This window comes from Lithobates pipiens, unplaced genomic scaffold, assembly GCF_037356315.1.
Source record: "Lithobates pipiens isolate NorthernLeopardFrog02 unplaced genomic scaffold, aLitPip1_a1.2 Scaffold_27, whole genome shotgun sequence".
NCBI lineage: Eukaryota > Metazoa > Chordata > Amphibia > Anura > Ranidae > Lithobates > Lithobates pipiens.
In genome coordinates, this window is record NW_027507788.1 from 228355071 (window position 1) to 228499249 (window position 144179).

The 144179-nt window shown below is 47.1% G+C and overlaps 3 protein-coding genes and 1 pseudogene across 3 annotated transcripts; 3 read left to right on the forward strand and 1 right to left on the reverse strand.

The window, feature by feature from the left end:
* The first annotated feature begins 24250 nt into the window (after window positions 1-24250).
* Window positions 24251-34285, forward strand: LOC143934605 (transcription factor HES-5-like). Its single transcript, XM_077458353.1, has 3 exons — window positions 24251-24493; window positions 26850-27030; window positions 30748-34285. The coding sequence occupies exons 1-3, from the start codon at window positions 24416-24418 to the stop codon at window positions 30999-31001; spliced, it is 513 nt and encodes a 170-aa protein (XP_077314479.1). The 5' UTR covers window positions 24251-24415; the 3' UTR covers window positions 31002-34285.
* Window positions 34286-38694: 4409 nt separating this feature from the next.
* On the forward strand, window positions 38695-38817 carry LOC143934666 (U2 spliceosomal RNA; annotated as a pseudogene).
* A 1852-nt stretch (window positions 38818-40669) lies between these two features.
* Window positions 40670-73660, reverse strand: LOC143934606 (taste receptor type 1 member 1-like). Its single transcript, XM_077458354.1, has 6 exons — window positions 73412-73660; window positions 60451-60754; window positions 57275-58015; window positions 51511-51720; window positions 45006-45126; window positions 40670-42650 (listed from the first exon to the last, which is right to left on the reverse strand). The coding sequence occupies exons 1-6, from the start codon at window positions 73600-73602 to the stop codon at window positions 41716-41718; spliced, it is 2502 nt and encodes an 833-aa protein (XP_077314480.1). The 5' UTR covers window positions 73603-73660; the 3' UTR covers window positions 40670-41715.
* Window positions 73661-87516: 13856 nt separating this feature from the next.
* LOC143933030 (ras GTPase-activating-like protein IQGAP1) lies at window positions 87517-97127 on the forward strand. Its single transcript, XM_077455948.1, has 2 exons — window positions 87517-87526; window positions 94480-97127. The coding sequence occupies exons 1-2, from the start codon at window positions 87517-87519 to the stop codon at window positions 97125-97127; spliced, it is 2658 nt and encodes an 885-aa protein (XP_077312074.1).
* The last annotated feature ends 47052 nt before the right edge of the window (window positions 97128-144179 follow it).

Here is a 144179-nt window from a genome sequence, read left to right on the forward strand (position 1 = left end):
CGCAAGCGCCCGCCCCCTTCAGCAAGTGCCCCGCTGCCTGCTGGGAAACACACAGCTCCCAGAGGCAGCGGGGACCGTCCGGATTGCGCCGCGCGGCTCGCGCATGCGCAGTAGGGAACCGGGAAATGAAGCCGAAAGGCTCCATTTCCTGATTCCCATACCCAAGATGGCGGCGGGACCCGGCAGCCGAGCGAGCGATCGGCTTCGGGTGCCGACATCGCGGGCGCGCTGGACAGGTAAGTGTCACTATTTAAAAGTCAGCAGCTGCAGTATTTGTAGCTGCTGGCTTTTAAAAAAAAAAAAAAAAAACGCGGAGTCCCGGTGGACTCCCGCTTTAAACAGGGACTGAAAAATTGGGCCTTAGCCACTGGTGGCGGCGCCCAGAACCAAAAATGTTCTTCCAAGCTATCAGCAGGATCATTGAGGAGGAAGAGGATAGTCAGTCAAGATAACAGGACAGTCACTCAGCATCAGCATAGGCAGTCTTGAAGGGATCTGAGATTTTAAAAAAAATTATTCGGTTACATCAGCTTCAGGTGCTTGGTAGCCCCTGGTGATCCAAGACTGATTCATCTTTATGAAGGTCAGTCGATCAACGGAGTCGGTGGACAGGCGCACCCTGTGATCGGTTACAAAGCCTCCAGCAGCACTGAATGTGTGTTCCGAAAGAACGCTGGATGCAGGACAGGCCAGTAGCTCAATTGCATACTGTGCAAGCTCCGGCCAGTGATCCATCCTCAAGACCTCGTAACCCAGAGGATTTTTGGTGGGAAAGGTGTCCAAGTCTGCCATTGCTCCTAGGTATTCCTACACCATGTAAATCAGACGCTGGCGATGGTTGCTGGAACTGATCAGACCTTGGGGCTGCGGACTAAAAAATTGTGTGAAAGCATCGGTCAGACGGCCACCTTCTCCACTGCTCATTCTGTGACTGACCAAAGCCTCAGCAACACGTTGTCCAGGATCAGAAATTTGTAACCTCCCAGTCTCTGGGAACGCGTTGCACAGACCTTTCTGCAAGGCCTCCGGAAGATGTTTCATCCTCTGCTCCCTCTGCGACGGCAAGATAAGGTCCGCAACCTTACCCTTGTACAGTGGATCAAGGAGAGTGGCCAGCCAGTAATGATCCCTCGCCTTAATCCTATGAATACGAGGATCCTTCCGCAGGCTTTGCAGGATCAGGGAGGCCATGCAGCATAGGTTAGCTGAAGCATTCGGTCCGGAGTCCTCTGGGTCACTAAGGACGACATGATCTGCAGCCACCTCCTCCCAGCCATGTACAAGTCCACGGGTTTCTTGGGACTGTAAATGATCCCTAAAAGACTGCTGCTGATGCTGAGTGCCAGGCTCCACCTCCATGCTGACACAATTCTCCTCCTCCTCCTTCTCGTCCTCTTCCTGTTTGATCGGCGGGCCAGCAGGAACACTGTCTGGATAAAGGGGGCCTTGAGAGGTAAGGAAGTTCTCCTCTGTTCTGCCTCAAGTGCCCTGTCCATTATTCCACACAGTGTATGCTCCAACAGGTGGACAAGAGGTACAGTGTCACTGATGCATGCACTGTCACTGCTCACCATCCTCTTGGCCTCCTCAAATGGTGACAGGACAGTGCATGCATCCCACCTAGCTCCCCTGACCCTGTCCTGGTGCCGTAGTCGCACAGGTACTCATTGATGGCCTTCTGCTGTGTGTACAGCCGCTGCAGCATGGCCAACGTTAAGTTCCACCTGGTGGGCTTGTCACAGATTAGGCGGTTCATGGGCAGGTTAAATTCCTTTTGCAGGTTAGCCAGCCGAGCACTGGCATTATATGACCGGTGGAAATGCACACAGACTTTCCTGGCCTGCCTCAGGACATCCTGTAAGCCCGGGTACCTGCCCAAGAACCTCTGCACCACCAAGTTAAGGATGTGAGCCAAACAGGACACATGGGTCAGTTGTCCCTGTCAGAGGGCACAGAGGAGGTTGGTGCCATTGTTGCAAACCACCATTCCTGGCTTAAGCTGGTGTGGCGTCAACCACCTCTCGGCCTGCCCCTGCAAAGCTGACAGAATAACTGCCCCAGTGTGGCTCCTTTCCCCCAAGCACACCAGCGCAAGTACCACATGGCATCTTTTTGCCTGCGTACTTGCGTAGCCCCTGGAACGCCTACAGAGCACCGCTGGTTCCGAGGACAAAGCACAGGAAGAGGCCATGGAGGAAGAAGAAGAAGAGGGGGTGGAGGAGAGAGGTGTGTCAGAATCACCAGTAGTAGCATTTTGGAGGCATGGTGGCGGAACAACCTCCAACACTACTGCACCTTGTCCTGCATCCTTCCCAGCTGCCAGCAGAGACACCCAATGCGCCGTGAAAGATAGGTAACGTCCCGGTCCATGCCTGCTGGACAATGAGTCAGCAGTAATATGCAACTTACCACTGACCGCCCTGTCCAGCGAGGCTAATACATTGCCTTCCACATGCCGGTAGAGAGCCTTCCATGAGAAAAAGTGGCATTTGGGAACCTGCCACTGAGGAACTGCACAGAGTCTACCAACTGAAAAGGCAGCAGTTGAAGTGCTAGCAATTTAGCCAAGCTAGCATTCAACCACTGGGCATGTGAATGGCTGGGAGTGAACTTCTTTCAGCGGTGCAGCAGCTGGGGGAGAGAAATTTGCCTGGTACAATCGGACATCTGTGTACCGATAGCAGATTGCCCACAAGTACTTGGCTGTGACACACCTAATTCTACACCTTCATTCCTCTCAGAGCAGGTTTCAGAGAGGACTGAAGGTATAGTGGGGTTGGAGATCCCAGCTGATGAGGAGCGAGGAGAGGTCCGCTTTGTTCTTTGGTGTGGGTCTTTTAGGTACGCTTGCCAACGAACTGCATGGCAGGTCAACATATGTCTGGTCAAGCATGTGGTGCCCAAGCGGCTGATGTTTTGGCCACGCGAGATACGGTTGTGATATATGTTGCAAATAGCAGCGCTGCAATCTGATGCACTCGTCTCAAAAAAGGCCCACACCAAAGAACTTTTGGAATAACGCGCAGAGGCAGCGCCCTGCACATGCATAGCACTGCGGTTTGATGCAGTCGGTGTACTGCCCTTAAGCTGGCCCCTGGAGGGCATCCTACCTCATTGGATATGTGCCTCCTCCTCCTCTCTCTTATCAGGCACCCACGTGGTGTCAGTGACCTCATCATCCCCTCCCTCCTCATCACTGGAGCAAACCTGGCAGTATGCTGCAGCTGGGGGAACATGACTGCCAGATTTCTGTCCTTCTTGGGCACCCCCTCTCTCTAGGCTCACGTTACTGCCTTCCTCTAGCTGGGTATCATCATTAGCGCCTTCAAAACGCTGGGCATCTTCATGGAGCATGTACCCAACACTGTGCTCAAACAGTTCGGGCGACTCCTCAGGAGGACATGGTGGGGCTAGGGAAGGAGTGACTGATGCCATTGAGCAGAGGGAAGAGGCAGTGTTGGCAGCTGCTTTGCCAGACAAAGTACCCTGAGCCTGGGTGAGAGAGGGTGAGGAGGAGGAGGACGGCTTGGTCATCCACTCTACCAAGTCTTCAGCATGTCGCGGCTCAACGTGGCCAGCTGCTGAAAAAAAGGACAAGCGTGTCCCATGGCCACGTGCTGAGGATGCACCACGTCCACGACCAGCACTGTTGCCTCTAGACACAGAGCCTGCTTGCCCTCTCTTATTGGCTTGTGACTGTCTGCCTCTCCTTGTAGGCCTTCCAGACATACTAATGACCTGCTGGGACGTATATACTGATTATACTGCAGCTAGCAGAATCAACTGCCTGCCTGTAGTATTATTAGTATGAGAACACCAGCAATTGGGGTAGCTTTATGTGCACACTGTGCAGAGTACACAGTACAGCAACTGTAATTACTGCAGCTGCATGTGGTATAGGATCAGAAGAACACCAGCAATTTGGGTAGCTTTAGGTGCACACTGTGCAGAGTACACAGTACACCAACTGTAATTACTGCAGCTGCCTGCCTGTGGTATAGGATCAGAAGAACACCAGCAATTGGGGTAGCTTTATATGCACACTGTGCAGAGTACACAGTACACCAACTGTAATTACTGCAGCTGCCTGCCTATAGTATAGGATAAGAAGAACGTCAGCAATTGGGGTAGATTTAAGTGCACACTGTGCAGAGTACACAGTACACCAACTGTAATTACTGCAGCTGCATGTGGTATATAATCAGAAGAACACCAGCAATTTGGGTAGCTTTAGGTGCACACTGTGCAGAGTACACAGTACACCAACTGTAATTACTGCAGCTGCCTGTGGTATAGGATCAGAAGAACACCAGCAATTGGGGTAGCTTTATATGCACACTGTGCAGAGTACACAGTACACCAACTGTAATTACTGCAGCTGCCTGTGGTATAGGATCAGAAGAACACCAGCAATTGGGGTAGCTTTATATGCACACTGTGCAGAGTACACAGTACACCAACTGTAATTACTGCAGCTGCCTGCCTATAGTATAGGATAAGAAGAACATACGCAATTGGGGTAGATTTAAGTGCACACTCTGCAGAGTACACAGTACACCAACTGTAATTACTGCAGCTGCATGTGGTATATAATCAGAAGAACACCAGCAATTTGGGTAGCTTTAGGTGCACACTGTGCAGAGTACACAGTACACCAACTGTAATTACTGCAGCTGCCTGCCTGTGGTATAGGATCAGAAAAACATCAGCAATTGGGGTAGCTTTAAGTGCACACTGTGCAGAGTACACAGTACACCAACTGTAATTACTGCAGCTGCCTGTGGTATAGGATCAGAAGAACACCAGCAATTGGGGTAGCTTTAAGTGCACACTGTGCAGAGTACATGGGTTCGACTCGAACATGAAGCTCATCCCTACGCTTGATTGAGGATTCATCATTGTGCACTCGATGGACACTTTTTATTGAACTTTATCACTATTTGTTTTCCTTTGTTCACAGCAGTGAACTAAGGATTTATGTTCATTTATCACTCTGGTCATATGTCACCTATATTTATTATTTAGTTCACTATTTTTGAGCGCTACACTATATTCCTTTATCCTGTAGAGGCTGGCCGCTGGCGGTTGGGGTCCTTGACGAGGGTATAAAACATGAGGTATATTGATGAAACGATGGGACCCATCTCGGGTATGGAGTCCTCCCGGTTGGTCTGGTTCAGTCTAGACAGACCGGGTAGTTGAGGTGGTAGGGGCCTGTAGTCAGTTAGGGTAGTCCTCGAGGCAGTGTTCAGCGGCTGGGGACAGAGCCTAACTTAAAGGTATCACAGATTCCAAAGTTGTGGGAGATGGTGTCGTCAAGGATCTGCAACCATTTCTTCATCTTTGAGCTGGAGTGTTTCCGAATGTTTTATGTTCAACTTTGGTTTTTAGTTTAATAAAAGGCTGCACCGGCCATTTAACCCCAACGCAGTTTTTGGTGTCATTATCGAAGATAAGGTAGGTGGTAAGGTACAGGTTTCATTATTATGGTAGCAGGTGGTATCTGAACCACCCTAGTCATGCCTCCAACAGCTGGTGCTGCCTGCAACATTAGCCCCTTGTGCCACTTCATATCACCACTACCAGGGATGTTGGACATAAGAAGCCCCTTCTTCAGCTCGATCTCCATCTTATCCAGTGGCTCCTTCGGGGGGGGTTAGGGCAATATTTATGGAACCCCTTTTTTTTTGCGTTGTGAAGGTCACTTTTTTTTTGCTCTTCTTTCTTTATTTTCTTGTTTAAATATCTAACAGTAGTGTCCTGTTTCAGCCCAGGATACACAACGAAGAACAAAGTGTGGGAAGATGGGGAGAGGGCCCTGTGTCCTGAATGAGCACACTTTGGGAGGTAAACATTGAGCACAATGGCAAACTCAATAAAACACAAAGGTCTTGTTGACTTATTCTGTAGCTGCTGTGCATTGAAACTGAAAATATCCGCCTCCCGTGTTTTCATCGTTCCCATAATAAACTATCGGCTCTTTTCTCGGCTGTTAGATGGAAAGACACCAAAGAAATGCATCTCTATCTACCTACCATAAGGGTGATATCAGCTGGGGTGGGGGAAAAAAAATTAAAACACCGGAGAAAGGAGAAGGAACATGGGAAAAAAATCTGACCACAAAATGACCACGTGTTTAAAGTAAAGTCGCAGGTTCTTGCTCAATTCAAAAACTGATTATTGATCCAGCCAACAAAATGGCGGCCTCTTTCCACTTTGTGTGGCTGAGTGCGAATTGATATGCCCAAAACTGGTTAAAAGCCGGCAATAAGTCTTCCTCTGATCACTTTATTGATAAACTAAAGACTGGACCAGTCAAAAGAATACGTTCCTCTGTCCAATGTACAGTGCCTTGCGAAAGTATTCGGCCCCCTTGAACTTTTCAACCTTTTGCCACATTTCAGGCTTCAAATATAAAGATATAAAATGTTTATTTTTTGTGAAGAATCACCAACAAGTGGGACACAATTGTGAAGTGGAAGGAAATCTTTTGGATTTTTGAAACTTTTTTAACTAATAAAAAAATGAAAAGTGGGGCGTGCAAAAGTATTCGGCCCCCTTGCGTTAATACTTTGTAGAGCCACCTTTTGCTGCGATTACAGCTGCAAGTCGCTTGGGGTGTCTCTATCAGTTTTGCACATCGAGAGACTGAAATTCTTGCCCATTCTTCCTTGCAAAACAGCTGGAGCTCAGTGAGGTTGGATGGAGAGCGTTTGTGAACAGCAGTTTTCAGCTCTTTCCACAGATTCTCGATTGGATTCAGGTCTGGACTTTGACTTGGCCATTCTAACACCTGGATACGTTTATTTGTGAACCATTCCTTTGTAGATTTTGCTGTATGTTTGGGATCATTGTCTTGTTGGAAGATAAATCTCCGTCCCAGTTTCAGGTCTTTTGCAGACTCCAACAGGTTTTCATCCAGAATGGTCCTGTATTTGGCTGCATCCATCTTCCCCTCAATTTTAACCATCTTCCCTGTCCCTGCTGAAGAAAAGCAGGCCCAAACCATGATGCTGCCACCACCATGTGTGACAGTGGGGATGGTGTGTTGAGGGTGATGAGCTGTGTTGCTTTTACACCAAACATATCGTTTTGCATTGTGGGCAAAAAAGTTGGATTTTGGTTTCATGTGACCAGAGCACCTTCTTCCACATGTTTGGTGTGTCTCCCAGGTGGCTTGTGGCAAACTTTAGACGAGACTTTTTATGGATATCTTTGAGAAATGGCTTTCTTCTTGCCACTCTTCCATAAAGGGCAGATTTGTGCAGTGTACGACTGATTGTTGTCCTATGGACAGACTCTCCCACCTCAGCTGTAGTTCTCTGCAGTTCATCCAGAGTGATCATGGGCCTCTTGGCTGCATCTCTGATCAGTCTTCTCCTTGTCTGAGCTGAAAGTTTAGAGGGACGGCCAGGTCTTGGTAGATTTGCAGTGGTCTGATACTCCTTCCATTTCAAAATGATCGCTTGCACAGTGCTCCTTGGGATGTTTAAAGCTTGGGAAATCTTTTTGTATCCAAATCCGGCTTTAAACTTCTCCACAACAGTATTACGAACCTGCCTGGTGTGTTCCTTGGTCTTCATGATGCTCTCTGCGCTTTCAACAGAACCCTGAGACTATCACAGAGCAGGTGCATTTATACAGAGACTTGATTACACACAGGTGGATTCTATTTATCACCATCAGTCATTTAGGACAACATTGGATCATTCAGAGATCCTCGCTGAACTTCTGGAGTGAGTTTGCTGCACTGAAAGTAAAGGGGCCGAATAATTTTGCACGCACCACTTTTCAGTTTTTTATTAAGTTTAAAATATCCAATAGATTTCGTTCCACTTCACAATTGTGTCCCACTTGTTGGTGATTCTTCACAAAAAATTAAAATGTTATATCTTTATGTTTGAAGCCTGAAATGTGGCAAAAGGTTGAAAAGTTCAAGGGGGTGAATACTTTCGCAAGGCACTGTATATCATTGGCAAGTGATTGATAAACCCAATATGGCTGAAGACAACAAAACAGACACCTCTTTCCACCTTGTGTGGATGAGAGGGTATGGATAGGTCCAGAACTGGTTCAGCCCACAAAAAGCCTTTCCCTGTCTGCCGTAATGATAGACCAAAGACTGGATCAGCTAAAAAAATCTCTCTCTCTAATTTACACGACCGCTTTATTAGGTTGGGTTGGACCACCTTTGGCCTTCATTCTTGGTGGCAGAGATACAACAAGGTGTTGGAAACGTTCCTCAGAGATTTTGCTCCATAGTGACCTGATAACTGCAGATTTGTCAGCTGCACATCCATGATGCCAATTTCCTGATCAACCACATCCCAAAGGTGCTCTATTGGATGAGATGTGGTGAGTGTGGAGGCCATTGGAGGACAGGGACCTCATTGTCCGGTGGTGAGATGATTGGAGCTTTGTGACATGGGGCATTATCCTGCTGGAAGGAGCCATCAGAAGATGGGGACACTTTAGTCATAAAGGGATGGACATGGTCAGCAACAATACTCAGGTAGGTCGTGGTGTGTAAACCATGCTTAATTGTTACTAAGGGGCCCAAAGTGTGCCAAGAAAACCTCCCCCACATCATTACACTCCACCATTGTCCAGTGGTGAGATGATCGGAGCTTTGTGACATGGGGCATTATCCTGCTGGGAGGAGCCATCAGAAGATGGGGGCACTGTAGTCATAAAGGGATGGACATGGTCAGCAACAATACTCAGGTAGGCTGTGGTGATTAAACCATGCTCAACGGGTACTAAGGGGTGTGCCAAGAAAATACCCCCCACACCATTACACCCCCACCACCAACCTGAACCGGTGATATCCCATCCCCCACACCATTACACCCCCACCACCAACCTGAACCGGTGATATCCCATCCCCCACACCATTACACCCCCACCACCAACCTGAACCGGTGATATCCCATCCCCCACACCATTACACCCCCACCACCAACCTGAACCAGTGATATCCCATCCCCCACACCATTACACCCCCACCACCAGCCTGAACCAGTGATACAAGGCAGGATGGATCCATGCACCAAATTCTGACCCCACCATCTGAATGTCGGTGCTGAAATCCAGACTCAACAGACCAGGCAAGGTTTTTCCAATCTTCTATTGTCTAATTTTGGTGATCCTGTGCCAATTGTAGCCTCAGTTTCTTGTTCTTAGCTGATAAGAGTGGCACCCGGTGTGGTCTTCTGCTGCTGTAGCCCATCTGCTCCAAGGTTGGATGTGTTGTGTGTTCAGAGATGGTATTGTGTATACCTTGGGTGTAAAAAGTGGTTATTTGAGTTACTGTTGTCTTTCTATCATCTGGAACCAGTCTGCCCATTCTCCTCTGACCTCTGACATCAACAAGGCATTTTCCTCCACACAACCGCCACTCACTGGATACTTTCTCTTTTTCCCACCATTCTATGTAAACCCCGAGAGATGGTTGTGTGTGAAAATCACAGAAATACTCAGACCGGCCCGTCTGCCACCAACAACCACGCCACGTTCAAAGTCACTTAAATGCCCTTTCTTCTCCAATTTTGATGCTCGGCTTGAACTTCAGCAAGTCGTCTTCACCACATCTAGATGCCGAAATGCATTTAGTTACAATCATGTGATTGGGTGATTAAGCAATTTGTGTTACCAAGAAATTGAACCTAATAAAGTGTCTGGTGAGTGTATATCATTGATGGGGGATTAATAGACCCAATATGGCTTTAGACAAAAAATGATACTTCTAGTACTCTCAGAAAATGGCTGCCTTTCCAAAACCCCAGAAATACTCAAGACGCAAGAATGTGCATGGCCCGATATTGTGTTTACCTAGAAAATTCCTGCTTTTCTCAATGTCTATGGGGGGTACAATAGGGATAGGCCCAGTATTGGTTCTGCCCTACTGACTCTGCCCAGAAAATATCCGTCTTTCTCATGGTATGTGTATGATACATTATTAAACAGGCCTAATATTGGTTCCACCTAGAAAATGATCTGCCTTTCTCATTGCCTGGTGCGTTTATCATTTTGGTTCTGCCCGAAAAAAATGTCTGCTTTCTTAATGTCTATGTGTGGTACATTACCAACAGGCCCAGTGTTGGCTTTGCCCAGCAAATGGTTTCCTTTCTCCCAGTAGATGTGTTGTACATCAGGATAGGGACAATTTTATTCTGCCCAATGCCTCCGTGCAAAAGCTGCAGGTGAGTAAATGATAAGCCACCTACTGTACATACATATGGGTCAAGTCATCGACGGTCTAGTCCCAAAATTGGATTTTCCCAGTGTTGGTTTTGCCCATAAAATGGCGTCCTTTCTCATTGTAAGTGTGTTTTACAATAAGGATGTCCCAATATTGTTCTGCCCAATGCCTCCATGCAAAGGCTACAAGCAAGTAAATGATAAGTCCCATACCGAGTCAACCTAAAAAGATTTATTTGTCCATCGTACTCGAGGGTGAAGCCATCAAAGCATTGGCTTTGTCCAGCATTGGCTTTGTCCAGAGAATGGCTTCCTTTTCACTGTATATGTGTTATGCATTAAGGATAGGTTCAATATAGTTAGGCCCAAGGCCTCTGTGCAAAGATAAGCTCCTTAATCAGCCAACCTAAAAAAAAAAAGTCCCTTGTCCATTGTACATATGGGGCAAGCCATCAATGGTCCAAAATGAGCTTTGACCAGAAGATGGCTTCTTTCTAACGGTATATGTGTTGTACATTAAGGTTAGGCCCAGTATTGTTCTGCCCAATGCCTCCATGCAAGGGCTAAAGGCAGAAAAAGATAAGCCGCATACATACATATGGGTAAAGCCATTAGTGATCCAGTTCCAAAATTGGTTCTGCCCAGGGCTGGACTGGGACAGAAATTTGGCCCTGGACTTCATCCAGACTGACCCACTTACATTTTGAGTGTCCCATCAGCACCCCCTTACATCAGAGTGTCCCATCACCAGCCCCCTTACATCAGAGTGTCCCATCAGCATCCCCCTTACAACAGAGTGTCCCATCACCAGCCCCCTTACATCAGAGTGTCCCATCACCAGCACCCTTACATCAGAGTGTCCCATCACCAGCACCCTTACATCAGAGTGTCCCATCACCAGCACCCTTACATCAGAGTGTCCCATCAGCATACCCCTTACATCAGAGTGTCCCATCACCAGCCCCCTTACATCAGAGTGTCCCATCAGCATACCCCTTACATCAGAGTGTCCCATCACCAGCCCCTTACATCAGAGTGTCCCATCAGCATCCCCCTTACATCAGAGTGTCCCATCACCAGCCCCTTACATCAGAGTGTCCCATCACCAGCCCCCTTACATCAGAGTGTCCCATCAGCATACCCCTTACATCAGAGTGTCCCATCACCAGCCCCCTTACATCAGAGTGTCCCATCAGCATACCCCTTACATCAGAGTGTCCCATCACCAGCCCCTTACATCAGAGTGTCCCATCAGCATCCCCCTTACATCAGAGTGTCCCATCACCAGCCCCCTTACAACAGAGTGTCCCATCACCAGCCCCCTTACAACAGAGTGTCCCATCACCAGCCCCCTTACAACAGAGTGTCCCATCACCAGCCCCCTTACATCAGAGTGTCCCATCACCAGCCCCCTTACAACAGAGTGTCCCATCACCAGCCCCCTTACAACAGAGTGTCCCATCACCAGCCCCCTTACATCAGAGTGTCCCATCACCAGCCCCCTTACAACAGAGTGTCCCATCACCAGCCCCCTTACATCAGAGTGTCCCATCACCAGCCCCCTTATAACAGAGTGTCCCATCACCAGCCCCCTTACATCAGAGTGGCCCACTGAGCCATCGGCCCACCGGGAAACTCCCGGTAGTCCCAATGGCCAGTACATGCCTGGCTCTGCCCTGTGTTGGCTTTGCAGAGAAAAAGGCTTCCATCACACTGTATAAGTGTTGTACATTAGGGTCAGGTTCAGTATTGTTAGGCCCAAAACCTCCATGCAAAGGATACAGGTAGCTAAATGGCAAGCCCCATAACAAGTCAGCCTAAAAGGATTCATTTGTCCCTCATATATGTGGGTCAAGCCATCGATAGTCCAGTCGCAAAATTGGTCCAGTCGCAAGATATGCCCCATATGTGTATATATAGGTCTTGCCCACTGTTGGCTTTAGCCAGAAGATTGGCAGCTAAATGATAAGTCCCATGACAGGACAACCAAAAAGACGCCTTTGCCAATCATACATATGGGTCAAGCCATCAAAGGACCAAGTCCCAAATTGGGATTTGCCTACTGTTGGCTTTGCCCAGAAGATTAGCAGGTAAATGATAAGTCCCATGACAGGTCAACCAAAAAGAGGCCTTTCTCCATCATACATATGGGTCAAGCCATCAATGGGCCAAGTCCAAAATTGGGATTTGCCAACTTGGCTTTGCCCAGAAGATTATCAGGTAAATGATAAGTCCCTTGATTGACAGGTCAACCAAAAAGACGCCTTTGTCCATCATGCATATGGGTCAAGCCATCAATGGGCCAAGTCCTGAATTGGGATTTGCCTACTGTTGGCTTTGCCCAGAAGATTATCAGGTAAATGATAAGTCCCATGACAGGTCAACCAAAAAGACGCCTTTGTCCATCATGGATATGGGTGAAGCCATCAATGGACCAAGTCCCAAATTGGGATTTGCCAACTGTTGGCTTTGCCCAGAAGATTAGCAGGTAAATGATAAGTCCCTTGACAGGTCAACCAAAAAGATGCCTTTGTCCATCATGCATATGGGTCAAGCCATCAATGGACCAAGTCGCCTACTGTTGGCTTTGCCCAGAAGATTATCAGGTAAATGATAAGTCCCATGACAGGTCAACTAAAAAAACGCTTTTGTCCATCATACATATGGGTCAAGCCATCAATGGGCCAAGTCCTGAATTGGGATTTTCCTACTGTTGGCTTTGCCCAGAAGATTATCAGGTAAATGATAAGTCCCTTGATTGACAGGTCAACCAAAAAGACACCTTTGTCCATCATGCATATGGGTTGGGCCACCAATAGACCTAGTCCTGATATGGCTGATACTGTCGCCCCATTACATCTGTCATTCTCTTTAGAACATAATCAGAATACATTGGTGGGAAGATCTGAAATCTTCTTCAGGCCAAACAGAAAGGAAGAAAACCGTTTCTCATGAAGACACACGTCAACTTCCCACCCGGGGCTATTAAATAATCGAAGAAAAGTTTCTATAGATGAGTCAGATTTGTGAACTCGTCACCTTTAGACGGCTGTCTCAGCATATTAGATGTGTCTTTGGAAAATAACATACAGTTAGGAACAAAGCACGCAGCTGGTCTTGAATTTCCAGTAAGGCGGCAGTACGCTTACAGACCTGGCCGCTGGCCAATCCCCCGACCCTGGTGGGTTAGGAGGGGAGAGTGCAAACAACCATGAGATCACATCATTACAGGGCCAAAGGCCACAAGTGCGGCTCCCTTGTCACTCGGTTGTTCTTTGATGAATGGCTGTGAGCTCATTACGTGTGGAACCAAAACGACGTGTTTGGTGACGGCCTCCTGCATTGTCCTCCTGGGAAAATGTCCCCCCCGGGACTGGCCCACCACGTCTCAAGCTACAGGGGCAAGTATAGACTTGTGCAATGGACCGCCCATTAAAGTCATGTGACCATGCGCAATTGTGTGCAGCTTCCCACTATTTTAGTCTAATTCTAAATAGAAGGCGATCGTTCACCGCGCACAATCGCCAGATTATTTTCTGTGCTCAAAACTGCAAAAAAATAAAACATAATAAATTGTAGAAAGAACTGGTTTTAGCCAACAGTTACTTTCTCCAATGAGCACCACCATGATGTTGTATGAGACGGTTGTATGAGACGGTTGTATGAGACGGTTGTATGAGATGGTTGTATGAGACAGTTGTATGAGACGGTTGTATGAGACGGTTGTATGAGACGGTTGTATGAGACAGTTGTATGAGACGGTTGTATGAGACGGTTGTATGAGACGGTTGTATGAGACGGTTGTATGAGACTGTTGTATGAGACGGTTGTATGAGACGGTTGTATGAGACGGTTGTATGAGACGGTTGTATGAGATGGTTGTATGAGACGGTTGTATGAGACGGTTGTATGAGACAGTTGTATGAGACGGTTGTATGAGACGGTTGTATGAGACGGTTGTATGAGACTGTTGTATGAGACGGTTGTATGAGACGGTTGTATGAGACAGTTGTATGAGACGGTTGTATGAGACGGTTGTATGAGACTGTTGTATGAGATGGTTGTATGAGACGGTTGTATGAGACGGTTGTATGAGACGGTTGTATGAGACGGTTGTATGAGACGGTTGTATGAGATGGTTGTATGAGATGGTTGTAAGAGACAGTTGTATGAGACGGTTGTATGAGACGGTTGAATGAGACGGTTGTATGAGATGGTTGTATGAGATGGTTGTATGAGATGGTTGTATGAGATGGTTGTATGAGATGGTTGTAAGAGACAGTTGTATGAGACGGTTGTATGAGACGGTTGTATGAGACGGATGAATGAGACGGTTGTATGAGACGGTTGTATGAGATGGTTGTATGAGATGGTTGTAAGAGACAGTTGTATGAGACGGTTGTATGAGACGGTTGTAAGAGACAGTTGTATGAGACGGTTGTATGAGATGGTTGTATGAGATGGTTGTAAGAGACAGTTGTATGAGACGGTTGTATGAGACGGTTGTAAGAGACAGTTGTATGAGATGGTTGTATGAGATGGTTGTATGAGACGGTTGTATGAGACGGTTGTATGAGACGGATGAATGAGACGGTTGTATGAGACGGTTGTATGAGACGGTTGTATGAGATGGTTGTATGAGATGGTTGTAAGAGATGGTTGTATGAGACGGTTGTATGAGATGGTTGTATGAGACGGTTGTATAATGCCCCGTACACAAGTTCCGATTATCGTAAGACCGATAGTTCACATTTTGTTGTATACAACTAAGATTGAATACAACAGTGCAAAATGTGTGTAAGACTTTTGTCGTACGATTCTGGAAAAATCTTCCGTCGTGCGTAGCTACGTATTTTAAATGATGTCAAAAACGTGTGACCTGTGTGTCCTTCTGGTTTATTTTCATGTTTCCGATCATGCGTGGTGTTTGTCTAATGACTTTTATCGGACGCATACTGTACTGACTACACGACTGTCGTACGATGGGCTGTCATCCGACCAAAGTTTTCCTGTTTGTTCCTTCGGATTTAGTTGGACGGACTGTCGTGATCGGCTGTCAAAAGCTGTGTACTAACGATCAGATTATCGCACGATCTGTCCGAAAGCGACTTTTGTGGTCCGATAATCGGAACGTGTGTACGGGGCATAAGACGGTTGTATGAGACGGTTGTATGAGATGGTTGTATGAGACGGTTGAATGAGATGGTTGTAAGAGACGGTTGTATGAGATGGTTGTATGAGACGGTTGAATGAGATGGTTGTAAGAGACGGTTGTATGAGACGGTTGTATGAGACGGTTGAATGAGATGGTTGTAAGAGACGGTTGTATGAGATGGTTGTATGAGATGGTTGAATGAGACGGTTGTATGAGATGGTTGTATGAGATGGTTGTATGATACGGTTGTATGAGATGGTTGAATGAGACGGTTGTATGAGATGGTTGTATGAGATGGTTGTATGATACGGTTGTATGAGATGGTTGAATGAGATGGTTGTATGAGACGGTTGTATGAGACGGTTGTATGAGAGGGTTGTATGAGATGGTTGTATGAGATGGTTGTATGAGATGGTTGTAAGAGACGGTTGTATGAGAGGGTTGTATGAGACGGTTGTATGAGATGGTTGTAAGAGACAGTTGTAAGAGACAGTTGTATGAGACGGTTGTATGAGATGGTTGTATGAGATGGTTGTATGAGACGGCTGAATGAGACGGTTGTATGAGATGGTTGAATGAGATGGTTGTATGAGACGGTTGTATGAGACGGTTGTATGAGACGGTTGTATGAGATGGTTGTATGAGATGGTTGTATGAGATGGTTGTATGAGACGGTTGTATGAGAGGGTTGTATGAGACGGTTGTATGAGATGGTTGTAAGAGACAGTTGTAAGAGACAGTTGTATGAGACGGTTGTATGAGATGGTTGTATGAGATGGTTGTATGAGACGGCTGAATGAGACGGTTGTATGAGATGGTTGTATGAGATGGTTGTATGAGACGGTTGTATAAGACGGTTGAATGAGACGGTTGAATGAGACGGTTGTAAGAGACGGTTGTATGAGATGGTTGTATGAGACGGTTGAATGAGATGGTTGTATGAGATGGTTGTATGAGATGGTTGTATGAGACGGTTGAATGAGATGGTTGTATGAGACGGTTGAATGAGATGGTTGTATGAGACGGTTGTATGAGACGGTTGTATGAGACGGTTGTATGAGACGGTTGTATGAGACGGTTGTATGAGACGGTTGTATGAGAGGGTTGTATGAGACGGTTGTATGAGATGGTTGTAAGAGACAGTTGTAAGAGACAGTTGTATGAGACGGTTGTATGAGATGGTTGTATGAGACGGTTGTATGAGACGGTTGTATGAGACGGTTGTATGAGACGGTTGTATGAGACGGTTGTATGAGATGGTTGTATGAGATGGTTGTAAGAGACAGTTGTATGAGACGGTTGTATGAGACGGTTGAATGAGACGGTTGTATGAGATGGTTGTATGAGATGGTTGTATGAGATGGTTGTATGAGATGGTTGTATGAGATGGTTGTAAGAGACAGTTGTATGAGACGGTTGTATGAGACGGTTGTATGAGACGGATGAATGAGACGGTTGTATGAGACGGTTGTATGAGATGGTTGTATGAGATGGTTGTAAGAGACAGTTGTATGAGACGGTTGTATGAGACGGTTGTAAGAGACAGTTGTATGAGACGGTTGTATGAGATGGTTGTATGAGATGGTTGTAAGAGACAGTTGTATGAGACGGTTGTATGAGACGGTTGTAAGAGACAGTTGTATGAGATGGTTGTATGAGATGGTTGTATGAGACGGTTGTATGAGACGGTTGTATGAGACGGATGAATGAGACGGTTGTATGAGACGGTTGTATGAGACGGTTGTATGAGATGGTTGTATGAGATGGTTGTAAGAGATGGTTGTATGAGACGGTTGTATGAGATGGTTGTATGAGACGGTTGTATAATGCCCCGTACACAAGTTCCGATTATCGTAAGACCGATAGTTCACATTTTGTTGTATACAACTAAGATTGAATACAACAGTGCAAAATGTGTGTAAGACTTTTGTCGTACGATTCTGGAAAAATCTTCCGTCGTGCGTAGCTACGTATTTTAAATGATGTCAAAAACGTGTGACCTGTGTGTCCTTCTGGTTTATTTTCATGTTTCCGATCATGCGTGGTGTTTGTCTAATGACATTTATCGGACGCATACTGTACTGACTACACGACTGTCGTACGATGGGCTGTCATCCGACCAAAGTTTTCCTGTTTGTTCCTTCGGATTTAGTTGGACGGACTGTCGTGATCGGCTGTCAAAAGCTGTGTACTAACGATCAGATTATCGCACGATCTGTCCGAAAGCGACTTTTGTGGTCCGATAATCGGAACGTGTGTACGGGGCATAAGACGGTTGTATGAGACGGTTGTATGAGATGGTTGTATGAGACGGTTGAATGAGATGGTTGTAAGAGACGGTTGTATGAGATGGTTGTATGAGACGGTTGAATGAGATGGTTGTAAGAGACGGTTGTATGAGACGGTTGTATGAGACGGTTGAATGAGATGGTTGTATGAGATGGTTGAATGAGACGGTTGTATGAGATGGTTGTATGAGATGGTTGTATGATACGGTTGTATGAGATGGTTGAATGAGACGGTTGTATGAGATGGTTGTATGAGATGGTTGTATGATACGGTTGTATGAGATGGTTGAATGAGATGGTTGTATGAGACGGTTGTATGAGACGGTTGTATGAGAGGGTTGTATGAGATGGTTGTATGAGATGGTTGTATGAGATGGTTGTAAGAGACGGTTGTATGAGAGGGTTGTATGAGACGGTTGTATGAGATGGTTGTAAGAGACAGTTGTAAGAGACAGTTGTATGAGACGGTTGTATGAGATGGTTGTATGAGATGGTTGTATGAGACGGCTGAATGAGACGGTTGTATGAGATGGTTGAATGAGATGGTTGTATGAGACGGTTGTATGAGACGGTTGTATGAGACGGTTGTATGAGATGGTTGTATGAGATGGTTGTATGAGATGGTTGTATGAGACGGTTGTATGAGAGGGTTGTATGAGACGGTTGTATGAGATGGTTGTAAGAGACAGTTGTAAGAGACAGTTGTATGAGACGGTTGTATGAGATGGTTGTATGAGATGGTTGTATGAGACGGCTGAATGAGACGGTTGTATGAGATGGTTGTATGAGATGGTTGTATGAGACGGTTGTATAAGACGGTTGAATGAGACGGTTGAATGAGACGGTTGTAAGAGACGGTTGTATGAGATGGTTGTATGAGACGGTTGAATGAGATGGTTGTATGAGATGGTTGTATGAGATGGTTGTATGAGACGGTTGAATGAGATGGTTGTATGAGACGGTTGAATGAGATGGTTGTATGAGACGGTTGTATGAGATGGTTGTATGAGACGGTTGAATGAGACGGTTGAATGAGACGGTTGAATGAGATGGTTGTATGAGACGGTTGTATGAGATGGTTGTATGAGACGGTTGTATGAGACTGTTGTATGAGATGGTTGTATGAGACGGTTGTATGAGAGGGTTGTATGAGATGGTTGTAAGAGACGGTTGTATGAGATGGTTGTATGAGACGGTTGAATGAGACAGTTGTATGAGATGGTTGTATGAGATGGTTGAATGAGACGGTTGTATGAGACGGTTGTATGAGACGGTTGTATGAGATTGTTGTATGAGATGGTTGAATGAGACGGTTGTATGAGATGGTTGTATGAGATGGTTGAATGAGACGGTTGTATGAGACTGTTGTATGAGATGGTTGTATGAGACGGTTGTATGAGAGGGTTGTATGAGATGGTTGTAAGAGACGGTTGTATGAGATGGTTGTATGAGACGGTTGAATGAGACAGTTGTATGAGATGGTTGTATGAGATGGTTGAATGAGACGGTTGTATGAGACGGTTGTATGAGATTGTTGTATGAGATGGTTGAATGAGACGGTTGTATGAGACGGTTGTATGAGATGGTTGAATGAGACGGTTGTATGAGACGGTTGAATGAGACAGTTGTATGAGATGGTTGTATGAGATGGTTGAATGAGACGGTTGTATGAGACGGTTGTATGAGATTGTTGTATGAGATGGTTGAATGAAACGGTTGTATGAGACGGTTGTATGAGACGGTTGTATGAGATTGTTGTATGAGACGGTTGTATGAGACGGTTGAATGAGACGGTTGAATGAGATGGTTGAATGAAACGGTTGTATGAGACGGTTGTATGAGATGGTTGTATGAGATGGTTGTATGAGACGGTTGTATGAGACGGTTGAATGAGACGGTTGTATGAGATGGTTGAATGAGACGGTTGTATGAGACGGTTGTATGAGATGGTTGTATGAGATGGTTGTATAAGACGCTTGTATGAGACGGTTGTATGAGATGGTTGTATGAGACGGTTGTATGAGATGGTTTTATGAGATGGTTGTATAAGACGCTTGTATGAGACGGTTGTATGAGATGGTTGTATGAGATGGTTGTATGAGACGGTTGTATGAGACGGTTGTATGAGATGGTTGTATGAGATGGTTGTATGAGATGGTTGTATGAGACGGTTGTATGAGACGGTTGAATGAGACGGTTGTATGAGATGGTTGAATGAGACGGTTGTATGAGACGGTTGTATGAGATGGTTTTATGAGATGGTTGTATAAGACGCTTGTATGAGACGGTTGTATGAGATGGTTGTATGAGACGGTTGTATGAGATGGTTTTATGAGATGGTTGTATAAGACGCTTGTATGAGACGGTTGTATGAGATGGTTGTATGAGATGGTTGTATGAGACGGTTGTATGAGACGGTTGTATGAGATGGTTGTATGAGATGGTTGTATGAGATGGTTGTATGAGACGGTTGTATGAGATGGTTTTATGAGATGGTTGTATAAGACGCTTGTATGAGACGGTTGTATGAGACGGTTGTATGAGACGGTTGTATGAGACGGTTGAATGAGACGTTGTATGAGACGGTTGTATGAGACGGTTGTATGAGACGGTTGTATGAGACGGTTGAATGAGACGGTTGTATGAGATGGTTGAATGAGACGGTTGTATGAGACTGTTGTATGAGACGGTTGTATGAGACGGTTGTATGAGACGGTTGTATGAGACGGTTGTATGAGAGGGTTGTATGAGAGGGTTGTATGAGACAGTTGTATGAGACAGTTGTATGAGACAGTTGTATGAGACGGTTGTATGAGATGGTTGAATGAGATGGTTGTATGAGACGGTTGTATGAGATGGTTGTATGAGATGGTTGTATGAGACGGTTGTATGAGAGGGTTGTATGAGATAGTTGTAAGAGACGGTTGTATGAGATGGTTGTATGAGACGGCTGAATGAGACAGTTGTATGAGACGGCTGAATGAGACGGTTGAATGAGATGGTTGTATGAGACGGTTGTATGAGATGGTTGAATGAGACGGTTGTATGAGGCGGTTGTATGAGATGGTTGAATGAGACGGTTGTATGAGACGGTTGTATGAGACGGTTGTATGAGACGGTTGTATGAGATGGTTGAATGAGACGGTTGAATGAGATGGTTGAATGAAACTGTTGTATGAGACGGTTGTATGAGACTGTTGTATGAGACGGTTGTATGAGACGGTTGAATGAGACGGTTGTATGAGACGGTTGTATGAGACGGCTGAATGAGACGGTTGAATGAGACAGTTGTATGAGATGGTTGAATGAGACGGTTGTATGAGACGGTTGTATGAGATGGTTGTATGAGACGGTTGTATGAGACGGTTGTATGAGACGGTTTTATGAGATGGTTGTATGAGACGGCTGAATGAGACGGTTGTATGAGACGGCTGAATGAGACGGCTGAATGAGACGGTTGAATGAGACGGTTGTATGAGACGGTTGTATGAGATGGTTGTATGAGACGGCTGAATGAGACGGTTGAATGAGATGGTTGTATGAGATGGCTGAATGAGACGGTTGAATGAGACGGTTGTATGAGACGGCTGAATGAGACGGCTGAATGAGACGGTTGTATGAGACGGTTGTATGAGATGGTTTTATGAGATGGCTGAATGAGACGGGGGGTTAGGGGGTTAGGGGGTTAGGGTTAGGGTGGTTAGGGTTAGGGTTGCGGGTTAGGGGTCAGGGTTAGGGGTTAGGGTTAGGGTGGTTAGGGTTAGGGGTTAGGGTTAGGGTGGTTAGGGTTAGGGTTGCGGGTTAGGGTTAGGGGTTAGGGTTAGGGGTTAGGGTTAGGGTGGTTAGGGTTAGGGTTGCGGGTTAGGGGTCAGGGTTAGGGGTTAGGGTTAGGGTGGTTAGGGTTAGGGGTTAGGGTTAGGGGTTAGGGTTTTCCCTAGAAGAACAAGGTTAGGACTCAGGGATTAGAATAGGGACCTCCCCCAAAGGTCAAAGGTCAGGAGGCGTGTCCCCAGAGGTCAAAAGTCAAGTGTCGGGCTGACCCACTCCCAGCAAAGTGTTCCGCCTACCCCAACTAAGTCGGGGCATGAACAAGTCGGACATTCCGACAACCAAATCCGTTGGATTTTGTCGGAAACTGTTGCATACACACGGTCGGACTAAGTTGTCGGAAAATCCGATCTTTCAGAACGTGGTGACATTATTTCGTTAGGACAGGACTACGTTCAGGCTAGTAGCCAATAGCTTTGCTCTAGGAATGTGACCTGAGCATGCGTGGCACTTTGTCCGATCGGAATTCTCTACATACGATCGGATCATGTTGTCGGAAAGTTTTATAGCCAAGCTGGAAAACTTGGTCCGTCGGATATTCAGACGGAAACATTCCGATGGAGCCCACACACACAGTCGGATTATCCGACAATGCGGTTAATCTCCGACCGTGTGTACAAGGGCTTAGACATTTGTTGCTCAGATTTCCCCATTAACACTAACAGTGCGGAAGAAGAAGGGCATCAATCGGGGCTCATGCAGATCTATGAATGTCTGCAGAGGTGCGTTTACAGCGCAATGTATCGAAATGCATTTGGATACGTTGGCAACATTGGCCAACAAGGCTTAGCCAATGGCTGTCAAAAACTCATCTGGACTCACTAAGAAGATGCCTAGTGAAGTGTGACGACGCACCTACTGACAGTGCCTTGAAAAAGTATTCATACCCCTTGAAATTCCCCACATTTTTTCATGTTACACCCAAAACCATAAATGTATTTTATTGGGATTTTATGTGATGGACCAACACAAAGTGTCACATAATTGTGAAGTGGAAGGAAAATGATAAATGATACAAATAAATCTGTGAAAAGTGTGTGGGGGAGGGGCATTTGTATGGCGCCCCCCCCCCCCCCAGAGTCAATACTTTGTAGAACCCCCTTTCTCTACAATTACAGATGCAAGTCTTTTTGGGGGGGTTTTGGGATCACGGACAAACCACTATTATTAGCACCACATCCCTTAATTAAATGGATACAAGGAAATTTGTGGGATTTTTAAGGTGCAAATAAGGTACGGTGATCTCAGAGAGTTATATAAAGATATTTTATTGAAGCACTGGTTAAAAAATTGTTTACAAACAATTATGGCAAGGACATAGAACACCATTTTTATGGATACAGCCCAGGATGTGGGCGAAACATGTTGGGAACTCCATCTTAAGTGCTGTATCCATAAAAATTGCGTTCCATGTACTTGCCATGATTGTTTGTGAACCATTTTTTTTTTTTTATCTGTGCTTAAATAAAATATCTTTATATTACTCTTTGAGATCACTGAACCTTAATTGCACCTTAAATATCCCACAAATTTCCTTGTATCTTTTTTGGGGGTGTCTCTACCAGCTTTGCACATCTAGAGAGGACATTTCTGCCCATTCTTCTTCTTTGTAAAATATCTCAAGCTCTGTCAGATTGGATGGAGAGCGTCTGTGATCAGCAATTTTCAAGTCTGGCCACAGATTCTCAATGGGATTTAGGTCTGGACTGTGACTGGGCCATTCTAACACATGAATATGCTTTGATGTAAACCATTCCATTGTAGCTCTGGCTGGATGTTTCGGGTCGTTGTCCTGCTGGAAGGTGACCCTCCGCCCCGGTCTCAAGTCTTCTGCCGACTCTAATGTCCCGTACAGACGATCGGAATTTTGGTCGGAAAAAGCTCTGATGGTTTTCCCGACGCAATTCTGACGGGATTTCACTCAAGCTGTCATGCATACACACGGCCGCACCAAATTCCGACCGCCAAGAACGCGGTGACGTACAACACGTACGACGGGACTAGAAAAAGGAAGTTCAATAGCCAGTAGCCAATAGCTTCCGTCTCGTAGTTGAATCTGAGCATGCCTGATTTTTGGCGTGTCGGAATTGCATTACACACGATCGGAATTCTTCTATATAAATGTCCCCCCCACACTTTTCACATATTTATTTGTATAATTTTCCTTCCACTTCACAATTATGTGACACTTTGTGTTGGTCCATCACATAAAATCCCAATAAAAATACATTTATGGTTTTTGTTGTAACAAAATGTGGGGAATTTTAAAGGGTATGAATACTTTTTCAAGGCCCTGTAAGTAGGTGCGTTGTCACACTTCAATATGCATCTTCCTAGTGAGTCCACATGCGTTTTGACAGCTGTTGGCCAATGTTGCCAACGTATCAAAATGCATTTTGATACATTGCCATTGACAACGCACTAAAATGCAGAAAAAGCAAAGCCTACTTTGTTTCAAAACGCACAAAATGCATCTCAGCCGTCCGATCGCATGCATCAAAATACAACAGTGTAAATGGGGCCCCTAAACACCAAACTTTCTGCTCATTACCTGAGATGTTGTCCCCCCCCCAACAACAACAGGTAAGCTTTTATCATCCTGCCCCCCCCCACCCCCTGGTGGTAGCAGGTAGCAAACGCTGTGGGTGGGGCTTTCCCAGGTCTTGTGGCGTCCCCCCCCCCATATGATGAGTCTGTGTTCTTTGTACAGCACACACTCCTGACAGCTGAAGGGAAGGGTTGGGTGGTGGGGGAGGGGGGGGGTCCGTTCACAGGCATGAATGAATGTGTCTGTTTGTCCAGCACCCTCTGTGATTGGTCAGCCAGTGTGGGAAACTCAGAGCTCACAGACACTCATACATTGATATGCAGATCGTGTGCTATAAATACAGCCGGGACGCCACGCCGCCGTCAGATCGCCGCGCGGTGACCAGGATTAGTGATCATGGCTGTCAATGCCGCTACCTGCCCGATCTCCCCGGAGTATTCCGAGCACAAGCTCACCACCAAGGAGAAGAATAGGGTACGTTATTATTATTATTATTATTATTATTATTATTATTATTATTATTAATATTAGTAGTAGTAATATTACCATTTTTATTTATATTATTATTATCATTAGTGTTAGTAATCATAATATTAGTATAATTATTACTATTACTATTGGTAGTAGTATTTATATTATTATTAATATTATTTTTATTAGTAGTAGTAAATTAATAATATTAGCATTATTATTTATATTAGTAGTATTATCAGTATTAATAATAATATTATTATTTATATTATTATTATTAGAAGTGGTAGTAGTATTAATATTATTATTATTAGTAGTAGTATTAATAATATTAGCATTATTATTTACATTATTATCATTAGTGTCAGTAATAATAATATTAGCATTATTATTACTATTATTAATATTATTATTAGTAGTAGTATTTATATTATTATTAATATTATTTTTATATTTTTATTATTATTATAAGTAGTAGTAATAATATTAGCATTATTATAATTATCAGTAGTATTAATAATAATATTAGAATTACTATTATTATTATTATTATTAGTAGTAGTAGTAGTAGTAGTATTAATAATTTTAGAATTATCATCATTAGTGTTAGTAATAATAATATTAGTATTATTATTTTTATAATTACTATTATTATTAGTAGTAGTATTTATATTGTTATTAATATTATTGTATTATTACTAGTAGTAGTAGGAGTAGTATTTATATTATTAATTTAGAATTATCATCATTAGTGTTAGTAATAATAATATTAGTATTTTTATTTTTATAATTACTATTATTATTAGTAGTAGTATTTATATTGTTATTAATATTATTTTATTATTACTAGTAGTAGCAGTAGTAGTATTTATATTATTAATTTAGAATTATCATCATTAGTGTTAGTAATAATAATATTAGTATTATTATTTTTATAATTACTATTATTATTAGTAGTAGTATTTATATTGTTATTAATATTATTGTATTATTACTAGTAGTAGTAGTAGTAGTATTTATATTATTAATTTAGAATTATCATCATTAGTGTTAGTAATAATAATATTAGTATTATTATTTTTATAATTACTATTATTATTAGTAGTAGTATTTATATTGTTATTAATATTATTTTATTATTACTAGTAGTAGCAGTAGTAGTATTTATATTATTAATTTAGAATTATCATCATTAGTGTTAGTAATAATAATATTAGTATTATTATTTTTATAATTACTATTATTATTAGTAGTAGTATTTATATTGTTATTAATATTATTGTATTATTACTAGTAGTAGTAGTAGTAGTATTTATATGATTAATTTAGAATTATCATCATTAGTGTTAGTAATAATAATATTAGTATTATTATTTTTATAATTACTATTATTATTAGTAGTAGTATTTATATTGTTATTAATATTATTTTATTATTACTAGTAGTAGTAGTATTTATATTATTAATTAATTTAGAATTATCATCATTAGTGTTAGTAATAATAATATTAGTATTATTATTTTTATAATTACTATTATTAGTAGTAGTATTAATATTATTATTATTATTATTATTATTATTATTAGTAGTATTATTATCAATATTATCAGTAGTAGTAATATTACTGTATTTTTTTATTTATTACAGTTATTTATATATCACTGATAATTTATGCAGCACTTTACATATTGTACATTGACATCAGTCCCTGCCTGAGCTATCTCTGTAGACTACAAATCACCTCCCCTTGTTATAGAGAAGAAGGGGAGGAGTTATGTAGCCCTGACACACCCCCTGTCCTAGGCTGACAATGCTGCTCAGTACAGTTGTCACCCTGGGACAGGAAGTGAGTTACAGGACAGATCACCAGGATAAAATTGTGTGTGTGTGTGTGGGGGGGCACCACATAAGCCGCAATACTATTCATTTTTGTTCTTGGGTTCAGACACTTTAACTATTATTATGAAAAACATTTATAAAACCAAAAATATTTGAGACCCGAATGTTAAATAGAAACAATAAACTTGTTTTCATATATATATATATACTGTATACACACACACAATAAACAAGTTAATAAACAATATATAATAACAATAAACAAGTCTATTGTTTCCATTTTGCATTCGGGTCCCACATCTTTTTGGTTTTAAAAATGTTTTTCCTTTTTAACTAAATAATTAAAGAAAAAAAATGTAATTACAAAGTGTATATATACTTTGTTTTTATTGTATATTTAGTGATTTATTTTTTTCTCTCCCTTTTGTTGCCACAGAGTTTAAATGTTAAAAAAAAAAAAAATAAATAAAAAAAATGTTTTAATTGAAAATGTATTTACTTTTTAAATCCAATGTTGCAGATCAGGAAGCCGGCGGTGGAGAAGATGCGCAGAGATCGCATTAATAGCAGCATCAATCAGCTGCGCAAAATTTTGGAGCAAGAATTCCAGCTGCTGCAACCGGATTCCAAGCCCGAGAAAGCCGACGTGCTGGAAATCGCTGTGCAGTTCCTGAGGCAGACGATGGGCAGAGACCGCGATGGTGAGACCATTGATTATGTATTTATTTATTTACAGAAATAAGTTTATTCACATAATAAACAATATAACAGATCAGTCAGTACAATAAACATTCCATTCAGGAGGGTTGGTTTACAAAGGACATTGTTGTATTTTATATTCAACTTTGTATTATCTACAACTAAGTGTGACAGACAGACAGACAGCGCCCTCGTGTGGCCAAAAGATATGAATACAGCTAACCAAGGGCTATAAAGTATAACTTTGTATATAACTGTATTAAACTTTGTGTTTGTGTATATATATATATATATATATATATATATATATATGTGTGTGTATATATGTATGTATATGTATATATATATATATATATATATATATATATATATATATATATATATATATATATATATATATATATATATATATATATGTATATTATATATTATCTCACAAAAGTAAGTACACCCCACAGTCACATGTGTGTAAATCTTTCTTCTCTCTTCTCATGTGACAACACTGAAGAAATGACACTTGTCTACAATGTAAAGTAGTGAGTGTACAGCTTGTATAACAGTGTAACTTTCCTGTCCCCTCAAAATAACTCAACACACAGCCATTAATGTCTAAACCGCTGGCAACAAAAGTCAACAAAAGTCAGTACACCCCCTAAGTCAGTGTTTCTCAAATCCAGTCCTCAGGCCCCCCCAACAGGTCATGTTTTCAGGTTTTCCATTATTTTTCACAGGTGATTTGATCAGTTTCACTGCCTTAGCAATTACCACAGCCGTTTAATCTGAGGGAAATCCTGAAAACATGACCTGTTGGGGGGGGGGGGGGGGGGGGGGCATGAGGACTGGATTTGAGAAACACTGCCCTAAGTGAAAATCTCCAAATTGGGCCCAATTAGCCATTTTCCCTCCCCCCGGTGTCATGTGACTCGTTAGTGTTACAAGGTCTCAGGTGTGAATGGGGAGCAGGTGTGTTAAATTTGGTGTTGTCGCTCTCACTCTCTCATACTGGTCACTGGAAGTACAACATGGCACCTCATGGCAAAGAACTCTCTGAGGATCTGAAGATAAGAATTGTTGCTCTACATAAAGATGGCCTAGGCTATAAGAAGATTGCCAAGACCCTGAAACTGAGCTGCAGCACGGTGGCCAAGACCATACAGCGGTATAACAGGACAGGTTCCCCTCAGAACAGGCCTCGCCATGGTCCACCAAAGAAGTTGAGGTCACGTGATCAGCGTCATATCCAGAGGTTGTCTTTGGGAAATAGACGTATGAGTGCTGCCAGCATTGCTGCAGAGGTTGTAGGAGTGGGGGGTCAGCCTGTCAGTGCTCAGACCATACGCCGCACACTGCATCAAATTGGTCTGCATGGCTGTCATCCCAGAAGGAAGCCTCTTCTAAAGATGATGCACAAGAAAGACCACAAACAGTTTTCTGAAGACAAGCAGACTAAGGAGATGGATTACTGGAACCATGTCCTGTGGTCTGATGAGACCAAGATAAACGTATTTGGTGTCAGATGGTGTCAGGCGTGTGTGGGGGCAACCAGGTGAGGAGGACAAAGACAAGTGTGTCTTGTCTACAGTCAGGCATGGTGGTGGGGGTGTCATGGTCTGGGGTGCATGAGTGCTGCCGGCACTGGGGGGGCTACAGATCATTGAGGGGACCATGAATGCCAACATGTACTGTGACATACTGAAGCAGAGCATGACCCCCTCCCTTCAGAGACTGGACTGCAGGGCAGTATTCCAACATGATAACCACCCCAAACACACCTCCAACACCACCACTGCCTTGCTAAAGAAGCTGAGGGTAAAGGTGATGGACTGGCCAAGCATGTCTCCAGACCTAAACCCTATTGATCATCTGTGGGACATCCTCAAACGGAAGGTGGAGGAGGGGAAGGTCTCCAACATCCACCAGCTCCGTGATGTCATCATGGGGGAGGGGAAGGGGACTCCAGTGGTGACCTGTGAAGCTCTGCTGACCTCCATGTCCAAGAGGGTTAAGGCAGTGCTGGAAAATAATGGCGGCCACACAAAATATTAACACTTTGGGCCCGATTTGGAGATTTTCACTTAGGGGTGTACTGACTTTTGTTGCCAGCGGTTTAGACATTAATGGCCGTGTGTTGAGTTATTTTGAGGGGGACAGGAAATTTACACTGTTATACAAGCTGTACACTCACTACTTTACATTGTAGACAAGTGTCATTTCTTCAGTGTTGTCACATGAGAAGAGAGAAGAAAAGATTTACACAAATGTCACTGAGGGGGGGTGTACTTACTTTTGTGAGATACTGTGTGTGTATATATATATATATAGATGTTTGGAGGGAGGGGGAGATAGATAGATAGATAGATAGATAGATAGATAGATAGATATTTGGATAGAGGGAGGGATGGACATATAGATATATGGATGGATTGATGAATGGAGGATGAACGGATGGGTGCTTGGATAGATGGACATATGGAGGGAGCAAGTGAGCAAAGGACAGACAAATGGGTATATGGAAAGATTGATGAATAGGGGGTGTATGGATGGGTTGATGGATGGACAAATGGACATATTGATGAATAGGGGGGTGGATGAATGGATGGTTGGATATATGAATGGATGGTTGGATAGATGAATGGATGGGTGGATAGATGAATGGATGGTTGGATAGATGAATGGATGGTTGGATAGATGAATGGATGGGTGGATAGATGAATGGATGGGTGGATAGATGAATGGATGGTTGGATGGATGAATGGATGGGTGGATGGATGAATGGATGGGTGGATAGATGAATGGATGGGTGGATGGATGAATGGATGGGTGGATGGATGAATGGATGGGTGGATGGATGAATGGATGGGTGGATGGATGAATGGATTGGTGGATGGACATATATATAGAGGGAGGGAGTGAGTGAGTGAAGGACAGATAAATGGATATATGGAGAGATTGATGAATGGGGGGTGGATGAATGAATGGATGCTTGGATAGATAAATGGATGGACGGATGGACATATTGAGGGAGGGAGTGAAGGAAGGACAGACAAATGGGTATACAGATTAATGAATAGAGGGAGGGATGGGTTGATGGGCTGACAGGTGAATATAAAGACGGAGATGGGGATAGATGAATGGATGGTGGGCTATAAATAGAGACGATAGAGAGAGAGATAGAGAGATAGAGAGATAGATAGATAGATAGATAGATAGATAGATAGATAGATAGATAGATAGATAGATAGATAGAAAGATAGATAGATAGATAGAAAGATAGATAGATAGAAAGATAGATAGATAGATAGATAGAAAGATAGATAGATAGATAGATAGATAGATAGATAGAGAGATAGATAGATAGATAGATAGATAGATAGATATGGATAGATAGATAGTATTTAGAGGCCCCCCACTCCCAGAGGACTGATCAATCTGCACAGATGTCTGCCCCCCCCCCCCCCCCCCCGGATCTCGGCATAGAATACTAATCTGACTTGCGCCCATTTTTATAAAATAGAACGACATGACAAGTCACAATTTCTAGAATAGCTGGAAATCTGTTAGGAAGGCAGAAGTCGGACTGGTGGGATCTCTATGGGATGTGACATTTGGTAATGGCCAATGACCCCCCATGTTCCGCTGCTCCTTCTTTCATGTTTTGAATATCATTCTGTAATCTGTATTGCGCACAGAGTAGTCACAAGTCTCTTCTCCTGTTCCAGGTGGCAAAGCATTCCCAAGAACAGAGCAGAAGCAATTCACACAAGGCTACTGGAAGTGTCTGCAGGAGACCCTGTCCTATCTCACCATCCATCGTGTTGAGGAGGAGGCCCACATCAGACTACTGAACCACTTCCACCGACTGGAGACACCCCGAGATCCCAGCCACCTCCAGGCCTCCTCTCAGCCCTCCATCCAACAGGCAAAGCACCAACCCCCAACTGGCAGCTTGCAGCCTTTGTGGAGACCATGGTAGAGGAGCTGGGCCATCACCACGTCATATCACATTGATAGGACTTTATGAGTGACTGTAAACGCAGGAGGACGCAGAGATTGCTGCAATCTAAAGTCCTTCCTTTTCCCTCGTGTATTTCCCTAGTGGAAGGTGATCTGATGGAGATCAATGTCTGCTTCATAATGAAGAATGTATCATGCACTTATAGGATGGGACAATCCATTATAAAAAAAAAAAACATTTCTGACCTCCTTCTGAAAATGCCAATTGCCTGGCTGTCTCCGGGTCTCAACGTTCTCTGGTCTGACCCAAACATGCAGAAAATGGCTTCACAATTCCTGTTCCCCACTTACAAGGTGACCGACTCAGAAAGCATAGGGGGTCCATTTACATCGGAGCGTTGCTTCCATGTCCGCGCGTTAAGGTGCGTTGCATTAAGGTGCGTTGCATTAAGGCACCCATTGAAACGAATAGGCAGCCAGCAGAGCATTGCCATGCGTTGCAGCACTCTGTATTGGGATGCCATTCAGAACTAAAGTGGCGTGCGCTGCTGCATGTGCATGGATGGAAACGGGCCCTTAGCATCAGTATGAAGGCCAGGCAAATGGCATTTTCAAAAGAAGAGGACAGCAGCGGCTATCTTCACACTTTTCCCAGCACTGATTTATCTTTTTTAAAGGCGCTATCAATATTAAAGTGAAATAGGAGCGATGCATAAGCGCTATAACCCATGGCGGCCAATCAGAGAGAGGATGACTGCGGTCAGGTGGGATTGGACAGGATTTCAGGTTGCCTGCTAAGGAAGCATTAAAGGGAACCTGTCATGAGAGGAATACGAAGGCTGCCAGTGATGACCACTCCTCCTGGCTGCTCATAAGTATGGCGGCCCGGTCCTCCAATTCCATTCTTTAAGGGTAGAGACAGCCAGGCAACTGGTATGCTCCAGCAGAGGATCAGAGGGGGCTCACCTTTATATATCTGTCATGACAGGTCCTCTTGAAGGCTAGCTTCACATCTATGCGGTTGCGGTTGATGTGGTTCTCCAGAGCATTTTAAACCTGCATTTTTTATGCATTTTGTGTTTCTTCTCTTTAACAAACTGTGAATAGCTGGTGGTTAAGGTGCGGGCAGCCACCACGTCCCTAACAACTGATGAGTCATCAGCTGTCAGCGGGCTTCCCCGCTGACAGTTGGATGTAAAAAGAAAAAAATAAGAAAAAATGGCATGAGGTCCCCCCCATTCCATACAAGGCCCTTCAAGAAAGGGTCAGGGACTTGGGGGGGGACCCCATGCCCCTTTTTTTTTTTTTTACATTTTGGCATGGGGTTCCCCCTCAAATCCCATACTAGACCTGAAGGGCCTGATATGGATTGGGGGGGACCCCACACCATTTATTTTTTACATTTTCACGTGGGGTTCCCCTCAAATCCCATACTAAACCCGAAGGGTCTGATATGGATTGGGGGGGACCCCACACCATTTATTTTTTACATTTTCACGTGGGGTTCCCCTCAAATCCCATACTAAACCCGAAGGGTCTGATATGGATTGGGGGGGACCCCACACCATTTATTTTTTACATTTTGGAGTGGGGTTCCCCTCAAATCCCATACTAGACCTGAAGGGCCTGATATGGATTGGGGGGACCCCACACCATTTATTTTTTACATTTTCACCAGGGGTTCCCCTCAAATCCCATACTAGACCCGAAGGGCCTGATATGGATTGGGGGGGACCCCACGCCATTTATTTTTTACATTTTGGCGTGGGGTTCCCCTCAAATTCCATACTAGACCCGAAGGGCCTGATATGAATTGGGGGGGGGGACCCCACACCATTTATTTTTTACATTTTGGCGTGCGGTTCCCCTCAAATCCCATACTAGACCCAAAGGGCCTGATATGGATTGGGGGGGACCCCACGCCATTTATTTTTTACATTTTGGCGTGGGGTTCCCCTCAAATTCCATACTAGACCCGAAGGGCCTGATATGAATTGGGGGGGGGACCCCACACCATTTATTTTTTACATTTTGGCGTGCGGTTCCCCTCAAATCCCATACTAGACCCAAAGGGTCTGATATGGATTGGGGGGGACCCCACGCCATTTATTTTTTACATTTTGGAGTGGGGTTCCCCTCAAATCCCATACTAGACCCAAAGGGCCTGATATGGATTGGGGGGGACCCCACGCCATTTATTTTTTACATTTTGGCGTGGGGTTCCCCTCAAATTCCATACTAGACCCGAAGGGCCTGATATGAATTGGGGGGGGGACCCCACACCATTTATTTTTTACATTTTGGCGTGCGGTTCCCCTCAAATCCCATACTAGACCCAAAGGGTCTGATATGGATTGGGGGGGACCCCACGCCATTTATTTTTTACATTTTGGAGTGGGGTTCCCCTCAAATCCCATACTAGACCCAAAGGGCCTGATATGGATTGGGGGGGACCCCACGCCATTTATTTTTTACATTTTGGCGTGGGGTTCCCCTCAAATTCCATACTAGACCCAAAGGGCCTGATATGAATTGGGGGGGACCCCACGCCGTTTTATAATTTTTTTTCCTTTGCTGGCATTTTTTTTTTCTTTTTTACATTCATCTGTCAGCGTGGAACCCCGCTGACAGATGATGACTCATCAGTTGTTAAGCATGTGGCGGCCGCCTGCTCCTTAACAACCGGCTATTCACTGTTTCTTAAAGAGAGAAAATAAATGCGAAACGCATCAAAAACGCCACATTTTGTTTTTCTTGCGGGTCCATTGAAGTCTATTACACGCAATCTGCTGCAGGAAAAAAAGTCCCTGACCCTTTCCAGAAACGCAGAAGCTGAAAATGTGAACCAGTCCCATAGGAAGCCATGTTAAATGGACTGTAGTGCATTTCTGCAAAACTCACTACAAATCGCATAGGTTTGCGATTCTAGACTTAAGGCTCATTTTCAGCACTAGTATAAAGAGAAGGCCTTGTCCGAGGTCTTTGCGTCCTCTTCTATGGTAGAATATCTTCGTCTTAGATAGTCAGCCCACCACGTCAAATCCTTGTAACCCAGAGCAGCCAATAAATTATCTCTCAACCCCCGACATTTCGTTTTTAATGGATGGCCAATATGGCCGCCCACCACTACTACCAAGGATGTCAGTGCCTTAGGAAATCTTATGGTTTGTGTACTGTACCGTATTGCACAATGGTTCTGTGTGGAGGAACCTTTGTATTGTAGGTTCTTATCTACAATATTTGTGGAGTTTATACAGAAATGTTACATTGTTATCTGTACAATAAAAAATGGTTTGCGTTAAATGTCTTCTTTTTGGTTTCTAATCATGTATTGTATGTGCAGGACTGGATCGGGGCAATTGATGCCCTAAGCACCACCCAACAACGGTCCCCCCTCCCTGGTCCCTACATTACTTCTGGAGTCTATGAGGCTCATATACCTGCTGAGAGATGATGGTAGATGAGATCAATGGAAGTCTATGGGGCTGTAATGCTCCTGTGGAGCCAGGAGGGGGAGCACTTGATGAATATAGATCTGGATGGGGTGGGATTGGTTTGCTCAGGGCACAGGGGCAAAATGGAGAAGGGAACTTTGTTTTAGAGAGCACTTATCCCGGGTATTATAACTAATGGATGAGTCTGTGGTGCCCCCTCTCTAGGTGCCCTAAGCACGTGTTTATTTTGATTGATGGGTAATCCAATCCTCAGTATGTTTGTGTGTTTGCTTAGATCGCTCTTCTTGCCCCAGGGTTCCTCCAGAGGTTGGTAAGGGTTCCGCGGGCACTGAATAGTGACAGATCGACCTTCCACCTGACAGTCTTTGCTACGAGTTATTTCCTCCTACTGACCACCAATGTAAAGAGGGTCATTCTTCCAGTGACCACCATTGTAAAGAGTACCAATTTTCCACAGGCCACCAGTGTAAAGGGAGCCGGACTCCCACTTACCTCCAATGTAAGCCGATATACTTCACTGACTACCAATGAGAATGTGGCATTTCTCCACTGGCCACCAATGTGAGGGAAATCCTTCTAACAGTGGCCATCAATGTAAAGCAGCCCTTTCTCCTACTAAGCCCATCGTTCACTGACCACCAATGTATAGGGGGGCTTCTCTCACTGACCACCAATGTATAGGGGGCTTCTCTCACTGACCACCAATGTATAGGGGGTGCTTCTCTCACTGATTAATGTATACGGGGGCTTCTCTCACTGATCACCACTGTATAGGGGGGCTTCTCTCACTGATCACCAACGTATAGGGGGGCTTCTCTCACTGATCACCACTGTATAGGGGGGCTTCTCTCACTGATCACCAATGTATAGGGGGTGCTTCTCTCACTGATCAATGTATAGGGGGTGCTTCTCTCACTGATCACCACTGTATAGGGGGCTTCTCTCACTGACCACCAATGTATAGGGGGTGCTTCTCTCACTGATTAATGTATAGGGGGCTTCTCTCACTGATCACCAATGTATAGGGGGTGCTTCTCTCACTGATCAATGTATAGGGGGTGCTTCTCTCACTGATCACCACTGTATAGGGGGCTTCTCTCACTGACCACCAATGTATAGGGGGTGCTTCTCTCACTGATTAATGTATAGGGGGCTTCTCTCACTGATCACCAATGTATAGGGGGTGCTTCTCTCACTGATCAATGTATAGGGGGCTTCTCTCACTGATCACCACTGTATAGGGGGCTTCTCTCACTGACCACCAATGTATAGGGGGTGCTTCTCTCACTGATTAATGTATAGGGGGCTTCTCTCACTGATCACCAATGTATAGGGGGTGCTTCTCTCACTGATCAATGTATAGGGGGCTTCTCTCACTGATCACCACTGTATAGGGGGCTTCTCTCACTGATCAGCAATGTATAGGGGGTGCTTCTCTCACTGATCAATGTATAGGGGGCTTCTCTCACTGATCACCAACGTATAGGGGGGCTTCTCTCACTGATCACCACTGTATAGGGGGCTTCTTTCACTGATCACCACTGTATAGGGGGCTTCTCTCACTGATCACCACTGTATAGGGGGGCTTCTCTCACTGATCACCACTGTATAGGGGGCTTGTCTCACTGATCACCACTGTATAGGGGGGGCTTCTCTCACTGATCACCACTGTATAGGGGGGCTTGTCTCACTGATCACCAATGTATAGGGGGCTTCTCTCACTGATCACCACTGTATAGGGGGGGGCTTCTCTCACTGATCACCACTGTATAGGGGGGCTTGTCTCACTGATCACCAATGTATAGGGGGGCTTCTCTCACTGATCACCACTGTATAGGGGGGCTTCTCTCACTGATCACCACTGTATAGGGGGGCTTCTCTCACTGATCACCACTGTATAGGGGGGCTTCTCTCATTGATCACCACTGTATAGGGGGCTTGTCTCACTGATCACCACTGTATAGGGGGGGGCTTCTCTCACTGATCACCACTGTATAGGGGGGCTTGTCTCACTGATCACCAATGTATAGGGGGCTTCTCTCACTGATCACCACTGTATAGGGGGGGCTTCTCTCACTGATCACCACTGTATAGGGGGGGCTTCTCTCACTGATCACCACTGTATAGGGGGGCTTGTCTCACTGATCACCAATGTATAGGGGGCTTCTCTCACTGATCACCACTGTATAGGGGGGGCTTCTCTCACTGATCACCACTGTATAGGGGGGCTTGTCTCACTGATCACCAATGTATAGGGGGCTTCTCTCACTGATCACCACTGTATAGGGGGCTTCTCTCACTGATCACCACTGTATAGGGGGGCTTCTCTCACTGATCACCACTGTATAGGGGGGCTTCTCTGACTGACTTCTCGTCCAACATCAGCGCCTGACCTCACAAATGCTCTTCTGGAAGAATGGGTCAAACATTCCCATAGACACCCTCCTAAACCTTGTGGACGACCTTCCCAGAAGAGGTGAAGCTGTTATATCTGCAAAGGGCCAACTCAATATTGAACCCTCCGGACTAAGACTGGGATGTCATTAAAGTTCATGTGTGTGTGTAAAGGCAGGCGTCCCAATACTTTTAACAATATAGTGTATCTGAAACAGAAACAGACATCTTTAAAAGAGAAGCATGGTATTTTTTATTTTTTCAGTATCATACTTACCTCGGTCCGATGCTGCATGGGTCCCCCGACGTCTCTGCACTGAGAACCAAGCGATCGAACATCTCCGATGGCTCAGTTCTCACAGTTTCCCGAGCAGAGAGTTTCCTCTCTGCTCTTCTCCCTCCTTGCTCATTGGAACGCTGAGCTGTGGAGGGGGGTGGGGAGCGGCAGTCTCAGACTCTCAGCGGCTCGCCGAGAGGCTGAGACGGGTGTCAGTCCAGACTCCCATTGTCGGGATGACGCGGTGGGCCAGTAGGCCAATTCCAGTAATGTTCTGGCTGTCGCGCTCATTCACCGTTTTCATACTGGAAGTGGCTGACCCGGGATAAGTATGGCGGCCCGGTCCTCCAATTCCATTTTTTAAGGGCAGAGACAGCCAGGCAACTGGTATGCTCCAGCAGAGGATCAGAGGGGGCTCACCTTTATATATCTGTCATGACAGGTCCTCTTGAAGGCTAGCTTCACATCTATGCGGTTGCGGTTGATGTGCTTCTCCGGTGCATTTTTAAACCTGACGTGAAAAAAATATATGACTGAATGGAAGAGAGTGGGTTCCATTATTGGCAAAGTAATATTCCCTACATTGGTCAGATACCATAGAGACCTTTCAAGTAGAGAGGAGACACCACTGAGTTCCGGGTTCCTGGTTCCACTTGGGAGAATACATCCATTGGGATATTCATGTTCATTCGATGTCGTATGACATTCAGATCCATCTATTTAGGTAAGAGTGCATAAACCTCTTATTTCCAGGATTCACCTGCTCTGGATTCATTTTTTCATCAGGATTTTATTACTTCACAGTGGGACTGTCACTTTGATTGGGAATTGTTTTCTAGGATTGTGGCCATAGGACTATTTCTTATATGGTCTTATCCCATTCTTTTACTTATATCACTTATTGGGACTTTAATGTTTATTCAATATCATAGGTTTTAAAATTTATTAGCGCTACGTTTTCTTTAGCATTTAGCATAAACCTGCATTTTGATGCATTTTGTGTTTTTTCTCTTTAACAAACTGTGAATAGCTGGTGGTTAAGGTGCGGGCAGCCGCCACGTCCTTAGCAACTGATGAGTCATCAGCTGTCAGCGGGCTTCCCCGCTAACAGTTGAATGTAAAAAGAAAAAAAATAAGAAAAAAATAAATGGCATGGAGTCCCCCCCAATCCATACAAGGCCCTTCAGTAAAGGGTCAGAGACTTGGGGGGGGGGGATGGGGACCTCATGCCATTTTTTTTACATTTTGGCATGAGGTTCCCCTCAAATCCCACACTATTTATTTTTTACATTTTCACGTGGAGTTCCCCTCAAATAGTTTTTTTCTTTCCTTTGCCGGCCATTTTATTTTTTTTACATTCAGCTGTCAGTGGGGAACGCCGTTCCCAAGCTTGGCTCGGTTCCCACTGATCCCCAAGCTCATTGGAACGCTGAGCTGTGGAGGGGGGCGGGGAGCGGCAGTCTTAGGCTCTCAGTGGCTCGCCGAGAGGCTGAGACGAGTGTCAGTCCAGGCACCTGGCGGATCCAGACCCCCAGTGTTGGGATGACCTATACCTGGACTGATTCCAGTAATGTCAGCAGAGGGCCGTCGCTTCTCGGCCTTTTGGCTAAGATCAAGTGTAGTACCTGTTCTTATCAGTTGCCAAAGGAGGCGCTGTTCAATCCCTATTTGAGAGGGTTTGGGCGGCGTTCTCCGATGGTGTAATTTGCATCCCGAAGGATGGTTTCGGTAGGGGCCACGTCGTGCCGCCCAACAGTAAACTGGGGGCCGATGCATGGTTGAGTCTGAGCCATCTGGAAGGATGCCCCTGGTGAGGGCGGGTGCTGCCTGGTCGGATCCAGAGGGCCGGGTTCCCGGCCTCTGGTCTGGATTGGGGTAGTTCTAGCCCCGGGCAGTTTTTCGGAAAGGAACGCTGGTTACTCTTTTTGGCTAAGGGGGAGTGCCGGTTAGTACATCCGAATATAATTAGGAAGGAGTGATGGGAGCGACGGTGGAGCCTGATGGTAAAGGGTTCTCACCGAGCTTCCTGATCTTCATGCCTTCCTGTCTGGGGTGGGGGCTGCTGTGGTCTGGGCCGGGGGTCGGGGGCGGTCTTGAAAGCCTATGGAGTATGTGCCCCTGGAGTGGCAGTCCAGTGGTGCCTAACAATCACTGTGAGTGAGGGTCACTTTGATTTTGGGCACCACGGTCACTGCACCATGACACGCTTTTTTAGCATCTGCCTCTTGGGCCGGGCCTTTTGGCTGGGACCAGAGGAATTTTTTATTCCCGGCCGGAGGGCCTGGTCATTGTTTCACACAACGACCACCTTTTCACTCTCCTCTCCACTATCCCTTCCCCACTTTTTATTTATTTTCAGTGTGTCTTGTCACGTCTTGTTTTGTCACTTTGCACGTTTGATGTGATGAGTAGGGTCACAGGTTCTAGGGCCTGTCCTGAAAGTCTGGTGTGGGGGTGGACATGGCCTTCTGGCTTAGTTCACCCTCTGCCTCCAAGTTGGGGTCTTCCTTCGGGGGAGCCTCACCTAGTATTTGGGTGGGTCTGTTTCGGCAGACCTTCCGAAGAACGGGGTCTGACTGGTTTCGGCCAGGAAGACCAAGTTTTAAGTGTCCTTGTCCCTGTCAGGAGCCTAACGCCCCGGGGGATTCAGGACAAGGTCCTCTGATTTTAGAGGACTTGTGTACCCGTCTGCACTTTTTTGTGTCACTCTTTATGTGTGTGCACATTTTTTATGCACCGGGTGAAGTTTTTTGGAGTGTGTTTTGCACGCCACTGGCTTTCAAAAAAAAAGTAATGTCAGCAGAGGGGCGGACTTTAGCCTGCTCTCTGCTGAAAATGGGTCATAGGAGTGCAAAACAAATTGTGACCTATAGGAGAAGCCCAGCCAAACGAGCCCAGGCTGGACTTCTCCTTTAAATGGAAACCATTGTGTAATTGAACATTTGATCAATGATGCCACCTAGTGGCAGTATTTCAGAATGCACGTTAACAATTGTGTAAAACTGGAATAAATATTTGGAAACACAGGGGGAGAGACACTGCAATGGTTTTATTTTACTAAGTTCACCACAATAGGATAGACAATAATTGAGTGCAGATAAAAAAATATAAGGGTGGAAGTGTGCTCCACAATAGCACTTATAACGGAGTTAAATGATTCTTAATGCAAAGCCATATGTGAGACAGTTGTACCGGCTCCTCTCCTGTCCTGAATGTACTTACTCCGATTTCACTGCACACTGTGAGCTTCTGACAATGTGCAATAGAAGCTGCAGCAGTGCAGGTAGACCTGGCCTCATTTCCTCACTGGAAGACATCCACCCAGCATCATCTAGCTCTTTTCTCCCCAGCCTGACTGTCCCTGGCTGGCTGTCTCTCAATCAAAGAGGCTAAACATCACATGTGGGCTTTACTTACGGTAGCAAATGCAGCCTGCCTAGGAACTCAAGGCAGTGTGATAGTTGCATAACCTCTCCCAAGATCCGGCCCACCGCTTGCATCAGGACTGACGGCTCTTGGGAGGAGTACTGAGGCAACGGTGCTGTGAGGTTTATAAGAACCTATGCACAGCTCCTTGCTGGTCCCCCCCCACCAGCCGGAATAAGCTTACACTGCATAGAGAAGTGCAGAGAACCAGTCATGACATCAATGAGTTTAAAATGAGGTATTCAAATTTTCATTAGCATGTTAATCAGTGGCGGCTGCTGCTCACATTTTTGTTTTTGGGGGGAGTGCAAACAAACTGAAAAATTCAGAAAAATACTGAAACAAAAACATCAATTGCAGCCTCACTGTGCCCATCATATGCAGCCACTGTGCCCATCAAATGCAGCCAACTGTTCCTGTCAAATGCAGCCAACTGTGCCCACCATATGCAGCCAACTGTGCCCGTCATATGCAGCCAACTGTGCCCACCATATGCAGCCAACTGTGCCCACCATATGCAGCCAACTGTGCCCATCATATGCAGCCAACTGTTCCTGTCATATGCAGCCAACTGTGCCCATAATATGCAGCCACTGTGCCCATAATATGCAGCCTCTGTCCCCATCATATGTAGCCAGCCAACTGTGCCCATAATATGCAGCCAACTGTGCCCATCATGTGCAGCCAACACCATGCCCATAATATGCAGCCAACTGTGCCCATCATATGCAGCCACTGTGCCCATCATATGTAGCCACTGTGCCAATAATATGCAGCCACTGTGCCCATAATATGCAGCCAACTGTGCCCATCATATGCAGCCTCTGTGCCCATCATATGCAGCCACTGTGCCCATAATGTGCAGCCTCTGCTAGGTGGCCAATGGGATCACCTCTACCCTCAGCCAATCAGGTGACCGGTATTAGATCCATGCCTCCTGATTGGCGAGGAGGAGGTTCAGTGTTAGAAAAGCAACTTCCCTTGTGGCTCCCGTGAGCCCTTAATGGACGCACCACCACTGAGTTAACAGGGGGGGGGGGGGTTAGAAGAACCAGTGAAGGCAAAATATAAGTACAGTATGGTAAACTTCAGCTATGACCCACAGAGAACCTTAAAAAATTCTAACTAAAGTGACCGGATGCCAAGAAAAAAAAATCACAAAGCACAAGAAGTGTGAGATTCTAGTCTTGTGCGGACTGTTTCTTGGTGTAATTCTGGATGGCGGCCTGGAAATGTTCCATAGTGTTCAGCTCTGGTCTGAAAAGAATGATGTAACATTTTGGAACAAAATAGCCAATGAGAATCCCCAACACACTGAGAAGGACGGCGCTGACGTTGACCGCGGCAAGGTACTTCCCTTGATAGACGATGTACGTGGTGAAGAAGCCGATCCAGGAGATGAAGTAGACCAACAAACTGAATGAGATGCACTTGGCCTCGTTGTAGCTCTCCGGGAGGTCTTTCCCCATGTAGCAGAAGATGAAACATATCATACAGAGGGCCCCGATGTAGGTGATTTGAGTGATGGCGCCGACAGATACCGTCTCGGAACATTTCAGTATGATCTGATCCGGGAAGGTGGAATAATCTGCTACGGGTCTCGGAGGCTTCACCACGACCCACACAACAGAGATCAGAACCTGAATGGCGGAACTGACGGCAATGAAGACCTCCGAGCCATTCTTCTTCACCCAGATGTCGTATACCCTTGGCATAAGGGAGGCCATCTTGAAAATGCACACGATCTGAAAGGCATGGACCACGATGCAGGAGAAGCAGGCGGTGAAACTCACGGCAAAGACGGGTTGCCTCACCATACATGTGACCACCCCCGGCTCACCAAAATAGCAATACAAGGTGAAGCAAGAGAGCGCCAAGGACAGCAACATCCCCAGACACATCTTCCCTCCCGCCGATTTCACTACCGGGGTGTCCAGATTGATAACAAAGATGGCGGCTATAGCGACGATTACCAATATCAATAAAGTAATGACAGACAGAAGGATGAGGGAGAACGGGTCCGTCCAGCTCAGATATTCCAAGGTTCGCTTAGAACAGACGTCACTTCTCACTGGAGACCACTGGTCAGGTCCACAAGGCTGGCAGGAATAAAGATCTGGAAAACAAAAAATATTAATTTAACATTTCTTTTATACATAAATATTAGTTGACATATTGTAAAAAAAAAAAAAAAGTCCACCCAAAACTCATTTTATTAGTGGCAACATTATGGCAGCTTCGCTTTTTTGTGCCTTTTTCTGGAATTCTGTTGTGTGTTTGAATGCATGTTTTTGAGCTTTAACTTTTTTTTATTAGATAAAATATCATCTGTTCCATCATTTGTTACTGTTTTTCGGTTTTTTTTCATCTGCTTTTATTTATTTATATGTTTTTTTCATTTATTTTTGTCAGGGTTATGGGTTAGTAGTAAGGGTTAGGGTAAAAATTAGAGTTAGGGGTTGGGGTTAGGGGTAGCAGCTAATTCAATAATGTATTTAGTTACATTTTTTTAATTATTATTAATAATAATAAGTATTATTATTGTTTATGTATTATTATTATTATTATTGTTATTTATTATCATTTTTGTGGGGGGTTAGTGGTTAGGGTTAGCAGTTAGTGTTAGGGGTTAATTTATGTATTTTATTATGTCATATTTATTTATTATTGTTTTTATAATTTTTTATTATTATTATCATGTTATTGCACTTAAGCATAAAAATGCTCAAAAATGCGCAAATCACACATTTCAAACCATTCTATGGGGAACAAAAAAACCTTAAAAAAAACACTCTAGTATAGCACATAGCTTAAATAAGTGAAAAAAAAGGTCTATCAGAAAATGAACAAGAACCCCCCCCCCCCCCCCCCAAAAAAAAAAAATTCTGTGCACATGGGGGATTTTCCACTGACCTTAAAAATAATAAATAGTAAAATGCCATATTATTGGAGGAGGCTCCATACATCAATGGGAAAATCTGTGTAAGTACATACCAAAAAAAAGGGCTTCCCCCATTTATTTAGGGAGCCGCCTCACAATATTATGTCATTTTATTATTTATTCTTTTTAGGGTCAGTGCAAGTACCAGTGGCGGCTGATCATACGGGGCGCAAGGGCATTGGCCAAAAAAGGTCTGCTGACCAGCTCCCGGTCAGCGCTCTCAGCCAATGACTGCGATCGGAGTGTTCTGGCGTGGGGGGCGTCCCCCTGTCAGATCACAAAAAGCACAGCAGGGGAGATCACTGTACTAACATCGGATTGTTAGTTCAGCGGCTCCGATCTGACCTGTCAGTTTTTTGTTTTTTTTTCATTCAACCTGTTGGGTTGAACGAAAAAATCGGAGTAGTGTGTACGAGGTCTCTGATACACTTTAACCACTTCCCGCTCGCCGTATGCAGAATGACGGCCGCAGGGTGGTTCCATTATCCTGACTGGGCGTCATATGAGGTCCGGCAGGACAAGCAGCTCGCACCCGCAAGGGCGCACAGAGCGGCGATCGGTGGTGTGGTGTGTCGCTCTGACACAGAGCATCTTCGATCTCGCTAAACAGCCTATCACGTGGGCTCTCTACCATGCGATCAGCTGTGTCCAATCACAGGTGGTCACATCGTAAACCAGGAAGTGCCGTTAATCAGCTTTTCCTCTATTCGCGCTGACAAGGGGAGAGTAGAGGAGAGCCAATCAGTGGCTCTCCTGGCAGGGGGGATCTGTGCTGATTATTAGCGCATTGATTATCAGTGCAGACCCATCAAGGATGCCCACTAGAGCCCACCAGGGATGCCAATCAGTGCTTATCAAGGATACCAATCAGTGCCAATTAGGGATGCCAATCAGTGTCCATCAGTGCCTCCTCATCAGTGCTGCCTATTAGTGCCCATCAGTACCGCCCATCAATGGCACCTATAAGTGCCGCCTATCAGTGACCATCAATGGCACCTATGAGACGAGTGCCCATCAGTGCTGCCCATCAGTGCCACCTATCAATGTCCATCAGTGCCACCTATAGGTGCCCATCAGTGCCACATATAGGTGCCCATCAGTACCACCTATGAGTGCCCATGATTGCTCCATATAAGTACCGCCTATCAGTGCCCATCAGTGTTACATATCAATGCCACCCGTCAGTGCCACCTATAAGTGCCCATGAGTGAAGGACAAATCGTACTTATTTACACAATTTTATAACAGAAACAAAGATAAACTTTTCAATCTTTTTTTATTTGTTTAGCAAAAAATAAAACCCCAAAGTGGTGATGAAATTCCACCAAAAAAGCTCAGTTTGTGGGGATAAATGAAGCTAAAAATCTCACATGTGTACAGTGTTGCATGGCTGAGTGATTGTCATTCATAGTGTGACAGCGCTGCAAGCTGAACATTGGCCTGGGCAGGAGGGGGGGGGGGGGTAAAGTGCCCGGTATTGAAGGGGTTAAACTGGCCGCAGACCAAGGGAAGTAAAACAAAAGAAATTACCGCTTTTATTAAGAAAAGTCATCGCTGGGCAAGGAAAACAATAAAAGCAGCAAATGTAGGAGCCGCTCTGCACCCGCCTCTCGCCCCGCCCACATTCTTCAGAGCAAAACGACTCCGGAACCTGCCAATCACAATAAAGTTACCTACAGAAAAGGAGTGCGAAGAGTTCTACAGATACACAAGGCAACAATGAGGAGCCAAACAACCGCACACAGACCGCACACAGACCGCACACAGACCGCACACAGACCGCACACGGACCGCGCACAGACCGCGCACAGATCGCGCACCGACCGCGCACAGACCGCACACAGACCGCGCACAGACCGCACACGGACCGCACACGGACCGCACACGGACCGCACACGGACCGCACACAGACCCGCACACAGACCGCACACAGACCGCGCACAGACCGCGCACCGACCGCGCACCGACCGCGCACAGACCGCGCACAGACCGCACACAGACCGCACACAGACCCGCACACAGACCGCACACAGACCGCACACAGACCCGTACACAGACCGCGCACAGACCGCGCACAGACCGCACACAGACCGCACACAGACCCGCACACAGACCCGCACACGGACCGCACACGGACCGCACACGGACCGCACACGGACCGCACACAGACCCGCACACAGACCGCACACAGACCGCACACAGACCCGCACACAGACCGCACACAGACCGCACACAGACCACAGACCGCACACAGACCCGCACACAGACCGCACACAGACCGCACACAGACCGCACACAGACCCGTACACAGACCGCACACAGACCGCACACAGACCCGCACACAGACCCGCACACGGACCGCACACGGACCGCACACGGACCGCACACGGACCGCACACAGACCCGCACACAGACCGCACACAGACCGCACACAGACCCGCACACAGACCGCACACAGACCGCACACAGACCCGCACACAGACCGCACACAGACCCGCACACAGACCGCACACAGACCGCACACAGACCCGCACACAGACCGCACACAGACCGCACACAGACCGCACACAGACCGCACACAGACCCGCACACAGACCGCACACAGACCGCACACAGACCCGCACACAGACCGCACACAGACCGCACACGGACCGCACACAGACCGCACACAGACCGCACACAGACCCGCACACAGACCGCACACAGACCCGCACACAGACCGCACACAGACCGCACACAGACCCGCACACAGACCGCACACAGACCGCACACAGACCGCACACAGACCGCACACAGACCGCACACAGACCCGCACACAGACCGCACACAGACCCGCACACAGACCGCACACAGACCGCACACAGACCCGCACACAGACCGCACACAGACCCGCACACAGACCGCACACAGACCGCACACAGACCGCACACAGACCCGCACACAGACCCGCACACAGACCGCACACAGACCCGCACACAGACCGCACACAGACCGCACACAGACCCGCACACAGACCGCACACAGACCCGCACACAGACCGCACACAGACCCGCACACAGACCGCACACAGACCCGCACACAGACCGCACACAGACCCGCACACAGACCGCACACAGACCGCACACAGACCCGCACACAGACCGCACACAGACCCGCACACAGACCGCACACAGACCGCACACAGACCCGCACACAGACCGCACACAGACCCGCACACAGACCGCACACAGACCCGCACACAGACCGCACACAGACCGCACACAGACCCGCACACAGACCGCACACAGACCCGCACACAGACCGCACACAGACCCACTGCATTCACATTGTATACAAATACTAACAAACTCACACAAGTGCATGATGAAGCAGAACGTTTCACAAGACATTCACCATATTACCAAAAGTATTGGGACACCTGCCTGTACACACACATGAACTTTAATGACATCCCAGTCTTAGTCCGGAGGGTTCAATATTGAGTTGGATCCGGCCTTTGCAGCTATAACAGCTTCAACTCTTCTGGGAAGGCCGTCCACAAGGTTTAGGAGATGTGTCTATGGGAATGTTTGACCGTTCTTCCAAAAGAGCATTTGTGAGGTCAGGCACTGATGTTGGACGAGAAGGCCTGGTTTGCAGTCTCCTCTCTAATTCATCCCAAATGTGTTCTGTCAGATTAAGTTCAGGACTCTGTGCAGGCCAGTATGGACCTTGCTTTGGGCCCTGGTCCAAATCATTTGGTGGAGGGGGGATTATGATGTGGGGGGGGGGGGATTATGGTGTGGGGGGTTGTTTTTCAGGGATTGGGTTTGGCCCCTTAGTTCCAGTGAAGGGAACTCTCAAGACGTCAGCATACCAAGACTTTTTGGACAATTTCATGCTCCCAACTTTGTGGGAACAGTTTGGGGACGACCCCTTCCTGTTCCAACATGACTGCTCACCAGTGCACAAAGCAAGGTCCATAAAGACATGGATGAGCGAGTTTAGGGTGGAGGAACTTGACTGACCTGCCCCCAACCCGATAGAACACCTTTGGGATAAATTAGAGCGGAAACTGTGAGCCAGGCCTTCTGGTCCAACATCAGTGCCTGACCTCACAAATGCTCTTCTGGAAGAATGGTCAAACATTCCCATAGACACCCTCCTAAACCTTGTGGACGGCCTTCCCAGAAGAGGTGAAGCTGTTATAGCTGCAAACGTTGTGCCAACTGGATATTGAACCCTCCGGACTAAGACTGGGATGCCATTAAAGTTCATGTGTGTGTAAAGGCAGGTGTCCCAATACTTATATAATATCTGTACTGGGATTGGTATTGTGGGACAAGCTCTGTACTGGGATGGGAATTAGTGGGAGAGGTCTGTATTGGAATGCATATTGGTGGGAGAGCTCTGTACTGGGGTGGGTATTGGTGGGAGAGCTCTGTACTGGGGTGGGTATTGGTGGGAGAGCTCTGTACTGGGGTGGGTATTGGTGGAAGAGTTCTCTACTGGGGTGGGTATTGGTGGGAGAGCTCTGTACTGGGGTGGGTATTGGTGGGAGAACTCTGTACTGGGGTGGGTATTGGTGGGAGAGCTCTGTACTGGGGTGGGTATTGGTGGGAGAGCTCTGTACTGGGATGGGTATTGATGAGAGAGCCCTGCACTTGGATGGGTATTGGTGGGAGAGTTCTGTACTGGGGTGGGTATTGGTGGGAGGGCTCTGTACTGGAATTGGTACTGGTGGGAGAGTTCTGTACTGGGATGGGTATTGGTGGGAGAGCTCTGTACTGGAATTGGTATTGGTGGGAGAGTTCTGTACTGGAATTGGTATTGGTTGAGGAGCGCTGTACTGGGATGGGTATTGGTGGGAGAGCTCTGTACTGGGGTGGGTATTGGTGAGAGAGCTCTGTACTGGGATGGGTATTGATGAGAGAGCCCTGCACTTGGATGGGTATTGGTGGGAGAGTTCTGTACTGGGGTGGGTATTGGTGGGAGGGCTCTGTACTGGAATTGGTACTGGTGGGAGAGTTCTGTACTGGAATTGGTATTGGTGGGAGAGTTCTGTACTGGAATTGGTATTGGTTGAGGAGCGCTGTACTGGGATGGGTATTGGTGGGAGAGCTCTGTACTGGGATGGGTATTGGTGGGAGAGCTCTGTACTGGGATGGGTATTGGTGGGAGAGCTCTGTACTGGGATGGGTATTGGTGGGAGAGCTCTGTACTGGGGTGGGTATTGGTGGGAGAGCTCTGTACTGGGATGGGTATTGGTGGGAGAGCTCTGTACTGGGATGGGTATTGGTGGGAGAGCTCTGTACTGGGGTGGGTATTGGTGGGAGAGCTCTGTACTGGGGTGGGTATTGGTGGGAGAGCTCTGTACTGGGATGGGTATTGGTGGGAGAGCTCTGTACTGGGATGGGTATTGGTGGTAGAGCTCTGTACTGGGGTGAGTATTGGTGGGAGAGCTCTGTACTGGGATGGGTATTGGTGGGAGAGCTCTGTACTGGGATGGGTATTGGTGGGAGAGCTCTGTACTGGGATGGGTATTGGTGGGAGAGTTCTGTACTGGGGTGGGTATTGGTGGGAGAGCTCTGTACTGGGATGGGTATTGGTGGGAGAGCTCTGTACTGGGATGGGTATTGGTGGGAGAGCTCTGTACTGGGGTGGGTATTGGTGGGAGAGCTCTGTACTGGGGTGGGTATTGGTGGGAGAGCTCTGTACTGGGATGGGTATTGGTGGGAGAGCTCTGTACTGAGATGGGTATTGGTGGTAGAGCTCTGTACTGGGGTGAGTATTGGTGGGAGAGCTCTGTACTGGGATGGGTATTGGTGGGAGAGCTCTGTACTGGGATGGGTATTGGTGGGAGAGCTCTGTACTGGGATGGGTATTGGTGGGAGAGCTCTGTACTGGGGTGGGTATTGGTGGGAGAGCTCTGTACTGGGGTGGGTATTGGTGGGAGAGCTCTGTACTGGGATGGGTATTGGTGGGAGAGCTCTGTACTGGGATGGGTATTGATGAGAAAGCCCTGCACTGGGGTGGGTATTGGTGGGAGAGCTCTGTACTGGGGTGGGTATTGGTGGGAGAGCTCTGTACTGGGGTGGGTATTGGTGGGAGAGCGTTGTACTGGGGTGGCTATTGGTGGGAGAGCTCTGTACTGGGGTGGGTATTGGTGGGAGAGCTCTGTACTGGGGTGGGTACTGGTGGGAGAGCGTTGTACTGGGGTGGCTATTGGTGGGAGAGCTCTGTACTGGGATGGGTATTGGTGGGAGAGCTCTGTACTGGGATGGGTATTGGTGGGAGAGCTCTGTACTGGGGTGGGTATTGGTGGAAGAGTTCTCTACTGGGGTGGGTATTGGTGGGAGAGCTCTGTACTGGGGTGGGTATTGGTGGGAGAACTCTGTACTGGGGTGGGTATTGGTGGGAGAGCTCTGTACTGGGGTGGGTATTGGTGGGAGAGCTCTGTACTGGGATGGGTATTGGTGGGAGGGCTCTGTACTGGGATGGGTATTGGTGGGAGAACTCTGTACTGGGATGGGTATTGATGAGAGAGCCCTGCACTTGGATGGGTATTGGTGGGAGAGTTCTGTACTGGGGTGGGTATTGGTGGGAGGGCTCTGTACTGGAATTGGTACTGGTGGGAGAGTTCTGTACTGGAATTGGTATTGGTGGGAGAGTTCTGTACTGGAATTGGTATTGGTTGAGGAGCGCTGTACTGGGATGGGTATTGGTGGGAGAGCTCTGTACTGGGGTGGGTATTGGTGAGAGAGCTCTGTACTGGGATGGGTATTGATGAGAGAGCCCTGCACTTGGATGGGTATTGGTGGGAGAGTTCTGTACTGGGGTGGGTATTGGTTGGAGGGCTCTGTACTGGAATTGGTACTGGTGGGAGAGTTCTGTACTGGAATTGGTATTGGTGGGAGAGTTCTGTACTGGAATTGGTATTGGTTGAGGAGCGCTGTACTGGGATGGGTATTGGTGGGAGAGCTCTGTACTGGGATGGGTATTGGTGGGAGAGCTCTGTACTGGGATGGGTATTGGTGGGAGAGCTCTGTACTGGGATGGGTATTGGTGGTAGAGCTCTGTACTGGGGTGGGTATTGGTGGGAGAGCTCTGTACTGGGATGGGTATTGGTGGGAGAGCTCTGTACTGGGATGGGTATTGGTGGGAGAGCTCTGTACTGGGGTGGGTATTGGTGGGAGAGCTCTGTACTGGGGTGGGTATTGGTGGGAGAGCTCTGTACTGGGATGGGTATTGGTGGGAGAGCTCTGTACTGGGATGGGTATTGGTGGTAGAGCTCTGTACTGGGGTGAGTATTGGTGGGAGAGCTCTGTACTGGGATGGGTATTGGTGGGAGAGCTCTGTACTGGGATGGGTATTGGTGGGAGAGCTCTGTACTGGGATGGGTATTGGTGGGAGAGCTCTGTACTGGGATGGGTATTGATGAGAAAGCCCTGCACTGGGGTGGGTATTGGTGGGAGAGCTCTGTACTGGGGTGGGTATTGGTGGGAGAGCTCTGTACTGGGGTGGGTATTGGTGGGAGAGCGTTGTACTGGGGTGGCTATTGGTGGGAGAGCTCTGTACTGGGATGGGTATTGGTGGGAGAGCTCTGTACTGGGATGGGTATTGGTGGGAGAGCTCTGTACTGGGATGGGTATTGGTGGGAGAGCTCTGTACTGGGGTGGGTATTGATGAGAAAGCCCTGCACTGGGATGGGTATTGGTGGGAGAGCTCTGTACTGGGATGGGTATTGGTGGGAGAGCTCTGTACTGGGGTGGGTATTGATGAGAAAGCCCTGCACTGGGATGGGTATTGGTGGGAGAGCTCTGTACTGGGGTGGGTATTGATGAGAAAGCCCTGCACTGGGATGGGTATTGGTGGGAGAGCTCTGTACTAGGATGGGTATTGGTGGGAGAGTTCTGTACTGAGGGGGATATTGAGGAGAGAGCTCTGTACTGGGGGTGTTTAGAAGAAAGCTAATTTGGGAGTGGGGGTTACACCTATTCAACCATTCTTCTTGAATATATTTAGAAGATATAAAATGATGGTTTCCCAGACTCACTTTATTATCCTTGGTGTTCCATGGGAGTCGCTCATTGAGCTGCAGCGTCTGTGCGGTTTTACTGTAAGAGCCGACGATGCTGAAAGTTGGGCTTTCTCCGTCCCATAACCACATGACTATGTCATAGCCTGTAGCAGGATCTCCATTCTCGTCAAAAAAAATGGACTGGTTGTAAAGAGTGAAATTCACCGTCTTCACGTGCTGCAGCAGCTGCCAATTGGAAAAAAAAAAAAGGGCAATATTAGAATTGATTCAACACTATTGTAGAAAGCGGATAGTGACAGTCTATATGAGTGATTCTCAACCAGGGTTCCTCCAGAGGTTGTAGGGGTTCCTTCAGCATTGGGCCATTTCTGCCTCCTCAGATAAGTTCCCACTGACACCATTGATCTTTTCAGCTTTCTGTAAGGGGGTAATTCTTCCCAATGACCACAAGTGTGAGGACCATTCTTCCCACTGACCACAAGTGTAAGGACCATTCTTCCCAATGACCACAAGTGTGAGGACCGTTCTTCCCACTGACCACAAGTGTAAGGACCATTCTTCCCAATGACCACAAGTGTAAGGACCATTCTTCCCACTGACCACAAGTGTAAGGACCATTCTTCCCAATGACCACAAGTGTAAGGACCATTCTTCCCTATGACCACAAGTGTAAGGAACATTCTTCCCACTGACCACAAGTGTGAGGACCATTCTTCCCACTGACCACAAGTGTGAGGACCATTCTCCCCAATGACCACAAGTGTAAGGACCATTCTTCCCAATGACCACAAGTGTAATGACCATTCTTCCCACTGACCACAAGTGTGAGGACCATTCTTCCCAATGACCACAAGTGTGAGGACCATTCTTCCCAATGATCACAAGTGTGAGGACCATTCTTCCCACTGACCACAAGTGTAAGGACCATTCTTCCCAATGACCACAAGTGTAAGGACCATTCTTCCCACTGACCACAAGTGTGAGGACCATTCTTCTCACTGACCACAAGTGTGAGGACCATTCTTCCCACTGACCACAAGTGTAAGGACCATTCTTCCCACTGACCACAAGTGTAAGGACCATTCTTCCCAATGACCACAAGTGTGAGGACCATTCTTCCCAATGACCACAAGTGTAAGGACCATTCTTCCCTATGACCACAAGTGTAAGGACCATTCTTCCCACTGACCACAAGTGTAAGGACCATTCTTCCCAATGACCACAAGTGTGAGGACCATTCTTCCCAATGACCACAAGTGTAAGGACCATTCTTCCCTATGACCACAAGTGTAAGGAACATTCTTCCCAATGACCACAAGTGTGAGGACCATTCTTCCCACTGACCACAAGTGTGAGGACCATTCTTCCCAATGACCACAAGTGTAAGGACCATTCTTCCCACTGACCACAAGTGTAAGGACCATTCTTCCCAATGACCACAAGTGTGAGGACCATTCTTCCCAATGACCACAAGTGTAAGGACCATTCTTCCCAATGATCACAAGTGTGAGGACCATTCTTCCCACTGACCACAAGTGTAAGGACCATTCTTCCCAATGACCACAAGTGTAAGGACCATTCTTCCCAATGACCACAAGTGTAAGGACCATTCTTCCCAATGACCACAAGTGTAAGGACCATTCTTCCCTATGACCACAAGTGTAAGGAACATTCTTCCCAATGACCACAAGTGTAAGGATCATTCTTCCCAAGGACCACAAGTGTGAGGACCATTCTTCCCAATGACCACAAGTGTAAGGACCATTCTTCCCAATGACCACAAGTGTAAGGACCATTCTTCCCTATGACCACAAGTGTAAGGAACATTCTTCCCAATGACCACAAGTGTAAGGACCATTCTTCCCAATGACCACAAGTGTGAGGACCATTCTTCCCAATGACCACAAGTGTAAGGACCATTCTTCCCAATGACCACAAGTGTAAGGACCATTCTTCCCTATGACCACAAGTGTAAGGACCATTCTTCCCAATGACCACAAGTGTGAGGACCATTCTTCCCAATGACCACAAGTGTAAGGACCATTCTTCCCTATGACCACAAGTGTAAGGACCATTCTTCCCACTGACCACAAGTGTAAGGACCATTCTTCCCAATGATCACAAGTGTGAGGACCATTCTTCCCACTGACCACAAGTGTAAGGACCATTCTTCCCAATGACCACAAGTGTGAGGACCATTCTTCCCAATGACCACAAGTGTAAGGACCATTCTTCCCAATGACCACAAGTGTAAGGACCATTCTTCCCTATGACCACAAGTGTAAGGACCATTCTTCCCAATGACCACAAGTGTAAGGACCATTCTTCCCACTGACCACAAGTGTAAGGACCATTCTTCCCACTGACCACAAGTGTAAGGACCATTCTTCCCACTGACCACAAGTGTGAGGACCATTCTTCCCACTGACCACAAGTGTGAGGACCATTCTTCCCAATGACCACAAGTGTAAGGACCATTCATCCCACTGACCACAAGTGTAAGGACCATTCTTCCCACTGACCATCACACTAATGTATCATGAGTTGTAGATTTCACATTTTTAGCAGGGGGTCCCCCGAGACCGGAGAACTATTTCAAGGGTTCCTCTGTGTTGAAAAGGTTGACAAAGGCTGCTCTATATTATCAGGCTTCATGCAGAGGTGAAGAGCCTTGGTCACAGGAGTTACAACTGCAACTGGGTGTTGTCCTACTTTGGGAGACATACTGGTTATGACCCTTTTACTGCCCCAAAGGTCACCTATCAAGTACAGAAGTGCTGGTATTGCCCTAGCTTAGTGCAGAGCACAGTCACACTCCACAAATGCCCGGCACTCAGACTTTTTTCAATGAGTGTATGGAAAATATGGGAAAAAAACCCTTGCAGTGGTCAAGCACCAGGACTAGGTCCTTTAGAACCCAAGTCAAAAAGGCCAAAGTGGGTCCCACCACCTATTCATGATGACCTGTGAGTAGCAGCACAGGTTGCTTGATTTGCAGGTCCTGCCCCTTTTTTGTACTCCAATCCTGCTGAAGCGCCCAAGGCAAGCTGTCTCTTCTGCCTATCCCTTGGGCTCGGCCCTGGCAAGAGCTATGGGTTTTTCTTAGAAGTGTCTATAAAAGGAATATTTTTCTTGGTTTATTTGTTTTCTAATTGCTGACATCATTTCCTGCTGGTGCCGTTACCTGCAGCAGCACAATGTAACAGAATTATGAGGAAAGTGGCAGTCTGGAGGCGGACACTGAAGTCTACCCAGCGCTACCCCCTAAGGAGCTGCTGGATTTTGGGTCCTGTCTCCCTATAGTCTGCGCAGCCAGGCAACGTGCATTTTTCCACTCTCAGGCAAATACAAGAAACAGTCCATTGGGCTTGGTTTTTAGGATTTATTAGTGATTTCAACTTGGATAGGGTAAAGGGGGTTATGGGATGCCCAACGTGACTGGAAAAACAACAAAATGAGGACAACATCCTTCTGTGGCACACTGCAACAACAGATACTCGACTGTATTCCCTCCCGAAAAACAGCAACAGTCTTTAACAAAGGTATCCCTTTTTAGGAGCTCTGTGCCCCTTGAATGGATTTTTAGCAAAGTCCCAACTGATAGGAGCTCTCAGTCCACTTAAAGAAAAATACCAGCCCACCTGGCTACAGTATCTGATCCCAAGGCAAAGGATTGGGTAAGCAGTAAACTCAACTGTCCCCTGAAGACTTGCCAAAGCACTTGCATCTAGCAGACTTCTTCCTTATAGGCCCTGGGGTTGTAGAGGTCCTCACACTGTCCTATGGATGAAACTGCTTTTGGGCCTTCTTCTGCTAGGCTGGTTCCTTTCCATGCTATGCAGGCTCTCCTTCCCTGGTGGACTGCAGGGCACTGAAGCTCCCTCGGTCAGCTTTCCTCCTTTCTCCAACCTCTAGAACCCCCCCCCCCCTCCTTCTTCGGGGGGGCCCCCTTCCAGGCTACACAACAGCACCGCAACCATCTATTTTCCACCCGACTCCCCTGTTGGCCAGGCTCCTCAATATTTATGGGCTGGTTTAGACATCCTGCCAGGCCTCCTGCCTGAGGAGTGATCCCATTCCCAAAATATTTCAGATCCCTTCCTCTATACCCCCGCCCACTAAGCTTATGTAGTTCCATAGTTAGTAAGGTTAATAAAGACGACAGTCCATCCAGTTCAACCTGAGTGCAGGGGCGTAACTATAGGGGGTACAGCAGTTGCGACTGCAACCGGGCCCTGTGATGCAGGGGGCCCATGCAGCCCCCTCTACATATGGCCGGCAGCAGCATAGGCAGCTATGGGGTACCAGTGCACCATGCACACGGGTGGCTGGAGGTGGAGGGTGACTAGCAGAGCTCAATGCTCGACTATCGCACTGGCTGCTCTTTAGTTGTGCATTCCCCGCATGACCTGTGTCCTCAGCCGGCTCCTCAGAGTACCCCTCTCCTGCTCCATGCATTGCCGCTCAGTCCGATGTCTGTTCTCCCAAGCCAGACAGGGACAGTCCCCCAATGGGGCACCTAAAAATAAAAAAATAAAAATAAAAAACTACTGATGCCAGTGGTGGAACTACAGGGGCTCCCAAAGGTCATACCTGTGACCACACCCTGGAGTTCCACCGCCGGGCTCGGAGGGAAGGGCCCTGGCTGGGGTTCAGGGGGGCCCTTCATGGTTTCTTGCATCGGGGCCCTGAAGGTTCTAGTTACGCCACTGCCTGAGTGAGTGTCTACAAATGTCCCTATCCCTGTACATTGTGTCTCATTAAGATGCTCGTCTATTATTAATTTAAGGTACCCATATAGCACCGTCAATTTACTCAGCGCTCCACACATACATCGCACACTCACATCAGTCGCTACCCTCAAGGGGCCCGCAACCCAAGGTCCCCAGCTCACATTCAAATACTCATTTGGACAGAAGCCAAATAACCTACCAACATGTCTTAGGAGTGTGGGACCCGATTGGCTGGGAGTCTTAAGACCCGATTGGCCAGGAGGAAAAGCGACCGCCAGGACCCAGGTAGAAATGCAGGGGGGCAGCCATAGAAGCCGTGACCTGGATGGGGTAAGCGGGGGGCTGGCATCATCCCAGTATAGCCCCTTAAAGCCGAGGCAGCATGTATGCATACGGTCAGCGCTAAGGGGATATACTGGGATTCTGTACTTGCCAAATATGCTGCAGAAATGTCCCTCCACTGAGTCTGGCTACAGCCATTGAAATTATGGGCAGCTGAAGCTGCTGCGTGTTCACTTCCTGGATTTACACAGACACACAGGGGCACACCTCCAGCTCTGCAGCTTTCATTGGCCCTCTTATGACTCCTATCCCTATCATCCTGGCAGAGGAAGAGAGAGAGCTGTACTTGATGTCATAAGCCTACTCTAATGACCAGACAAGAAACAGAAAGTGGGCTGTATAAGCCCTTGTACTCACAGTTGGACATTCCGATGGAAAATGTCCAATCGGACAGTGTTGTCGGATAATGCGACAGTGTGTGGGCTCCATCGGAACTGTTTCCGCCGAAATATCCAACGGACCAAGATTTGAGAGCTTGGCTATAAAACTTTCCGACAACATGATCCGATCGCGTCTTACACTTTCAATGACAATAGTAAACAGGTTAATTGAAGAAGTTGAATCTCCCTAATGGGGACACAGTTTGCAATAAAAACTGACAGGGGTTCTAATCCCTCTCCACTTCATCCAAAACCAAAAAAAGATTTGCCTTTAGTTATACTTTAAGCTCGAAACAAATTGTGTTGCCCAATCAATGTACTCACCTGCCATGGGTAGTAAGTGCCATTCCTGCATTGGCCAGATGTACAGTTCAGCAGTCCATGCAGGCCATAGGCTATGGCGTACACTGCCGCATAGACGTTAAAAGAGGCCGACATTTCAGCCAGGCCAGGAATGGGCATGTTCTGCAACGTGAATGACCGACATTCGTCACAAACCTGGTTACAGCTATAGTTCCTCGCGTCTCCGGATTTCAATGAGCTGACGTAGGATATCTCAAAGTCTAAGAGTTTGGGAAAGCCGATTTGCTTTACCGCTACCCCAAAAATGGTGCCAATGGTCTCTATATTTGGCAAGGCTGCAATTTCAGATTTAACCAACCAATCTTCGCTGCCTATCCAGACCATTCCAGTGATGTTTCCATTGATCACTTGTTCTAGGAACATCTTGGCAACGGGAGTTGCAGAAAAAACCACAACTACTCTGACGTGAGTCTGGACTATGTTGTCCACTATGTTCTTCATGACAGTTGTATTCGTGGTATATGGCAGCAGTCCGTGGTAAGGGACGCAGATGCCGTTTTTGGACGCCAAGGCGTTTAAGTCCTGTAACCCTTGTCTACCGTAAACGTCATCGCTGCCAACTATGGCCACCCACGTCCAATTGAACCTCTTCAACAACTGCAGCATAACTTGGACTTGCAGATTGTCGCTGGGAATAGTTCGAAAGAATGAAGGGTACATCTGTTTGAGACTCAGGTGTTCATTGGTAGCAGAATAACTTATCTGGAATACAAAAGTCAAGAGCGTTCATTAAAATGCATATCCCATTATCTAAATTTATATTGTGGAATTTTCAGATACTTTATAGTGTAACTTCAGTACAAAAGAAAAATCTGTTTGTGTGTCAACACCTTACCCCATGGGCGGTTGATGGAGGACTCCCAGGTTGCTCGGTGGGCTAGCATTTCAACCCTCAAGGCAAAGGAGGGCCGGCTGTACTGTCTTATTGCAGACACTTCTGCCTCCCCCAGTTTTTGCTATGCTATGTTTACTATGCTTCAGTTTGTGAATGAGCAGGAAGCCTCATTCACCTGTGCAGCTGAGAAAGAAACTGAGAAATCTATGTCTTCAGTCACTTTTGGACGGATGGGGGGCCTGTAAGGTAGGCTGTATGGCACCCCGTGATTTCTAACCGCAGTCCTGGATGACTAATGAGATAATGATCAAGAAGCAACAGGAGAGGTGGAGGATTTGCATCTGATTTGTAGAATGAATGCAGCAAAAGCTGTGAGATGCTTGCACTACAGCTTCCTCTCCAGCAAGGAGAACAGTGAGCAGCACAGTAGTGACATCACCAAATCTCAGCCCATATCTGGTGAGGCCAGAGTAGCAGAGGCAGCAGTGCCTTGGATGATCTTTGAAAGCAGGGTAACCCTTTTAGGTCATCACAACATTTCTAGATGTTTGATACAGGCTGGGCTTGGACCACCTCTTAGCCCCTGTACACACGGTCGGACATTCTGCCAACCAAATCCGTCGGATCTTGTCCGAAACTGTTGCATACACACGGTCGGACTAAGTTGTCGAAAAATCCGATCTTTCAGAACGTGGTGACGTAATTTCGTTATGATGGGACTACATTCAGGCTAGTAGCCAATAGCTTTGGTGTAGGAATTTGATCTGAGCATGTGTGGCAATTGGTCCGATCAGAATTCTCTACACATGATCGGATTAAGTCCGATCAGCCCAGTTGGTCGGAAAATATTTCCAACATGTTGGAAAATTGGGTCCGACGGATATTCCGACGGAATCAGTCCGATGCAGACCACACAGAGTCGGATTATCCGACAACACGGTCCGATAGGACACATTCCGACGGATTCTCCGACCGTGTGTACGAGGGCTTAAACGTCTGCCAACATTACATCAGCATCATCAACATGCCCTGAATATTCCACAGATAATCAAAAACATTTTCAACATTGTGGAGATGCCAACAATGGCCAGAAAGATTCTGTCATCCTGCAAGAGACTGCAAGTGCTACAAGCAATAAGTAGACCAACATGGACAGTCCTCACCTCCGGTATGAGGACCAAGCCCATAAGACTGGCCGTCACAAAAGAATAACTGCTGCTGTCTGGACCGACCAAGGCCATTATGTTGGGTTTTTAGACGGTGAAGTTGTCCTGAATCTTGATATAAGTCTGTGAGCAGTGGAAAAGTACTCTCAGAGACCCATATGTGTTGGTGGATTCCAAGCAGGTGTCCAAGATTTCCTAGCTCAGCTTCCTCTCCAGCAAGGAGAACAGTGAGCAGCACAGTAGTGACATCATCAAATCTCAGCCCATATCTGGTGAGACTAGAGTAGCAGAGCCAGCAGTGCCTTGGATGATCTCACACTGCAAGTATACAACTTTGAATGCCTAAGTGCAGGAAGTACATTGCTATTTTTTTTTTTAGGAGGAAATATAGAAAAAGTGTAACCCTTTTAGGGTCATCGCCAGGGGCGTAACTATAGGGGGTGCAGCAGTTGCGACCGCAACTGGGCCCTGTGCTGCAGGGGGCCCATGCAGCCCCCTCTACATATGGCCGGCAGCAGCATAGGCAGCTAGGGGTACCAGTGCACCATGCACACGGGTGGCTGGAGGTGGAGGGTGACTAGCAGAGCTCCATGCTCGACTATCGCACTGGCTGCTCTTTAGTTGTGCATTCCCTGCATGACCTGTGTCCTTTGCCGGCTCCTCAGAGTACCCCTCTCCTGCTCCATGCATTGCCGCTCAGTCCGATGTCTGTTCTCCCCAGCCAGATTTTAGAAAAAAATAATAAAAAAAACTACTGATGCCAGTGGTGGAACTACAGGGCTCACAAAGGTCATACCTGTGACCAAGCCCTGGAGTTCCACCGCCGGACTCAGAGGGAAGGGCCCTGGCTGGGGTTCAGGGGGGCCCTTCATGGTTTCTTGCATCGGGGGCCCTGAAGGTTCTAGTTACACCACTGGTCATCGCAACATTTCTAGATGTTTGATACAGGCTGGGCTTGGAACCACCTCCTAAACGTCTGCCAACATTACATCAACATCATCCACATGCCCTGAATATTCCACAGATAATCAAAAACATTTTCATGAGATGCCAACAATGGCCAGAAATATTCTGTCATCTTTCAAGGGACTGCAAGTGCTACAAGCAATAAGTAGACCTACATGGGCAGTTCTTACCTCAGGTATGAGGAACAAGCCCATAAGACTGGCCGTCACAAACGAATAACTGCTGCTGTATGGACCGACCAAGGCGATGATGTTGGGTTTGTAGTCTGTGAAGTTGTTCTGAATCTTGATATAAGGCTGTGAGCAGTGGGAAAGTACTCTCAGAGTTCCATATATGTTGGCGGATTCCGAGCAGGTGTCAAAGATCTCGTAGCCCAGAGTAATATTGGGGAGCAGTATGGTGGAGTTATTGATCTCCTTGATGGCCAACCTTATTGCCTGAAGTATGTGAAACTGATAGGGATCAAAGGAGGACCTTAATATAAACAAAAACAAAAAAGTGAAGGGGAGTTTGTGAAGTAAGCTAGCAACAGAATCAGACACATATTTCATGGTAATCTGCCATTATATCTCATTTAATAAAGGGCTTTTAGTAGAGGTTTGGGGAGTTCGCCATTTTGGCGTTTGCAGTTCCAAACTGCTGGCTGACAAGCTGACAGCGGTCTTCACAGAACCACTCAAGTTCAGTTACATTTGATGGTTACCGTTTGTGGACTGCAGTCATTCCACAGATTTTCAATGGGGTTTAAGTCTGGGCTCTGACTAGGCCATGCAAGGACATTCACCGCCTTCTACTCCAACCACTGTGTGCCCATTGGTGGACATTCCCCACCTTCTCCTCCAAACACTGTGTGCTCATTGGTGGACATTCCCCGCCTTCTCCTCCAAACACTGTGTGCTCATTGGTGGACATTCCCCGCCTTCTCCTCCAAACACTGTGTGCTCATTGGTGGACATTCCCCACCTTCTCCTCCAAACACTGTGTGCTCATTGGTGGACATTCCCCGCCTTCTCCTCCAAACACTGTGTGCTCATTGGTGGACATTCCCCGCCTTCTCCTCCAACCACTGTGTGCTCATTGGTGAACATTCCCCGCCTTCTCCTCCAAACACTGTGTGCCCATTGGTGGACATTCCCCGCCTTCTCCTCCAAACACGGTGTGCTCATTGGTGGACATTCCCCGCCTTCTCCTCCAACCACTGTGTGCTCATTGGTGGACATTCCCCGCCTTCTCCTCCAACCACTGTGTGCTCATTGGTGGACATTCCCCACCTTCTCCTCCAAACACTGTGTGCTCATTAGTGGACATTCCCCGCCTTCTCCTCCAAACACTGTGTGCTCATTGGTGGACATTCCCCGCCTTCTCCTCCAACCACTGTGTGCTCATTGGTGAACATTCCCCGCCTTCTCCTCCAAACACTGTGTGCCCATTGGTGGACATTCCCCACCTTCTCCTCCAAACACGGTGTGCTCATTGGTGGACATTCCCCGCCTTCTCCTCCAACCACTGTGTGCTCATTGGTGGACATTCCCCGCCTTCTCCTCCAAACACGGTGTGCTCATTGGTGGATATTCCCCGCCTTCTCCTCCAAACACGGTGTGCTCATTGGTGGACATTCCCTGCCTTCTCCTCCAAACACTGTGTGCTCATTGGTGGATATTCCCCGCTTTCTCCTCCAACCACTGTGTGCTCATTGGTGGATATTCACCACTTTCTCCTCCAAACAGTGTGCTCATTGGTGGATATTCACCACTTTCTCCTCCAACCGCTGTGTGCTCATTGGTGGTCATTCCCTGCCTTCTCCTCCAACCACTGTGTGCTCATTGGTGGACATTCTCCACCTTCTCCTCCAACCACTGTGTGCTCATTGGTGGACATTCTCCACCTTCTCCTCCAACCACTGTGTGCTCATTGGTGGACATTCCCCCGCCTTCTCCTCCAACCACTGTGTGCTCATTATTGGGCATTCCCCGCCTTCTCCTCCAACCACTGTGTGCTCATTGGTGGACATTCCCCGCCTTCTCCTCCCACCACTGTGTGCTCCTTAGACATGTACACTGCCAAAAAATGTGTTAGTTTTTGTTTCATTTGTTTTTGTTTTGTTTTTTTCATTTTTTGGGTCATTCGTTTTGATTGAAATTCATTATTTTGAATAAATTTGAAATAATTCAGAGAAGGCGGGGAATGTCCACCAATGAGCACACAGTGGTTGGAGGAGAAGGTGGGGAATGTCCACAAATGATCACACAGTGGTTGGAGGAGAAGGCGGGGACTGTCCACCAATGAGCACACAGTGATTGAAGGTGGTGAATGTCCTTGCATGGCCTAGTCAGGGCCCAGATTTCTACCCCGTTGAAAATCTGTGGAATGACTTGAAGACTGGAGTCTACAAACGCTCTCCATCAAATGTAGCTGAGCTTGAACCGTTTTGCAAATTCTGTGGTTCTGTTTTTGATTCTGACATAGTGTAAAGAGATATCCACGCTTAGTGCATAAAATAGCCAGCAGCTGAGCGCTATAACCCAAATATCAGGCACTAAAGTGTGTTTAACCACTTTCAGCCCCGGACCATTTTGCTGGCTTAAGACCAGACCACTTTTTGCGATTCGGCACTGCGTCGCTTTAACTGACAATTGCGCGGTCATGCGACGTGGCTCCCAAACAAAATTGACGTCCTTTTTTCCCATAAATAGAGCTTTCTTTTGGTGGTATTTGATCACCTCTACGTTTTTTATTTTTTTGCACTATAAACAAAGAGCGACAATTTTGAAAAAAATGCATTATTTTTTACTTTTTGTTATAATAAATATCCCCCAAAAATATATAAAAAAACTTTTTTCCCTCAGTTTAGGCCGATACGTATTCTTCTACATATCTTTGGTAAAAAAAATCACAATAAACGATTATTGATTGGTTTGCGCAAAAGTTATAGCGTTTACAAAATAGGGGATAGTTTTATGGCATTTTTATTAATATTTTTTTTTTTACTAGTAATGGCGGCGATCAGTGATTTTTATTGTGACTGCGACATTATGGCGGACACATCGGAAATTTTTGACACATTTTTGGGACCATTGTCATTTATACAGCAATCAGTGCTATACAAATGCAGTGATTCCTGTGTAAATGACACTGGCAGTGAAAGGGTTAACCAGTGGGTGGCAGTGTAGAGGTTAAGTGTTCCTAGGGGCGTGTTACTAACTGTGGGGGGGGGGCTGGGCTTTGTTTTAGTGAACACTGATCTCTGCTCCAATCACATGGAGGAGAGATCAGTGTCACTTGTTGCTAGGCAGAACGGGGAGATGCTGTTTACAACGGCATCTCCTCGTTCAGCCGCCCCCCCCCGTGAGACGATCGCGGGTATCCCCGTGGCGATCGAGTCCACAGGACCCGCGACCAGACTCATGGGGGTCCTGACCGGCACTGCCACTTGGCAGGGCGGCATTTAAAACTGGACGTACCTGTACGCCAATATGCCTGCCCATGCCATTCTGCCAACGTACATCGGCGTGCGCCGGTCGGGAAAAGGTGTTAAATAAAAGTGCAGCGCTTTTATTTAAACATTTGATTCTGACATGTTGGTGTTCTATCTTTTACTTGGATGTTATAAGCTGCACTGAGTAAATACAGCTGGATAAACCAAAAACCGTGTCTGTCTTCATTTCCGTCTGCAAAGCAACAAAATGTGATTATTTCAAAGTGGGTGATTCTTTTCTATACCCGCCCGCTGTCAGCTTGTCATTCATTCACTGAATCACCCTCAGAATTTTCCAATTAAATCCAATCACAAAAATGTGTACATTTTAGATAAAACATGTATGAAAAAAAACTTCTAGATAAGTGTAAACCTAAACATTAAAACCCCATACAAAATGAATTGTGTTATTGCCTTTTCAATAATCATTTACATTTTTTTTTTTTAACCCTGCAGCTTTCATGAAAATAATACTCGCTGATCCTGCCATGAAGGTCCTTGTTCAGGCACTTCCCGTTATAGGGTGACAACGCTTTGTCCCTGTCTTCCAGCTGTGTTCCCGCGTTGTCACCCTGTCACACCGGGTAAAGACTACAAGTGTAGACAACTGCAATGCCATTGTTGTTACCATCAGCTGGAGTACATGTAGATAAAAAGTGGCAGCAAAGAGACTGCAGAAGATCACCAGGACATACAGTACGTGCAACAAAAGTAAAAAAAAATAAAAAAAGTGAAAAAGTTTTTTATTTAACCGGTTCCCAACCGGCGCGCGCCGATGTACTTCGGCAGAATGGCACGGGCACGCATATTGGCGTACAGGTACGTCCATTTTTATATGCCGCCCTGCCATCGCGTGCACGCCGCCGGCGGCGCGCTCTCGTGCCGGTCGGGACCCCCGTGAGTCCGGTCGCGGGTCCCGCGGACTCGATCGCCGCGGGGATACCTGCGATCGTCTCACGGGGCGGCTGAACGGGGAGATGCCATTGTAAACAGCATCTCCCCGTTCTGCCTAGCAACAAGCGACACTGATCTCTTCTCCCTGTGATTGGAGCAGAGATCAGTAACCACTAACACAAAAGCCCAGCCCCCCACAGTTAGTAACACGCCCCTAGGAACACTTAACCCCTACACTGCCACCCACTGGTTAACCCCTTCACCGCCAGTGTCATTTACACAGGAATCACTGCATTTATATAGGACTGATTGCTGTATAAATGAAAATGGTCCCAAAAATGTGTCAAAAATGTCCGATGTGTCCGCCACAATGTCGCAGTCACAATAAAAATCGCTGATCGCCGCCATTACTAGTAAAAAAAATTAATTTATTAATAAAAATGCCATAAAACTATCCCCTATTTTGTAAACGCTATAACTTTTGCACAAACCAATCAATAATCGCTTATTGTGATTTTTTTTTTACCAGAAATATGTAGAAGAATACGTATCGGCCTAAACTGAGGGAAAAAATTTTTTTTTTTATATATTTTTGGGGGATATTTATTATAGCAAAAAGTAAAAAATAATGCGTTTTTTTTTTCAAAATTGTCGCTCTATTTTTGTTTATAGCGCAAATAAAAACCGCAGGGGTGATCAAATACCACCAAAAGAAATCTCTATTTATGGGGAAAAAAAGGACGTCAATTTTGTTTGGGAGCCACGTCGCACGACCGCGCAATTGTCAGTTAAAGCGACGCAGTGCCGAATCGCAAAAAGTGGTCTGGTCTTAAGCCAGCAAAATGGTCCGGGGTCTGAAAGTGGTTAAGAAACAAAGGCATTTTTATATGATACAGAGTGATGTAGCAAACGCATTTATATACTTGTGTGTCATGTGAATGCACAAAACTGCACAATTTTGCATGTGGTCATGAAATATGCAAAAAAAAAAAAAAAGGTTTGTCGTGCTTGGAATGTCATTCATTGCTAACGGCACCCCCAATCAGGGCCGTCTCTAACCGATTCCCCGAATGTAGCGTATACAATTGCTACACAAATCATATTGTAATTGTAAAAATTCCCCTTCCTTTCCAATCTACAGCCGCTGTCATATTCTGCAATATGGTCACCTGGAGGCGCTCCGCACACAAACGTTATACAGAGCGCCCCCCCCCCCACCCCCAGAAAGTTCATTTCCGGCTTGTGTGATTGGCTCTCACTGATTTTCCCAGGAGTCTGCACTACTAAGACACAAGTCAGATTTTGGGCATCCCCTGCAACAGAAATGTTCTTTTTTGGTGAGATACTCACAAAGGGAAATCACATCTAATGGGATGCAGGCCCTGCCACTTTCCTCATCAGAGCCCTGCGGGTGAAGCAGCTGATCGATAATTATGAAACTACTCCCATTACACTCACTTTCCCACATGAGCACAGACAAACACACAGGGATTTCCTACAAAAGGTCAGAATCTGCAACAAAGTGTTACAATCCCTGCAATGTACAGAGATCACCCAGAGGGGATCTACTAAAGGGATCTTTTACATGAGTGGTAATCCTCCCCACCCTCTGAAAAGTGTTTCGCAGTGGATTACTCTTCGAAGGCCGGTATAGCAGCAGCTGATGTGCATTCAGGAGGTGTTACAGCACTAACAGGTACTCGGTTGACCGGCTGGGGGGGGGGGAGCAGTAAAACCATTGCTGAGCCGCCTGTTTTTATTACACCAGTGTGAATGAGCCCCCTTAAAGTGGTTGTAAAGGCTGAAGGTTTTTTTACCTTCATGCATAAGCATCTGTGTACACCCCCCTCCCCCCCCCCTATACCTACCTGAGCCACATCCCGAGAGTAGCTGCTGCTCTCCCGAGTCTCTTCCTCCTCATTGGCTCCTGCTGCTGTCAATCACAGGCAGTGGAGGAGGGAGCTAAGGCCAAGCCATGCTCTGTGTGTCTTATGGACATACAAAGCATGCACGGGTGCCCCCAGAGGAAGCAGCTTGCTCTGGGGGCACTCGTCAAGTGGGAGGGGCCAGGAGTGCTGGTAGGAGACCCGAAAAGAGGAGGATCGGGGCTGCTCTGTGCAAAACCATTACACAGAGCAGGTAAGAATGACATGTCTGTTGTTAAAAAAAAAAAAAAAAACAAGAGCATTTAATAACTTTAACCGCATGCCGACCGTATAACATTGATATAGGTACTAGGTACGTGATCTGGCCGACCACCCGGCCGTGCTGTGATTACACACAGCTGATGTCGATCAGCGGGTGCCGGCCAATGGATTACCGCCAACACCCTCCGATCGTCCAGAATTAGCACAGGACAGAGCCCCGCCTATGTAAACCCAGCCAGTGTCATTAGTACAGTGACAGTGCATATCATTAGCACTGATCACTGTATTAGGCTGGGTTCACACTGCTGCGATGCACGAACGCTGCTAATCCGCTGCGGGTTCCCGCTTCGCATGCCTCCCGGCGGCAGTTCACACTGCCCTATGCGAACTGCTGGGAGTGTCAGTGAAACGTTAATGACACCCCCAGATCAGTTCGCATATCGCAGTGCGATCTGCAAACTCGGAACAGGAACTCAACCATCTGAAATAATAACTAATAACTTAACTATTACTATTAAATGATAGGTATTGGAATTTCCTTTCAAATTTGTCTGTTAGTGAAAGTAACAAATACGAATTTATCTGAAGTTACAAATTATCTGAAATAACGAATGCCGCTGTAGTGTCACATTATGCTGCCTATCACAGGATGCTGCGGAAGTGACGTTTCCGCCAGAAATTGCGTACTGCGCATGCGCCGTGCGTTCCAAACGCTAGCGCCGTGCGTTCCAACATATGTTCGGCAATACAGTTCAGCGAAACCATCACATAATGTTACGGAAGTGACTGTGCAGACAACACAAACACTGGGCGTTACAACACCAATACTTCCCTTGTTACCTCGGATCAGTTTTTAAATAACCATGCTGAGCTACGTGTGCTGTTAGGTTATGGATTGCTGGGACTTGTAGTGCCTATGCTGAGCTACGTGTGCTGTTAGGTTATGGATTGCTGGGACTTGTAGTGACTATCCTGAGCTACGTGCGGGCTTCGGTTATGGAGTGCTGGGACTTGTAGTGCCTATCCTGAGCTACGTGTGGTGTTAGGTTCTGGATTGCTGGGACTTGTAGTGCCTATGCTGAGCTACGTGTGGTGTTAGGTTCTGGATTGCTGGGACTTGTAGTGCCTATGCTGAGCTACGTGTGGTGTTAGGTTCTGGATTGCTGGGACTTGTAGTGCCTATGCTGAGCTACGTGCGGGCTTCGGTTATGGAGTGCTGGGACTTGTAGTGCCTATCCTGAGCTACGTGTGGTGTTAGGTTCTGGATTGCTGGGACTTGTAGTGCCTATGCTGAGCTACGTGCGGTGTAGTGTCACATTTTGCTGCCTATCACAGGATGCTGCGGAAGTGACGTTGCCGCCAGAAATTGCGTACTGCGCATGCGCGATGCGTTCCAAACACTCGCGCCGTGCGTTCCAACATAGTTTCGGCAATACAGTTCAGCGAAACCATCACATAATGTTACGGAAGTGATGTTACACACAACACAAACACTGGGCCGTTCGTTACAACACTAATACTTCCCTTGTTACCTAGTAGGTTTTGCATTGCTGGGACTTGTAGTGCCTATCCTGAGCTACATGCTTCAATGTTCAGTGTCCTCATCCTTATCCCCGAGCTTCAATGTTCAGTGTCCTCATCCCTATCCCCGAGCTTCAATGTTCAGTGTCCTCATCCTTATCCCCGAGCTTCAATGTTCAGTGTCCTCATCCTTATCCCCGAGCTTCAATGTTCAGTGTCCTCATCCCTATCCCCGAGCTTCAATGTTCAGTGTCCTCATCCCTATCCCTGAGCTTCAATGTTCAGTGTCCTCATCCTTATCCCCGAGCTTCAATGTTCAGTGTCCTCATCCTTATCCCCCTGCTTCAATGTTCAGTGTCCTCATCCCTATCCCCGTGCTTCAATTTTCAGTGTCCTCATCCTTATCCCCGAGCTTCAATGTTCAGTGTCCTCATCCCTATCCCCCTGCTTCAATGTTCAGTGTCCTCATCCCTATCCCCGTGCTTCAATTTTCAGTGTCCTCATCCTTATCCCCGAGCTTCAATGTTCAGTGTCCTCATCCCTATCCGCAAGCTTCAATGTTCAGTGTCCTCATCCCTATCCCCCTGCTTCAATGTTCAGTGACCTCATCCTTATCCCCGAGCTTCAATGTTCAGTGTCCTCATCCTTATCCCTGAGCTTCAATGTTCAGTGTCCTCATCCTTATCCCCATGCTTCAATGTTCAGTGTCCTCATCCCTATCCCTGAGCTTCAATGTTCAGTGACCTCATCCTTATCCCCGAGCTTCAATGTTCAGTGTCCTCATCCTTATCCCTGAGCTTCAATGTTCAGTGTCCTCATCCTTATCCACCAGCTTCAATGTTCAGTGTCCTCATCCCTATCCCTGAGCTTCAATGTTCAGTGTCCTCACCCCTATCCCCGAGCTTCAATGTTCAGTGTCCTCATCCTTATCCCTGAGCTTCAATGTTCAGTGCCTCATCCTTATCCACCAGCTTCAATGTTCAGTGTCCTCATCCTTATCCCCATGCTTCAATGTTCAGTGTCCTCATCGAAGCAGGGGGATAAGGATGAGGACACTGAACATTGAAGCAGGGGGATAGGGATGAGGACACTGAACATTGAAGCTCGGGGATAGGGATGAGGACACTGAACATTGAAGCTCGGGGATAAGGGTGAGGACACTGAACATTGAAGCTGGTGGATAAGGATGAGGACACTGAACATTGAAGCTCGGGGATAAGGATGAGGACACTGAACATTGAAGCTTGCGGATAGGGATGAGGACACTGAACATTGAAGCTCGGGGATAAGGATGAGGACACTGAAAATTGAAGCACGGGGATAGGGATGAGGACACTAAACATTGAAGCTCGGGGATAAGGATGAGGACACTGAAAATTGAAGCATGGGGATAGGGATGAGGACACTGAACATTGAAGCATGGGGATAGGGATGAGGACACTGAACATTGAAGCTCGGGGATAAGGATGAGGACACTGAACATTGAAGCTCGGGGATAGGGATGAGGACACTGAACATTGAAGCTCGGGGATAGGGATGAGGACACTGAACATTGAAGCATGTAGCTCAGGATAGGCACTACAAGTCCCAGCAATGCAAAACCTACTAGGTAACAAGGGAAGTATTAGTGTTGTAATGAACGGCCCAGTGTTTGTGTTGTGTGTAACGTCACTTCCGTAACATTATGTGATGGTTTCGCTGAACTGTATTGCCGAAACTATGTTGGAACGCACGGCGCGAGTGTTTGGAACTCATCGCGCATGCGCAGTACGCAATTTCTGGCGGCAACGTCACTTCCGCAGCATCCTGTGATAGGCAGCAAAATGTGACACTACACCGCACGTAGCTCAGCATAGGCACTACAAGTCCCAGCACTCCAGAACCTAACACTGCACGTAGCTCAGGATAGGCACTACAAGTCCCAGCACTCCAGAACCTAACACCACACGTAGCTCAGCATAGGCACTACAAGTCCCAGCACTCCAGAACCTAACACCACACGTAGCTCAGGATAGGCACTACAAGTCCCAGCAATCCAGAACCTAACAGCACACGTAGCTCAGCATGGTTATTTAAAAACTGATAGGAGGTAACAAGGGAAGTATTGGTGTTGTAACGCCCAGTGTTTGTGTTGTCTGCACAGTCACTTCCGTAACATTATGTGATGCTTTTGCTTAACTGTATTGCCGAACATATGTTGGAACGCACGGCGCATGTGCAGTACGCAATTTCTGGCGGAAACGTCACTTCCGCAGCATCCTGTGATAGGCAGCATAATGTGACACTACAGCGCATCTAAACAAATTGAATGGAATGACTTAACAATAAAAAATAACAATAATAAAACTGTTTTATTATTATTATTATTATTATTATTATTATTATTATTATTATTATTATTAATAATAATAATAATAATAATATTTATTATTAATTAGTTCTGTTCCATTTAGATGCGGCATTCATTATTTTGGAAAAATCGTAACTTTGAATAAATTTGTATTCGTTACATTCACTAACAGACAAATTTGAAATTAAATTCCAATACCTATAATTTAATCGTTAGTTATTATCAGTTATAGTTAGTTTGTTTTTTGGGATTTTCTCATTTTTTCATTTACGAATTTTCTAATTTATGAATTGAGATCACAACAAATGACCCGAAAAAAAACAGAAAAAACCCCAAAAAAACAAATGACCCGAAAAAAAAAACAGAAAAAACCCCCAAAAAAACGAATGAAACGAAAACGAACACATTTTTCAGCAGTGCACACGTCTAGTATCACTGGTTCCCAAAAAAGTGTCAGTTTAGCGTTCAAATGTCCGCCACAATATCGCAGTCACGCTATAAGTTGCTGATCGCCGCCATTACTAGTAAAATAAATAAATACAAATTCCATAAAAATACCCCATAGTTTGTAGACGCGATAACTTTGGCGCAAGGAAATTCCAATACCTATAATTTAATTGTAAGTTATTATTAGTTAGTTCGTTAGTTTTTTTGGATTTTCTAATTTTTTAATTTACGAATTTTCGAATTAACGAATTGAGATCACAACAAAATGACCTGAAAAAAAAAATTAAAAAAACCCCCCAAAAAAACGAATGAAACGAAAACGAACGCATTTTTCGGCAGTGCACACGTCTAGTATCACTGGTTCCCAAAAAAGCGTCAGTTTAGTGTTCAAATGTCCGCCACAATATCGCAGTCACGCTATAAGTTGCTGATCGCCGCCATTACTAGTAAAATAAATACCGTATTTATCGGCATATAACACGCGCCAGCGTATAACACGCACCCCAAGTTTAGGAGGGAATTTTAAGGAAAAAAACTTTTAGGAGGGAAGTTTAAGGGGAAAAAAAAAACTTACATTTATATGCCCATCAATGTCATCTGCAGCCTTGTCTATTTTATTTGCTATTTGTTTCTAATTTTTTTTTAAAATGCCGGATGTGTATTTCAGCGGCGTGCGGTAGTTCTCGGCGGGCCTCCGGTGCCTTCGGCTCTTCTTGCCAGCTTTCGGCCGCCTTTGGCAATTCTCGGCAGCTTTCGAAAGTTGCCGAGAACGGCTGAAGATGGCCGAAAGCCGCCGATAATGGTCGAAGGCGGCCGAAAGTCGCCTTGAAGAGCCGAAGGCGGCTGAAAGCCACCCAGAGGCTCTGAATTTTCGGGGGATCGGCGTATAACACGCACCCACGATTTTCCCCTGCTTTTAAGGGGAAAAAAGTGTGTGTTATATGCCAATAAATACGGTAAATACAAATTCCATAAAAATACCCCATAGTTTGTAGACGCGATAACTGTGGCGCAAACCAATCAATATACACTTATTGGGATTTTTTTTTTTGTTTACCAAAAACATGTAGCAGAATACATATTGGCCTAAATGTATTTTTATCGGATATGTTTTAGAGAAGAAAGTAAAAGAATTTTTATTTTTTATTGTCGGTCTTTTCTTGTTTATAGCGCAAAAAATAGCGCAAAAAATAAAAACCGCAGGAGGAGATCAAATACCACAAAAAGAAAGCTCTATTTGTGGGGGGGGGGGGGAAGGACGTCGATTTTGTTTGGGAGCCACGTCGCACGACCGCGCAATTGTCAGTTAAAGCGAAGCAGCGCCGAATCACAAAAAAAAAAGAAGGGGGGCCTGGTCTTAAGCCAGCAAAATGGTCCGGGGGCTGAAAGCGGTTAAGAAACAAAGGCGTTTTTAAAAGTGTCATCAATTTTATTTGGGTGCAGCGTCGCACGACCGCGCAGTTGTCAGTTTAAAATAATGCAGTGCCGTATCGCAAAAAAAAGGGGGGTAAATCTACCGGAGGGCAAGTTGTTAAAGCGGGAGTCCGCCGGCCGTTTTTTTTTTTTTAAAAGCCAGCAGCTACAAATACTGCAGCTGCTGACTTTTAAAATAGTGACACTTACCCGCCCAGCGCGCCCGCGATGTCGGCACCCGAAGCCGATCTCTCGATCGTCTCTGCCGCCACCATCTTGGGTATGGGAATCAGGAAGTGGAGCCTTTCGGCTTCATTTCCCGGCTCCCCTACTGCACATGCGCGAGTCGCGCTGCGCAATAAGGACGGTCCCCGCTGTCTCTGGGATCTGTGTGTTTCCCAGCAGGCAGCGGGGCACTTGCGGAAGGGGGCGGGCACTTGCGGAAAGGGGCGTAATCTACGCCCCTTTCCGCAGAGAGCTATCCCGGAAGTGGGTGCAGTTACCTGGATTATCCAGGTATCTGCTCCCCCCTCCCCCCTGAAAGGTGCCAATTGTGGCGCCGGAGGGGGGGAGGATTCCGATGAGCGCAAGGTCCATTTTAGGGTGGACCTCCGCTTTAAGAAACAAAGGCGTTTTTAAAAGTGTCATCAATTTTATTTGGGTGCAGCGTCGCACGACCGCGCAATTGTCAGTTTAAAATAATGCAGTGCTGTATTATAAAAAAAAAAAAGGGGGGGGTAAATCTACCGGAGGGCAAGTGGTTAAAGTCATACATATCAGTTGATGATCGAATTCCCATCCTCTCAAAGTCCGTTTTTTTTTTTCAATATGAGGAATCAGAGTCGCCATGAAAGTCCAAACAAAAGTGAGAAAATGTTTCTAACCTTTCACACACGTCGATCAGAGGCGCGGATCGCGTGGAGACGGCCGCATGGTGGACGGTGAATAAACCTCCGAGGATGAAATCTCCAGGAGAACTAAATTCCACGTCGTCTCTCCTTTCTCCGCAATCCGAGGCGCGGGCGAGCTGACAAACCGCGTAGAAGAAGAAGAAGAAGAAGCGCACCCCCGACATCGTGTGGTCCTCCGCGGTGGTCGGCGCGGGGCGTCTTCTGACGCTGAATACACTCTGGACACGCCGTCTATTTATAGGATGACTTTGCTTTTTCTGTAGATGACAAATCTATATGATCCATCGGCCGTCCTTCCACAGAATCAGCATAGCTTATTTGAATGTGCGCAAGCTTTCGCCTTCCATAGCAACAGGAACAGGGAGGCGTTCCACAGAGGCAAATGGCATCCAAAAACACTGCGTAGGTTTTCAAAGAAGAGTTTAAGAATTAAGGAGATATTTGGCTGTAGACACAGACCTGCGTCAATTTAAATTCAAGAAAGCTACACTGTATTACCAGAAGTATTGGGACGCCTGCCTGTACACGCACATGAACTTTAATGTTCCCCCCCCCAGTCTTAGTCCGGAGGGTTCAATATTGAGTTGGCCCTTTGCACCTATAACAGCTTCACCTCTTCTGGGAAGGCCGTCCACAAGGTTTAGGAGATGTGTCTATGGGAATGTCTGACCCATTCTTCCAGAAGAGAATTTGTGAGGTCAGGCACTGATGTTGGAAGAGAAGGCCTGGATCGCAGTCTCCGCTCTAATTCATCCCAAACATGTTCTATGGCAGGGATATGCAATTAGCGGACCTCCAGCTGTTGCAAAACTACAAGTCCCATCATGCCTCTGCCTCTGGGTGTCATGCTTGTGGCTGTCAGAGTCTTGCTGTGCCTCATGGGACTTGTAGTTCTGCAACAGCTGGAGGTCCGCTAATTGCATATCCCTGTTCTATGGGGTTGAGGTCATCCCAGTCAAGTTCCTCCACCCCAAACTCGCCCATCCATGTCTTTATGGACCTTGCTTTGTGCTCTGGTACACAGTCATGTTGGAACAGGAAGGGGCCGTCCCCCAGGGGCGGACTGACAACTCATGGGCCCCCTGCGATAACCTCTTGCAGCGAGGGAGATATTGTCGGCACTCTTGCAGTAGAGATCCGCCTCCCATAGCTACAGGAAGAGATCTGCACCGCTGAGGCCCTCATCCTTTGCACAGATACAGGAGAGGAAGAGTTATTGAAGTGTGCGTATGGAGTCCACATTGGGTGCACAGCGGGACCTCATAACCCTTACTGGGAGTGAGGTAATCGTGATAAGCTGGACAGGTGGAGAGGGCGAGGGCTCTGGATGTCCCTCCTAACTGTAACAGTGGCAGGGCCGTGTTTCAGGCAGGGCAAAAGGGGCAGCTGCCCTGGGCCCTGTCATTGTTGTGGGGCCCAAAGCTGCTGCCTCATACTTGCCAACTATCCCGGTTTAAATTCCCATATCCTTTGAGGTTTTAGTCCTGTGCTGTGTCCCAATATCTCAGTGTGAAGGGCTGCTACTAATGCTGCCCAGCTCTGCCCTATTGTGTACAGATGACTCACCTGCAGACCCTGTGTTTACATGTAAATTACCGGCATTCATATGTAAATAGGGGCAGCCAGCGGCATTGATATGTATATCATGCCCCCCTGAGGTCATAGCCACAGTAATCTCTAGCAACCAATCAACAATCAGAAATCATGTGCTGTAACCTCTAGCAACAAATCAGTGAACCATAATGTGTGCTGTAACCTCTAGCAACCAGTCAGTGAGCGGTAATGATACTGTAAGCTCTGGCAACCAATAAATAGCTGCCTGATCTGATTCAGTAAAATGATTTTGATTCAGGCTGCTATTTATTCTATGTCAGAGCAGGTGGAGAGCAAAACTGCATGGGGGGGGGGGGGGGGGGGCAAAGAAAAGTTTTTTGCCCAGGGTCCAATCAATATTAAAGACTGCCCTGAACAGTGGTGTATATTAACATCAAAGGGTTCAGTCATCCATTTAAGTAAAGGTACACCCAGGGGCGGACTGACCATTGGGCTCCTCGGGCACTGCCCGAGGGCCCCATGCCACTAGGGGGCCCCATCAGGGTTGCCAGCCTCAGTAAAACCAGGGACAGTATGTAAATCCCGAGATTATAGCTTCCCCACCTCTCCAGTACCTTCTCAGCCAATAGAAACATGTCTGTGTGTACTGTGTGATTGTATACTGTGTGTGTGTGCGTGTTTGTGTATACTGTGTGGCCCCATAATCTCCTATTGCCCGGGGGGCCCCATGAGTTGTCAGTCTGCCCCTGGGTACACCACGTGTAAGGCAGCGACCCTGTTCCTAGCGTAACCCAAAAAAAATACACCCTGGGGTAGGCCTCTCAGCCCTTGTACACGCGGTCGGAGATTACGACAACCAAATTAGTCAGAGTAATTTCCGACGGATTAATTCCGGAAGAGGTCCGGAAGTGATGTTGCATACACACGGTCAGACTAAGTTGTCGGAAAATCCGATTATACATAACGTGATGACGTTATTTTGTTAGGACGGGACTACGGCTAGTAGCCAATAGCTTTGGCCTAGGAATTTGATCTGAGCATGCGTGGCACTTTGTCCGTCGGAGTAGGCTACACATGATCGGAGTATGTCCGAGCAGTGGCGGAACTACCGCCATAGCAGCACATGCGGGCGCCATGGGGCCCGCAGTCAAATGGGGCCCGGTGAGGACAGGCGCTATGGCTCCGCGGGAGATAGCAGGCGGCTCCGCGGGTGGCCCGCGGGCAGTCCGCGGCTCCGCGGGTGGTCCGCGGGTGAGAGGTGGCGGTCCGCGGGCGGCCCGCGGGTAGTCCGTGGCTCCGCGGGTGGACCGCGGGCGGCTCCGTGGGTGAGAGCGGGCAGTCCGCGGGTCCGCGGGGGGCTCCGCGGGTGATAGTGGGAGGCAGATGAGAGTGGCCGGTCCGCTGGTGAGAGAGTGGGCGTGAGCGGGCTGGCCAATCAGGGAGCTGACGGGCGAGGGAGCATAGAGATGACATCATCTCTCGCCGCCCTCTCATCCCTGCAGTGCAGTTCCCCCCTCACTGTGCAGGCAGCCAGGAAGCAGAGAGATGACATTATCTCTCTGCTGCCTGACTGATAATCTGCTGGCTGACTCTGTGACACAGCAGGAAAGTGGCAGAGCAAGTGACAATCCATAATGTGTGGCAGGCGACGTGGCAAGTGACAACCCAGGACGTGGCAAGTGACAATCCGTAACGTGTGGCAGGTGACGTGGCAAGTGAAAATCCATGACGTGGCAAATGACAATCCATAATGTGTGGCAGGCAACGTGGCAAGTGACAACCCAGGACGTGGCAAGTGACAATCCGTAACATGTGGCAGGTGACGTGGCAAGTGAAAATCCATGACGTGGCAAATGACAATCCATAATGTGTGGCAGGCAACGTGGCAAGTGACAACCAGGGACGTGGCAAGTGACAATCCGTAACGTGTGGCAGGTGACATGGCAAGTGACAACCTGGATGTGGCAAGTGACAATCCGTAACATGTGGCAGGTGACGTGGCAAGTGACAATCCGTGATGTGACAAGTGACAATCCGTAATGTGTGGCAGGTGACGTGGCAAGTGACAACCCGGGACGTGCAAGTGACAATCCATAATGTGTGGTAAGTGACAATCTGTAATGTGTGGCAATCTAGGACGTGGCAAGTGACAATCCGTAATGTGTGGCAGGTGACGTGGCAAGTGACAACCTGGATGTGGCAAGTGACAATCTGTAACATGTGGCAGGTGACGTGGCAAGTGAAAATCCGTGACGTGACAATCCGTAATGTGTGGCAGGTGATGTGGCAAGTGACAACCCGGGACGTGCAAGTGACAATCCATAATGTGTGGCAAGTGACAATCTAGGATGTGGTAAGTGACAATCTGTAATGTGGGGCAATCTAGGGCGTGGCAAGTGACAATCCGTAATGTGTGGCAGGTGACGTGGCAAGTGACAACCTGGATGTGGCAAGTGACAATCCGTAACATGTGGCAGGTGACGGGGCAAGTGAAAATCCGTGATGTGACAAGTGACAATCCGTAATGTGTGGCAGGTGACGTGGCAAGTGACAATCCGTAATGTGTGGCAGGTGACGTGGCAAGTGACAACCCGAGACGTGGCAAGTGACAATCTAGGACATGGCAAGTGACAATCCGTAATGTGTGGCAGGTAATGTGGCAAGTGACAATCCGGGACTTGGCAAGTGGACAATCCGCAACATGTGGCAGGTGACATTCTGCAACGTGTGACAAGTGACAATCTGCATCTGGTGGCAGGCGACGTGGCAAGTGGACAATCTGCAATGTGTAGCAGGTGATGTGACAAGTGACAATCTTTAATGTGTGGCAAGTGACAATCCAGGACGTGGCAAGTTACAATCCATAATGTGTGGCAAGTGACGTGGCAAGTGACAATCCGTAACGTGTGGCAGGTGACGTGGCAAGTGAAAATCCATGACGTGGCAAATGACAATCCATAATGTGTAGCAGGCAACGTGGCAAGTGACAACCAGGGACGTGGCAAGTGACAATCCGTAACGTGTGGCAGGTGACATGGCAAGTGACAACCTGGATGTGGCAAGTGACAATCCGTAACATGTGGCAGGTGACGTGGCAAGTGACAATCCGTGACGTGACAAGTGACAATCCGTAATGTGTGGCAGGTGACGTGGCAAGTGACAACCCGGGACGTGCAAGTGACAATCCATAATGTGTGGCAAGTGACAATCTAGGATGTGGTAAGTGACAATCTGTAATGTGTGGCAATCTAGGGCGTGGCAAGTGACAATCCGTAATGTGTGGCAGGTGACGTGGCAAGTGACAACCTGGATGTGGCAAGTGACAATCCGTAACATGTGGCAGGTGACGTGGCAAGTGAAAATCCGTGATGTGACAAGTGACAATCCGTAATGTGTGGCAGGTGACGTGGCAAGTGACAATCCGTAATGTGTGGCAGGTGACGTGGCAAGTGACAACCCGAGACGTGGCAAGTGACAATCTAGGACATGGCAAGTGACAATCCGTAATGTGTGGCAGGTAATGTGGCAAGTGACAATCCGGGACTTGGCAAGTGGACAATCCGCAACATGTGGCAGGTGACATTCTGCAACGTGTGACAAGTGACAATCTGCATCTGGTGGCAGGCGACGTGGCAAGTGGACAATCTGCAATGTGTAGCAGGTGATGTGACAAGTGACAATCCTTAATGTGTGGCAAGTGACAATCCAGGACGTGGCAAGTTACAATCCATAATGTGTGGCAAGTGACGTGGCAAGTGACAATCCGTAACGTGTGGCAGGTGACGTGGCAAGTGAAAATCCATGACGTGGCAAATGACAATCCATAATGTGTGGCAGGCAACGTGGCAAGTGACAACCAGGGACGTGGCAAGTGACAATCCGTAACGTGTGGCAGGTGAAATGGCAAGTGACAACCTGGATGTGGCAAGTGACAATCCGTAACATGTGGCAGGTGACGTGGCAAGTGACAATCCGTGACGTGACAAGTGACAATCCGTAATGTGTGGCAGGTGACGTGGCAAGTGACAACCCGGGACGTGCAAGTGACAATCCATAATGTGTGGCAAGTGACAATCTAGGATGTGGTAAGTGACAATCTGTAATGTGTGGCAATCTAGGGCGTGGCAAGTGACAATCCGTAATGTGTGGCAGGTGACGTGGCAAGTGACAACCTGGATGTGGCAAGTGACAATCCGTAACATGTGGCAGGTGACGTGGCAAGTGAAAATCCGTGATGTGACAAGTGACAATCCGTAATGTGTGGCAGGTGACGTGGCAAGTGACAATCCCTAATGTGTGGCAGGTGACGTGGCAAGTGACAACCCAAGACGTGGCAAGTGACAATCTAGGACATGGCAAGTGACAATCCGTAATGTGTGGCAGGTAATGTGGCAAGTGACAATCCGGGACTTGGCAAGTGGACAATCCGCAACATGTGGCAGGTGACATTCTGCAACGTGTGACAAGTGACAATCTGCATCTGGTGGCAGGCGACGTGGCAAGTGGACAATCTGCAATGTGTAGCAGGTGATGTGACAAGTGACAATCCTTAATGTGTGGCAAGTGAAAATCCAGGACGTGGCAAGTTACAATCCATAATGTGTGGCAAGTGACGTGGCAAGTGACAATCCAGGACGTGGCATGTGACAATCCATAATGTGTGGCAAGTGACAATCCAGGACGTAGCAAGTGACAATCCATAATGTGTGGCAAGTGACGTGGCAAGTGACAATCCAGGACGTGGCAAGTTACAATCCATAATGTGTGGCAAGTGACGTGGCAAGTGACAATCCGTAATGTGTGGCAGGTGACGTGGCAAGTGACAACCCGAGACGTGGCAAGTGACAATCTAGGACATGGCAAGTGACAATCCGTAATGTGTGGCAGGTAATGTGGCAAGTGACAATCCGGGACTTGGCAAGTGGACAATCCGCAACATGTGGCAGGTGACATTCTGCAACGTGTGACAAGTGACAATCTGCATCTGGTGGCAGGCGACGTGGCAAGTGGACAATCTGCAATGTGTAGCAGGTGATGTGACAAGTGACAATCTTTAATGTGTGGCAAGTGACAATCCAGGACGTGGCAAGTTACAATCCATAATGTGTGGCAAGTGATGTGGCAAGTGACAATCCAGGACGTGGCATGTGACAATCCATAATGTGTGGCAAGTGACAATCCAGGACGTGGCAAGTGACAATCCATAATGTGTGGCAAGTGACAATCCAGGACGTGGCAAGTGACAATCCATAATGTGTGGCAGGTGACTTGGCAAGTGACAATCCGCAACATGTGGTAGGTGACATTCCGCAACGTTTGACAAGTTACAATCTGCATCTGGTGGCAGGCGATGATGGCAAGTGACACGCTCAGGGATTCCACTGATTTTGCATTATGGTGAGTTGAACTATTTCATTTTATATAACAGAACAGAAATTGGTTAAAAGGCCTGGAGGTCAGCAATGTGTTCCCTTCAGGGGCTGCATAGAGTATACTGCATACTTTGTTGTTCAAAATTAATATAAGCCGTTGCCTGGGTACTGTGCCACATGGGTGTGGTAGTCTGTTGTTTAATGGCATTAGTTCATTTTTTTTGGTGGGGGGGGGGCCCATACAACATTTTGCTATGGGGCCCTGTGATTTCTAGTTACACCCCTGTGTCCGAGAGGAGCATTTTGTCGGAAAATTTTACCGGCAAGTTGGAAAAGTTGGTCCGTCAGATACTCCGACAGAAACAGTCCGATGGAGACCACACACAGTCAGAATATCCGACAAAAAACGGTCCGATAGGAAACATTCCGTCTTAATCTCCGACCGTGTGTACAAGGGCTCATGGCACCCTTGCTTTATGCTGAAAAATGAGAGGAACATAGAGGGAGAGTCACCCGCCTACCTACCCTACATCAGGGCTGTCTTTAATATTGACTGGACCCCAGGCAAACATTTTCTTGGGCCCCCTCCTCCATGCAATTTCGCTCTCCACATGCTTTGAGGCATACAATAAATAGCAGCTCGACTCAAAATCAGTTTACTGAATCAGATCAGGCAGCGATTGTGATTGGTTGCCTGAGGTTACAGTTTATCATTACCGCTCACTGACTGGTTGCTAGAGGTTACAGCACACATTATGGCTCCCTGTTACTTTCTAGAGGTTACAGCACATGACTTCTGCTTGTTGATTGGTTGCCAGAGATTTCTGTACATCAATACTGCTCACTGATTGAATGCTAGAGGTTACTGAACATGTATACCACTCACTAATTGTTTTTTTTAGAGGTTACTGAACATCTATACCACTCACTAATTGGTTTTTTAGAGGTTACTGAACATCTATACCACTCACTAATTGGTTTTTTAGAGGTTACTGAACATCTATACCACTCACTAATTGGTTTTTTAGAGCTTACTGCATATTACTACTGCACACTGATTGGTAGCAAAAGGTTAGTGCACAGCATTACTGCTCACTGATTGGTTACCAAACTTCAGGGTGCTATGGCACCATGTTATTTTGAAGAAGGGTTCTACCTATAATTTGCTTACTTTTGCAGAACATGATGTGAAGGCTTAATGACCACAATTGTAGGCAGAACTTTCAAGCATGCTTCATTACCTCCACAGTGGGCAGCATTCAGCAGAAGTAATGGTGGATGTGACCTGAGGGGGACATGATATACATATGAATGCCGCCTCTATTTAAATATCAATGCCATGGTCTATGACTATTTAAATTAATGCCACCACTATTTACATACCAATGCAGGTTATTTACATGTAAACACAGGGCCTGCAGGTGAGCCATCTGTACATGGCAATAGGGCATCTGGGCAGCAGTAGCAGAAGTTTACACTGAGATATCGGGACACAGCACGGGACTAAAACTTCAAGGAATAAGGGAATTTAAACTGGGACAGTTGGCAAGTATGAGGCAGCTGCTTTGGGCCCCACTACAATGATGGGGCCCAGGGCAGCTGCCCCTTTTGCCCTGCCTTAAAAACGGTCCTGCCCTACATGCTATCCCAACAGATTGCCAAAAAATTTTTGAGGTTTGCTAAGAGCACCCCTCTGAAGGTCAGACTGAGGGAGCACGGTGAGCAACAGACCCCCTGCACAAAGTTAGGCAGAGATGAGGGCACGCAACAACCCAGACTGATGCACAAGACACCAGAAGAACATAAGGATGAGCAATGACCCCTCTACCTAAACACCTAAAAGTGTTACTGGGTCTGACAGTGGTGACTTTACAAACAGGGGCGGACTGACAACTCATGGGGCCCCCAGGCAATCAGACATTATGTGGCCACACAGTATACACAAACACACACACAGTATACAATAACACAGTATACACAGACATGTTTCTATTGGCTGAGCAGGTACTGGAGAGGCGGGGCAGCTATAATCTAAGGATTTGTAGACCAAAAGGATGTCGGTAAGGGACATTTCAGAGACAGATGTAAAAAAAAAAACCCCCACAGATTTTGACATACTTTCCCTGGTTTTACTGAGGCTGGCAACCCTGATGGGGCCCCCTAGTGGCACGGGGCCCTCGGGCAGTGGCCGAATGGTCAGTCCGCCCCTGTCTACAAACCTTTCTAACCTTCATCCAGAAAACATGGTTCTAAGCCCTTGGATCTGGGCCCACCCTGATGCAGAGAAACAACCTCAACTGAGCAACGAGGGGCAGGAATTTTAGCCGCACAGCTGAGAATGTGGACCTGATTAATGGAGGCAATTTTTTTATTTTAGTTATGTATTGGTACCTCTGGAAGAGCAACTGGCACTTGATGGTCAAAGGCACAGTCACTGTACAATTCTAGCACAGATGATGATGACCAGGGTTCTCCTTCATTAGTGCAGAGGCTGGCAGCATACATAGAGCACAGTCCTGGCACATTGGCACAAAGGGAAGTCTAGGGGATCTAGTCTAGGGTCTTTTTGTGGTTTTATTGTTGAATAACTTGGATGGGGTGGAGGGTATAGTATAGTATAGTAGTGTAGTGTAGGGTAGTGTGGGATACTCCAGGGCCACTAACGGAAACAGGAGAATATTCTTCTCTATTTTGTAAACTTTAGGAACGGTTCTTCTGCTCAACTCAGAACACAGTCTTCCCGTGAGAGACTAGTAGAGGTCAGAGGTTCGGTGCCTTGAAAACAGTGGTGGATGGTGTTCACAATTTTTGAGGGGGGGGCGCCAGGGCCGTGTTTAAGGCAGGGCTAAAGGGGCAGCTGCCCTGGGCCCTGTCATTGTTGTGGGGCCCAAAGCAGCTGCCTCATACTTGCCAACTATCCCAGTTTAAATCCCCTTGCTCCTTGAAGTTTTAGTCCCGTGCTGTGTCCCGATATCTCAGTGTGAAATGCTGCTACTAATGTTGCCCAGCTATGCCCTATTCTTTTGTACAAATGACTCACCTGCAGACCCTGTGTTTACATGTAAATAACCGGCATTCATATGTAAATAGTGGCGGCATTACTAAGTAAATAGATGCGGCTGGCGGCATTGATATGTAAATAAAGGCGGCATTCATATGTTTATCATGCTCCCCTGCAGTGAGGAGATGATGTGCTGTAACCTCTAGAAACCAATCAGTGAGCAGTATTACTTAAAAGTAATCTCTAGCAACCAATTAACAAGCAGAAATCATTTGCTGTAATCTCCAGCAACTAATCAGTGAGCCGTAATGTGTGCTATAACCTCTAGCAACACTTCAGTAAGCAGCAATGATATGCTGTAACCACTGGCAACCAATCGCAATAGCTGCCTGATCTGATACAGTAAACTGATATTAAGTCTAGCTGCTATTTATTGTATGTCTCAGAGCAGGTGGAGAGCAAAATTGCATGTATCAAATACAGCCACTGTGCCCACCAAACGCAGCCACTCTGCTCACCAAACACCTCGCCTCCATTATCTCAAGATTCCTGAATTTTCAGAATTTCACATATAAAAAAAGAATGCTTGTAGTTGTCGATCCCAGATTCACCTCATACATGTGTTATGTCACGGTGCTGGTGTCAGATCACTCTATCACGGTGCTGGTGTCAGATCACTCTATCACGGTGCTGGTGTCAGATCACTCTATCACGGTGCAGGTGTCAGTGCTCTATATCACGGTGCTGGTGCTGGTGATCATCTCCTGCACCCTCTTCTTTGCCTACCCTCACCTTCCCTCGCCTCCATTATCTCAAGATTCCTGAATTTTCAGAATTTCACATATAAAAAAAGAATGCTTGTAGTTGTCGATCCCAGATTCACCTCATACATGTGTTATGTCATTGGCCATGTGGTGGGACTATGTGTGCACAGCTAGTAATTATTTTGTGGCTGCAAATATGACCTGTAGGTTTGTAAAGTTCACCATCCCTGTGCTGTGCTGACTTCCTCCTGGGGCTGCTTACGGTGCAGGTGTCAGTGCTGTATATCACGGTGCTGGTGTCAGCAGAAAACATCTATGCATGTTGCTTTTGAGCGTTTTTGCAGTGCTTTTTGCAGTGCTTGCCGCGTTTTTGGACACGCGTTTTTACCGCGATTTTGCCAAGTTTTGCGTTTTTTTCTTTTTCTCTTTTTTTTACACTGTGGTTGCTTAGCAACCAGATATATACAGTGAAAAAAAAATGAAAAAAAAAAAAAAAACGCAAATCGCGGCAAAATCGGTACTTGCGTTTTTTTATGCAGGTCCATTGACTTCTATTGCATGCTAAATTTTGCATGAAAAAAAGTCCCGACCCTTTCCAAAAACGCAGAGGCACAAAAATGCATTGATGTGAACTTGTTCCATAGGAACCCATGTTAAAAAAATTCCTTGCATTTCTGCAAAATGCATCAAAAATTGTGCTAGTGTGAATCAAGCCTAAAAGTCTGGGAGCTCCTTAGCTTTGTCCAGTTTGGTCCAGTTTTTTTTTATTTTATTTTTATTTAAATTATTATTTTTTTTCTTCATTAAAGTATTTTATTTTTGCATAACTGTTTGGGGGGTTATAAGTCATTTTCTAATAAAAAAAACAAATACAGATTTAATCTTGTAAACAAAAAGTGTCAGACAAGCCGGGGCAGTGAGGGGCAGTGAGGGGCAGTGAGGGGCAGTGAGGGGCAGTGAGGGGTTGTTATTTGCGCTTTGTATACTGAGGGAGGGTCTGGATTTTGTCTTCTAGTGTTACAATGTATCTTATTATAATAATGATGATGTCTGTGGTGTTTTCTTCCTAGACACAGAAAATGTCAGAACTCAATGAGGAGGAAGTCGGATCGGATACAGAACATGCAGAGGACTCGGAACCCCCCGGAGTGCCCCCAGCTGGTGCTGGAACAAGTGGGCGTCACCGACATGGAGGGCGACCTGAAGGTCCTGAACCCATCAGAGACCGACCTGAACCTCAGCGCTTCCTCCTTTGTGCTCCTTCCTTAGTATGAAATGTCTTCTCGTTTCCTCCAGCAACCAATCACGTCCTTCGATCGCCAGATAAGAATGGCGATCGGACGCGGAGGGGTCGCTGTGAGTGAAATGAACGATTTCCGTCTGTACAGGAAACGCCGATTTTCTCCGCCATTTCCAGCGTTTATCATTTCTAGAGATACACAAGGAAACCTTATTTCTTTTTTATTGTCATTGTTTCTTTTTTTATATGTTGGATGTTTTGTTGGCCTTTTTCCTCGTGTCCAGATATATGAAATATCGCCGCCATGGTTTGTTATTGTGATATCAGCCAAAATAAACCGGCAGTCCAGAATTGGTGTTTTGGTGATTTCTTGGTAATGTTATTAAGGTGTCATTCAGATGTGGGGGAGGGGTGGGGGGTGTTGGGGGCAGGTGACCCCTGGTACAACCGCCAAACACAACCCAATAAAATAGGGGCCACAACTACATGCAATGCGATTGTGGTGAGGCGGCATTTTTTAGGGTGAGAACAGAACATCGGGAGGTGACCAATCGCATCCTCACCACATACCAAATGCCTCTGAAAAGCATAACACAACTGGATTGCTTTTCAGAAGCAGAAGGAGCTTCCGCATGTATGCCAGTAGGATGAGGAATAGTGCCCCATCATTGGTATCAGTGGGAGGAATAGTGCCCCATCATTGGTATCAGTGGGGTGGATAGTGCCCCATCATTGGTGTCAGTGGGGGGGGATTAGTGCCCCATCATTGGTGTCAGTGAGGGGGTGGATAGTGTCCCATCATTGGTGTCAGTGAGGGGGTGGATAGTGCCCCATCATTGGTGTCAGTGAGGGGGTGGATAGTGCCCCATCATTGGTGTCAGTGGGGGGGGGATTAGTGTCCCATCATTGGTGTCAGTGAGGGGGTGGATAGTGCCCCATCATTGGTGTCAGTGAGGGGGGGATAGTGCCCCATCATTGGTGTCAGTGGGGGGAGGGGATAGTGCCCCATCATTGGTGTCAGTGGGGGGAGGGGATAGTGCCCCATCATTGGTGTCAGTGGGGGGAGGGGATAGTGCCCCATCATTGGTGTCAGTGGGGGGAGGGGATAGTCCCCCATCATTGGTGTCAGTGGGGGGGAGTGGATAGTGCCCCATCATTGGTGTCAGTGGGGGGAGGGGATAGTGCCCCATCATTGGTGTCAGTGGGGGGGAGTGGATAGTGCCCCATCATTGGTGTCAGTGGGGGGAGTGGATAGTGCCCCATCATTGGTGCCAGTGGGGGGATTAGTGCCCCATCATTGGTGTCAGTGGGGGGGAGTGGATAGTGCCCCATCATTGGTGTCAGTGGGGGGGAGTGGATAGTGCCCCATCATTGGTGTCAGTGGGGGGGGTGGATAGTGCCCCAAGGGTTGGAAGAAGACAAGGAAAGGGCTGAAGTTAGGAGATCGATGATCTACACTGATGGAACTTTCTGGGATTTGTTGGAATACATTCCTTGTAGAAATCATCTAATACCCCCGGGACACGGGGCAAGTGAGGCTCCCAGTCTGTCCATATATCCTCCAGATACACTGCTGTATACGGCTGGTGGGGTCTTGGGGTTCTGTCCATGGTCCTCTGAGATGTCAGGAGGGCATTTTGTAAACTTGGACATATTTTTATATTGAAATGCCCCCTCGGGGGTCACAGATCCCGTCTTTTCCTCGGAGCGGTCAGTGAAGGGGATTTGCTGATATCCTTTTGTCAGGTCTAAAGGGGGGCCGTCCCAGGTCTGTGTGTGTGAGCTCCTCTACCCGGACCATGGGGGGTGAGTGTCACATCTACCCGGACCATGGGGGGTGAGTGTCACATCTACCCAGACCATGGGGGGGTGGTAAGTGTCACATCTACCCGGACCATGGGGGGTGGTAAGTGTCACATCTACCCGGACCATGGGGGGCGAGTGTCACATCTACCCGGACCATGGGGGGTGAGTGTCACATCTACCCGGACCATGGGGGGTGAGTGTCACATCTACCCGGACCATGGGGGGTGAGTGTCACATCTACCCGGGCCATGGGGGGTGAGTGTCACATCTACCCGGGTCATGGGGGGTCAGTGTCACATCTACCCGGGTCATGGGGGGTGAGTGTCACATCTACCCGGACCATGGGGGAGGGTAAGTGTCACATCTACCCAGGCCATGGGGGAGGGTAAGTGTCACATCTACCCGGGTCATGGGGGGTCAGTGTCACATCTACCCGGGTCATGGGGGGTGAGTGTCACATCTACCCAGGCCATGGGGGAGGGTAAGTGTCACATCTACCCGGGTCATGGGGGGTCAGTGTCACATCTACCCGGGTCATGGGGGGTGAGTGTCACATCTACCCGGACCATGGGGGAGGGTAAGTGTCACATCTACCCAGGCCATGGGGGAGGGTAAGTGTCACATCTACCCGGGTCATGGGGGGTCAGTGTCACATCTACCCGGGTCATGGGGGGTGAGTGTCACATCTACCCGGACCATGGGGGAGGGTGAGTGTCACATCTACCCAGGCCATGGGGGAGGGTAAGTGTCACATCTACCCGGGTCATGGGGGGTCAGTGTCACATCTACCCGGGTCATGGGGGGTGAGTGTCACATCTACCCGGACCATGGGGGAGGGTAAGTGTCACATCTACCCAGGCCATGGGGGAGGGTAAGTGTCACATCTACCCGGGTCATGGGGGGTCAGTGTCACATCTACCCGGGTCATGGGGGGTGAGTGTCACATCTACCCAGGCCATGGGGGAGGGTAAGTGTCACATCTTCTCAATAAATGAAGTCATTGCAAATCCTCCAACTACCGTCTGGTTTTGGGGCCTAAAATAATGGGACTGTAGCGCTCCCTACTGGACTCTTCAATGACGTGCGGCTCCAGAATCCTCATCACTGATCTCTCCTTCTCTCCTCAGGAATCCGGGACGGGTTGTGAATAATGATCCATCTATAGAGCCCACCAGTCACCCCTCAGTGGGGCAGCACTGCCAATAAACCGTCTACTGATTATAGGAAATTGATCGATGTGACGTGTGATCATTACATCCCATAATAAATAATCTGATTGCATTAGAAATAAAGTGTCCAATTCCTTATCAATAGAATCCCCCAAATCAAATCTACCACATGATGTCATGTATGTCCACCAGAGGGGGCCAAGATTTATTTTTTAAATTGGTACCAGGGGGCCGTACATAAAAATCGGTGAATACTCTCAAACACAACAGGATATAGTCAGACTAAGGGCAGGAGACGGTCCGAGACTGCAGATGTGATACAAGAGACGATTAGAGACTGCAGACATGATACAAGAGATGGCCAGAGACTGCAGACATAGTACAGGAGATGATCAGAGACTGCAGACATAATACAGGAGATGATCAGAGACTGCAGACATAATACAGGAGATGATCAGAGACTGCAGACATGGTACAGGAGATGATCAGAGACTGCAGACATGATACAGGAGATGATCAGAGACTGCAGACATAGTACAGGAGATGATCAGAGACTGCAGACATAGTACAGGAGATGATCAGAGACTGCAGACATAATACAGGAGATGATCAGAGACTGCAGACATGGTACAGGAGATGATCAGAGACTGCAGACATGATACAGGAGATGATCAGAGACTGCAGACATAGTACAGGAGATGATCAGAGACTGCAGACATAGTACAGGAGATGATCAGAGACTGCAGACATGGTACAAGAGACAGTCAGAGACTGAAGACATGATACAAGAGACAGTCAGAGACTGAAGACATGATACAAGAGACAGTCAGAGACTGCAGACATAGTACAGGAGATGATCAGAGACTGCAGACATAATACAGGAGATGATCAGAGACTGCAGACATAATACAGGAGATGATCAGAGACTGCAGACATAATACAGGAGATGATCTTAGACTGCAGACATGATACAGGAGATAATTAGAGACTGCAGACATGATACAGGACATGATCAGAGACTGCAGACATAATACAGGAGATGATCAGAGACTGCAGACATGGTACAGGAGATGATCAGAGACTGCAGACATGGTACAGGAGATGATCAGAGACTGCAGACATGATACAGGAGATAATTAGAGACTGCAGACATGATACAGGAGATGATCAGAGACTGCAGACATGATATAATATTGATATAACAGGGTAATAGGGGAACATAGACGGTATCGGCATGCTGTGTGGGATGTACACAGCGCTCCACAACACTCTTATAGTTCCCTAACTCTGCCCATACACTAAACGAAAAATCGTCCGAAATTCGGTCATTTAGACCAGTGGTCATCAACCCCGTCCTCAGGGCCCACTAACAGGTCAGGTTTGCAAGATAACTGAAATACATCACAGGTGATATCATTTTCTGCTCAGTGATTGCCGTATTCTAGTCTGCATCTCCCCAAGGTAATATACAAAACCTGGCCTGTTAGTGGGCGCTGAGGACAGAGTTGATGATCACTGATTTAGACCGTTCCTTTTTCGGCCAGTTAATGGGCACAAAATTTTCTGCCGAACGAATGATAAATGGAAAGGTTAATGGGTTTCCAGTCTGCACTGTCTGCACTCGGTATATGTAAATAAACAAAGAAAGAAATGCATTCATTTATTTACACTGAACGATTTATTGGTCATTTCATGATGGCACGATCGTTTGCGCTCACCGCCGAATGTTCGTTTTTTCAAAATTGGGTTTGGCCGATTTTTTGTAGAGTGTATGGCCAGCATAAGGACGGATTCCTCCATGCAGAGCTCTCTGTGCCTTTCACAATAGATCCGGTCAGAGCTCTTCTGCAAGCAAAGCCTATGGGGGGGGGGAGTCCTTTTCTATTTATAAAATCATTAATATACAGGAGGCGGGTCCACCACCTGATTGGTGGGAGCGGGTCTCCTCTGCGGGATGACATCAGCGCCTAAAAGCCCCGCCCAGCGCATTTCATCTTTAAGGACAGCGGAGATGACATTAATAACAATGACATGGACCCCCCCTCCCCCATTCAATGTATGATTAATCCATAATCATATCCCATAATAATCCATAACATGTCCCCTCCCCCATACAATGTATGATTAATCCATAATCACATCCCATAATAATCCATAACATGTCCCCTCCCCCATACAATGTATGATTAATCCATAACACATCCCATAATAATCCATAACATGTCCCCTCCCCCATACAATGTATGATTAATCCATAATCACATCCCATAATAATCCATAACATGTCCCCTCCCCCATACAATGTATGATTAATCCATAATCACATCCCATAATAATCCATAACATGTCCCCTCCCCCATACAATGTATGATTAATCCATAATCACATCCCATAATAATCCATAACATGTCCCCTCCCCCATACAATGTATGATTAATCCATAATCACATCCCATAATAATCCATAACATGTCCCCTCCCCCATACAATGTATGATTAATCACATCCCATAATAATCAATACAAAGCCCCTCATTCCCCTCCCCCTCTCTTTATCATTGAAGTGATAAGTAATAAAAATAAATGGAATTGATTATTATTGGTATTATAATTATGATTAATAAATGATTGCTTGTATTTTATTTATTATAATCGATGATTTCCTCATAATAATTATTATTTATAGTATATTATTACTCATATTATTTATTATAATAGATCATTTCTAATATTACCTGCTAATTATAATAGATTATTTCCTGGCCAGGACAGCCCCGCCCCCTGCTCTTCCAGGCTCCTCCCCCTTTTCTAGTACACTCGAGCAGGCTCCTCCCATTCACTCAGAGAGCAAACGGCTCGCTCTCATTATTTAGCTTTGATTGACAGCAACGAAAACCAATGGCTCTCTCTGCTGTCTCAGCCAATGAGGAGAGCGAGAGACCCGGGAGAGGGGGCGGAGCTGTTGCCATGGTATCTGTAGTCAGTAACCAGTGACAATGGACGGGGCGGCGCTGACTGAGGACACCTATCGGCAGATCAGCGGCACTGCAGAACTCAGCTCTATAATTCTGTGTGATAAGTGATGACGTGAAGGGGGCGGAGCCAGTTATCTGCTCAGTAATTAAAGAGACAGTGGCGGGAAATCCGCTCTGATTTATTTATAATAATCTCTCATCACTCCGAGCATTTCCTCCTATTTCTCTTCTTCTCATATTAATAGATCAGAATTGATCCGTCGCTCTATTCTGTACATCAAATCTTCACAATCATTATCTATATAATTCTACAAACAGCAACAACGCATTCCGTACGCAAGCTCGATGCGGATTGGTTGAGTCATGTCACATGACCTGAGGCACAGCAGCCAATCAGCTTCAAGTTTGATGTTGTCACTGTGATGTCATAGTGGTGGCACCAGGCAATCAGCTTCAAGCTTGATGTTGTCACTGTAATGTCATAGCGGTGGCTGCAGTTATAAGGCAGTGCAGACCTGAGCTGAGCTCAGTGTTCTCTGAGTGTTATTAGTGAACAGACCTGTGTGCAATATTCTGCGATATTCTGCGATATTCCGCGATATTCTGCGATATTCTGCGATATTCCGCTGACTTCTATTAATCATAGCAAAGTATGTACCGATTTCTCTATATACTTCTATATCTTATATACACATTATATACTGTATATACACATACATATACACTCAGTATATACTGTATATACACATACATATACACTCAGTATATACTGATATACACATTAGAGCTGCCACAACGAGGCGACGTAATCGATTACGTCGAACTACAAAAATACGTTGACGTGCGTGCAGGGTGTCGATGCGTCAGTATCTCTCATTATCTCCCGCTCTCCTCCGTGCCGCCGTCCTCCTCTCCTCTCCCCCTCCGTGCCGCCGTCCCCCTCTCTTCTCACCCTCCGTGCCACTGTCCCTAGGGGTGCAACGGATCGTTACCGATCCGCAATCCGAACGGGTCACCCCGCTCGGATCGGCACATGCCGCGATCCGCGGAGCGCTCCGCGGTCTCGGCCTCAGGAAAGGCCGCCGCTTCGGCCTAGCTCCGAAGCGGCGGCCATCTTTCTACACCCAGGCTGTTTACACTGTGATCCCGACAGAGCGATCACTTGTAAACAAACCAGCGTCATGTCATGACGACGGTTCCTCTCTCCCCTCTCTGTACTAATCTGTACAGTGGAAGGGAGAGATCGGATGGAAGCAGCCATCCCGTTATACCCTGAAGTACCCAGCAATACCCTGCCTGCCCATACTCTGCCATACCCTGCCGGCCCATACTCTGCCATACGCTGCCATACCCTGCCAGCCCATACTCTGCCATACGCTGCCATACCCTGCCAGCCCATACTCTGCCATACGCTGCCATACCCTGCCAGCCCATACTCTGCCATACCCTGCCAGCCCATACTCTGCCATACCCTGCCAGCCCATACCCTGCCAGCCCATTCTCTGCCACACCCTGCCAGCCCATACTCTGCCCCATACCCTGCCAGCTCATACCCTGCCATACCCTGCCACCCCATACCCTGCTATACCCTGCCAGCCCATACCCTACCATACCCTGCCTGGCCATACCCTGCCAGCCCATACTCTGCCATACCCTCCAGCCCATACTCTGCCATACCCTGCCTGCCCATACCCTGCCAGCCCATACCCTGCCATAACCTGCCTGCTCATACCCTGCCATACCCTGCCTGCCCATACTCTGCCATACCCTGCCTGCCCATACTCTGCCGTACCCTGCCAGCCCATACTCTGCCGTACCCGGCCTGCCCATACCCTGCCGTACCCTGCCTGCCCATACCCTGCCTTACCCTGCCAGCCCATACCTTGCCATACCCTGCCTGCCCTTCATACCCTGCTGTACCCTGCCAGCCCTTCATACCCTGCCGTACCCTGCCAGCCCTTCATACCCTGCTGTACCCTGCCAGCCCTTCATACCCTGCCGTACCCTGCCAGCCCTTCATACCCTGCCATCCCTTCATACTCTGCTGTACCCTGTTAGCCCATACTCTGCCGTACCCTGCCAGCCCATACTCTGCCATACCCTGCCAGCCCATACCCTGCCGTACCCTGCCAGCCCATACCCTGCCAGTCCTTCATACCCTGCCGTACCCTGCCAGCCCTTCATACCCTGCTGTACCCTGCCAGCCCTTCATACCCTGCCGTACCCTGCCAGCCCTTCATACTCTGCTGTACCCTGCCAGCCCTTCATACCCTGCTGTACCCTGCCAGCCCTTCATACCCTGCCGTACCCTGCCAGCCCTTCATACCCTGCTGTACCCTGCCAGCCCTTCATACCCTGCCGTACCCTGCCAGCCCTTCATACCCTGCCATCCCTTCATACTCTGCTGTACCCTGTTAGCCCATACTCTGCCGTACCCTGCCAGCCCATACTCTGCCGTACCCTGCCAGCCCATACTCTGCCATACCCTGCCAGCCCATACCCTGCCGTACCCTGCCAGCCCATAGTGATTTGGATTACAAGCATTCTCCTGGAACGGATTATGCGAGTAATCCAAGGTTCCACTGTATAAACTAATATAGTAGTAATATATATATATATATATATATAAATGCTGTCATATATACACTTCTATGCTGAGGCAGCAGTCACAGCGGGAGTTATACCGCTTGCTGCTTTCGGGGGGGGGGGTGTGCTTCCGTCCATCAACCGTGTCCAATTCAAGTAAATGGGGCCTTTCTGCAAAAGACCACACCGCCACCCCCTCCCATAACTCAGTACTTCCGGGGGGTCCAAGGGGCTCTTTTTAAACAACTGCTAGATCTCCCTTTCTTTTTACCCCATACCAATTAGAAGGGGCGCGTTATATTTCAAAGCTGCTTGGTGGGCTGAATTTGGCGCTGAGCGGTGCATCATAGGCCCTTTTGAAATACACCTCTTTGCTTTATATATATATATATATATATATATATATATATATATATATATATACTGTATACATATAAATATATACACTCAGTTGTACATTCATCCATTACAGACTTGGAATTGTGTCAGATTTAGTTTAAGAAAACTTAGAGTAGAGTAGAGATCTTCCAGAAGGTTCCTCTAAGAGTACTAACGTCTATCTTTTTGTCCCCACAGTTGTGAAAGTGCAAATGACTACTCTGCGAATGAGACCGACCACTTTGTGCCGGAGTTTGGACACCTTCTCCAATGTAGGGATCAGCAGTTGGCTGACCTCATTTTTCCAATGGGAAGTTGACAAAGTCCCGTCCCCAACCAACCAGAATGGAAACATATCCTCCAATAATGGGTTCAGCAGCCAGCTGAGCTCATTATTCCAAAGGGAAAAAGACAAAAAGGATTCTGCAATTAAAGAGATTTCAGGCGCCCCCTCCAAAGGAAGAATCGGCAGTTGGCTGAGCTCATTTTTCCAAAGGAGAGATGGAAAAATGTATTCCCCAACTAGCCAGAGCAAAGCCATTGTAAAGCTCCAGTCGCTCATCAGAGGCTATGTGGTCCGTAAACACTATACATCATTAATGAGAGACGAGAATCCTCCTCTGAGAACGATCAGATATTTTTCAAGGCTCCTGGACCCCGTTGACTCGAGCTTCAGTCAGCAGATTAAGCTGAACCTGCTGAAGGATGAATTTGCCTCCAATCTAAAAAACATCTACATACAGAAGGAGAAGATAAAATCCCTCGAAAAGGACATAGGCTTGTTAGTAAAGGACAAAATTGTTCAGCAAGAACTTCTGTCCAGATTAAAAAAACTAACGAGCAAAAACAAGTACAGAGTGGAAAGGGTGATCAACATGAAAAGGCAGGCGGTTTGTGAAGCCATAAAGAACAGGGAGAAGGTGGATTCCTATGAACACCTCTTCTATTGTCTCCAGACCAACCCAAAGTACCTGACTCGGCTTATTGGTCACTTGTCTGGCCCTGAGGATAAGACGATCGTTGTAGACAGATTGCTCCACAGTCTGTATAACGACGCTTCCACGCCACGAGAAGAATACTTTTTCGTCACGTTGATGGAAGGCACTCTTCGTGAGGAAGTGGAGACAAGATTGGATGCCATTGAGGATGTTTGGTATGGGAGGTCAAGGATTTTAAAGCTAATCGCGAGATTTTACACGCATCAGGCCAACTACAACGGCCTGGTCGAGGCGCTGACACCAGCAATAGGGGAGATTCTCAGCGTCAGAAAAAATCTTGCCATCTCTGCAACCACAACTTCCCATCAATACTCAGAAATAAGTTATCTAATAGAAAGACAAAGAGGAGAGACCATTTATGAGACCCCCCTAATTGATAATGTCTTGATCTACAACATGGCAGACGAACTTGTAGACTCCATACTTTCCTATGTGGACAGCATTCCTTATGGGCTGAGATACCTAACAAAGGTCCTTCAAAAATCTCTGCAAACAAAGTTTCCAGAGGGATCTGAAGATGCCATGTTGAGGGCTGTTAGCTGGTTCCTATTTCAGTACCTCGAGCCAGCCATAGATAGATCAGATCTCTTTGATCTCATTACACCAGTCCAGAGGGACAACCTTGTGCATGTGTCTAGGATCATCCGCCAGACCATGAAAGTCCACATTGAGAAATCCCTTTATGAACAAAAACGGTACATTTATTTATGCAGGACCATTCCAAGGTTCAGGAAATTCTTTCATAATGTTCTGAACGTTCCAGAGCTAAATGAAAGATTCAATTTTAACATGTTTGTTGAGGCCATACAGGTTCCTGTGGTGAAGATCCCAGCAGAGGAAATCATCAATATACATTCTCTGCTTTCTACATATGAGGATGTTGTATTTCGCAACTATATGGACATCGCCTACAAAGCATTCAAGGATATTGGAAAAGTCCCTCATGTGAACGATCTTCTCGCCACGGATGCAGCTGAATATGACAACGCAGAGGAAAGAATTAAAATCTGCCTGCAATTAAGCAGCAAATTTCCTCTACTGCACGATTTTAATACTGAAATGGAAAACCTTATGGTTGTCACCAAAAAACTGGCCTTGGATGTGATTCGTCTGGTGCCTGGAGAAACTCTCCAAGACGTCCTGATGACGCCTATTTCACCGGCACAAGAAGAGCAGCATAGGGCTCTAATGGGAGGCGCGCTTTCCACCAGGGCTAATGATCCACAGGACATCACAGAGTCCCATAATCTCTCCCTGCAGACTAAATGTTACAAGATCAGTGAGAACCTGAAGACTTTACAAAAGGTTTGTGCATTCTCAGGAGTGAGGAACCACCAAGACTTCCTCAACCTAATCGCCCGGGAGAGCAAAGAGAAGCACAAGCTGAGCCTGGAAAGACAATCAGAGACAAGAACCATCCAGAAGATATTGGAGGTGCTCTGCAAGCAAGTAGACGATCTGCAGAACCTCGAAGACCAGTACAAGAGGTACTGGGAAAACTGTAAGGATAACTTGCTCTGGGGCGAGTCATGTCCTAGCTATAAGGCACGGAAGGTCCGATTTGAATATGATGTGGAGATTATATACAATGCAAAACAACTAGTGAACATGGGAGTGATAGTGAACATACGGGGGCTATGGAAATGGAGGTACCTGAAGGATCAAGTCCTCTATATAAAACCCGCGGGTGATTTCATTTATGTCCGGTTAGGCATGCAATGCGTCCACCTTCCAGTTGCCGATGTGCTGCGCCGTCATCATAGCAGATATCCAAGGTTGGATCTTTTCCATTATGAAGTTGATATTGGAAAGTTTTTATTTCTGGTGACCAAGTATTTTGGGATATAACAAAATCCACTATGTTCTTTCCTGAACGTCTGTCAGGTAAGAGGGGAAAGAGCAAGGGAGGAGGGAGGGGAGACAAGAGGGGTTGAGGAGAGAGAAAGAGGGGGAGAGAGATAGAAAGAGTGGGGAGGGAGGGGGCAGAAGAAAGAGGAAAGTAAAAGAGAAAGGGAGGAGTGAGTAGATAGTAGGGGGCAGGGGAGAGAGAAAAAAGGGGAAGGGAGAGAGGGGGCAGGGAGAGAACGTAAGAGGGGAAGGAGTGAAAGACATGAAGGGAGAGAGGAAGAAGAGAAATAGTGGGGAAGGGGAGAGGAGGAAGGTAGGTTAGAGAAGAGGGGAAGAAAAAGGAAAGAGGGAGAAGGGGGGGTGGGGAGGGAGAGAAGGATCACCAGTCCCAATTCCTCATTTATCTTTATATCACTAGAGGGGTCACCAGCAGGAGGAAGGAGGTCCTGATTCCTCTATATAGATCTTTATATCACTAGAGGGGGTCACCAGCAGGAGGAAGGAGGTCCTGATTCCTCTATATAGATCTTTATATCACTAGAGGGGGTCACCAGCAGGAGGAAGGAGGTCCTGATTCCTCTATATAGATCTTTATATCACTAGAGGGGTCACCGGCAGGAGGAAGGAGGTCCTGATTCCTCTATATAGATCTTTATATCACTAGAGGGGTCACCAGCAGGTGGAAGGAGGTCCTGATTCCTCTATATAGATCTTTATATCACTAGAGGGGTCACCAGCAGGAGGAAGGAGGTCCCGGTTCCTCTATATATATTTGGCTGAATAAAGTTCCATTTTTCTATTCATATGAATTTGTGGATTGTTAATGAATTGTATGTCTATTTATATAGATATCCTCCTGAAGAAGCGGATGATCCGCGAAACTAGTAGAGGAGAACTTTTTTTCATACGCCACCAGAACTGAACTCTTCTATGAGTATCTGTATATGTTATAGACGCTGGGGTGTATCAATATTTTATTTATGATATTCTGTATTTTGTCCTTTTTGTATTTATTAAACATGTGTTAAATTTTATTATCATCTATTTTTTCTTCTCTTCGTACATAAAGTACCGGTATAGTCCAAACATCAATTATTGGTTTGGGTTGGTTATAATAAAGTTAGCGTGAACGGCTACTCTATTAACCCCTTACCAAAAAAAAACCTTTTCCTTAAAAATTCTGGATGATGGTACGTCATATTTTGTTTATATCTATCTGAGGCAATACTCTCAATTTTTCCTCTATATAGATCTTTATATCACTAGAGGGATCACCATCAGGAGGAAGGAGGTCCTGATTCCTCTATATAGATCTTTATATCACTAGAGGGATCACCAGCGGGAGGAAGGAGGTCCTGATTCCTCTATATAGATCTTTATATCACTAGAGGGATCACCAGCGGGAGGAAGGAGGTCCCGATTCCTCTATATAGATCATTATATCACTAGAGGGATCACCGGCAGGAGGAAGGAGGTCCCGATTCCTCTATATAGATCTTTATATCACTAGAGGGATCACCAGCGGGAGGAAGGAGGTCCTGATTCCTCTATATAGATCTTTATATCACTAGAGGGATCACCAGCGGGAGGAAGGAGGTCCCGATTCCTCTATATAGATCATTATATCACTAGAGGGGTCACCGGCAGGAGGAAGGAGGTCCTGATTCCTCTATATAGATCTTTATATCACTAGAGGGGTCACCGGCAGGAGGAAGGAGGTCCTGATTCCTCTATATAGATCTTTATATCACTAGAGGGATCACCGGCAGGAGGAAGGAGGTCCTGATTCCTCTATATAGATCTTTATATCACTAGAGGGGTCACCGGCAGGAGGAAGGAGGTCCTGATTCCTCTATATAGATCTTTATATCACTAGAGGGGTCACCAGCAGGAGGAAGGAGGTCCCGATTCCTCTATATAGATCTTTATATCACTAGAGGGGTCACCAGCAGGAGGAAGGAGGTCCTGATTCCTCTATATAGATCTTTATATCACTAGAGGGGTCACCGGCAGGAGGAAGGAGGTCCCGATTCCTCTATATAGATCTTTATATCACTAGAGGGGTCACCAGCAGGAGGAAGGAGGTCCCGATTCCTCTATATAGATCTTTATATCACTAGAGGGATCACCAGCGGGAGGAAGGAGGTCCCGATTCCTCTATATAGATCTTTATATCACTAGAGGGGTCACCGGCAGGAGGAAGGAGGTCCTGATTCCTCTATATAGATATTTATATCACTAGAGGGGTCACCGGCAGGAGGAAGGAGGTCCTGATTCCTCTATATAGATCTCTATATCACTAGAGGGGTCACCAGCAGGAGGAAGGAGGTCCTGATTCCTCTATATAGATCTCTATATCACTAGAGGGGTCACCAGCAGGAGGAAGGAGGTCCTGATTCCTCTATATAGATCTTTATATCACTAGAGGGGTCACCAGCAGGAGGAAGGAGGTCCCGATTCCTCTATATAGATCTTTATATCACTAGAGGGGTCACCAGCGGGAGGAAGGAGGTCCTGATTCCTCTATATAGATCTTTATATCACTAGAGGGATCACCAGCGGGAGGAAGGAGGTCTTGATTCCTCTATATAGTGTAGACCAAGTGTCCTACACTCATATGGGTAGAGATCTACATTAGCTAGCCTCACTCTCCTCCAATCAGGAGAAAAAATACGGGGCGGGCTTCACAGTGAAGGATCTTTGTGATAGCCAATCAGAGGCCATCACCGCGATCAGGTGACCCGGAATAGGGAGTTTTGGGTCCCGATTGTCAGCACAGGGCCCGGGGGCACTCGGTCCGCTCACTAAAATGTTCTTCCAGCCAAAGTCTGAATCTCCTTCTAATAAAACATAAATGTAAGCCAATCACATTTCATGTAAAAGAAAATAATAAACACTTTACATAACAGTCCCCTCCCCCTCCCCATGTACTTACAGTGAAGACTCCTTGCTCTCTGTGGTCATGTGACCTGTCACATGACGAGGGGGAGAGACATGAATTAGGCTTTACAGGGAGGAGAGTTCTCAGTCTCAGCTCTCTATCGCCCCCTGCAGGCTGGAGGAGAAAGCTGAATCCTATTTCCAGCAGAAGCCGGTCGCTGCTCCTTCTGACACCCTGGATCATCAAACTCAAGATCATCGCTGGCCGCCCTGTTTAGAGTCACAGAGGAGGTCTAGTGCTAGAATTATTGCTCTCACTCAAAACGATCGTGGCGATACCTCACATGTGTGGTGTGATCACCGATTACATAAGTGGGCGCGACTTACATCTGCGTTCGCTTAAGTGCGTGAGCATGGAGGGACGGGGCACTTTACATTTTTTTTCTTATATATTTTATTTTTACACTGTCCCTATTAATTTTTTTTTTTTTTAGCACTTTTATTCCTACAAGAAATATAAATATCCCATGTAATAGAAATAAGAGATGACGGGTCCTCTTTATAGAGATCATGTAATAGAAATAAGAGATGACGGGTCCTCTTTATGGGGATCATGTAATATAAATAAGAGATGACAGGTCCTCTTTATGGAGATCATGTAATAGAAATAAGAGATGACAGGTCCTCTTTATAGAGATCATGTAATAGAAATAAGAGATGACTGGTCCTCTTTATGGAGATCATGTAATAGAAATAAGAGATGACAGGTCCTCTTTATGGAGATCTCATGTAATAGAAATAAGAGATGACGGGTCCTCTTTATGGAGATCTCATGTAATATAAATAAGAGATGACAGGTCCTCTTTATGGAGATCATGTAATAGAAATAAGAGATGACAGGTCCTCTTTATGGAGATCTCATGTAATAGAAATAAGAGATGACGGGTCCTCTTTATGGAGATCTCATGTAATAGAAATAAGAGATGACGGGTCCTCTTTATGGAGATCTCATGTAATATAAATAAGAGATGACAGGTCCTCTTTATGGAGATCTCATGTAATAGAAATAAGAGATGACAGGTCCTCTTTATGGAGATCTCATGTAATAGAAATAAGAGATGACGGGTCCTCTTTATGGAGATCTCATGTAATATAAATAAGAGATGACAGGTCCTCTTTATAGAGATCATGTAATAGAAATAAGAGATGACTGGTCCTCTTTATGGAGATCCCATGTAATAGAAATAAGAGATGACAGGTCCTCTTTATGGAGATCTCATGTAATAGAAATAAGAGATGACGGGTCCTCTTTATGGAGATCTCATGTAATAGAAATAAGACATGACAGGTCCTCTTTATGGGGATCATGTAATAGAAATAAGACATGACAGGTCCTCTTTATGGGGATCATGTAATAGAAATAAGAGATGACGGGTCCTCTTTATGGGGATCATGTAATAGAAATAAGAGATGACAGGTCCTCTTTATGGGGATCATGTAATATAAATAAGAGATGACAGGTCCTCTTTATGGAGATCATGTAATAGAAATAAGAGATGACAGGTCCTCTTTATGGAGATCATGTAATATAAATAAGAGATGACGGGTCCTCTTTATGGGGATCTCATGTAATAGAAATAAGACATGACAGGTCCTCTTTATGGGGATCATGTAATAGAAATAAGAGATGACGGGTCCTCTTTATGGGGATCTCATGTAATAGAAATAAGAGATGACAGGTCCTCTTTATGGGGATCATGTAATATAAATAAGAGATGACAGGTCCTCTTTATGGAGATCATGTAATAGAAATAAGAGATGACAGGTCCTCTTTATGGAGATCATGTAATATAAATAAGAGATGACAGGTCCTCTTTATGGGGATCTCATGTAATAGAAATAAGAGATGACGGGTCCTCTTTATGGAGATCTCATGTAATATAAATAAGAGATGACAGGTCCTCTTTATAGAGATCATGTAATAGAAATAAGAGATGACAGGTCCTCTTTATGGAGATCATGTAATATAAATAAGAGATGACAGGTCCTCTTTATGGGGATCTCATGTAATAGAAATAAGAGATGACGGGTCCTCTTTATGGAGATCCCATGTAATAGAAATAAGAGATGACAGGTCCTCTTTATGGAGATCTCATGTAATAGAAATAAGAGATGACGGGTCCTCTTTATGGAGATCTCATGTAATAGAAATAAGAGATGACGGGTCCTCTTTATGGAGATCTCATGTAATATAAATAAGAGATGACAGGTCCTCTTTATAGAGATCATGTAATAGAAATAAGAGATGACTGGTCCTCTTTATGGAGATCCCATGTAATAGAAATAAGAGATGACAGGTCCTCTTTATGGAGATCTCATGTAATAGAAATAAGAGATGACGGGTCCTCTTTATGGAGATCTCATGTAATAGAAATAAGACATGACAGGTCCTCTTTATGGGGATCATGTAATAGAAATAAGACATGACAGGTCCTCTTTATGGGGATCATGTAATAGAAATAAGAGATGACGGGTCCTCTTTATGGGGATCATGTAATAGAAATAAGAGATGACAGGTCCTCTTTATGGGGATCATGTAATATAAATAAGAGATGACAGGTCCTCTTTATGGAGATCATGTAATAGAAATAAGAGATGACAGGTCCTCTTTATGGAGATCATGTAATATAAATAAGAGATGACGGGTCCTCTTTATGGAGATCTCATGTAATAGAAATAAGAGATGACAGGTCCTCTTTATGGGGATCATGTAATAGAAATAAGAGATGACAGGTCCTCTTTATGGAGATCTCATGTAATATAAATAAGAGATGACGGGTCCTCTTTATGGGGATCATGTAATAGAAATAAGAGATGACAGGTCCTCTTTATGGGGATCTCATGTAATATAAATAAGAGATGACAGGTCCTCTTTATGGGGATCATGTAATATAAATAAGAGATGACAGGTCCTCTTTATGGAGATCATGTAATAGAAATAAGAGATGACAGGTCCTCTTTATGGAGATCATGTAATAGAAATAAGAGATGACAGGTCCTCTTTATGGAGATCATGTAATAGAAATAAGAGATGACGGGTCCTCTTTATGGGGATCTCATGTAATAGAAATAAGACATGACAGGTCCTCTTTATGGGGATCATGTAATAGAAATAAGACATGACAGGTCCTCTTTATGGGGATCATGTAATAGAAATAAGAGATGACGGGTCCTCTTTATGGGGATCATGTAATAGAAATAAGAGATGACGGGTCCTCTTTATGGGGATCATGTAATAGAAATAAGAGATGACGGGTCCTCTTTATGGAGATCATGTAATAGAAATAAGAGATGACAGGTCCTCTTTATGGAGATCATGTAATAGAAATAAGAGATGACAGGTCCTCTTTATGGAGATCATGTAATAGAAATAAGAGATGACAGGTCCTCTTTATGGGGATCATGTAATATAAATAAGAGATGACGGGTCCTCTTTATGGAGATCATGTAATAGAAATAAGAGATGACGGGTCCTCTTTATGGGGATCTCATGTAATAGAAATAAGAGATGACAGGTCCTCTTTATGGGGATCTCATGTAATAGAAATAAGACATGACAGGTCCTCTTTATGGGGATCATGTAATAGAAATAAGAGATGACGGGTCCTCTTTATGGGGATCATGTAATAGAAATAAGAGATGACGGGTCCTCTTTATGGGGATCTCATGTAATAGAAATAAGAGATGACAGGTCCTCTTTATGGAGATCATGTAATAGAAATAAGAGATGACGGGTCCTCTTTATGGGGATCTCATGTAATAGAAATAAGAGATGACGGGTCCTCTTTATGGGGATCATGTAATAGAAATAAGAGATGATGGGTCCTCTTTATGGGGATCATGTAATAGAAATAAGAGATGATGGGTCCTCTTTATGGAGATCTCATGTAATAGAAATAAGAGATGACGGGTCCTCTTTATGGAGATCTCATGTAATAGAAATAAGAGATGACAGGTCCTCTTTATGGATCTCATGTAATAGAAATAGATGTTGTTTTTCATCAGAAGGAGGAAGAAAGTCATGGATTTTTCTGTCCGGCATTAGAAAACGTTCCTGGTGTCCCCTTCATGTGACCCGTTGCCGGGGAATTCCACATGTAATGGAGCAGCTGCTGCCTGGCAGTCCCCAGCATATCTCTGCGGGGTGACTACAGAGCCGCCATTCATCCATACTTCCTGGAATGGGCCCGGAATGTTCCACCCTCACCAACCCCGGACTTCTCCAACAATACTCAGCACCCCGTCCAACATAGAAGATTATTCATTCCATTCTTTTTAGATTTAGATGACACCTGAGCATTGGGATGAAGTGTAAGGGGTCCAATGTAAGGGGTCCCTTCTACACTGACCTCCAATGTAAGGGGGTCCCTTCTACACTGACCTCCAATGTAAAGGGGTCCCTTCTACACTGACCTCCAATGTAAGGGGGTCCCTTCTACACTGACCTCCAATGTAAGGGGGTCCCTTCTACACTGACCTCCAATGTAAGGGGGTCCCTTCTACACTGACCTCCAATGTAAGGGGTCCCTTCTACACTGACCTCCAATGTAAAGGGGTCCCTTCTACACTGACCTCCAATGTAAAGGGGTCCCTTCTACACTGACCTCCAATGTAAGGGGGTCCCTTCTACACTGACCTCCAATGTAAGGGGGTCCCTTCTACACTGACCTCCAATGTAAGGGGGTCCCTTCTACACTGACCTCCAATGTAAGGGGTCCCTTCTACACTGACCTCCAATGTAAGGGGTCCCTTCTACACTGACCTCCAATGTAAGGGGGTCCCTTCTACACTGACCTCCAATGTAAGGGGTCCCTTCTACACTGACCTCCAATGTAAAGGGGTCCCTTCTACACTGACCTCCAATGTAAAGGGGTCCCTTCTACACTGACCTCCAATGTAAGGGGGTCCCTTCTACACTGACCTCCAATGTAAGGGGGTCCCTTCTACACTGACCTCCAATGTAAGGGGGTCCCTTCTACACTGACCTCCAATGTAAGGGGTCCCTTCTACACTGACCTCCAATGTAAGGGGTCCCTTCTACACTGACCTCCAATGTAAGGGGGTCCCTTCTACACTGACCTCCAATGTAAGGGGGTCCCTTCTACACTGACCTCCAATGTAAGGGGGTCCCTTCTACACTGACCTCCAATGTAAGGGGGTCCCTTCTACACTGACCTCCAATGTAAGGGGTCCCTTCTACACTGACCTCCAATGTAAGGGTTCCCTTCTACACTGACATCCAATGTAAGAGGTTCCTTCTACACTGACCTCCAATGTAAGGGGGTCCCTTCTACACTGACCTCCAATGTAAGGGGTCCCTTCTACACTGACCTCCAATGTAAGGGGCTCCCTTCTACACTGACCTCCAATGTAAGGGGTCCCTTCTACACTGACCTCCAATGTAAGGGGGTCCCTTCTACACTGACCTCCAATGTAAGGGATCCCTTCTACACTGACCTCCAATGTAAGGGGGTCCCTTCTACACTGACCTCCAATGTAAGGGGGTCCCTTCTACACTGACCTCCAATGTAAGGGGGTCCCTTCTACACTGACCTCCAATGTAAGGGGGTCCCTTCTACACTGACCTCCAATGTAAGGGGTCCCTTCTACACTGACCTCCAATGTAAAGGGGTCCCTTCTACACTGACCTCCAATGTAAAGGGGTCCCTTCTACACTGACCTCCAATGTAAGGGGGTCCCTTCTACACTGACCTCCAATGTAAGGGGGTCCCTTCTACACTGACCTCCAATGTAAGGGGGTCCCTTCTACACTGACCTCCAATGTAAGGGGTCCCTTCTACACTGACCTCCAATGTAAGGGGTCCCTTCTACACTGACCTCCAATGTAAGGGGGTCCCTTCTACACTGACCTCCAATGTAAGGGGGTCCCTTCTACACTGACCTCCAATGTAAGGGGGTCCCTTCTACACTGACCTCCAATGTAAGGGGGTCCCTTCTACACTGACCTCCAATGTAAGGAGTCCCTTCTACACTGACATCCAATGTAAGAGGTTCCTTCTACACTGACCTCCAATGTAAGGGGGTCCCTTCTACACTGACCTCCAATGTAAGGGGTCCCTTCTACACTGACCTCCAATGTAAGGGGCTCCCTTCTACACTGACCTCCAATGTAAGGGGTCCCTTCTACACTGACCTCCAATGTAAGGGGTCCCTTCTACACTGACCTCCAATGTAAGGGGGTCCCTTCTACACTGACCTCCAATGTAAGGGGTCCCTTCTACACTGACCTCCAATGTAAGGGGCTCCCTTCTACACTGACCTCCAATGTAAGGGGTCCCTTCTACACTGACCTCCAATGTAAGGGGGTCCCTTCTACACTGACCTCCAATGTAAGGGGGTCCCTTCTACACTGACCTCCAATGTAAGGGGGTCCCTTCTACACTGACCTCCAATGTAAGGGGTCCCTTCTACACTGACCTCCAATGTAAGGGGTCGCTTCTACACTGACCTCCAATGTAAGGGGCTCCCTTCTACACTGACCTCCAATGTAAGGGGGTCCCTTCTACACTGACCTCCAATGTAAGGGGTCCCTTCTACACTGACCTCCAATGTAAGGGGTCCCTTCTACACTGACCTCCAATGTAAGGGGGGTCCCTTCTACACTGACCTCCAATGTAAGGGGTCCCTTCTACACTGACCTCCAATGTAAGGGGCTCCCTTCTACACTGACCTCCAATGTAAGGGGTCCCTTCTACACTGACCTCCAATGTAAGGGGGTCCCTTCTACACTGACCTCCAATGTAAGGGGGTCCCTTCTACACTGACCTCCAATGTAAGGGGGTCCCTTCTACACTGACCTCCAATGTAAGGGGTCCCTTCTACACTGACCTCCAATGTAAGGGGTCCCTTCTACACTGACCTCCAATGTAAGGGGCTCCCTTCTACACTGACCTCCAATGTAAGGGGGTCCCTTCTACACTGACCTCCAATGTAAGGGGGTCCCTTCTACACTGACCATTAGTAGTCGGGTAATGAAGTAAAATGGGCATCCTGCTTCGAATTTTGGAATTTCAAAGGATGGGATGATGGAATAAAGATGATCTTTAAATAGAAATGGGTCCTCGTGGTCAACTCTTCTTTCTCTAGACCGTGTTCTCCATACATTCCTATGAGGAATCCACTAGTGAGCTGTTGGTACCATCAGAGCCCCGCCATAGTATTCTATAGAGAAATGTTTTGCAATATATGTGCACTAAAAATCCCTGTTTTTTTTTTTATTGCAAAGTTGAAAAGTTTCTTGGAAAGGATAGATAGCCGTGTGCAGAGGGGTCATCCAGTATTGTTAGTGTCACTCCCCTTTATCACCTGATAGACTATATACATATTTATGGGATTTGAGAACAGGTACAGCTATATCTTATTTCTATTGCTCTGCAGGTCAGCAACCAGACCTGAGCCTGTAGCTCTCCTACAACTTGTGTCTATCTACCCCATATTGGTGCTATATCCACTAGATATTCCATAGGGGGCACTATATCCACTATTCTATAGGGGGTGCTATATCCACTAGATATTCCATAGGGGGCGCTTTATCCACTAGATATTCCATAGGGGGCACTATATCCACTAGATATTCCATAGGGGACACTATATCCACTATTCTACAGGGGGTGCTATATCCACTAGATATTCCATAGGGGGCACTATATCCACTAGATATTCCATCGGGCGCACTATATCCACTAGATATTCCAAAGGGGGCGCTATATCCACTAGATTTCCATAGGGGGCACTATATCCACTGGATATTCCATAGGGCACACTATATCCACTAGATATTCCATCGGGCGCACTATATCCACTAGATATTCCATAGGGGGCACTATATTCACTAGGTATTCAATAGGGGACACTATATCCCCTAGATATCCCACAGGAGGGGCTATATCTGCTAGATATTCCATAGGGGGCACTATAACCACTAGATATTCTATAGGGGGCAATATATTCACTAGATATTCCATAGGAGGGCACTATATCCACTAGATATTCCATAGGGGCACTATATTCACTAGGTATTCAACAGGGGACACTATATCCCCTAGATATCCCATAGGGGCACTATATTCACTAGGTATTACACAGAGGACACTATATCCCCTAGATACCCCATAGGAGGAGCTATATCTGCTAGATATTCCATAAGGGTGCACTATAACCAGTAGATATTCCATAGGAGGGCACCATATCCACTAGATATTTCATAGGGGGCACTATATTCTGTAGGTATTCAATAGGGGACACTATATCCCCCATATATCCCATAGGGAACTATATCCACTAGATATTCCATAGGGGGCACTATAACCACTATATATTCTATAGGGGGCACTATATTCACTAGATATTCCATAGAGGGCACTATGTCCACTGGAGTGCTTGCATTTTGCAGAGTAGAGTAGGGACTGGCCAGAGAGGGATTACTTTGACGCAGTTGGCCGGCTTAAACATGTATTGCAATGTATGTGAACTAAAAAAATTCCAAACTTTTTTTTTTTAATCAGATTTTATTTTAGTTTATAGAGGCTTTCCAAGTTTAGAGTAAGATAGAAACAAACTGTCACAAAGGACAAAGAGACTGGAGGTGAAATACAAAAAGAAGCCCCTAAGAAGACATTGAAGTCCCAGGTAGGCTTTAGCTGGAGGTCCTGCTTGTAAGCTTAAGTCCTGGAATCCGTCTTGGTCAAGAGAAGCTCACTGGAGAGATCCAGGAGGAGGTTGGTGGGAAATAGTCCAGCTGCCCTATGGTGGTTTGAGTCTATGGCTCCCTCCCGAGGAAGAGCCTGGTGGATATCAGAAGGAGGCATCCAATGATCCTGAGGCTGTGCGAGTTGATGACCCCAGTGCTGGGAAGTCAATGACTGTGTGTAGCCTTTGGTCTCTGGGAGAAGTTATCCCGTAGTCTCCTGTCAGCATAGAGATCCTGTGGGAGACTTTTGTGCAGCTCAGCAAGACAGAGAAAAGTCCTCTTGTTGTCCAGGCAAATCGTGTTCCGCCATTTGGTGGCTACAGCACCCACTTAGATGCACCGAGATTTCTACAGGAACGTTTGCATTGGGATAAGTGCCTTGGAAGTTCTCTTGGTCACCAGTTTTGGGGTATCCCATGCCCCCTTCACCCCATCCAAAGTCAACGTTCCAATAAAACCCTAAAAAGACACCCTTGGACTATTCATGTGATAATCAGGAGAAGTAGTGCGATCGTGATCCCCCTACTGGGGTCCTGGAGAGCCCTAAAGATTTGGGATCAAACCCTCCGCTCCACAAAAAACAACACCAATGGATGAAAGTCAACTTTCCAGTGTATCTGTAGTGCTTCCAATTGTAGGAAAATGTTTTTATACCTTGGAAAGGTCACCAACATCCATAGATCAAAAGGCATCTTCATCCTAAAAATCATTTTTTTTTCCAAAAAAGTAGAAAAGGTTTTTTTTTTATGGTGCCAAAAACACAGATAAAAATAATGAGCACTCAATATACAGCATATTCATATATGAATATATGAGAGGTCATTCTTATTACACCTCTATTCATTCATTGTGTGTTTTCATTATTATTAACCATTTATATAGCGCCAACAGTTTACGCAGCACTTTACAATGTAGAGGGGGGACAGCACAATTACAGTACAATACAGAAGGGACAGGGGGGCCCGGCTCATAGAGCTTACACTCTATAGGGAGGGGGTGGTGGTACAAAAGGCAATAGATGCGGGGAATGATGGGGTTTTTAGGTGGGTGTGGGATAGGCTTCCCTGAATAAGTGAGTTTTCAGGAATCAGGTATATTGAATATACACATTCTTTTGTAGTTGCACATCATTTACAGCTCCTGAAGAAGCAAACAAGTGAAACATGTCAAGCAACGAGCATTGTGATTGATACAGTGTTATACATACCCTCTTATACGTATATCTTATACTGTATGTATTAAATTCTTTTATGGAATGGTTAATAAAACTGACCGAGCATTGTTTTTAACCTGTTAAATACCAATAAAAAAAAAAATTTATTAACATGCCTATTTCTGTTTTTTGGCACCATAAAAATCCCCTTTTCTACTTTTTTAGAAAAAAATGTTTTTATAGTTTAAAGTGGAACTTCACTATATCTCAGCACCACAAACTGAAAACACTATTTCATATGTTTTTTTTTTATAATTCACAGCAAGCTCCCCCATCCACCCATCCATGTCTCCACCCATCCATGTCTCCACGCATCCATGTCTCCACCCATCCATGTCTCCACCCATCCATGTCTCCACCCATCCATGTCTCCCTCCATCCATGTCTCCACCCATCCATGTCTCCACCCATCCATGTCTCCACCCATCCATGTCTCCACCCATCCATGTCTCCCTCCATCCATGTCTCCCTCCATCCATGTCTCCCTCCATCCATGTCTACACCCATCCATGTCTCCACCCATCCATGTCTCCACCCATCCATGTCTCCACCCATCCATGTCTCCCTCCATCCATGTCTCCACCCATCCATGTCTCCACCCATCCATGTCTCCACCCATCCATGTCTCCACCCATCCATGTCTCCCTCCATCCATGTCTCCACCCATCCATGTCTCCACCCATCCATGTCTCCACCCATCCATGTCTCCCTCCATCCATGTCTCCACCCATCCATGTCTCCACCCATCCATGTCTCCACCCATCCATGTCTCCACCCATCCATGTCTCCCTCCATCCATGTCTCCACCCATCCATGTCTCCACCCATCCATGTCTCCCCCCATCCATGTCTCCCTCCATCCATGTCTCCACCCATCCATGTCTCCACCCATCCATGTCTCCCTCCATCCATGTCTCCACCCATCCATGTCTCCACCCATCCATGTCTCCACCCATCCATGTCTCCCTCCATCCATGTCTCCCTCCATCCATGTCTACACCCATCCATGTCTCCACCCATCCATGTCTCCACCTATCCATGTCTCCACCCATCCATGTCTCCCTCCATCCATGTCTCCACCCATCCATGTCTCCACCCATCCATGTCTCCACCCATCCATGTCTCCACCCATCCATCTCTCCACCCATCCATGTCTCCCTCCATCCATGTCTCCACCCATCCATGTCTCCACCCATCCATGTCTCCACCCATCCATGTCTCCACCCATCCATGTCTCCCTCCATCCATGTCTCCACCCATCCATGTCTCCCCCCATCCATGTCTCCACCCATCCATGTCTCCCTCCATCCATGTCTCCTTCCATCCATGTCTCCTTCCATCCATGTCTCCGTCCATCCATGTCTCCACCCATCCATGTCTCCCTCCATCCATGTCTCCTTCCATCCATGTCTCCTTCCATCCATGTCTCCACCCATCCATGTCTCCCTCCATCCATGTCTCCACCCATCCATGTCTCCCCCCATCCATGTCTCCACCCATCCATGTCTCCCTCCATCCATGTCTCCTTCCATCCATGTCTCCTTCCATCCATGTCTCCCTCCATCCATGTCTCCACCCATCCATGTCTCCTTCCATCCATGTCTCCACCCATCCATGTCTCCACCCATCCATGTCTCCACCCATCCATGTCTCCCTCCATCCATGTCTCTACCCATCCATGTCTCCACCCATCCATGTCTCCACCCATCCATGTCTCCACCCATCCATGTCTCCCTCCATCCATGTCTCCACCCATCCATGTCTCCCTCCATCCATGTCTCCACCCATCCATGTCTCCACCCATCCATGTCTCCACCCATCCATGTCTCCACCCATCCATGTCTCCACCCATCCATGTCTCCACCCATCCATGTCTCCCCCCATCCATGTCTCCACCCATCCATGTCTCCCTCCATCCATGTCTCCTTCCATCCATGTCTCCTTCCATCCATGTCTCCTTCCATCCATGTCTCCACCCATCCATGTCTCCACCCATCCATGTCTCCACCCATCCATGTCTCCACCCATCCATGTCTCCACCCATCCATGTCTCCCTCCATCCATGTCTCTACCCATCCATGTCTCCACCCATCCATGTCTCCCTCCATCCATGTCTCCCTCCATCCATGTCTCCACCCATCCATGTCTCCACCCATCCATGTCTCCACCCATCCATGTCTCCTTCAATCCATGTCTCCTTCAATCCATGTCTCTTTCCATCCATGTCTCCTTCAATCCATGTCTCCTTCAATCCATGTCTCCACCCATCCATGTCTCCTTCAATCCATGTCTCCTTCAATCCATGTCTCCACCCATCCATGTCTCCTTCCATCCATGTCTCCTTCAATCCATGTCTCCACCCATCCATGTCTCCACCCATCCATGTCTCCACCCATCCATGTCTCCTTCCATCCATGTCTCCTTCAATCCATGTCTCCACCCATCCATGTCTCCACCCATCCATGTCTCCTTCCATCCATGTCTCCACCCATCCATGTCTCCCCCCCATCCATGTCTCCACCCATCCATGTCTCCACCCATCCATGTCTCCCTCCATCCATGTCTCCCTCCATCCATGTCTCCACCCATCCATGTCTCCCTCCATCCATGTCTCCACCCATCCATGTCTCCTTCCACCCATGTCTCCACCCATCCATGTCTCCCTCCGTCCATGTCTCCTTCCATCCATGTCTCCCTCCATCCATGTCTCCTTCAATCCATGTCTCCACCCATCCATGTCTCCCCCCATCCATGTCTCTACCCATCCATGTCTCCACCCATCCATGTCTCCCCCCATCCATGTCTCCACCCATCCATGTCTCCTTCCATCCTTGTCTCCACCCATCCATGTCTCCCTCCATCCATGTCTCCACCCATCCATGTCTCCCTCCATCCATGTCTCCACCCATCCATGTCTCCCTCCATCCATGTCTCCCTCCATCCATGTCTCCCTCCATCCATGTCTCTACCCATCCATGTCTCCACCCATCCATGTCTCCCTCCATCCATGTCTCCCTCCATCCATGTCTCCCTCCATCCATGTCTCCACCCATCCATGTCTCCACCCATCCATGTCTCCCTCCATCCATGTCTCCCTCCATCCATGTCTCCCTCCATCCATGTCTCCTTCCATCCATGTCTCCCTCCATCCATGTCTCCACCCATCCATGTCTCCACCCATCCATGTCTCCTTCCATCCATGTCTCCTTCCATCCATGTCTCCACCCATCCATGTCTCCACCCATCCATGTCTCCTTCCATCCATGTCTCCACCCATCCATGTCTCCCCCCCATCCATGTCTCCACCCATCCATGTCTCCACCCATCCATGTCTCCCTCCATCCATGTCTCCACCCATCCATGTCTCCCTCCATCCATGTCTCCACCCATCCATGTCTCCTTCCACCCATGTCTCCACCCATCCATGTCTCCCTCCGTCCATGTCTCCTTCCATCCATGTCTCCCTCCATCCATGTCTCCTTCAATCCATGTCTCCACCCATCCATGTCTCCCCCTATCCATGTCTCTACCCATCCATGTCTCCACCCATCCATGTCTCCCCCCATCCATGTCTCCACCCATCCATGTCTCCCTCCATCCATGTCTCCACCCATCCATGTCTCCCTCCATCCATGTCTCCCTCCATCCATGTCTCCCTCCATCCATGTCTCTACCCATCCATGTCTCCACCCATCCATGTCTCCCTCCATCCATGTCTCCCTCCATCCATGTCTCCACCCATCCATGTCTCTTTCCATCCATGTCTCCCTCCATCCATGTCTCCCTCCATCCATGTCTCCACCCATCCATGTCTCCACCCATCCATGTCTCCACCCATCCATGTCTCCACCCATCCATGTCTCCTTCCACCCATGTCTCCACCCGTCCATGTCTCCCTACGTCCATGTCTCCCTTCATCCATGTCTCCTTCCATCCATGTCTCCCTCCATTCATGTCTCCCTCCATCCATGTCTCCTTCCATCCATGTGTCCACCTGTCTCCACCCATCCATGTCTCCTTCCATCCATGTCTCCCTCCATCCATGTCTCCACCCATCCATGTCTCCACCCATCCATGTCTCCACCCATCCATGTCTCCACCCATCCATGTCTCCACCCATCCATGTCTCCACCCATCCATGTCTCCCTCCATCCATGTCTCCCTCCATCCATGTCTCCACCCATCCATGTCTCCCTCCATCCATGTCTCCCTCCATCCATGTCTCCACCCATCCATGTCTCCCTCCATCCATGCCATGTCTCCACCCATCCATGTCTCCACCCATCCATGTCTCCCTCCATCCATGTCTCCACCCATCCATGTCTACACCCATCCATGTCTCCCTCCATCCATGTCTCCCTCCATCCATGTCTCCACCCATCCATGTCTCCCTCCATCCATGTCTCCCTCCATCCATGTCTCCACCCATCCATGTCTCCACCCATCCATGTCTCCACCCATCCATGTCTCCCTCCATCCATGTCTCCCTCCATCCATGTCTCCCTCCATCCATGTCTCCCTCCATCCATGTCTCCACCCATCCATGTCTCCCTCCATCCATGTCTCCCTCCATCCATGTCTCCCTCCATCCATGTCTCCACCCATCTATGTCTCCTTCAATCCATGTCTCCCCCCATCCATGTCTCCCTCCATCCATGTCTCCCTCCATCCATGTCTCCACCCATCCATGTCTCCTTCAATCCATGTCTCCACCCATCCATGTCTCCCCCCATCCATGTCTCCCCCCATCCATGTCTCCACCCATCCATGTCTCCACCCATCCATGTCTCCACCCATCCATGTCTCCCTCCATGCATGTCTCCACCCATCCATGTCTCCACCCATCCATGTCTCCCTCCATCCATGTCTCCCTCCATTCATGTCTCCACCCATCCATGTCTCCACCCATCCATGTCTCCTTCCATCCATGTCTCCCTCCATCCATGTCTCCACCCATCCATGTCTCCACCCATCCATGTCTCCACCCATCCATGTCTCCACCCATCCATGTCTCCTTCCATCCATGTCTCCACCCATCCATGTCTCCCTCCATCCATGTCTCCACCCATCCATGTCTCCCTCCATCCATGTCTCCACCCATCCATGTCTCCACCCATCCATGTCTCCCTCCATCCATGTCTCCACCCATCCATGTCTCCTTCAATCCATGTCTCCATCCATCCATGTCTCCCTCCATCCATGTCTCCACCCATCCATGTCTCCCTCCATCCATGTCTCCACCCATCCATGTCTCCTTCCACCCATGTCTCCCTCCATCCATGTCTCCACCCATCCATGTCTCCTTCAATCCATGTCTCCCCCCATCCATGTCTCCACCCATCCATGTCTCCACCCATCCATGTCTCCTTCCATCCATGTCTCCCTCCATCCATGTCTCCCTCCATCCATGTCTCCCTCCATCCATGTCTCCACCCATCCATGTCTCCCTCCATCCATGTCTCCCTCCATCCATGTCTCCCTCCATCCATGTCTCCTTCCATCCATGTCTCCACCCATCCATGTCTCCTTCCATCCATGTCTCCCTCCATCCATGTCTCCCTCCATCCATGTCTCCCTCCATCCATGTCTCCACCCATCCATGTCTCCTTCTATCCATGTCTCCCCCCATCCATGTCTCCACCCATCCATGTCTCCACCCATCCATGTCTCCCTCCATCCATGTCTCCTTCCATCCATGTCTCCCCCCATCCATGTCTCCACCCATCCATGTCTCCACCCATCCATGTCTCCCTCCATCCATGTCTCCTTCCATCCATGTCTCCCCCCATCCATGTCTCCACCCATCCATGTCTCCACCCATCCATGTCTCCACCCATCCATGTCTCCCTCCATCCATGTCTCCACCCATCCATGTCTCCACCCATCCATGTCTCCACCCATCCATGTCTCCCTCCATCCATGTCTCCTTCCATCCATGTCTCCCCCCATCCATGTCTCCCCCCATCCATGTCTCCACCCATCCATGTCTCCACCCATCCATGTCTCCCTCCATCCATGTCTCCTTCCATCCATGTCTCCCTCCATCCATGTCTCCCTCCATCCATGTCTCCCTCCATCCATGTCTCCCTCCATCCATGTCTCCTTCCATCCATGTCTCCACCCATCCATGTCTCCTTCAATCCATGTCTCCACCCATCCATGTCTCCCCCCATCCATGTCTCCCTCCATCCATGTCTCCCTCCATCCATGTCTCCACCCATCCATGTCTCCTTCAATCCATATCTCCACCCATCCATGTCTCCCCCCATCCATGTCTCCCCCCATCCATGTCTCCCTCCATCCATGTCTCCACCCATCCATGTCTCCACCCATCCATGTCTCCACCCATCCATGTCTCCTTCCATCCATGTCTCCACCCATCCATGTCTCCCTCCATCCATGTCTCCACCCATCCATGTCTCCACCCATCCATGTCTCCCTCCATCCATGTCTCCCTCCATCCATGTCTCCACCCATCCATGTCTCCCTCCATCCATGTCTCCACCCATCCATGTCTCCACCCATCCATGTCTCCCCCCATCCATGTCTCCTTCCACCCATGTCTCCACCCATCCATGTCTCCCTCCATCCATGTCTCCACCCATCCATGTCTCCACCCATCCATGTCTCCTTCCACCCATGTCTCCCTCCATCCATGTCTCCACCCATCCATGTCTCCTTCAATCCATGTCTCCCCCCATCCATGTCTCCACCCATCCATGTCTCCACCCATCCATGTCTCCTTCCATCCATGTCTCCCTCCATCCATGTCTCCCTCCATCCATGTCTCCCTCCATCCATGTCTCCACCCATCCATGTCTCCCTCCATCCATGTCTCCCTCCATCCATGTCTCCCTCCATCCATGTCTCCTTCCATCCATGTCTCCACCCATCCATGTCTCCCTCCATCCATGTCTCCCTCCATTCATGTCTCCACCCATCCATGTCTCCTTCTATCCATGTCTCCCCCCATCCATGTCTCCACCCATCCATGTCTCCCTCCGTCCATGTCTCCCTCCATCCATGTCTCCACCCATCCATGTCTCCACCCATCCATGTCTCCACCCATCCATGTCTCCCTCCATCCATGTCTCCACCCATCCATGTCTCCACCCATCCATGTCTTCACCCATCCATGTCTCCCTCCATCCATGTCTCCACCCATCCATGTCTCCACCCATCCATGTCTCCACCCATCCATGTCTCCACCCATCCATGTCTCCCTCCATCCATGTCTCCACCCATCCATGTCTCCCTCCATCCATGTCTCCACCCATCCATGTCTCCTTCCATCCATGTCTCCACCCATCCATGTCTCCCTCCATCCATGTCTCCACCCATCCATGTCTCCTTCCATCCATGTCTCCACCCATCCATGTCTCCCTCCATCCATGTCTCCCTCCATCCATGTCTCCACCCATCCATGTCTCCACCCATCCATGTCTCCCTCCATCCATGTCTCCACCCATCCATGTCTCCTTCCATCCATGTCTCCACCCATCCATGTCTCCCTCCATCCATGTCTCCCTCCATCCATGTCTCCACCCATCCATGTCTCCTTCCATGCATGTCTCCACCCATCCATGTCTCCACCCATCCATGTCTCCACCCATCCATGTCTCCTTCCATCCATGTCTCCTTCCATCCATGTCTCCACCCATCCATGTCTCCTTCCACCCATGTCTCCACCCATCCATGTCTCCACCCATCCATGTCTCCACCCATCCATGTCTCCACAAATCCATGTCTCCCTCCATCCATGTCTCCACCCATCCATGTCTCCCTCCATCCATGTCTCCACCCATCCATGTCTCCCTCCATCCATGTCTCCACCCATCCATGTCTCCACCCATCCATGTCTCCACCCATCCATGTCTCCCTCCATCCATGTCTCCACCCATCCATGTCTCCCTCCATCCATGTCTCCACCCATCCATGTCTCCACCCATCCATGTCTCCACCCATCCATGTCTCCCTCCATCCATGTCTCCACCCATCCATGTCTCCACCCATCCATGTCTCCCTCCATCCATGTCTCCACCCATCCATGTCTCCCTCCATCCATGTCTCCACCCATCCATGTCTCCATCCATCCATGTCTCCCTCCATCCATGTCTCCACCCATCCATGTCTCCACCCATCCATGTCTCCCTCCATCCATGTCTCCTTCCATCCATGTCTCCACCCATCCATGTCTCCCTCCATCCATGTCTCCACCCATCCATGTCTCCACCCATCCATGTCTCCACCCATCCATGTCTCCCTCCATCCATGTCTCCACCCATCCATGTCTCCCTCCATCCATGTCTCCACCCATCCATGTCTCCCTCCATCCATGTCTCCCTCCATCCATGTCTCCCTCCATCCATGTCTCCACCCATCCATGTCTCCCTCCATCCATGTCTCCACCCATCCATGTCTCCCTCCATCCATGTCTCCACCCATCCATGTCTCCCTCCATCCATGTCTCCACCCATCCATGTCTCCCTCCATCCATGTCTCCACACATCCATGTCTCCCTCCATCCATGTCTCCACCCATCCATGTCTCCCTCCATCCATGTCTCCCTCCATCCATGTCTCCACCCATCCATGTCTCCCTCCATCCATGTCTCCACCCATCCATGTCTCCCTCCATCCATGTCTCCACCCATCCATGTCTCCACCCATCCATGTCTCCCTCCATCCATGTCTCCACCCATCCATGTCTCCACCCATCCATGTCTCCCTCCATCCATGTCTCCACCCATCCATGTCTCCATCCATCCATGTCTCCACCCATCCATGTCTCCACCCATCCATGTCTCCCTCCATCCATGTCTCCACCCATCCATGTCTCCCTCCATCCATGTCTCCACCCATCCATGTCTCCCTCCATCCATGTCTCCACCCATCCATGTCTCCACCCATCCATGTCTCCCTCCATCCATGTCTCCACCCATCCATGTCTCCACCCATCCATGTCTCCCTGCATCCATGTCTCCACCCATCCATGTCTCCTTCCATCCATGTCTCCACCCATCCATGTCTCCTTCCATCCATGTCTCCCTCCATCCATGTCTCCACCCATCCATGTCTCCTTCTATCCACGTCTACATGTCTCCATTCCTTCACTCCCTCATTCATTCATGTGTCCATCCATCCACTCCCCCATCCTTTCATCCATCCATGTCTACATTTATTCATCAATCCATGTCTCAATCCATCCATGTTTTCATTCATCCATCCACGTCTCTATCCTTCCACTCCCCCATCCATCCATCCATGTCTTCATGTTCTATTTTTCTGAGAAATCACTGCCCTCGCATCCCTAGCCATGTCCATCAAGGGCAGATGAATTTATGTAGCATTTACGTCCTGGAATCCTTCTGTCCTTAGCTCAGGCATGCAGGCGGGAGGGTGTGTATGACATCATTTTGGCCTAGGCCAGAAACCAGGAAGTGACTGAAGAAACTGTAAAAAAAAGTATAAAACCAATAAACATAACCACCCCCCCCCCCCCCCCTTCCTATCAATGATGGGAGGATGAGGAGCTCCTGGTGACTGGGGGAGTTTAGTTCCACTTTAAACAAAATTGGAAGGGGCACCACATCTTTTTTATCGGGAACGTATTCGCTTCCTTTTCATTTCCTTGCTGCGCAGTGATGATGGAATCCTCGGCAGTCATACGTGACTTGGACATGTCAGGGAATGAGAGGTGCCCATGTTTAATAAACAGATCTGAGCACATAAAGCATTGAAAAGCCTCCGATAAGCCCTTTACAGGTGTAGGCGATGGCCGTGCATTGGTCTCCTTCTCCTCCATTGTTAGTTTATAGATCTACAAATACACCTGGCTCATTATTACCTGTGTTTACCGACAGACACCGGAGCAAATATTACACAAGGGGCATTAATATACTAAAGGGCCACTCCGCCCCCAACGCTGACATTCCAATTCTGGGCGGAGCCTGGTGGCCAAGAGCCCCCCATTTTTTTTTGTTATGTCTTGGATATCCAAAAATAGAGATCTCCTTTCCCATAATTCCTGAATATAAAGAAGCTGCATACTCAGTAAGGCTAGGTTCACACCTAAAGGATTTCACAAAAGTAAGTACGCCCCTCACATGTGTGTAAATCTTTTCTTCTCTCTTCTCATGTGACAACACTGAAGAAATGACACTTGTCTACAATGTAAAGTAGTGAGTGTACAGCTTGTATAACAGTGTAAATTTCCTGTCCCCTCCAAATAACTCAACACACAGCTATTAATGTCTAAACCGCTGGCCACAAAAGTCAGGACACCCCTAAGTGAAAATCTCCAAATTGGGCTCAAAGTGTCAATATTTTGTGTGGCCGCCATTATTTCCCAGCACTGCCTTAACTCTCTTGGGCATGGAGGTCAGCAGAGCTTCACAGGTCACCACTGGAGTCCTCTTCCCCTCCCCCATGATGACATTACGGAGCTGGTGGATGTTGGAGACCTTGCGCTCCTCCACCTTCCGTTTGAGGATCCCCCACAGATGACCAATAGGGTTTAGGTCTGGAGACATGCTTGGCCAGTCCACCACCTTTACCCTCAGCTTCTTTAGCAAGGCAGTGGTGGTGTTGGAGGTGTGTTTGGGGTGGTTATCATGTTGGAATACTGCCCTGCGGTCCAGTCTCTGAAGGGAGGGGATCATGCTCTGCTTCAGTATGTCACAGTACATGTTGGCATTCATGGTCCCCTCAATGATCTGTAGCCCCCCAGTGCCGGCAGCACTCATGCAGCCCCAGACCATGACATCCCCACCACCATGCCTGACTGTAGACAAGACACACTTGTCTTTGTCCTCCTCACCTGGTTGCCCCCACACACGCCTGACACCATCTGACACCAAATACCTTTATCTTGGTCTCATCAGACCACAGGACATGGTTCCAGTAATCCATCTCCTTAGTCTGCTTGTCTTCAGCAAACTGTTTGTGGACTTTCTTGTGCATCATCTTTAGAAGAGGCTTCCTTCTGGGATGACAGCCATGCAGACCAATTTGATGCAGTGTGCGGCGTATGGTCTGAGCACTGACAGGCTGACCCCCCACCCCTACAACCTCTGCAGCAATGCTGGCAGCACTCATACGTCTATTTCCCAAAGACAACCTCTGGATATGACGCTGAGCACGTGACCTCAACTTCTTTGGTGGACCATGGTGAGGCCTGTTCTGAGGGGAACCTGTCCTGTTATACCGCTGTATGGTCTTGGCCACCGTGCTGCAGCTCAGTTTCAGGGTCTTGGCAATCTTCTTATAGCCTAGGCCATCTTTATGTAGAGCAACAATTCTTATCTTCAGATCCTCAGAGAGTTCTTTCCCATGAGGTGCCATGTTGTACCTCCAGTGACTAGTATGAGAGAGTGAGAGCGATAACACCAAATTTAACACACCTGCTCCCCATTCACACCTGAGACCTTGTAATACTAACAAGTCACGTGGCTAATTGGGCCCAATTTGGACATTTTCACTTAGGGGTGTACTGACTTTTGTTGAGATACTATGTGTGTTGTGATTGATGCATTTTTCCAGCGTTGTTTTTGAACGTGCCTTTTTATACGATTGTTGTTGTTTTTTTTGGTGGATAATAGGAAAGTATGACAGTTCAGTTCATGTAGTGCGACTTTGATGAGGCTTTGCACTCGCTGGCACTCAAGTCGCATCAAAGTAGTGCAGGAACCTTTATGTGTGCCGAAGTCGCACGTTAGGGATAGCGGTAATCATTAGGATTAGGGTTACCAATCGAACCCTAACAATTACTGCTAACCCCAGCCCTAACTATAACCCTAACACCTTACCCTAACATGCGACTTTGGACACAGAAAGGTCCCTGCACTGCTTTGATGCAACTTGATTCCCAGAGAGTGCAAAGCCTCATCAAAGTCGCATCAAAGTCGCACTACATAAACAGAACTCATACTTTCCTATTAGCCAAAAAAAGGCAAAACGCATCAAAAAAGCAACACATTTTTTGGTGCAGGTCCATTGATGTCTATTACATGCAAAACTCAATCTGCTGCGGGGGAAAAAAAAAAGTCTCTGATCCTTTTCCAAAAAACACACCGTCTCAAAACGCACAGATGTGAACTAGATCCATAGGAAACCATGATAAATGGACTGTAGTGCATTTCTTCAAAACGCACTATATAAACGCATAGGTGTGAACCAAAGGGTAATGCGATTACATCAGCTGCTCGTTCCTTCAGACTCTATTCAGATCAACCTAAAGACACACAGAGAACGATTGTGTCCGGATCTCACCATACATGTACAGAGGTAAGCATTGCATAACAATGCCACGTGTCTGCATTGCAGGTGCATAGAGTTGAATAAAATGTCATTTTGTAACATTTCAATAAAGTTACACGCACAGCAACACGCACATGTTATAAAGCGCGTACCCCTAGCAGGCTGCTGTGAAGGAGCCCTCACTGCTTTGCTTCTATAGTGCCTTGAAAAAGTATTCACACCCCTTGAAATTTCCCATATTTTCTCATGTTACAACCAAAAACATAAATGTATTTTATTGGGATTTTATGTGATACACAAAGTGACACATAATTGTGAAGTGGAAGGAAAATGATAAATGATACAAATAAATCTGTGAAAAGTGTGGGGGGGAGGGGCATTTGTATGGCGCCCCCTTTACTCCGTTACCCCTAACTATAATCTAGGGGAACCAAGAAGTCACCTAATTAGTAAATAGACCCCACCTGTGTGTCATTTCATCTCAGGATAAATACAGCTGTTCTGTGAAGCCCTCGGAGGTTTGTTAGAGAACCTTAGTGAACAAACAGCATCATGAAGGCCAAGGAACACACCAGACAGGTCAGGGATGAAGTTGTGGAGAAGTATAAAGCAGGGTTGGGTTATAATAAAATCTCCCAAGCTTTGACCATCTCACGGAGCTCTGTTCAATCCATCATCGGAAAATGGAAAGAGTATGGGCACAACCGCAAACCTACCAAGACATGGCTGTCCACCTAAACTGACCGGGTCGGGCAAGGAGAGCATTCATCAGAGAAGAGCCAAGAGGTCCATGGTAACTCTGGAGGAGCTGCAGAGATCCACAGCTCAGGGGGGAGAATCTGTCCACAGGACAACTATTAGTCGTCTCTCCACAAATCTGCCCTTTATGGAAGAGTGACAAGAAGAAAGACATTGGAGAAAGAAAGTCATAAGAAGTCCTGTTTGTAGTTTGTGAAAAGCCATGTGGGGGAGGGGGCAGCAAACATGTGGAAGAAGGTGATCTGGTCAGAGGAGACCAAAATTCAACGTAATGGCCTAAAAGCAAAACGCTATGTGTGGGGAAAACTAACACCACCCATCCCCCGAACACACCATCCCCACCGTGAGACATGGTGGTGGCAGCATCATGTGGTGGGGATGGTTTTCTTCAGCAGGGACAGGGAAGCTGGTCAGAGTTGATGGGAAGATGGATGGAGACAAATACAGGACAATCTTAGAAGAAAACCTGTTAGAGTCGGCAAAAGACTTGAGACCGGGGCGGAGGTTCCCCTTCCAGCAGGACAACGACCCGAAACATCCAGCCAGAGCTACAATGGAATGGTTTACATCAAAGCATATTCATGTGTTAGAATGGCCCAGTCACAGTCCAGACCTAAATCCCATTGAGAATCTGTGGCCAGACTTGAAAATTGCTGATCACAGACGCTCTCCATCCAATCTGACAGAGCTTGAGATATTTTACAAAGAAGAAGAATGGGCAGAAATGTCCTCTCTAGATGGGCAAAGCTGGTAGAGACACCCCCCAAAAAGACTTGTAGAGAAAGGGGGTCCTACAAAGTATTGACTTCGGGGGGGGGCCATACAAATGCCCCTCCCCCACACTTTTCACAGATTTATTTGTATCATTTTCCTTCCACTTCACAATTATGTGACACTTTGTGTTGGTCCATCACATAAAATCCCAATAAAATACATTTATGTTTTTTGGTTGTAACATGAGAAAATGTGGGGGAATTTAAAGGGGTATGAATACTTTTTCAAGTAGTGCCTGATTGCATACAAATTGAAATAGTTTGACCTCATATAATACGGTTTAGGTAAACCTAAAAGAAAATGTATGGCCAGCCTTAAAGCGGAGGTCCACCCTAAAGTGGAGCTTCCGCTCATTGGAACCCTCCCCCTCCCCTCCGGCGCCACAATTGGCACCTTTCAGGGGGGAGGGGGGTGCAGGTACCTGTACAGTACAGGTATCTGCACCCACTTCCGGCGTAGATTCTGCAGAAGGTACGCCCCTTTCCGCAGAATCTACGCCCCTTTCCGCAGAATCTACGCCCCTTTCCGCAGAATCTACGCCCCTTTCCGAAGGTCCCCCGCTGCCTGCTGGGAAGCACACGGATCCCAGAGACAGCGGTGACCATCCTTATTGCGCAGCGCGACTCGCACATGCGCAGTAAAGAACCGGGAAATGAAGCCGCAAGGCTCCACTTCCTGATTCCCATACCAAAGATGGCGGCGGCAGCACCCCGAGAGACGATCGAGAGATCGGCTTCGGGTGCCGACATTGCGGGCGCGCTGGGCGGGTAAGTGTCACTATTTTTAAAAGTCAGCAGCTGCAGTATTTGTAGCTGCCGGCTTTTAAAAAAAATCAAAAAACGGCGGAACTCCCGGAGGACTCCCGCTTTAACCTTTCAGATTTCCCACCACTTGATGGTAACAATGGTCGAAGGGCGAACCTTGGTGACAAAGGTCCTATTGTTTTCAGAGGTGTAAAGCCATTGTGTTTCCAGGAAATTACAATGTATCCTTCATCAGGGTAATTAATTTGGAAAGCTTCCCCCTAAGGCAAGGTAAGTCATTAGACCCCCCCTGTTAGAAGAAGCATCGCTTGCCCGGTAACATGGTCACCATCTGGACAATAAAAAGTATCACTTTGTTGGCAGCTTTGGCTACTTTGTTGTGCTTCATTATCTCTTCCCTCCACTCTAACAATCAATAAAAGGGACGGCAGCTGATCAATTCTCTATGAATCCTCCTGGACTGTCAGTTTGGTTGTCGGTTTATCTGGCGGTTTGGTTGTCGGTTTATCTGTCGGTTTGGTTGTCGGTTTATCTGGCGGTTTGGTTGTCGGTTTATCTGACGGTTTGGTTGTCGGTTTATCTGACGGTTAAGCTGCCTGTCGGCACTGGAAGTCCTGAGTCAATCTAATCCCTCTGGCAGCTCCGGCAGCCCTGTGTGGGGTAAGAAGAGAAAGCCTCTTGAATTTCTCCGTGACGTCATCGGGACTATAAAATGAAAGGGCGCTTTATGCGACGGACACAATGAGCTGCGGCGGAGCGTTTGTTTGCTGTTCCCTGGAGAAGTGAAGTGTCTCTTTTCTTTTTTTCTTTTTTCTTTTTTCTACGAGCTGCTAAACGTTTGAGCTGCGCATTATGCTGCAGCAAAGGAAACACGCCTGGACGGAGAGAAAGAAGAAAGCGAAAAGTGAAATGACAGCTGGGAAATGTGCCGGGAAAGTTTTCTCTCATCCTTCGGGCCATTTTCACAAGACTTCCAGCCTCCGGCAGCAAGAAGGCGGCGGCGGCGGGATGAGCTGCTCTGATGGCAACGCCACCGGCTTGGTCTTGAAGGGGCCACCAGGAGGGGGCAGGACCTTCAGGAAGTGTTCCCTGGCCATGAGCCAGTTCTTACCCCCCATTAAGGCCCTGACAGCGGAGGGCGGCCCGCGCCTTCAGTCTAAACAGTCCAGAGCCCTTCCCGGAGAGGCGGCGGTCAGAGAATCTGCTGGCGGCGAGGTCTGGAGCACGGAAGGGTCAGCAAAGACCTCAGAGAAGGAAAACTATGACTCTGCCGGTCAAAAAGGGGCCTTAGGTTTGGGATCTGCGTTGAGCAAATCCGGTTACCTCCCCAATTATTGGGAGGAGAAGACTGTTGTTGTCCAAGAATTGGTGGACTTCCCAAAGCCGCCGTTGAGGAAGACCCCAACGCCGCCAGACCCCTACAAGTCTTGTCTTTTGGTTCTTTCCACCAGGAGGGAGTGTGGGAAGGAACCCAAAGCCCGGCAGGTACCGGAGATCTTCAGGAACCCACAGACCCGGAGTAAGACTACCAGTAAGACCACCAGAAAGGTGCTAACTTGGAGGAGCGTTGAAGACCCCCTCAAAGGTGGGGAGAAACAGTCCTCAGGAGACTCAGCCTTCGGGACGGACACTTGGAGTGAGAAGGTCGAAGTGGACCTGGAACTGGGTTTGGGGATGGCTGGCTCAGAAATGGACTACTACACCCATCAGAGGATCATTAGCTGGATCTTACAAGTCAACACGGCTTTGTTCTCGCCTTCTGCAGACTCTCTAAAATGCTCCCTCACCGAACAGGACACGTCTATAAAGATTGTATATGAAGGAGACTGACGTCTATTTAATATTCCTGAATTAAGTAACATTATTTGGCACATATATATATATATAGTATGGGGGTGGGGGTGGGGGGGGGTGTAAATATTGTACATATTTCAGGTTGGGGTAAACTCTCTACATCCATAACCGCTACAGCAAGATTTATAGACGTATCGCCATTTATTTATCCATCTTTGTTCCTGGGGGGGGAGGAGGAGGGGGGGGCAGATTAATCAATTAGCGTAATGATGATGAGTGGAATGCCCCTAACCCATAGCAACCAATCAGATCAGTGTGAATATGGGCGGGTAGCTATGGAAACTGCACTTTGCACCTTGCTTAATGATTTACTGAATAAGCCCCTCAATACAAATATATATATATATAAGATATGATGTAAAGGTGGACAATGCTCCTCATCTCTCGGATCCGGATTACGTGTCAGAGGGACTGAGACGAGGAAGAACAATGTAACAATATTTTTCTTTGACATTAAACCCCCCCGCCCCCGTCCCCCCACATTCACACCGGCGCGGCTTTAAATCGCGCTACGTCGGCGTGATTTCAAAGCCGCACATCTGTGCGATTTTCCCTGCCGATTTAATTGGGGGGGGGGGGGGGGGCTTGCGCCTTCATAACCACAGAAGTTGCTGCAAGTTGCGATGAAGAGTAGTGCAGGAACCTTTTTTTTCTCAAAGTCGCTGTGACACGAGTCGCGACAATTTGATCGGTTCAATGGCCGACAATGAGGCGCAACTTGTCATGCGATTTTGGAACCCGGTCAAATCGCATTTCAAATGGGCGCTTGTAGATGGATCAGCATTTATGTATCAATCTTTGTTCCTGGGGGTGGGGGGGGGGCAGTTTAATCAACAATTAGAGCCACGGTGAGTGAAACGCCTTCACCCATAGCAACCAATCAGATTAGTGTGAATGTGGGCGGGTTGCTATGGAAACTGCCCTTTGCACCTTGCTTCATGATTTACTGAATAAGCCCCTCAATGGAAATATTTCCTGAGGATATCATGTAAATGTGGACAATGCTGCTCATCTCTCGGATCCGGATTACGTGACAAAGGGAATCCGATGAGGACGACGAATGTAACAATTTTATATTTCTTTGATATTAAATGATAAGAGAGTATAATATATTTATTACGCGTTTCTTTATAGATACATTTATTGTGTGGATGAGACTCCACGCTGCTTATTTGGACCCCCTTGGATTACATCCGAGGGTTCATCTCCATGAAAATGTTGCATTTATTATCGGTCTATGACAGTGATGGTGAACCTTGGCACCCCAGATGTTTTGGAACTACATTTCCCATGATGCTCTGGTACCTTGCATTGTAGTGGAGCATCATGGGAAATGTAGTTCCAAAACATCTGGGGTGCCAAGGTTCGCCATCACTGGTCTATAATATTAACCTCTTCAGACCCAGAAGATTTACCTCCCTCCCCCCCTTCATGACCAGGCCATATTTTGCGGTACGCCACTGCGTTATTTTGACTGACAATTGCGCGGTCGTGCGACACTGTACACAAATAAAATTGATGTCCCTTTTTTCCCCCACAAATGGAACTTTCTTTTGGTGGTATTTGATCACCTCTGCGGTTTTTATTTTTTTCGCTATATAAAAAAAAGACATACAATTTTAAAAAAAAAAAAAAAAATTTTTTTTTACTTTCTGCTATAAAACATCTCAAATAAAAAAATTTAAAATATCAAATTTCTTCATAAAATATATTCTGCTACATGCATTTGGTAAAAAAAAAAAAAAAAAAGAGCGACAAGTAAAAAAAAAAAAAACAATAAAATGTTTATACATTTTATTTTTATTTTTTTTTACTTGTCGCTCTTTTTTTTTCTACTTTTTTTCCTGCTTTCTGCTATAAAACGTTTCCAATAATAAAAAAAAAAAATTAAAGAAAATCTAATTTCTTCATCAATTTAAGCCAATATGTATTCTACTACATGTTACGGTAAAAAAAAAAATCCCAATAAGCGTATATTGATTGCGTAAAAGTTATTGCGTCTACAAACTACAGGATAGATTTATGAATTTTTTATTTATTTATTTTTTTACTAGTAATTGATGTCTGTTTTTTTCCCTACAAATAGAGCTTTCTTTTGGTGGTATGTGATCACCTCTGTGTTTTTTTTTTTTTTTTCACTATAAACAAAAAGCAACAAGTAAAAAAAAAAAAAAAAAAAAAAATATATATATATATATATATATATATATAAATATATATATATATATAAAAAAAAAAATATATATATATATATATATATATATATATATATATATATATATATATATATATATATATATATAATGTGTGTATATATATAGATATATATATATATATATGTGTGTGTGTATATATGTGTATATATAGATATATATATATATATATATATATATATATATATATATATATATATATATATAATGTGTGTATATATATAGATATATATATATATATATATATATGTGTGTGTGTATATATAGATATATATATATATATATATATATGTGTGTGTGTATATATGTGTATATATAGATATATATATTTATTTAATTTTTTTACTTGTCGCTCTTTTTTTTCTATTTCTTTTTTCTACTTTCTGCTATAAAACGTTTCCAATAAAAAAAAATTGTAAAAAAAAAAAATCTAATTTCTTCATCAATTTAGGCCAAAATGTATTCTGCTACATGTTTACATGTTATGGTAAAAAGAAATCCCAATAAGCGCATATTGATTGGTTTGCGCAAAAGTTATTGTGTCTACAAACTACGGGATAGATTTATGAATTATTTATTTATTTTGTACTAGTAACTGATGTCCGTTATTTTTCCCCACAAAATTTATTTTGGTGGTATTTGATCACCTCTGTGTTTTTATATATTTTTTGCACTATAAACAAAAAAAGAGCGACAAGTAAAAAAATAAAAATAAAATATATATACATTTTATTTTTTATTTTTTTTACTTGTCGCTCTTTTTTTTCTACTTTTTTTTTCTGCTTTCTGCTATAAAACGTTTCCAATAAAAAAAAAAATTGTAAAGAAAATTTAATTTCTTCATCAATTTAAGCCAATATGTATTCTACTACATGTTATGGTAAAAAATAAAATAAAAAAAATGCCAATAAGCGCATATTGATTGGTTTGCATAAAGGTTATTGCGTCTACAAACTACGGGATAGATTTATGAATTTTATTTATTTATTTATTTATTACTATTAATTGATGTCCGTTTTTTCCCCCACAAATAAAGCTTTCTTTTGGTGGTATTTGATCACCTCTGCGTTTTTTTTTTTTTTTTTTTTGCACAATAAACAAAAAAAGCGCCAATTTTAAAAAAACAAAACAAAAACAATATTTTCTGCTATAAAACATTTCCAATAAAAAAAATGTAAAAAAAAGTCGAATTTCTTCATCAATGTAGACCAATATGTATTTTGCTACATGTTTTGGTAAAAATAAAAATCCCAATAATCGTATATATTGAATGGTTTGCGCAAAAGTTATCACGTCTACAAACTATGAAATAGATTTATGGAATTTTTATTTTATTTATTTTACTAGTAATGACGCCGATCAATGACTTGTAGAGGGACTGCGACTTTGCGGCGGACAAATCGGACACCTAACTGACACTTTTTTTGGGGACCAGTGACACCAATACATTGATCAATGCTAAAAATATGCACTGTCACTGTACTAATGACACTGACAGGGAAGGGGTTAACACCAGGGGGCAGTCCTGTGTTAACTGTGCCCCTAGGGAGGGGGGTTTTCTAACTGTGTGGGGGAGGAGCTTGTACTGTAAGAAGACAGAGATCCGTGTTCCTGCTTAGGAGAAACACTGGACCTCTGTCTTCTCCTGATCTGCCTTGTTCACATTAGGCAGATCGTCGTTCTGTCTGCCTCGGGAAGGATCGTGGGTCCCGTCGGACATCGCGGGTCGCACCGGACCCGCTGATTGGCTCCCGCTGTGTCCAATCGCGCTGGACCTTGAAATCGACATCACTCACAGGTACGTGATTTCGCACTAAAGGCCCGCAGTAAATGTACGCGGGGCGGCCTGGAAACGGTTACAGCCGCATTAAACCCAAAAGCAAACGTTTATTATATTGCAGCTTACTAATTCTAAGATGTGACGGCTGCATTCGTTTTCCTTTTTTTTTATTTTTTTGCTTTCTTTCTTTTATTTTTATCTGCTGCTGAAGCAAGTCTGTTGTTTTTTTTTTCACAAGCAGCTCTCCAGCAGAATGTATCAGTTTACAGGGATGGCACAAACCGTTTAGCACTGACAGGGGTGCTCACGATAATCAGTTTCCATTTATTGATGTAAATCCTTTATCCCAAAAGGACGATAACGGTTTCTGGGATCTGCAATTAGCGGAGCTCCAGCTGTTGCAGAACTACAAGTCCCATCATGCCTCTTCCTCTGGTCGTCATGCTTGTGGCTGTCAGTCTTGCTATGCCTCATGGGACTTGTAGTTCTGCAACAGCTGGAGGTCCGCTAATTGCAAATCCCTGCCCGGGGGGACGGACGGACGGACGGGGGGGGGGGGGATGGGGGGACGCTGGGACTGATTATAAAGTGTGATTTGGAGTTTGGTTTCCATTTTGTTAGTGTATCTAAATCTGCTAGTCTATCTAAGGCTCAAATCACATCTATGCATGCTGCTTTTGAGCATTTCTTTAGTGCTTTTTGCTGCGCTTTTTGCGTTTTACCGCAATTTTAGCACGGGGCCGGCCCTGCATGTCGGAACCCGGGGGCCGGCCCTGCATGTCGGAACCCGGGGGCCGGCCCTGCATGTCGGAACCCGGGGGCCGGCCCTGCATGTCGGAACCCGGGGGCCGGCCCTGCATGTCGGAACCCGGGGGCCGGCCCTGCATGTCGGAACCCGGGGGCCGGCCCTGCATGTCGGAACCCGGAGGCCGGCCCTGCATGTCGGAACCCGGGGGCCGGCCCTGCATGTCGGAACCCGGGGGCCGGCCCTGCATGTCGGAACCCGGGGGCCGGCCCTGCATGTCGGAACCCGGGGCCGGCCCTGCATGTCGGAACCCGGGGGCCGGCCCTGCATGTCGGAACCCGGGGCCGGCCCTGCATGTCGGAACCCGGGGCCGGTCCTGCATGTCGGAACCCGGGGCCGGTCCTGCATGTCGGAACCCGGGGCCGGCCCTGCATGTCGGAACCCGGGGCCGGCCCTGCATGTCGGAACATGGGGCTTTTGCCGTGATTTGCGTTTTTAAAGCTTTTTTGTGGGGGGGGGGGGGGGGGGCGGAATTTGTTGTTGGGCAAAATGCAAACAGGGACAAAATCGCGATAAAAAAAAAAAAACAGCGGTAAAAACGCACTTCATGCTTTTCTGCAGCTTCTCCATTGAAATCTATTGAACCCCAAAAAAAAAAAAAGCAGTTTTGCATTTAAACAAAAAAGTCCCCGACCCCTTTCTAAAAAAAAACGCAGAGGCACAAAAATGCATTGGTGTGAACGTGTTCCATTGGAACCCATGTTAAAAAATAAAATAAAAATTCCTGCGTTTCCGCAAAAAGCATGAAAAAATGCATTTGTGTGAATGAAGCCTAACGCTCCCCCCCCCCCCCCCCCCCCCAGTGCTGCTGTGTAGTGATGGCCGAACGGTTCGCCCGGCGGTCGTTTCGCGGCGAATTTCCGACTTTCGCCGTCCGCGGGTTCGAACGCCTTTTTCCGTCGTTCGCCCCGGCGGACTTACGTGTTTAATGTATACAAGAACTTTAACCTTTCGTGACACGTTTATCATGTGTTACAGGACAACCAATTGAGACATGACAGCTCATGGACACTTGGACATTCCCCCTAACCTATAAATACACCCGATCCGGTGGCCATTTTACATTCTTTCTTCTGTCACTGTAGGGAAAGGATCCTGTGTGGAGTAGGGACAGAGAAAACGCTAGCTATTTGGTACACAAAAGTTCTTTTCAGGACTGGTATAGGTGTTAGGTCAGCAGCCTGAGTTTCTTTTGTCAGTTTAGATAAAGGGACAGAGCGCTGTATGCTGCTATTTTAGGGACAGCTCAGCCAGATTAGTCTTTCTTCATCATCATCATCATCATCATCATTAGCTGTTACTATCAGGTCCACAAAAGAGCTGTTCCAGCTAATCGTTCCAGCCTACTCTTTTTTGCCAATTTGTATAGGGACAGGCAGGAAGCAGTGTGTCAGGCAGTGAGGATAATTTTAAAGACTTGCTGTTACTATTAGTTCCACAAAGGTTCTTTTCAGGACTGGTATCAGTGGTACGGTAATAGGCTTGTACACGTATAATATTCTTTCTTCCAAATATAGAAAGAATATTATACTTGACTGCTGCCCTTCTGCTGCAGTCTGCTAATCATTCACAACTCACTTGTTCCACAAAGCTCTTTATCAGGACTGGTAACTTGGTCTGTCTAGGGTGCTACGGTACATAGGCTTGGGTGCGGTACAGTCTGCTGTTCTGTAAGGACCGCTATCGGTCCACAATAGATAGGGTTGCCGTGCACTACTGCTGACCGCTGCCCTATACTGCAGCAGTCCTTCAGCGGTATAGGGACTGACGCACAGTCTGCTAAACACTAATACACAACCTGCTTGGTCCACAAAAGTTCTTATAAGGACTGGTAACTTGGTATAGGGTGCTACGGTACATAGGCTTGGGTGCGGTACAGTCTGCTGTTCTGTAAGGACCGCTATCGGTCCACAATACATAGGGTTGCCGTGCACTACTGCTGACCGCTGCCCTATACTGCAGCAGTCCTTCAGCGGTATAGGGACTGACGCACAGTCTGCTAAACACTAATACACAACCTGCTTGGTCCACAAAAGTTCTTATAAGGACTGGTAACTTGGTATAGGGTGCTACGGTACATAGGCCTGAGTGCAGTACAGTCTGCTGTTCTGTAAGGACCGCTATCGGTCCACAATACATAGGGTTGCCGTGCACTACTGCTGACCGCTGCCCTATACTGCAGCAGTCCTTCATTGGTATAGGGACTGACGTACAGTCTGCTAATCACTAACACACAACCTGCTTGGTCCACAAAAGTTCTTATAAGGACTGGTAACTTGGTATAGGGTGCTACGGTACATAGGCCTGAGTGCAGTACAGTCTGCTGTTCTGTAAGGACCGCTATCGGTCCACAATACATAGGGTTGCCGTGCACTACTGCTGACCGCTGCCCTATACTGCAGCAGTCCTTCATTGGTATAGGGACTGACGTACAGTCTGCTAATCACTAACACACAACCTGCTTGGTCCACAAAAGTTCTTATAAGGACTGGTAACTTGGTATAGGGTGCTACGGTACATAGGCCTGAGTGCGTTACAGTCTGCTGTTCTGTAAGGACCGCTATCGGTCCACAATACATAGGGTTGCCGTGCACTACTGCTGACCGCTGCCCTATACTGCAGCAGTCCTTCAGCGGTATAGGGACTGACGCACAGTCTGCTAAACACTAACACACAACCTGCTTGGTCCACAAAAGTTTTTATAAGGACTGGTAACTTGGTATAGGGTGCTACGGTACATAGGCCTGAGTGCAGTACAGTCTGCTGTTCTGTAAGGACCGCTATCGGTCCACAATACATAGGGTTGCCGTGCACTACTGCTGACCGCTGCCCTATACTGCAGCAGTCCTTCATTGGTATAGGGACTGACGTACAGTCTGCTAATCACTAACACACAACCTGCTTGGTCCACAAAAGTTCTTATAAGGACTGGTAACTTGGTATAGGGTGCTACGGTACATAGGCCTGAGTGCGTTACAGTCTGCTGTTCTGTAAGGACCGCTATCGGTCCACAATACATAGGGTTGCCGTGCACTACTGCTGACCGCTGCCCTATACTGCAGCAGTCCTTCATTGGTATAGGGACTGACGTACAGTCTGCTAATCACTAACACACAACCTGCTTGGTCCACAAAAGTTCTTATAAGGACTGGTAACTTGGTATAGGGTGCTACGGTACATAGGCCTGAGTGCGTTACAGTCTGCTGTTCTGTAAGGACCGCTATCGGTCCACAATACATAGGGTTGCCGTGCACTACTGCTGACCGCTGCCCTATACTGCAGCAGTCCTTCATTGGTATAGGGACTGACGTACAGTCTGCTAATCACTAACACACAACCTGCTTGGTCCACAAAAGTTCTTATAAGGACTGGTAACTTGGTATAGGGTGCTACGGTACATAGGCCTGAGTGCGTTACAGTCTGCTGTTCTGTAAGGACCGCTATCGGTCCACAATACATAGGGTTGCCGTGCACTACTGCTGACCGCTGCCCTATACTGCAGCAGTCCTTCAGCGGTATAGGGACTGACGCACAGTCTGCTAAACACTAACACACAACCTGCTTGGTCCACAAAAGTTTTTATAAGGACTGGTAACTTGGTATAGGGTGCTACGGTACATAGGCCTGAGTGCGTTACAGTCTGCTGTTCTGTAAGGACCGCTATCGGTCCACAATACATAGGGTTGCCGTGCACTACTGCTGACCGCTGCCCTATACTGCAGCAGTCCTTCATTGGTATAGGGACTGACGTACAGTCTGCTAATCACTAACACACAACCTGCTTGGTCCACAAAAGTTCTTATAAGGACTGGTAACTTGGTATAGGGTGCTACGGTACATAGGCCTGAGTGCGTTACAGTCTGCTGTTCTGTAAGGACCGCTATCGGTCCACAATACATAGGGTTGCCGTGCACTACTGCTGACCGCTGCCCTATACTGCAGCAGTCCTTCAGCGGTATAGGGACTGACGCACAGTCTGCTAAACACTAACACACAACCTGCTTGGTCCACAAAAGTTTTTATAAGGACTGGTAACTTGGTATAGGGTGCTACGGTACATAGGCCTGAGTGCGTTACAGTCTGCTGTTCTGTAAGGACCGCTATCGGTCCACAATACATAGGGTTGCCGTGCACTACTGCTGACCGCTGCCCTATACTGCAGCAGTCCTTCATTGGTATAGGGACTGACGTACAGTCTGCTAATCACTAACACACAACCTGCTTGGTCCACAAAAGTTCTTATAAGGACTGGTAACTTGGTATAGGGTGCTACGGTACATAGGCCTGAGTGCGTTACAGTCTGCTGTTCTGTAAGGACCGCTATCGGTCCACAATACATAGGGTTGCCGTGCACTACTGCTGACCGCTGCCCTATACTGCAGCAGTCCTTCAGCGGTATAGGGACTGACGTACAGTCTGCTAAACACTAATACACAACCTGCTTGGTCCACAAAAGTTCTTATAAGGACTGGTAACTTGGTATAGGGTGCTACGGTACATAGGCTTGAGTGCGGTACAGTCTGCTGTTCTGTAAGGACCGCTATCGGTCCACAATAGATAGGGTTGACGTGCACCACTGCTGACCGCTGCCCTATACTGCAGCAGTCCTTCAGCGGTATAGGGACTGACGTACAGTCTGCTAAACACTAATACACAACCTGCTTGGTCCACAAAAGTTCTTATAAGGACTGGTAACTTGGTATAGGGTGCTACGGTACATAGGCTTGAGTGCGGTACAGTCTGCTGTTCTGTAAGGACCGCTATAGGTCCACAATAGATAGGGTTGACGTGCACCACTGCTGACCGCTCACCTATACTGCAGCAGTCCTTCAGCGGTATAGGGACTAAGAGTTTTGTCACAGGGTCATTTAAAAAATGACATGCAGAGGAAGAGGCAGGCCCTTCCGCAGGGGTGGTAGGGGTAGGGCAGGAGCAACAGGCTTGAGCCAAAGTGGGAAGTTGCAGAAGGTGCGTTCAATTACTTTAAAGGATGCACCAGACTTGGTTGAGTGGCTCGCTCAGCCTTACTCTTCTGCACCCTCCTCATCCTCTCGATCTGCACCCTCTTCTTCACTCTCTGCTATGTGCACCCCCAAAGACACTACCACCAACAACACGACCACCACCACCACCACCACATACCTTCCGCTTGAGTCACTGGAATTATTTTCCGATCCATATCAAGAGGACATTTCTGATGCGCAGCCACTCTTGGTATTGGATCAGGAAGAGGAGGTAGCAACAAGCGCTACTCAGCAGTCTGACGCCAGTACCCAGATCAGCCCAAGGAGGAGGTTGGTCCCCGGTGTTGCTGCCTACTCTACTTATAGCGGTGGGGAAGGTGACGTTGATGATGACGTGTCTAGTGATGTCACGTGGGTGCCCACAAGAGAGGAAGAGGAGGGGAGTTCAGAGGGAGATATGGACCAGCAGATAGGGAGGAGAAGCAGCAATGACTTACATTGCACAGCAGGGACAAAGCAGACTGCAAATGTATCAGGAGCGAGTCATCGACCATGTACGGTCACATCTGGCGCTCCCAGGACACCGGCACATGGCTCCGCAGTGTGGGCTTTTTTTAACGTGTCCGCTGCTGACAATAGCGTTGCCATCTGCAATCTTTGCAGTCAACGCGTTAGTCGCGGTAAGCCCAATACTCACCTAGGGACGACCGCCTTAAGAAGGCACATGAGCAGCCATCACCGAGCCCAGTGGGAGCAACGGAACACACAAAGCCACACTGCAGGCTCTCACCGTCCAGCCTCGTCTTCTACTTCTCCTTCTCCTCTCTCCTCACAATTGTCCTCCACTCCACCTTCCATCACGCCAAGCTCACATTTTTCTGCAAAAAGGCAGGCTTCCGTGGGCCTAATGTTTGAGCGTAAAAAAATGATGACGCCGGATAACCCTCTTGCCCAACGGTTGGCGGCTGGCTTGTCAGAACTCATAGCCCGCCAACTACTGCCATATAAACTGGTGGACTCGGAGGCCTTTCGCAAATTTGTGGCCATTGGAACACCACAATGGAAGGTCCCAGGAAGGAAGTATTTCTCAGAGAAGGGCATCCCAGAGCTATATGGCCATGTTCAGCGGCAAGTGAATGTATCTCTGGCACACAGTGTCGGTGCCAAGATACATCTGACCACAGACACGTGGTCTAGCAAACACGGGCAGGGAAGGTATATCAGTTTTACTGCCCACTGGGTGAACCTTCTGACGGCCGTCAAGCATGTAACCCGTGGCACCCGTGTAGATTTGGTTTTACCGCCACGGATTGCATGCAGGCCTGACTCTTCTTCTCCTCCTCCTACTCCATCCTCCTCCCTCTCCTCCTCAGCTGCCTCCTCCTTTTCCGCTGCTAGCGTCTCTTCCACTGCACCGCCCAAGCTCCCCAGAACCTATTCCACATGCCAGGTGAGACGTTGCCATGCCGTGCTGCGTCTGTTGTGCCTGGAAGCAAAGAGCCACACTGGCCCGGCACTCCTTTCAGCTTTGCGTTCACAGGCAGATGAGTGGCTAACACCGCTCAATTTGACAGTTGGTAAAGTGGTGTGTGACAACGGTGCCAATCTGCTTAGCGCATTGAAACAGGGCAAAATCACGCACGTGCCGTGCATGGCACACGTCTTAAACTTGGTCGTGCAGCGATTCCTTGTCAAATACCCTGGGGTCCAGGACATCTTGCGGCAGGCAAGGAAAATCTCGGCCCATTTCAGAAGATCTTACACGGCCATGGCTCGCCTTGCTGACATTCAGCGGCGACACCATCTGCCGGTCAGACGTCTTATTTGCGATTGCCCGACGCGATGGAACTCAACCTTCTATATGCTTGATAGGCTGCTCCAGCAGAAACGTGCAGTTAACGTCTACCTGTATGAACTCTGCGAAAGAAACGGTTCTGGGGAGCTGGGTTTTTTTTCACCGCGCCAGTGGCTGCTCATGCGCGACACATGCAGACTTCTGCGGCCATTTGAGGAGATCACCAAACTGGTCAGTCGCAGCCATGGCGCCATCAGTGACATGGTACCTTATGCCTTCTTTCTGGAGCGTGCATTGCGTCGTGTCATTGATCAGGCTGTGGAGGAGCAGGAGCGGGAAGATGAGGAAGTCGCAATGCTGGATGAATTCCCAGGGGGGGCTACTCTATCTGAGACAAGTCAACAACAGGAGTCTGATGAGGAGTCAGAGGAGGATGGTGCCGGGGCGGATGAGCAGGAGCAAGAAGAGCATGCTTTAAACCTTTCTGGGATCCCTGTTGTGCGAGGATGGGGAGAGGAGAATGAAGAGGACGACATTATCCTGGATGATGAGCAGGAGCCAGGCCACCACACCGCTTCCACTTTAGTGCAAATGGGGGCCTTCATGCTCCAGTGTTTTAATAGGGACCCCCGTATAAAAAGCATGAGGGTCAAGGACCAGTACTGGGTGGCAACGTACTTAGACCCCCGGTACAAACACAAAATGGCGGAAATGTTACCGCCGTCGCAGAGGGCTGTCAGAATGCAGCACTTCCAGGCCTTGCTTCGAGAAATGCTGCATTCTGCTTTTGCGTGCGCTGGCAGAGGAGCAATTCCCACTCCCAGAGAAGGATTTGCGGGTACCAATCCAACAGCGCCTGCAAGAAGAGGCCGGTTTGAAGATGTGTTGGTGACTTCGGATATGAGGTCATTCTTTCAGCCGACCCATCGACAGGTGTCATCCGGATCCAGCATCAGGGAACGCCTAGACCGTCAGGTGTCCGACTACATTGGGTTAACGGCCGATGTGGACGCTCTGAGGAGTGATGAACCCCTAGACTACTGGGTGGGCAGGCTTGACCTCTGGCCAGAGCTTGCCCAATTTGCAATCGAACTGTTGGCTTGCCCCTCATCCAGTGTCCTGTCCGAAAGGACGTTCAGCGCAGCAGGGGGGATTGTGACCGATAAGCGTACTCGCCTAGCTCACCACAGTGTTAACTACCTCACATTTCTAAAAATGAATGAGGCATGGATCTCGGAGGAATTCAACACATGTGATCAGTAGACCATGTATATGTCTATAAACAATTTTTGGAATCAAGCACACAGACCTTCTTAATTCATTTGGCTCACTTCCCTGACCCAAAAAAGCACACCGTACTATATGCCCCTACCCTCCTCTTTGAAGAGGTTGAGCGGTGTCATATTTCTACTGGGGCTGCTTATTATGAGGGGTTCCCACCATCCCTGTGCTGTGCTGACTTCCTCCTGGGTGTTCTTATTATGAGGGGCTCCCACCATCCCTGTGCTGTGCTGACTTCCTCCTGGGGGTTCTTATTATGAGGGGATCACACCATCCCTGTGCTGTGCTGACTTCCTCCTGGGGCTGCTTACGGTGCTGCTGTCAGCGCTGTATGTCACGGAGCTGCTGTCAGCGCTGTATGTCACGGAGCTGCTGTCAGCGCTGTATGTCACGGAGCTGCTGTCAGCGCTGTATGTCACGGAGCTGCTGTCAGCGCTGTATGTCACGGAGCTGCTGTCAGCGCTGTATGTCACGGAGCTGCTGTCAGCGCTGTATGTCACGGAGCTGCTGTCAGCGCTGTATGTCACGGAGCTGCTGTCAGCGCTGTATGTCACGGAGCTGCTGTCAGCGCTGTATGTCACGGAGCTGCTGTCAGCGCTGTATGTCACGGTGCTGCTGTCAGCGCTGTATGTCACGGAGCTGCTGTCAGCGCTGTATGTCACGGAGCTGCTGTCAGTGCTGTATGTCACGGAGCTGCTGTCAGCGCTGTATGTCACGGAGCTGCTGTCAGCGCTGTATGTCACGGAGCTGCTGTCAGCGCTGTATGTCACGGTGCTGCTGTCAGCGCTGTATGTCACGGAGCTGCTGTCAGCGCTGTATGTCACGGAGCTGCTGTCAGCGCTGTATGTCACGGAGCTGCTGTCAGCGCTGTATGTCACGGAGCTGCTGTCAGCGCTGTATGTCACGGAGCTGCTGTCAGCGCTGTATGTCACGGTGCTGATGTCAGTGCTCTGTATTACGGTGCTGCTGTCAGTGCTCTGTATCTCCTGCACCCTCTTGTTTGCCTACCCTGGTCCCTGACCTTCCCTCTCCTCCATTGCCTTCATTAGCTCCATAGTCCTGAATTGTCAGAACAATTTCCCAAATAAAAAAAAAATGCTTGTAGTTATCGATCCCAAATTCACCTCATACATGTATTATGCTATTGTCCAGGTGGTGGGACTACGTGCTACCCCCTAATAATTACCCCGTGGCCGCAAATTCGACCTAAAGGTTTGCGAAATTCGCCTCCCATTGAAGTCAATGGAGCCCGCGGCGAACGGTCGTTTTCGCGAACGTTTGTGTCCGTTCGCGTTTCGCGTTCGCGAAACGTCCCGTCGGAAGTTCGTCCATCACTACTGCTGTGCAAATGTGCCTCCTGTGTTCCTTTATCCAGAGTGGCGGGGGGAGGGGCACTTTAATACAGGAGGTGTGGCAAAAAAGAGGGGGAGAAAACAGCCTAAGAAAAAAGAAAACAAACGCAACCGCCACACCTGATGATTGGTAAGCAACAAAGTATTAAAAGCATTACATTTGTTTTGTTATAAAATGATACATTTATAGAGCAATAAATAACTATTTCCCAGCGTGCAGAGCGGCTGCTATAGGGAATGGGGGCACAACAGTGTGTGTATGGGGGGGAGGGGAGGGATTCAAAATAATGTCCCTCGATTCTGCATAAAAAAAAAAATTGTGAATTCGAAAAAAAAAATCGGAAATTCGAAAATCTGAAAACCCCGAAAATGTGAAATAATAACGAACTAGTAAATTATCGGTATCGGAATTTCTTTTCGAATTTGTCTGTTAGTGAAAGTAACGAATACGAATCAGTAACTTTCAATTATATGTTCAAAATTGGCAGAACTTTTGCCATCGTTGTGTAACCAGCTCAATGCCCCGTACACACGGATCGGAAATTCCGACCGGAAAAAGTGCGATCGGCTTATGCTGTCGGAAAATCCGATCGTGCGTGGGCTCTGACTTCTTCTGTCGGAAATTTCCGAGAGCTGGTTCTACAATTTTCCCGCAGCAAAATCCGACCTGGCTACTGGCCTCTACGTAGTCCCGTCGCACGTTTTGTACGTCACCTCGTTCCGAACGATCGGATTTTTTTCTGACAACTTTGTGTATGCGAGACAAGTTTGGGCCAAAATCCATCGGGAAAATATTTTGTGGTCGGAAATGTCCAACCGTGTGTATGGGGCAAAAGGCTCATCTTCTAAAAGTGACGCAGAGACAGCGGCTTTTCTCATTACAATCGCTCAGGTGGTTGTAATGAAGACGATCCTTCCATTGTGATATCAGTTTGAGAAGCAAACAGTAGGGATGAGCTGAACATCACCTCCCCCACACACCCCCCCCCCCCTCCGGCTCGGGTTTGCGGCAGAACTTCCGAACAGGCAAAAAATTCGGACGAACGCGCGAACACCGCTAAAGTCTATGGGACGCGAATGTGACAAATCAAAAGTGCGAATTTTAAAAGGCTAATATGCAAGTTATTGTCATAAAAAGTGTTTGGGGACCCGGGTCCTGCCCCAGGGGAGTGTTTGGGGACCCGGCTCCTGCCCCAGGGGAGTGTTTGGGGACCCGGCTCCTGCCCCAGGGGAGTGTTTGGGGACCCGGGTCCTGCCCCAGGGGCGTGTTTGGGGACCCATGTCCTGCCCCAGGGGAGTGTTTGGGGATCCGGCTCCTGCCCCAGGGGAGTGTTTGGGGACCCGGCTGCTGCCCCAGGGGACATGGATCAATGCAAAAAAAAAAAACAGTTGTAAAAACGGCAGTTTTTTCGGGAGCAGTGATTTTAATCACTATTAAAGTGAAACAATTATAATGAAATATTCCTTTAACCACTTGAGATCCGCGCTATAGTCAATTGACGGCTACAGCGCGGATCTCCTTTTCCGGGACTACGTCTATTGACGTCGTCCCTTGCACGAGCGGCCTGGGCGCCCCCCTGAGGGGCGCGCGCGGCGCGCTCTGTGATCGGCGAGTCTACGAGACTCGCCTGATCACCGATCCGTGCAAGGGGTCGATCCCGACCCCTTATCACGTGATCAGCTGTCAGCCAATGACAGCTGATCATGTGATAGAACGGAGCCGGTAATCGGCTATTATTCCTCCTTGCGCTGACAGCGCGAGGAGAAAAAAAAAAGCCGATCGCCGGCGGCCGTGATCGGGACATAAGTCCCGATCATGGCCAGCACTGCTAGTGCCCACCTGCAACCCTGTCAGTGCCCACCTGCCCCCTGCCAGTGCAACAATAAAAAAAGTAAGTGCCCCCCTCAGTGCCCCCCAGCAGTGCCCATAGTGCCACCCAGCAGTGCCCACAGTGCCACCCAGCAGTGCCCACAATCTGCCTTAACAAAGGTGCTGCACCCGTGCCACATATCCGTGCCCATCAGTGTCATCTACCAGTGCCCAGCAGTGCCGCCCATCAGTGTCATCTACCAGTGCCCAGCAGTGCCGCCCATCAGTGCCCAGCAGTGCCACCTATCAGAGCCACCTATCAGTGCCACCTATCAGTGCCCATCAGTCCCATCTATCAGTGGTACCTATCCGTGCCACCCATCCGTGCCACCCATTCGTGCCATCTTATGTGCCCATCTTTGCCCATCAGTGCCGCCTTATCTGTGCCCATCGGTGCTGCCTTATCTGTGCCTATTTGTGCCGCCTTAACTATGCCTATCAGTGCCCACCAATGCAGCCTATCAGTGCCCACCAATGCAGCCTATCAGTGCCCACCAATGAAGCCCATCAGTGCCGCCTCATCAGCGCACTTCAATGAAGGAGAAAAATGACCCGTTTGCAAAATTTTATAACAAACTTTTAAACATGATTTTTTTTTTTTTTTTTTGCATATTTTTTTGTTTGTTTAGCAAAAAATAAAACTCCGAGCTGTAACTAAATACCACCAAAAGAAAGCTCTATTTGTGGGAAACAAATGATAAAAATTTCATTTGGGTACAGTGTTGTATGCCCGCGTAATTGTCATTCAAAGTGCATCAGCGCTGAAAGCTGAAAATTGGTCTGGGACTGAGGGGGGTTTAAGTGCCCAGTAAGCAAGTGGTTAAATATTGTGGGGGGGGATCCCCTTACTATGCCTGTAAAGTGGAGCATTTTTCCCCCGTGTTCTGAACAGTCCTACAGCAAAATTACATTTCTAAAGGAAAAAAAACGTCATTTAAAACTGCTTGCGGCTGTAATGTAATGTCGGGTCCCGTACACAAATTTCTTTTAAAAAATGGTGTGGGGAGGGAGGGGGGTGGGGGGCAGGCACTATATACTTTGAACAGCAGTATATATACTATATGGCCTGCCCTATATAATCTGCAGAAAATTGGGCCTTAGGTGTTGGTGGTACCACAACACTATAAGTCCTCACAGATACTCTGGGTGGGCACAGGAAGGGGCCCTGCTGTGAAATATTAGATCAAGAATTGTAATTACATGTCCCTGTTAAACAGGGGCAGAAAAATTGGGCATTGTATATTTATATACATGGGACTGTATAAATATATATATATATTAATACACTCCCTGCATATGCAAAGCATCCGCGGCCAGCCCTGCATGTCGGAACCCACAACCGGCCCTGCATTTTGGAACCTGCGACCGGCCCTGCATGTCGGAACCCGTGCCCGGCAATGCATGTCGGAACCCGTGCCCGGCAATGCATGTCGGAACTCGTGCCCAGCAATGCATGTCGGAACCCGTGCCCGGCAATGCATGTCGGAACTCGTGCCCAGCAATGCATGTCGGAACTCGTGCCCAGCAATGCATGTCGGAACCCGTGCCCGGCCCTGCCTGTCAGAACCCACGGCCGGCCCTGCATGTCGGAACCCACAACTGGCCCTGCATTTTGGAACCCGCGACCGGCCCTGCATTTTGGAACCTGTGACCGACCCTGCATGTCGGAACCCATGCCCGGCAATGCATGTTGAAACTCGTGCCCGGCAATGCATGTCGGAA

Bases quoted from the DNA above. Each gene is read 5' to 3' on its own strand.
- LOC143934605 (XM_077458353.1), top strand. From the start codon at position 24,416: ATGGCTGTCAATGCCGCTACCTGCCCGATCTCCCCGGAGTATTCCGAG. The intron at 24,494-26,849 runs GTACGTTATTAT...CCAATGTTGCAG, and splicing joins CCACCAAGGAGAAGAATAGG to ATCAGGAAGCCGGCGGTGGA. The intron at 27,031-30,747 runs GTGAGACCATTG...CTCCTGTTCCAG, and splicing joins GATGGGCAGAGACCGCGATG to GTGGCAAAGCATTCCCAAGA.
- LOC143934606 (XM_077458354.1), bottom strand. From the start codon at position 73,602: ATGTCGGGGGTGCGCTTCTTCTTCTTCTTCTTCTACGCGGTTTGTCAG. The intron at 60,755-73,411 runs GTTAGAAACATT...GTTTATATTAAG, and splicing joins CTGATCGACGTGTGTGAAAG to GTCCTCCTTTGATCCCTATC. The intron at 42,651-45,005 runs GTAATTTCTTTT...TTTGTTTTCCAG, and splicing joins GACTTTTCTTAATAAAAGCG to ATCTTTATTCCTGCCAGCCT.